This window comes from Theropithecus gelada, chromosome X (genome assembly GCF_003255815.1).
Source record: "Theropithecus gelada isolate Dixy chromosome X, Tgel_1.0, whole genome shotgun sequence".
Lineage (NCBI taxonomy): Eukaryota > Metazoa > Chordata > Mammalia > Primates > Cercopithecidae > Theropithecus > Theropithecus gelada.
This window is the reverse complement of record NC_037689.1, coordinates 98919325-99063503: the sequence shown is the minus strand read 5'-3', so window position 1 is coordinate 99063503 and position 144179 is coordinate 98919325. Positions and strand designations below refer to the sequence as shown.

Below are 144179 nucleotides of genomic sequence, written 5' to 3'. Positions count from 1 at the left end.
GTCACCTACGCTTGTCTTACACTCCTGGGCTCAAGCAGTCCTCCTACCTCAGCCTCTCAAAGTGCTGGGATTATAGGCATGAACCATCATGTCTGACCTGCTTTATGTTAAGTGTTATTTATAATAAGATTTGTGAAATGTCTTCGTGTCTGATTACTGCAGGGCTGATTACTATAGAGCTTAGAGAGAAAATTTGTTAGAGATGAGTCTTTGCTTAACTACCAATTTTGTGGTCTGGGCAGGAGGAGCTCCATGTTCAGAAGGAGACTGTAAAGGAATTTTTCATCAGAGGTCCTGGAGCAGCCTGTGACTTGACCTCACTTTACTTCCAGGAAAGGTAAACCTGGGACAGCCAAATAGGCTGATGGCTTGCCAGACTCTTGGTTTATGGATTGCCGATGCAGGGTTGCTGATTGATGGTGGAGGATATTGGCTAAATGGTTCTGGCCCTTGTACACCAGCCGGGTCTGGGAACACAGGCCAGAATGTAGATGTGAGAGTGTCCACATGGACTTTCATCCCCTGACGGGGAAACCCTTGCAGAGCTCTCAGGGCCATGGCAGGGACTGTGTCTCCTAGCTGAGATGCTGGGGCCTCCCTGTCTACCCAACCACTAGTGATGTGATGGTCTGCCATTTCAAGATGCTTTCTTTTTATTTTTTTTCTTTTTTTTTCTGAGACTGAGTCTCGCTCTGTTACCCAGGCTGGAGGACAGTAGTGCAATCTTGGCTCACTGCAACCTCCACCTCCTGAGTTCAAGTGATTCTACTACTGCAGCCTCCTGAGTAGCTGGGATTAAAGGCATGTACCACCACACCTGGCTGATTTTTGGATTTTCAGTAGAGACGGGGTTTCACCATGTTGGCCAGGCTGGTCTCAAACTTCTGACCTTAGGTGATCCCCCCGCCTCGGCCTCCCAAAGTGCTGGGATTACAGGTGTGAGCCACCACGTGCAGCTCAAGATGCTTTCTTCTTTTATTCTTTTCCAGTACCATGACCCGTTGTAGCCATCAGCAGTCTCCCTATCAGCTTCTGTTTGGGGAACCCTACATCTTTGAAGAACTTCTGAGCTTGAAGATCCGCATCTCTCCAGATGCCTTTTTCCAGATTAACACTGCTGGTGCAGAGATGCTGTATCGGACTGTGGGGGAGCTGACTGGAGTGAACTCTGACACCATCCTTCTTGACATCTGCTGTGGAACTGGCAAGTGGAAGCCCAGGGCAGAATCTGCATGCTGCTCAGCTCCCAGGGCCCTTGTAGCTTGCAGAGGTGGTCGGGGAGAGGTAGTGGTGGTGCAGGCGTAATCTTATTGGTCTAAAACCCTAAAATTGCAGCCAAGTGTGGTTGCTCATGCCTGTTATCTCAACACTTTGTGAGGCAAGGCAGGAGGATTGGTTGAGCCCAGGAGTTAGAGACCAGCCTGGGCAACATAGTGAGACCCCATCTCTACAAAAAAATCAAAAATTAGCTGGGCATAGTGGCATGAGCCTGTAGTCTTAGCTACTCGGGGGGCTGAGACAGGAGGATTGCTTTAGCCCGGGAAGTCGAGGCTGCAGTGAACTGTGTGCCATTGCACTCCAGCCTTGGCTACAGAGTGAGACCCTGTTTAAAACAAACAAACAAACAAACAAACAAAAAAAGACAAAACAAAAAACAAACAAACTACCACACCCAAACCCTAAAATGCTGCCTCCTCCTTCTTCTCTTTTACTTCTTCAGGTGTGATTGGCCTCTCTCTGGCTCAGCATACATCTCAGGTCCTCGGGATTGAATTGGTGGAGCAGGCAGTGGAGGATGCAAGATGGACTGCAGCCTTCAATGGTACACAGTTTACAGTCTGTGTAGAAATTAAGGGATGCAGTTGTTTCCGTGCTATGGAAAGAATTGTGTGGGAAAGGACAACTACTGTATCCCTGACCCACAGGGAGGAAGGGAGGGAATTCTGGAGTGGTCAGAATGGTTTTCTGGAATAGATCCTCATGGTTTTCTGGAATAAGTACCAATATCTAACGCTTTTCCTATCCAGAAGAGGAGCCTAAGGGAAGGTACATGTCTAGTGATAGGAAGAAAAGTTGCAAAACTTTGGACAGAATAGAAGAATCTCCTTGACATTAGACTCATGAGGCCTTATAGCATAATACAATAGGTTTCAAACCTATATTTTAAGCAACAAAATCTTTTCTTCAAACACAGTCTTCTGTCAAACTGCAATATAGAAAATAGATCATCTTGCTCCCACTACTTCACCTCCAGAATGCTCCTGAGGCATTTGGTGAAAATGTCTGATATGGCAGGAAGAGCACTTGAGCAAAAGTCAAGATTCTCGTCTTGGTATAGGTCCTTGCATGCTATGTGAGTTGTAAAGTTGTAAAATAGCAGGCATGGTGGCTCACACCTGTAATTCCAGCACTTTGGGAGGCTGAGGCGGGTGGATCACAAGGTCAGGAGTTCAAGACCAGCCTGGCCAAGATGGTAAAACCCTGTCTCTACTAAAAATACAAAAATTAGCCGGTCGTGGTGGCAGGCGCCTATAATCCAAGCTACTTGGGAGGGTGAGGCAGAGAATTGCTTGAACCTTGGAGGTGGAGGTTGTAGTGTGCCGAGATCGCGCCACTGCACTCCAGTCTGGGCAACAGAGCGAGACTCCATCGCAAGAGAAAAAAAAGTGTAAACACTAGTTGCTCAAGCTGAAAGGCTTACTGAGATATTCTAAGGGAAAGTACTTTGGAAAAAATGAAGCGAGTCTGTCCAAAAGCACTTCTTTCCTTGTTACTTGGAGTGATGCTAGATCCAAAGGGAAGATGGCAGAGCCCTTGGCTCCTGTGCATTTCTGTGAAGCTGAAGCTTTCCCCCACTGCTGGGCTTGAGTTATGTCATGTGGGCCTGTCTTCCATAGGCATCACCAACTCTGAATTTCACACTGGTCGAGCAGAGAAGATTTTGCCAGGGCTACTAAAGTCAAAGGAAGATGGACAGTCAGTTGTTGCTGTGGTGAACCCAGCCCGTGCCGGACTGCGTAAGGATGAACAGCTATTTTGATGTTCCCAGTATTATCCACCAACTTTGGTTCTTCTTTTCCACACCATGCTATGGGTACTTTCAGTGGGCTGGCTCTGAACCTGTTTCCCCTCTATTTCTAATCAATCCTGAGTTCTGGTCAGTTGGAGGTTTGTGATAACAGAGACCATAGTAGTTAATTATACTAATAGCAAGGTATTTCTTCCTTCAGATTACAAGGTGATTCAAGCCATTCGAAACTGCAGGGCCATCCGCACGCTAGTTTTTGTTTCCTGCAAGCTCCATGGTGAATCCGCTAGGAATGTCATTGAGTAAGTCTTGACTTCTGTTTAAAATTTTTTGTTCTGATTATCAAAGTCATTCATGCTTATCGTGCACACAGTTGGAAAGTGATTTGAGCTTTCAAGTCATGAGAAGTGTAAAGAAACAGAAACCAAAAAAAAAAAATACCACCTTCAAGACTCAATTACAGGGCTGGGTCAGGAATGAGGCAAGTCAAGTACTTAGTTTGGGTGCAAAATTTAAGAATGTGTCAGCCGGGTGTGGTGGCTCACGCCTGTAATCCTAGCACTTTAGGAGGCCGAGATGGGTGGATTGCCTGAGCTCAGGAGTTCAAGACTAGCCTGGGCAACGCAGTGAAACCCCATGTCTACTATAAAAATACAGAAAATTAGCCAGGCATGGTTTGTGTGCCTGTAATCCCAGCTACTTGGGAGGTTGAGACAGGAGAATCGCTTGAACCCGGGAGTGTTAGGATTACAGGTGTGAGCCACCATGCTCAGCCTTCATGACATTTTCCAATTAGTTATTGCCAATCTGGTGTACAGCTACCTTACTCTATTATTAGTTTTATTCATTTTTTAGTTGGTTCTCACATTGTTGTGGCAGCTGACCATATGATCACCATGTATAAAAATAATTCTGTCCCTCTCCTTCTAATACTCATTTCCTTTTGCTTATTATATTGGATAAGAAAATGTTCCATTGTAGATGTGATAGGGAATATTTTTGTTGTGTTTTTGATTATAATGGGACAATGCTATCTAAACTACAGTCTTGTGTCACATAATAACATTTCAGTCAACAATGGACTGCATATATGATGTTGGTCCCATAAGATTATAATGGAGCTGACCGGGCACGATGGCTCACGCCTGTAATCCCAGCACTTCAGAAGGCTGAGGCGGGAGGGTCACTTGAGGTCAGGAGTTTAAGACCAGCCTGGCCAACATAGTGAAACCCCATCTCTACTAAAATACAAAAATTAGCCGGGTGTGGTGGTCATGCGTGCCTGTAATCCCAGCTATTTGGGAGACTGAGGCAGGAGAATCGCTTGAATCCAGGAGGCAGAGGTTGCAATGAGACAAGATTGTGCCACTGCACTCCAGCCTGGGTGATAGAGCAAGACTCCGTCTCAAAAAAAAAAAAAAAAAAAAAATTATAATGGAGCTGAAAAATTCCTATGGCCTAGTGACATCATAGCTGTTGTAACGTTTTAGCACATGGGTTACTTACATGTTTGTGGTCATGCTGGTGTAAACAAATTTATTGTGCTGTCAGTAGGTTTGTTTACACCAGCATCAGCACTTATAAAATTAAGTACGTGTAGTTATCTATAGTACATAATACTTGATAATAAATGACTGTGTTACTGGTTTATATACTTACTATACTGTACTTTTATTATTTTAGCAGATAGTCCTTCTTATTTTTTTAAAGTTAACTGTAAAACAGCCTCAGGCAGATCCTTCAGGAGGTATTCCAGAAGAAGGCATTGTTATCACAGGAGATAACAGCTCCATGTATGTTATTGCCCCTGAAGACCTTCTAGTGGGACGAGATGTGGAGGTACAAAACAGTGATATTGATGATCCTGTCCCAGGCTAGAGTACAGTGGTGTGATCTCAGCTCACTGCAACCTCTATCTCCTGGGCTTAAGCCATCTTCCCGCCTCAGCCTCCTGAGTAGCTGGCACTACAGGTGTGAGCCACCATGCCCAGCTAGTTTTTGTGTTTTTTGTAGAGACAGGGTTTTGTCATGTGGCCCCAGCTGGTCTCGAACTCCTGAGCTCAAGCAATCCTCTCACCTCAGCCTTCCAAAGTGCTGGGATTTCAGGCATGAGCCAGCATGTCTGGACCTTAGTTTATTTATTTTTTATTTTTTGGTAAAGACAGAGTCTCGCTATGCTGCCCAGGCTGGTATTGAATTCCTGGTTTCAAGTGATCCTCTGGCCTCAGCCCCCAGAGTAGCTAGAAATACAGGCATGTACTACCACACCCAACTAATTTTAAAATCAGTTAAAATTAAAATTTTGTAGAGATGGAGTCTCACGATGCTGTCCAGGTTGACCAGTTTTTCTACTATATTTTTACAGTACTTTTTAATGTTTAGATACATAAATACTTACCACTGTGTTACAGTTGTCTACAGTATTCAGTACAGTAACATGCTGTACAGATTTGTAGCTGAGGAGAAATAGGCTATAGCGTATAGCCTAGATGTGTAGTAGGCTCTGTCATCTAGGTATGTGTAAGTATGCTCTATTATGTTCACACAATGAAGAAATTGCCTAACAATGCAATTTTCAGAATGTACCCCCATTGTTAAGTGATGCATGACTGTATTGAATGTTATCCAGGCAAACAAATACTCTTCTACTTTGCTGGTTTGGATGTAAAGTGGTTACAACCCTTTTTAGAACAGTTTGGTGATTATGTATCTTAAGGCCTTATAAACATACAGGCTTTTCAGCTCCAACCCTTATTGAACCCTTATTCTGTGTCACATACTGGGAACACAGAAATGAATATTAAGCAGTGTTTACTTCATTTCTACCCTTAAAAAGATTATACTTCAGTAAGGAAGATGGTGAAGAAAAACAGTTATATTAAATAAGATAAATGCTGTATAAGAGAAACACAGGGGGCCTGTGGGAACACAGTGGAAGGGCCTCTATTTTAAGCAATTGTATTCCTGTGGGTTCTTCCTTTTATTCCTGGGAACTGATGCTATGTTCTGTTTCTACAGGCTGTGCTGTCCTCCAGACCCTGCTAAGAAGCTCTTAGGCGAGCCCTTTGTCCTACAGCAAGCTGTCCCTGTGGATTTGTTCCCCCACACCCCACACTGTGAGCTGGTGCTCCTCTTCACTCGATAAGCAGCCTCCTAGAAGACTGCAGGCTATTTGTTAAGGCTGAAGTTTCAGAAACTTTCAGGTTTGGCATATTGCTACATTGCAGACCCCGGGAGCATTACAGTGGAAACCAACCTTTGGTTTGTGAATAGGAAGAATGTAGTAGGCCTCTGGTCTGAGGCAGACTTTTTTTTTTTTTTTTTGAGATGGAGTCTCATTCTTGCCCAGGCTGAGTGTTGTGGCATGATCTTGGCTCACTGCAACCTCCGCCTCCCGGGTTCAAGTGATTCTCGTGCCTCAGCTTCCCCAGTAGCTAGGATTACAGGTGCGTGCCACCATGCCTGGCTAATTTTTGTATTTTTAGTAGAGACGGGGTTTTACCATGTTGGCCAGGCTGGTCCCAAACTCCTGACCTCAAGTGATCCACCCGCCTTGGCCTCCCAAAGTACTGGGATTATAAGCGTGAGCCACCGCACCCTCTCAAGGCAGACTTAACCTTAGTTTTCAGATTCCCTTTCAATCATGCCCGTTTGCTTGGGTTTGACCACCCCCCACTCCTGGTTCTGTACTGTTTCTTCCTATTGCTGTCAGCCTTGGTTTTAGTTTATAGTCTTGTCTCCTCCATTTGATTCTGCTTATGGTGTGGACAAATGACCTTTTTTTAGCAGCTGGTAATAATTTTACATTGACTGGAGCCTGTGCATTTGCTCAGAGATGCTACAATTTTTAGATATTTCTAAGACTTCTGGATTCATGAGGTAGTTAAGGATTAAAACCAGACACAGTCGAAGTTTTTTAAAGGAGAGTAAGCCATGAAGTGAATACCGGGTGACTGATCATTAGATGAGATTAATTCTTTCGGGTTTTCTTGGTTTTAACGCATCTCGAATGCCCCTTGAAAATGTAGTTATCACTGGTGGTGGGCACCTGTAATCCCAGCTATTTGGGAGGCTGAGGCAGGATAATTGCTTGAACCTGGGAGGTGGGGGTTGCAGTGACCCGAAATCACGCCACTGCACTCCAGCCTGGGTGACAGAGCAAGACACCATCTCAAAAAAAAGAAAAGAAAATGTAGTTGTCCCTAGGAGCAATAGCACCAATTAACTCTCACCAATGGAGGAAGAATTGGTTATTGGAGAGACCCTAAGGGAAAGGAGATTTTCAAAGAGACTGAATACCTATAACTGTGCTGTGTAGTGTGGAGGCAAAAGCTCCAAAATCTAATATAGCATAATAAACTGGATATTGAAAACTGACTATATTTAACATTCTCTAGTCCATGATTTCATCAACTCTGGAATTGTTCTTAGGTACTTGCCCAACAATTTAGATTATGTTTTGATAATCTAAAGGCCTAAGGATGTGTAACTTAGTAAGCGTTGTCTGATTCACAAAGTGATATCTGGTTAACTGGTATTTTTAATTCTTCTCAATCAAACATTCTAGAGAAGCCTCCTTCTTAGAAAAATATGGCTGTTAAACCTACTATATAATGTTTTCTATTCTTTTTTTAGATGGTGGGTCAGGTATAGCCAGAAGAGGAGACACAGGAGAGGCTCAGGAAAACAAAGTCTATTATGCTCACAGGTCCTAGAGACAGGAGACATATTATGCCACATAGGGCTACATGGGAAATACACCAGAGTAGGCAGGAGGCAGAAGACAGAAGAGGGGAAGGTTTAGGCCACTGCTGTTACTTGAGTTTCCTTGGGAAAGGCAATGCAGGGCAGAGTGAACAGTTTAGGATTGGCTACTTTGAATAAGGTATAGGGGTGCTCCCTAGTTGTCTGGTACCTGGCCATGGGGTGATTAGGACACTGGAATGTTGTCTCTTGAGGTGTCCGTGCCAGATAGAGGCAATATAGCTCTGAATTGGTTAGTTTGTATATCAAAGAACTCTTCCAGCTGAACCCTTGCTATCTCTAAGAATTATCTAGCCCAAGGAGGAGCAGCCAGAAAGATTTATTTTATTTTTATTTTTTGAGATGGAGCCTCACTCTGTCACACAGGATGGAGTGCAGTGGCGTGATCTCAGCTCACTGCAACCTCCGCCTCCCAGTTCAAGCGATTCCCCTGCCTCAGCCTCCTGAGTAGCTGGGATTACAGGTGCCCGCCGCCATGCCCAGCTAATTTTTGTATTTTTAGTAGAGACGGGGTTTCACCATGTTGGTCAGACTGGTCTCGAACTCTTGACCTCAGGTGATCCACCTGCCTCGGCCTCCCAAAGTGTTGGTTTATGGTAGTCGCATAAATTTTTTCATTTCCTTATTTTTTAATTTTATGCAATGAGTTATATTATTTTTATAACTGAAATTTTCAAAAAAGCATTTTTTCCCATTTATTCCCTGTATCAGCAAATGGCAATACCATCTCTATCAATCACTTAAGCCAGAAAACAGAGTTCCTTTTCATTCCTGTATCCAACTACCTATAAGATAACTTCCTCTTGGATATCTTCTAGATTCTTCAAACTCAATAATCTAATGTCGAATGCTTTCCATCTTTCCCCTAAACATGTTCTTCCTCCTCTATTCTCAGTCTTTATGAATATAACAATTTACTCAGTCACCCAAGCCAGAGCCTGGGAATGACTTCTGAGTCCTTCTCCTGTACTATTGGACCCATCCAATTTTTCACAAAGTCGCCATCCCTGCAGGCTTCCATCATCTCTCTCCAGATTATTGCTGCAATAGTCATCTTCCCAACTGTTGCTGCTTGTATTCACTCTTGCCCCAGTTCATTCTAGCACCATGGCACACACCTGAAATACCAGCTACTGTGGAGGCTGAGGCTGGAGGATTTCTTGAACCCAGGAGTTCAAGACCAGCCTGGACAATATAGCAAGATCCTATCTCTTAAGAAAAAATGCAAATCTCATGTTTCTCCATTACTTAAAATCTGTCATTGGCTTCCTGTTGCTTTTATTTTATTTAGTTAGTTATTTTGAGACAGGGTCTCAGTCTGTCACCCAGGCTAGAGTGCAGTGGTGCAATCTCAGCTCACTGCAACCTCCGCCTCCTGGGTTCAAGCAATTCTTGTGCCCCAGCCTCCCAAGTAGCTGGGATAACAGATGCGTGCCATCATGCCTGGCTCTTTTTTTTTTTTTTTTTTGTATTTTTAGTAGAGACAGGGTTTCACCTTGTTGACCAGGCTGGTCTCGAACTGCTGACCTCAAATGATCCACCCGCCTCGGCCTCCCAAAATGCTGGGATTACAGGCGTGAGCCACTGCACCCAGCCAACTTCCTATTGCTTTTCAAATAAAGTCCAACATTATTGATGAAGCTCAAAGGCCACTTCATAATCCGAAGAACTCCATTTCTCTAGATATATTGGATTCCTTTCCCTGAAAAGTAGAAAGTTCTTTCATTCTGGTCCTTTTCACATTCTGTTTCCTCAGCTTGGAGTATTCTTTTCCCTAACTCTTCTGACTTAACTCTACTCACCTTTCTGTTTTTAACTTAAATATTCCTCCCTGAAGGAATATTTAATGAATAAATATAGGATTGGCTATGGAAAATCAACTTCCTCATAATTTTGTTACTTGTTTATGGTTATACCCTCAGATATTGCGGGTTTGGTTCCAGATTGCCACAACATAGTGAATATCTCAATAAAGCAAGTAACATGAATTTTATGGTTTCCCAGTGCATATAAACATTGCTTATACTATAGTCTATTAAGTGTACAATATCATTACATCTAAAAAACCAGTGTATGTACCTCAATTAAAATGTACTTTATTGCTTTAAAAATGCTAAAAATCATCTGAGTCTTCAGTGAGTCATATTTTTGTTGTTGTTGTTAATACAGGGTCTTGCTTTGTTACCCAGGCTGTAGTGCAGTAGCACTATCATGGCTCACTGCCACCTTGAACTCCTGGGCTCAAGGGATCCTCCTATCTCAGCCTCCCAAGTAGCTGGGACTACACGTGTTTGCCACCATGCCTGTCTATTTTTAAATTTTTCTATAGTGATGAGATCTCACCATCTTGCTCCGGCTGGTCTGAAACTCTTGGGCTCAAGCAATCCTCCCAGCCTGGCCTCCCAAAGTGCTGGGATTACAGGCATGAGCCACCGCGCCCGGCCAACTCTTCATCTTTAGATGAAGATACCTCATCTATCTGTATAAGGTATACAGATACGTGTATACCTTATACATCTATCTTCTAAGCATAAGGACATTTTTCTACATAACCATAATATTATGAGTTCAACTAAGAAAATTAGCAGTACCTCACTAATCTTCACTAATGTCATCTAATGTAGTCCAGTGCTTCTTGAGGTGTGGTCTGGAGACTGCCTGATGTTTCACAGGGAGATAAGGAGTTTATACCAAAGTATATATCATAGTACCACATTCTTTTTCTTTTTCTTTTTTTTTTTTTTTTGAGATGGAGTCTTACTCTGTCACCCAGGCTGGAGTGCAGCAGCACAATCTCAGCTCACTGCAACCTCCGCCTCCTGGGTTCAAGTCGTTTCTCCTGCCTCAGCCTCCTGAGAAGCTGGGATTACAGGTGCGTGCTATCACACCGGGCTGATTTTTGTATTTTTAGTAGAGATGGGGTTTCACCATGTTGGCCAGGCTGGTCTTGAACTCCTGACCTCAGGTGATCCACCCACCTCGGCCTCCTAAAGTGCTGGGATTACAGGCGTGAGCCACTGCACCTGGCCTGCATTCTTTTTCTTTTTCTTTCCTTTTCCTTTTCCTTTTCCTTTTCCTTTCCTTTTCCTTTTCCTTTTCCCTTTCCCTTTCCCTTTCCCTTTCCCTTTCCCTTTCCCTTTCCCTTTCCCTTTCCCTTTCCCTTTCCCTTTCCCTTTCCTTTCCTTTCCTTTCCTTTCTTCCTTTCTTTCTTCTTTTTCTTTTTTTCTTTTTCTTTTCTTTCTTTTTTTTTTTTGAGTGAGAGTCTTGCTCTGTCACCCAGGCTGGAGTGCAGTGGTGCAATCTCGGTTCACTGCAACCTCTACCTCCTGGGCTCAAGAAATTCTCATGCCTCAGCCTCCCATGTAGCTGGGATTATAGGCATGCGCCATCATGCCTGGCTGATTTTTTTTTGTATTTTTAGTAGAGATGGGGTTTCACTATGTTGGCCAGGCTGGTCTTAAACTACTGACCTAAAGTTATCTGCCTGTCTCGGCCTCCCAAAGTGCCAGAGTATCACATTCTTTATCAAAAAAGTCTTAAAAAAAAAAAAAAAAAAGCACCTGAATTAAACAGTGTATTGACTTAGCGACATTGTTCATTTACATCTGTGGTCTGGCAAGGTACAACTGCTTTACATTCAATTGCCCCAACTGTCCCCAAAATGTTTTTTATGGCCAATTCACATGTTACATTTGGTGGTTGTGTCTGTGTCTCTTTAGTATCTTTCTTTTTTTTGGGAGATGGTCTTGCTCTGTCATAGCCCATGCTGGAGTACAGTGGCACAATCTCAGCTCACTGCAACCTCTACCTCCTGAGTTCAAGTGATTCTCCTGCCTCAGCCTTCCAAGTAGCTGGGATTACAGGTATGTGCCACCACACCTGGCTAATTTTTGTATTTTTAGTAGAGATGGGGTTTCACCATGTTGGCTAGGCTGGTCTTGAACTCGTGACCTCAAGTGATGCACCTACCTTGGCCTCCCAGAGTACTGGGATTACAGGCATGAGCCTCCATGTCTGGCCTCTTTAGTCTCTCTCAATGTAGAATGATCTCCTCACTTTTTTTTTTTTTTTTTTTACCCAAGGCACTGACTTTTTAGAGACCAGGTCTGTTCCACATTATGGATTTGTCTGATTTTAAGGTGACCAACTGTCCTGGTTTGTCTAGGACTCTCCTAGGTCGAACACTGATCTTACATCCTGAGAAACTCCTCAGTCCTGGGTAAACCAGGATGTTTTGTTTACTTGTGTTCATGTTTAACTTTTTCTTGACCTAAATTTCTTGTAAACTTGAAGTTAGGTCTAGTGGCTTGATTAGACTCACATTAAAACATTTTTGATGGCCGGGCATGGTGGCTCACGTCTGTAATCGCAGCACTTTGGGAGGCTGTGGCAGGTGGATCACCTGAGATCAGGAGTTTGAGATCAGCCTGACCAACATGGAGAAACCCCATCTCTACTAAAAAACAAAATTAGCTGGGCGTGGTAGCACATGCCTGTAATCCCAGCTATTCGGGAGGCTGAGGCAGGAGAATCACTTGAACCCAGGAGGCGGAGGTTGTGCCATTGCACTGTAGCCTGGGCAACAAGAGCGAAACTCTGTCTCAAAAAAACAAAGAAACAAAAACACATTTTTGACAAGAATACTTAAGTGATCTGTGGGCAGTGGCTCAGGTGGAGGCAGGGGGATCACTTAGGCCCAGGAGTTCAAGACCATCCTCAGCCTTGGTAACATAGAGAACCAAATCTTGAGAACCAAAATATGTTTTTTTCTGTGTGAAAGGGTTTTATATCAGTTTTTAAAGTTTTTCTTTTCTTTTTTTTTTTTTTCAGAAACAGTGTCATGAAGGAAAGTTTTAAAATCTTTTTCTCCAACCTAGGCAATATGGCAAAACCCTATCTCCACAAAAAAACAAAAAAAAATTAGCCAGGCACAGTGGTGCACACATGTAGTTCCAGCTACTTTTGGAGGTTGAGGCAGGAGGATTGCTTGAGCCTGGGAGTTGGAGGCTGCAGTGAGCCATGGTTTTACCACTGTACTCCAGCCTGCATGACAGAGCAAGACCCTGTCTCAAAAAAATCCAAAATTTAACAGCTAGCTGGACGTGCTGGTGCATGTCTGTAGCCTCAGGTATTTAGGAGGCTGAGGTGGGAGGATTGCTTGAGCCCAGGAGGTTGAGGCTGCAGTGAACCATGATGGTGCCACTGCACTCCAGCCTGGGTGACACAGCAAGATCCTGTCTCAACAACAACAACAACAACAACAAAAAAAAAAGCCCAAAAACTTAAAGTGTTGGTATGTACATCATGTTGCATCCCATTAGGAGGTACATTATTTCAGTTGCTCAGTTGTTGTAAAGGTGATGGTTAAGTTGATGGCCCTCAGAACTCTCCATGTAATTTTCTTCTTTGTAATTAATAAGAAATCTGTGGGAGTTGGCCGGGTGCAGTGGCTCACGCCTGTAATCCCAGCACTCTGGGAGGCTGAGGCAGGTGGATCACCTGATGTCAGAAGTTCAAGACCAGCCTGGCCAACATGGTGAAACCTCATCTCTACTAAAAATACAGAAATTAGCTGGGTGTGGTGGTGCACGCCTGTAATCCCAGCTACTTGGGAGGCTGAGGCAGAAGAATCGCTTGAACCCAGGAGGCGGCAGTTGCAGTGAGCTGAGATTGTGCTATTGCACTCCAGCCTGGGCAACAAAAGCGAAACTCCATTTCAAAAAAAAAAAAAAGCTATTGGATGTCACTCTAATGCCATGTGACTATCCTGTTTCCCAACAACCTCTTCCCTAAAGATTTTAGCATCCATTGATTATTGTTTCCTGACTCAGTCATTTAATATTTTTTAATTTTTTAATTTATTTTGGTCAGATGCGGTAGCTCACACCTGTGTAATCCCAGCACTTTGGGAGGCTGAAGCGGGAGGATTTCTTGAGTATAGGAGTTTGAGAACAGCCCGGGGAACATGGTGAGACCAGGTCTCTATCAAAAAAAAAAAAAAAGAAAACTTGGCATGGTGGCATACACTTGTATTTTTAGCTACGTGGGGGTCTGAGGTAGGAGATTAGCTTGAGCCTGAGAGGTAGAGGCTGCAGTAAGCCATGATCAGATCGTGTCACTGCACTCCAGCCTGGGTGGCAGAGCAAGACCCTGTCTCAACAACATAATTACTTTCTCTTTATTTTATTTTTGTGTACCCACTGATGGCAAATTAATAGTTTAATTGGGGATTGAAAAGCCATGATTTCCTAATTCTGTCAATCAATCTGTGTTTATTAACTGTCACTTTTTTTTTTTTTTTTTTTTTTTTGGAGACGGAGTTTTGCTCTTATTGCCCAGGCTGGAGTGCAATGGCACGATCTCGGCTCACTGCAACCTCTGCCTCTCAGGTTCAAGCAATTCTCCTGCCTCAGCCTCCCAAGTAGCTGAGATTACATGCACCTGCCACCAGGCCCAGCTAATTTTGTATTTTTAGTAGAGACGGGATTTCACCATGTTGGCCATGCTGGTGTTGAACTCCTGACCACAGGTTATCCACCTACCTCGGCCTCCCAAATTTCTGGGATTACAGGCGTGAGCCACCGCACCCAGCCAGCTGTCACTCTTTTATAAAAATGAGCTTTTCCCTATCTGAAGGGTATGAACTAGAGTTCCTCCAAAAAAGCCAGGTAAAGACCTAAGTCTTTCCCCTTTAATACCAATTTGTAGAGCAAGAAATTAGTATAATAATTGCTTCCTAATAATTACTATGGTGACTATATGGTAAATGCACCTGATAGCAATAACTGAAGCATATCCTGAGAATGGCCCTGTATGGCAGATGCACTTGAATGCGATAGGGAGTTTCCAGCTAGGGAACCCAGAGATCCATTTCTTATCTGTGAGGAACATCTGAGGTCCTGGCCTGTCCCATGAAATGCAGGCCATATGAGGAATTGAGGCCCTTTGTTTTGGTTTAAATGAGGGTTGCCAGGTGCAGGTTGTTAGGGGGAGGGTTAAGTGAAAATGCTATATAAACCCCATGCTTTTGCACATGGTTGCAGTTCCGTCCAGCCCATCACCACTGGACTCTTCCCTGAATGTAAGTCCCCAGTTAAAACAAAAACAAACAAACAAAAAAGCACCATGTCTTGTTTGCTGTCTCTGGATCTGTTCTTCGGCCTCTTGAACCCGGTTCTGTCCAAATTGGAGTTGACAGTGGTCCGGCACAATAGTGGCAAAGTTGTTTTCCCCCACTTTTTTTTTTTTTTAACATCACTTGATTCAGTGATTTTCTTATTTGAATTCCGTGTTTTAAGTTCAGTTCAATTATCTTCCTTTTAATGCTCAAATTTTCTACAGTTTGGCCAGTGGGAGTCCCTTCAGCTGGCTCTCATGTCACTTAACATGCCTCCATTAGTATTTGAGCACTTCCTTAGATTCTGGCACAAGATTCCCAGGGTCACTTTACATTTTCCTTGCCCCAGTCCTGGAACCAGCCATTTCCAATGAGCCCTGGTTCCTTTCAGTGTAGAATGGTGTTTAGAAACCAAGATCTGGGCTGGGTACAGTGACTCACACCTGTAATCCCAGCACTTTGGGAGGCTGAGGTGGGAGGACGGCTTGCATTCAGCAGTTTGAGACCAGCCTGGGCAACATAGTGAGACCTCCATCTCTACAAAAAAAAATTCCGGGCGTGGTGGTGTGTGCCTGTAGTCCCAGCTACTCAGGAGGCTGAGGCGGGAGGATTACTTGGGCCTGGGAGGTTGGGGCTCCAGTAAGCCACGATTGTACCACTGCACTCCATCCTAGGTAACAGTGTGTGGCCCAGTCTCAAAAATATATAAAAAATATTGATGACTGGGCCCCAGAGATTCCAATTTAATTGGTTTGGGGAGGGTCTTAGTCTTAAGTCTTTTAAAAATTACTGTCCACCCTGCCCGGTGATTCTAGTATGCAGTCAAGGTTGTGAACCAGTAGTCGAGTTTTACCTGTCTAAGTGTGATCCCTGGACCAGCAGCTTTGGCATCACCTGGAAACTTGTTAGAAATGCACACATTTGGGCTCTCCACCAACTGAATCAGAAACGCTGGGACTAGGGCAATCTAATTTAATATGTCTTTCAGGTGATTCTAGTGTGCATTCAAGTTTAGGAACGACTGACTCAGAGCAACTATTCTCAGCCTTGGTTGCATATTACCTGGAGACCTTCAAAAACAAGTTCCTGGGTGTCATCCCTTCACATTCTGATTTAATTCATTTTGGGAGTAGCCCTAGCATCGTTATTTTAAAAGCTCTCCAGATGACTCGTGTGTCGCCAAGGATGAAAATCACTTTCAATTTTTGGTCTCTAAGTCCAGTGTTTGGTGTGATGAGTAAAAGTGCACACCAGGTTGCAGATAAAATGTAACTACAGTAGTCGGGTAATACATAGGCCAGATAGTTTGTCTTTCTGCTTGCTACTCTTCTAGACCTACCCAGCTGTTCTGAGCACTGGTTTGCAGTCCTTTGCAAAGGCTTTTATTTCTTTAAAGCACTCCTTTCTCATTCCTTCTGCCATTATTTTGGGGGGTATGGTAGAAAGTAGGGCTTAGGTATCATCAGTTACTAGTAATCCTAGCGAAAGATTATAATTCCTAGCCTAAGTTAATAAAATTAACTCTCAGGCTGGGTGCGGTGGCTCACGCCTATAATCCCAGCACTTTGGGAGGCCAAGGCAGGTGGATCACCTGAGGTCAGAAGTTCCAGACCAGCCTGGCCAACATGGTGAAACCCCATCTCTACTAAAAATACAAAAAATTAGCTGGGCACGGTGGTGGGCACCTGTAATCCCAGCTACTCAGGAGGCTGATGCAGGAGAATCACTTGAACCCAGGAGGTGGAGGTTGCAGTGAGCCGAGATCGTGCTATTGCACTCTAGCCTGGGCAACAAGAGCGAAACTTCGTCTTAAAAAAAAAAAAAATTAACTCTCATACATGTGAGAGAAAAGTGAGCTCATTTTAATATTAAAGTAGGACAGTTATCCTCAGTCTGCTTCCCACTGCCCTTCTAGAATGGGCTTCTTTCCATTAGGCTCATCTTAGAGTTGCTGAACCAATGAGTGCAAATTTTGTCATTGCCCTTTCAGATTTGGAGTTTCACCTACTATGGTGGTTTCCAGCCTTGGCTGCACATCATTGGAATCACCTGAGGGAGCTTTTTAAAACACTTCCTAGTTCCTGGGGTTTGATCCTCCAGAGATTCTGATTTAATTGATCTGGGGTGTGGCCGAAGTATCTGAATTTTTAAAAGATCCCCAAGGTGATTCTAATTTGCAGTCAATCAGGGTTATGATCCTCTGATTAGGGCTGTGGTTCCCAAACTTGTATGTGTATTAAAATCTCCCAGGGATCTTTCCAAACTTCCAAGTGCGGACCATGCCCAGACCAACTGAATCATCACAATTGCTGGAGGTGGGACATAGGCGTTGGTAATAGTAAAATTTCCCCGGTGATTCCCATATGCAGCCAGCATTGAGAAGCACAGTATGATGGTATTAGATAATGCCCTTTGTTTTTGGGCTGGAAGGGAGAAAATGATTGTCATTTGTTGAGATGTAAGTCTCCCAACCCTTTATCTTCACAATCATATTGGAAATTTATAGCTTACAGGGGAATCATTGTCACTTTCCTAAGGAATATATTTCAAAATGGCATGCCCATGAAGTGCAGTCATGAAGCTCCCTTAGTACTTGCCAATTAATGTAAGTGCAAAAGGACAATTGAAATGAAATACAGCTATTATGTCTGACACTTAAAAATTTTCCATCAGATGATTCTATTTCATTAATACATGTATTTCCACATTATGTTTCTCATTGTCTCTCTTCAAAGGAGACTAAGCAGGGTGGCAGTGCCCACATGTGACCCAGAGCCACACAATGAAGGAACATGTAAATATCCTCATGTCCATTTGTAACTGTTAGGGACATTCATGATACATGGAGGGGAGAGGCCTTTGCTCTGAGGACCTACAAAAGGAATTGAAGTATTTTAGGATATTGGTATTTACCATTTGCCTTTACTGATTACCTTTATACATAACCAAGCCAAGGAATATCAAAGAAGAGAAGGCTATACTAAGCTGTTTAGTAGTCTGTCTCCTCCAACTAGACTGTAAGGTTTAAGAGGACAGGTGCTATATCTTGGTCACTGTTGTATATGTAACACCTAGCACAGTGTCTGAAATATGGCAGGTGCTTACATAGGCGATATAGCATACTGGCCAAGCAGAGCAGTTTTGGAGTCAGGCTGACCTGGCCTGAATCCTGACTCTATCACTTACATGCTCTGTGATCTAGAACAAGTTACTTGACCTCTCAAACGCTCTTTTTACACCCCTCTCCGTGTAAAATAAGGATAATAATAGCACTTATCTCATGGATATTGCTGTGACCAATTTAGTGAAACAGTCTATGTATATATAAAACACTTTGCAAATTGCTTGGCACATAGCATGTGTGAAATGGGTGTCATTCTTTTTTCTTTTCTTTTTGAGATGGAATCTCGCTCTGTCACCCAGGCTGGAGTGCGGTGGCACCATCTCGGCTCACTGCAACCTCCGCCTCCTGGGTTCAAGCGATTCTCCTGCCTTAGCCTCCCGAGTAGCTGGGATTACAGGCATGTGCCACCACACCCGGCTAATTTTGTAATGGGTGTCATTCTTAATCATCCAATTATTTGTTGACAAATACATGGATGTCATGGCCTGCTTTCCCTTCCCATTACTGAGATTAACTGGCAAAAATAATTTGTTTCCTGTAAGTTTTCTTTCTTTTCTTTTCTTTTTTTTTTTGAGATGGAATCTCACTCTGTCACCCAGGCTAGAGTGCAGTTGCATGATCTGGCTCACTGCAATCTCTGCCTCCCGGGTTCAAGTGATTCTCCTGCCTCAGCCTCCTCAGTAGCTGGGATTACAGGCATGCACCACCACGCCCGGCTAATTTTTGTATTTTTAGTAGAGATGGGGTTTCACCATGTTGGCTGACTGATCTCAAACTCCTGACCTCAAGTGATCCCCCCCGCTTCAGCTTCCCAAAGTGCTGGGACTACAGGTGTGAGCCACTGCACCAAGCCAATTTTCTGTGTTTTCAATAATTAATTTTAGGCAAATCAAACCAAACACGTTGCAGAGTCCCTTCCCTGTTGGTGTGGGTGTTTCTCAGCATTTATGTTTTAGTCAAATATTACAGCTTCTAGTGAAAAGTTGATATACGATTTGAAGAAAAAGGAAGCATAGAAAGCAGACTAGGAAGGCTATCTCTCATTTTGTCACCTTCATAATGTTGGTTGCTAAAAATAACCTACTTGTCAAATCGTTTTGTACTACTGTGAGAAGTGCTAATGTAAGACATGTTTTCTGAAAATAACTGTGATGAGGTGTCATGGATTAAGGACTTTGGTACAGAAGTGATGGAGTTCCCTTCTGGGTGGGGTGGCTCAGGATCATAAATTGTTTGGAACACCTAGTAGCTTGCCCTTTCAGCTCCTTAAGAGGAAACCTGTTTGTAGGATTTTTTTTTTAAACTAACCAATCTATAAATGTTGTATGGGATCCTGAATTAAATCTTGAACAACAACAAAAAGAACATTAGTGAAAAAAACTGAAGTCTAAATAAAGTCTATTGTCTAGTAACTAGTATGATGCTAATGTTAATGTTAGTGTGATAGTTTTGATCAGTGTACCGGAAGATGAGATGCTACCATTAGGGGAAGCTGGGTGAAGGGTGTACATGAACTTTCTGAACTATAGTTATAACTCGTGAGTAAATCTAAAATTATTTCAAAATGCAAAGTTAAAAGAAACTAACTATAGTCTTTGGAAAACTAAATATACTAATTGAGAGCTAATTCTAGAAAAACCAGGTCTGGGCAGGTATTAAGACTACATCTCGAGGGAGAGAATTTTACTCATTCAGATACCCAGATATGTGCTAGATGTTTGACTGACTGTAATTACCACCCCTGCCAAGGTGACAAGAGGGGTAGCGTGTAACAATTCTTTTACAAATATGGAACTTCTAGAAGCCTATCAAAAAAAAAAAAAATCTAGTTCCTTTCTTTCCATATAAGCAAGGCTAGTTCAAAACACAGTGGCCCAGGTTCAAATATAAGTTATTTTTTGGTTTTTTGTTTGTTTGTTTTTTGAGTAGCATCTCACTCTGTTGCCCAGGCTGGGTGCAGCGTTGTGATTATAGCTCACTGCAGCCTCAGCCTCCTGGGCTCAAGTGACCCTTTTGTTTCAGCCTCCTGAGTAGCTGGGACTACAGGCACGTGTCAATATGCCTGGCTAATTTTTGATTTTTAGTAGAGATGAGGTCTCACTATGTTGCCCAGGCTGGAAAAGTAAATTTTCTTAATCTCCCATCTTAGACTTATTTGGTCGGCTTGGAGTTAGGAAGGAATTTCTCACTGTAGTGCCAAACCTGAAATGGTAATTGTGTTTGAGCGAGTTCCCTGAACATAAGGGGGCGAGGGGAGGAAGAGGAACAATCCAGGCCATTTTTGTTGATACATAATAGTTGCACATATTTTTTTGGATACATATGATGTTTCAATATATGCATACAGTATGTAATGATCAGATCAGGGTAACTGAGATATTTGTTGCCTCAAATATTTTTTCTTTGTTGGGAATGTTTAAACTCTTCTAGCTGTTTTTAAATATACAATAAGTTATTGTTAACTGTAGTCACCCTACTGTGCTATTGGACATTAGAACTTATTCCTTCTATTATAACTGTTTGTTTGTATTGATTAACCAACCTCTCTTTCTCCGCTCTCCCCTCCACCCTTCCCAGCCTCTGGTATTTATCATTCTATTCTCTACCTCTGTGAGATAACTTTGTTAGCGCCCACATGTGAGAGAGAACATATGATATTTGTCTTTGTGTGTCTGGCTTATTTCATTTAACATAATGGCCTCTAGTTCCATCCACATTGCTCCAAATGACAGGGCACCAGCCCCCTTAGTATTCAGTTCTCCTTTAGTCCCTGAACCACATTATCAGTGGAGCTAACTCCTGTGTTAGCTAGAAGGCAGGTGTCTTTGTAACCTAGTGTAATCAGCATGACAATTTTCTTTAAAAAAATGTATATTAAGAATGTGTTGGAGTAGGGGCTATGGAATGTAAAAGAACTGTAGAACTCTTCATTATTTTAAGTTCTTTAGAGAAGTGCTCTTATATGTATGCTTTACATAGTTAGGATCAGCATGTGTATCTGCTCTTTCCTATTCTGCTGTTTTCACTTAACATTATTTCACATTCTGGTTTCCACCCGCACAGTGCACATAATTGCCATCTTTAATGACTGTGTAACATTCCATTGTATTGAATAGCATGCCAGTTGTTAGGACTGGGCTTATTTTTCTGAGCAGATCTAAAGGCCTGCTGTCTCATAGCACCAGAGGTCTATTTTAGTGCCTGGATGTGGCGACTAGCATGAGCGTGGGATCGCGTGGGATTCCTGAGTCATCAGTGCACAGCACAGCCTGAATGCTTTGTTAACATTGCTTTCCCATCACCCAACAGCAGAGCCACCTCAGCTCCCTGGACCGGAGCCTGGCACTTACTGGGCACAGGGGTGGAAGTACATTCCTCCTGAGCTGATATTATCTATGTGCCAATAGCAGAAAGCATCTGCCACCTTCTCCTGCCTCAGATAATAATGCCACCTTGTTTCCCCTAGAGTTTGACATGAGAAAAAAGGCAAGGGGAGTGGGAGAATGTTTTATTACAGCTGAAGGAATAAGGCACAGATCCGGGGTGCCATGGCTATAGTTCTTTTAGTTGCAGCTATGAAAATACAGTGTGATGAGGGGATGGTTTCAGTCTTAGAAAGTTGGGTGACAGTTCTCATTCTCTGTACTCCTTCGTGTCAGAAATTTAAGGTTTGGTCCTCCAATAAAGGGTTTACAGGGTTGAGTAACAAAGCAGCGAGTCCAGGCTTGACCCGTAACTCAGCCATGGCCATCTTATGGTTAAGAATACTAGTTGGCAGGATTCTCCTGAGAAGAGTGATCTTGTGTTAAGTGCACTTATTACATCTTGCCAGTAGCAACTGCTTTGAAAATGAGTGATTTGAAGACATTATTGAGAGGGAAGAGCGATATTCAAAACACAGCTGGGGCTGGGCACGGTGGCTCACACCTGTAATCTCAATACTTTGGGATGCCAGGGTCGGAGGATTGCTTAAGCCCAGGAGTTCGAGGTTGCAGCGAGCTATGATTGTGGCACTGCGCTACAGTCTGGGTGACAGAGCAAGACCCTGCCACTAAAACAAAAATAAAAACACAACTGGTATGGCCCAAACACCCAACACTTGAATCTCTGGGGGATTTATAACTAATTTAGCTACTACTGGTTTCCATACTCCAACCCTGAATTACCACTGTTCTTTCTTAACCTTTGCTGCATGCTAACTATATGACCCATTTCCTACAGAGGTCATAGATTGCTTAACAACCCTGCTGACAGAGCGCTACTGGCAGGTAGACAACACATGAATGGCGAGTGAGGACTGGAGTGCAGGAGTTGAAAACCATTCAGAGCAGAAGGACCTGTCTACTTATCCATAGTGAATTCTCTAGTCAGAAAGCCCAGGTCTGTCCCTGAAAGATAAGATAGAAACATACCCAGAGCCATATGAGTGAGTGATAGGCCAGGGTCATTCATAAGCTGCAAGTGCCTCTGATGGTAGCTACATTCTAAACGTCCTGGAGAGCGACCAATACATTGACAACTAAAGAAAAAAAAACCCACTCATAGGTGGGAATTGAACAATGAGATCACTTGGACACAGAAAGGGGAACATCACACACTGGGGCCTATTGTGGGGAGGGAGGAGCGGGTAGGGATAGCATTAGGAGATATACCTAATGTAAATGACGAGTTAATGGGTGCAGCACACCAACATGGCACATGTATACATATGTAACAAACACGTTGTACACATGTACCCTAGAACTTAAAGTATAATAAAAAATAAATAAAAAATAAGAAAAAGAAATTACATCAAAATGTTAACATTTTACAAAGCTTGGTAATGGCTGTGTTATTGCATTATAACTCCCTGTATGCATTTCATTTTGCTTAATTAAAAAAAAAAAACGAAAGAAAGAAATTGAATTCAGTCTGAGCCATTGAGAGGGAGAGGAAGAAATGGGAGGGGATGTTAGTTTACTCATCCATAAAACAAAGAGGAAAAGATCACCTTTTTTATATGTTGAACATTGAGAAGTCTATTTCTGTGACATCTATTCTCCTAAAACTTTTAATCAGGCAACCCAGAAGACTTGAACCTTCATAAACCAAATGCCAGCTCTAAAATGCAGCCTTACTTGAACTGACAGGTCAAAACAATATAATAATTCATCCTGACAAAAATGAAAAATTATTTTCCATTAGCCCATTTTGCTGAAAGGCTAATAACAATATATTTCCTTATAAACTTATTCCATTTCAATTTAAAAAATGGAATTTTGTATCTATTTTAGTTTTTATTATCTTCTACTACCTTCCATTATTGTCCTTTTTTTAATTACGAAAGAGCTTATCTCTATAAACTATCTTTTTTCTGTGACGAGTTAAGAGACAGCAATAAACTTACACAATTTTTAAAAAGCAGCATTTAATATTTTAGATACTGAGAGCAATTCATTTATAACCATTTTAAGGGGGAAAAAAAAGCCAAATGTGCTCCTAAGACTCCTATGAGTAAATGTATTATATTAGTCCATTTTCATACTGCTATGAAGAAATACCCAACACTGGGTAACTTATAAAGAAAAAGAAGTTTAGGGCCTGGTGCGGTGGCTCACACCTGTAATCCCAGCACTTTGGGAGGCCGAGGCAGGTGGATCACCTGAGGTCAGGAGTTCCAAGACCAGCCTGGCCAACATGGTGAAACCATGTCTCTACTAAAAATACAAAAATTAGCCAGGTGTAGTGGCACACACTTGTAGTCCCAGCTACTTGGGAGGCTGAGGCAGGAGAATCACTTGAACCCGGGAGGCAGAGGTTGCAGTGAGCTGTGATCGTGCCACTGTACTCCAGCCTGGGTGACAGAACGAGACTCCATCTCAAAAAAAAAAAAAAAAAAAAGGTTTAATGGACTCACAGTTCCACATGTCTGGGGAGGCCTCACAATCATGGCAGAAGGTGAAGGAGGAGCAAAGGCACATCTTACATGACTGCAGGCAAGAGAGTGTGTGCTGCGGAACTGCCCTTTATAAAACCATCAGATCTTTTGAGACTTATTTACTATCATGAGAACAGCACGGGAAAAACCCACCCCATGATTCAATTACCTCCCACCAGGTCCCTCCCACGACATGAGGATTATGGGAGCTACGATTCAGGATAAGATTTGGATGGGAACACAGTCAAATCATATCATGTATATTCGTGATACATCATTTGAAAGAGTAAAATATGATGGTGTAACAGAAAAAAACAAAACCCCAAGGCAACCACTTGCCTTTAAGAAAATTTGCCCTCCAGGTTCAAGAGAGTATCCATTTCTTGGTTCCTGGGCTGCCCCACTGAGAAAGAGATTTGTAAAACCTCTTTGGCAGATTTAGGATTCTCAAAGACAAAAATATGGGAGGCATTGGTTGTAATTACCCTAGATTCTCTATGCACTTTGTACTTGAGAGTCTAAGACATCTCTCTTTGGGCTGTTCTCTACAGAAAAGTGGATACCTACCCAGAAGGGGGACTATAGCTTTCTAATGATCTCACTGAGCTCCTTCCCTAAATCAACATAAGGCCGGGCGCAGTGGCTCACGCCTGTAATCCCAGCACTTTGGGAGGCCCAGACGAGCGGATCACGAGGTCAGGAGATCGAGACCATTCTGGCTAACACGGTGAAACGCCATCTCTACTAAAAATACAAAAAATTAGTCGGGCACAGTGGCGGGCGCCTGTAGTCCCAGCTACTCGGGAGGCTGAGGCAGGAGAATGGCGTGAACCTGGGAGGCGGAGCTTGCAGTGAGCTGAGATTGCGCCACTGCACTCCAGCCTGGGCGATGGAGCGAGACTCCGTCTCTAAATCAATCAATCAATCAATCAACATAATAGTAGCTACCATTTAATATCCTACTTAGGATGTGCCAGGCACTATTCTAAACATTTTTGTATGTATCATCCCTTTTAAACTTTACAGCAGGCCTTTGAGGTAGGCACTGTTATTCATGCCTTCACTGGGGGAAATTGCCTGGTCACTCAGCTTGATAAGGGGTTTGGAAAGTATATTAACAGCCTGTAGCAACACAATTAAGATTCACTCAAAAAGAGATTTTTTTTTTTTTCTTAAATGATTAAGGGTACACTGATTGTATTGGGAGGAGGTTATTTAAATAACTTTTTGTGATTGATAGATTCTATGTAGGAAAATTTGGTTGACACCCAGGAACACCTACATTGCACAAAAGGAAGTGTGCCAATATACTGAAATTCAGTTGTGTTAGATGTTGTTCAACTTAGATTCTTCACCTAGCTCACCTTCATAGGGTATAATCCCATCCCTTTTTCCCATCCACTTCCCCTTCTCTGTTGACTGAGAAAGTATGCCTGCCTCATAAACACACGTTATAAAGAGAAATGTGCATGATCCAATTTTCTTACAGTTTGTTGAATCGTAGTCTCCTGCCTGATAAAACTCTTATTCAGTAGAGATATTTGTTGCATCCCCAGGTGAGAATGATCGTCAGCAGAATTCTCCATCGATATTTATCAGGCAAATTGGAGGAAGGTAGATGGGCTGAGAGGCCAAAGAAGACCCAGGGAGGATGCAGTATTTTTGAACAGAGTAAGGCACTGGCCTGGGCACATGAGATCTGGATTTTGAGGAGCAGCTCTGCCAGCCATCAGCTGTACCATCTTGGGCAAGCCACTTAACCTCTCTGTACCTCAAGTTCCTCATTTTTATAACAACAGAGGTTGGACCAGAGGCTCTGTAAGGTTCCTTTCAGCTTCATAATTCTAAGGTGTGCCTCAGTCAGAATTCTATCAAAGACCTGTAAGGTGCTTGGGATGGTTCCCTTGAAGATAAGAGCAAATGATGCAGCCATCTACAGTGTCAGACCTTCCAGATAGGGTTGTAAGGGGATCCTTCTGTACAAAGTTTCTATCCCTGAGAAGCAGTTATGAGTTAGTTCATTTATACTACTTGGTGAGATGGTATAGGGTAGACAGCTAAGAGCAAGGGTTGTGGAGTAGGACCTTAGTTTGAAAACCATTTCTGCCACCTCCTGTCCCAGGGTCCCCAGGGAAAAATTATTTAACCTCTCTGAACATCATCTTCTGCCTCTGTAAGATGGTGGTGGTAGAATCAACTTCAGAGGCTTTGGAAGATGAAAGGCAGTTATATATATAAAGCACTTAGCCCAGCAACTGGCAAAATGGAAGTGCTGGATCAACAATGTGTGCTACCACTATTGGTGTGCTTATTGATATTAACATAATTCTCCTGACACGGGCATGGATATACTTCAGCATTTTTTCTTTTTTTCTTTTTTTTTTTCAGACAGAATCTTACTCTGTTGCCCAGGCTGGAGTGCAGTGGCGCGATCTCAGCTCACTGCAACCTCCATCTCTGGGGTTCAAGTGATTCTCTGGCCCCAGCTTCCCGAGTAGCTGGTATTACAGGCTTGTGCCACCATGCCTGGCTAATTTTTGTATTTTTAGTAAAGATGGGATTTCACCATATTGGCCAGGCTAGTCTTGAACTCCTGACCTCAAGTGATCCACCTGCCTCGGCCTTCCAAGGTGCTAGACATGAGCCACCACACCCGGCCAGCATTTTTTCTTAGATAAAGCTTTCTCTTTCTTTCTGGCTTTAAGTAGCTCTAGAGTCAGAAAGATCGGGATTGAATTCTCTGCCCTGCTTTTTATTTTCCTCAACCCCAAATTTTCAAATTCAATTTAATTTCTAAATTGATATATAATAGATGTACACATTTCGTGGGTACATACGATAATTTAATACATATAATTTATGAAGATCAAGTCAGTGTAATTGGGATATCCATCACCTTTAATATTTGTCTTTATGCTAGAACATCTGAGTTACTGTCTTCTAGCTATTTTGAAATATACAATAGATGATTATAAACTATAATCACCCTACCAATCTGTCAAACTGTTTCTATGTATCCATTAATCAACCTCTCTTCGTCTCCCACCCCATCCCCCACCACCCCGCACTTTCCTGTCCTCTGGAAACTGCCAGTCTATTCTCTATCTTCATGAGATCCACTTTTTTTTTTTTAAGCTCCCACATATGAGTGAGAACATCCTGCTCTGCTTTTTGTAGGGCGTGGGATCTTGGGCAAGTTTATTTGACTTTTCTGCCCCTTAGTTTCCTCATCTGTGAAATGCAGTCAGGTATAGTGCTTACCCCCAAGAGTTGTTATGAATAAGATAATGGAAATAAAGAACTTAGCACTGTGCCTGGCATCCAGAAGGCACTCAATAAATGGTGGCTGTGCTGCTCATGGTGAAGGTAATATAGATTGAGCATCCCTAATCTGAAAATCCAAAATCCAAAATCTTCTAAAATTAGAAACTTTTGGAGTCCTGACATGACACTCAAAGGACATGCTCATTGGAATGTTTCAGATTTTTGGATTAGGGATGCTCAACCAGTAAGTACATATAATATTCCCAAATTAAAATAAATCTGAAATCTGAAATGCTTCTGGTCCGAAGCATTTCAGATAAGGGATACTCAACCTATAGTAGTAGTAATGGTAAATAACTACCACCACTACCACTGCTACCCTTGGGATAGAGGGATCAATGCATTCAAGTGCCTACATTTTTTTGCATAGCTAACCAAAGTGTTGGTAGAGGCAGCAGTTGCTGTTCCTGAAGGGACAGCAAGGCAATTGTTCTGGGCTTCACAGACAATGTCTGGGGCTTTAAAACAAAGTTGTTTATGGAGGTATGACTGAAAATGATTCAGTAGCACATAATTCTCAGCAAAGGAGTTCTGTTTATTTTTGCCAATCCTTTTCTGCCCAAGAACCTTAAAGAAAAAATATGTATTTCTAAGGCTCAATTTTGGTTGATCACCCATGACTTATTGTCCACAAGCTTTGTCAGCAGCATCTGGGTACAAAGATGTAAAGTCTCTGTTCTTTTTTACCAAGGTGGTCTTCATTCTCAGTGGATGCCATCTCACTCTTCTTGAGCCTCTCAGTGAGTATAGGACTGGTTTGATGGCTAGAATATAGATATACAGGAACAACGGGTTCTCAGGGATGTGATATTAGGGTAGGTGGAGTTGTATGGGGAGTGTAGAGATATTATCAAATGGAAATTTAAAAACTGGGTAGTCCTGATAGTTCTGGAGATGAACCTGTTTGCTGAGGGAGGGATATCAGCTGTTTCTTTTGGTTTCCCTGTTTTTCTTTTTAGTAGTCTGTTGAAAGTAAAAAGAGAAAAAGGTCAGTTATTGTAAGTGAAGCCAAGTGCCAGGTTTCCTGTCCTTCCCAGACCATTTCAGGGTAGGAGGGTATTGGCCAGTTTCCAACAGGGTATAAACTGCACCCCACGAGGCGCCCATCCTCTGCCCTGGCGTCATACTTTCTCTCACTCTTGCTCTCTCCCCTCTGCCCTTCATTTAAGTAGTATTAACTATAAGAACCAAGGCTTCTTCACAGGAATTTTCCAGTAACATCTTTTCTGTGTCCCAAATATCCATTCTTTTTTTTTTTTTTTTTTTTTTTTTTGCCCTAAGTTCTGGAGTTATAGAAAGGAAAATGGATTTAAATTTTCAACAAAGATTTAGGGGTAGTTACTGATATCTTAAAAAAAACACTTCCTCTTCTACCACTTCCCTCCACTCTACTCTCTGCTCTCATCCTCACCCCTTGTCCCCAGAGCAGTGTCTGTCTCCTTGTTAGTGGCCCAGGCCAAGTCCAAGCCCCTCCATGTAGGTGTAACAACCCAAAGCTCCAAGGTAGCCAGGGATATAAAAGGTCATGTCCCTTTCAGAGCTGAGATGACATTATAATATTGACAGTTAACAATCTTGGAGACTGGGGTCCTAAGGAATACTGAGAATGAGTGGCCAGTAACTACAGCCTTTAAGCCCTCATAGCTTTTTTTTTGTATTGGGAGAAATGATATCTGCTTATTATAAAAAAAGAAAATTTCTTTTCTTTTTTTTTTTTTTTGAGACGGAGTCCCGCTCTGTCGCCAGGTTGGAGTGCAGTGGCGCTATCTCAGCTCACTGTAAACTCCGCCTCCCAGGTTCAAGCGATTCTTCTGCCTCAGCCTCCCCAGTAGCTGGGACTACAGGTGCCTGCCACCACGCCCGGCTAATTTTTGTATTTTTAGTAGAGACAGGGTTTCACCATGTTGGCCAGGATGGTCTTGATCTCTTGACCTCGTGATCTGCCTGCCTCAGCCTCCCAAAGTGCTGGGATTACAGGCATGAGCCACTACGCCCGGCCAAAAAAAGAAAATTTATAATAAAAAATCCAAAGGAAAGGCATTTAGGCCTTTTACATCTCACAATCACCTAGTATCTTTCAGTGATATTCCTCCAGGTATTTCTATATCTGTATATGTATCCTGCTATACGTGCTGTACTCTAACTTGCTATTTTCCCTAACAAAAATGCCAGGTTGTGGAAAACTTTCCATGTCAATAAATAGAAGTCCACATTAGCCTTTTTAATGTATGCATAGTATTCCACAGCATAGATGCATCCTAATTTATTTAGCCATTCTCCATTGTTGGACATATAGGCTGTTTCCCACTTTTAGTTATTGTACACAGTGCTGTGATTAAACATCCTTGAGGGTCGTTTTTTGGGTACTTGTGTAACTATCCTTGGAGACAGCTCAAGAATTGAGATTACTAGTTCATAGTGTATTCATGTTTTTAAAGTTCTTGAGATATATATGAGATATATATCTCATATATATATAAAGTTCTTGTACTTCCACCACTGGAATCATAAACTTTAAGATAACCCTATAGCCATCTAAAGATCTTGTGTCAGCCAGTGCTGGGGCATCATGCTGGACTACCAGAAGATGGTACCCAAGCACCCTTCCTGTACTTCTTCTATTTCTCTTCTCCTAATCACCAACCATAGAGTGAGGAAAGAATTTCAGGCTCAAAATTGGAATACTATTGTAGAAATTGTTAGGGAAGGCCTATGTAAATTTTCTTCTCTAACCACTGATCCAGCATTACCTTCAAAAATATTGTCATCAACGTATGGAGCTGGAGTCTATAAGTCACTCCTTCAATTGTAGTGAAACTTCGTAGTGTTCTGAACTCTAGTTCTCCTAGAACATTCACCTTCTTTCATGGGTTCATCTAAAGCAAATGTTACTGACATATTCTTTTTAGGGCGTAATCTTGTACCTTCTTTCTGTACAGCAAGAAGATGGGGGAGGGGATGGGGAAGTTAGTTGGTGTCCACGTGTTCAGGGATTGGTCACTGAGTATTAACATTTAAAGGGCCATTTACCTGTAGGATTGACTTTAGAGGCTTAGCTTCTGTTGGGCGTTGTTCTAGATGCTGTCTTTTCTCCTTTGACATTCCTGTTCTGGTGGATAAGCTGGGGGAAGATAGAAAGGATAAGAGTAGTAGAAACAGACACACTTCAAGCTTCTTTATCTAGTGCAGCTACTACCCCATCCCTGCCATATGCCTTTGGGCAATGTGACAACAGAGCAGGAGGATGTTTAGGCCTTTTGCTCCTCAAAACTCTGATCACCTCCTATTTTCTTCTTCTTTTTCCTCTTTTCAACATTTCCGTCCTCTCCCATCATTCCTCATTATTGGGAGGATTGTAGAACTAGACACTGAGAATCTGGAGTAGGTTCATGGCATTCATCCGTAGAATAATGCCAGTAGGCTCTTTAAGAGGCTTATGTTCATTTTCTCTTCCACATGGCAAATCAGAGATTAGAAACCCTGTTTTGGGGAGGCTGTAATGCTGATAGGTTGGCTTACCTTTATGAAAATCATTCCCCTCACATGACCACTCAAGTTATGCCAGGGGTGGGGTGTACCTAACAATGTTGGAGTGTTGGTGGGCACTGCCGTAGCCCCATTTGAGCCAATGATATCAAGAGACTTGCTCAGTGCCACCCAGAATCCAAGCACCTCCCAGAACTCCTCGCTTGTGAGAAAGACTGATCCCTGTTGCTTTTCTTATCAGTAAATCTCATGGAGGCATCTCAGTACCTGTGTGATGAGCATCTTTCTCCAGAGCCTGTGTTATTCTTGGAGATTGAGATGCTCGAGGTAGGTGGTAGTTGGCAGGTATTAATGACAGCTAATAGCCAGCGCAGTCCTTCAACTATGGGCTGATGGTTTCTTCTTTCAAGGTTTCTGATGGCTGAACATGGCTCCTGTGACAGAAGAGAAGGATGCAGACCTGGAGCCTGGGACCCCTGGGGCCCACAGAACCAGTCACTCTCATTCAAACAGTGGAGGAACACATAAGCTCTGCTATGCCTAGAGAGGCTCTGAGACTTCTAGGAGACACTCAGCATTCACATCTGAGAAAGCATAATAAAGCTGAGGTCCTTTAATAAAGTGGTTGTGGTGTCTGGGGTGTGTGACCTTGAGCAAGTCACATAGAGTCTCTGAGCCTTGGCTTTTTTATCCATAAAATGGGGATATTCATGTGTCCACTTTACAGAACTATTTTGAAGGCAGAATGCAATATTTGTTACCACCATCAAGTCAGGAATCACTATGGGTGTTGCCTGACAGCGAGAGACTTTGCCGCAAACCCAACATATGGGGCTGATTATAGAATGGGCCAAGGGCTGCATCTGCTGGGCTCCAGAGGAAGAGGGAAGGAAGGGGTTGACACTTACCACTCGGCATGGGCACTTATTCTCTTTCACTAGCTTCTTTAGAAGTAGATAGTCAATAATATCACAAGGCATGAGGGCTTTCTTCTTGTCTTGTTTGTTTGCTAAGCTAAAACAGAGCATATGAGAGAGGGAGGAAAAAAGAGTGCAAGAGTGAAACCAAAATAGAAGCAAAAGGCGAGAAAAGAAGGGAAAGAGGAGGAGAACAAATTCTACTATAACTGCTACATATCCAGGAATTAGGTTTAAAGACATACCTAATGAGATGAGCTAGACATTTTTCTAGCCAACTCCCAATGAAGGAAAGTATAGCACAAATCATTTGAATCCACGATAGTCCCCCCAGGGCTCATTTCTCACTTCCCCTACATTATGCTATCAAGCTTTAATTAGAATTGCTAACTGGGCTATGAACAGATTTGGAGTTTTTACATCCTTTCCCAAACTCTGTTCATGCTCTAGTTGGGGTTGCTAATGAGGAATGAAAGAGGCATAAAGGGAGTTGGGGGCGGGGATGAGAATTGACTGGCCACCTGCATTGTCACCCTGGAATAAGTGCTAGTTATGTAACTTTTGAGCAATCTGATCAGAGAGGAGGTCATTGGCATCGATTGTACAAGATAGGGGTTCTCTGCTATCATGAGGTTTCAGGATCAGAGACCGAAACCAGAAAAGATAATAAGCAAATCCAGGAAGGTAGTATTCAGGAAGAGTCAAGGGGTGGAGGTGGTGGATTCCGCTTTTCATTTCCTTTTGATGCTTCCCTTCAAAATTACCTTTGTACAGTTAGGTAACATGTCCCCCATGGCAGTGTGTGGTAGAAAGTAGCTCTTGAGAACAGACCCCAGAGAATTGGGCTGCTTTACCTCCCTGAGCCTAAGGGAACAGAAGGCCTAGCTGGGTGTGACAAAGGGACCACCCAACCCTTCATTTCTATACTTTTAAGGGTACAAATTGGGAAGCGGAAATAGGACATAAAGGCAGAATCTTACAGTAAGATGGGTTTCCCTGCCACTCTTTTATCAGACAGCAGATGTGTTAAGATGATCTTCACTTCCTGCATGCGTCTTATGTCACTGGAATCCAGGACGAAAACAAGCCCATGGGCCTGTGCATAGTAGTTTGGCCATGCTTCCCGGCCCTTCAGATCTCCATTCAGGTCGTAGATGGAAAGTTCATACTCATCTAACAAAAGTGTAGTCAGTTCCGATTTCATACAATGGTCTGTCTTACTGGGAAGTACTATGCATAGGGGAAAAGAGGAGAAGCAATCACTTAGATGGAAACTCCATACTCATCTAACAGCAGTAGAGTCAGTTCCGATTTCATACAGTTGTCTATCCTACTGGGAAGTACTATGCAGAGGGGAAGAGAGGAAAAGCAATCACAAAGTAGGGAAATATAGTTAGATCAAATAATTTGTTGAACCCTGACTAGAGCCTGCTCTGAGAAATCCCACTGAAGCATCCTGCCACCCTGCCCATACTTGGGTACTATCTTCCTAAATAATCGCTTTACCCATACTATCCTCTCCTGGCTCAGTAACCTTTAGTGCGTGTCCACTGCTTCCAGATATAATACAGACTCCTTCACCTCCTAACCTGCCAGACCTATCTCCTAGTGCTATAACCTGACGGGTGTCCACACTGTCCCTGGTACATACCAAATCTGTTCTTCCCTTGGCTCCTTTGCCCCTACTTCTCCCACTCTACATCAATGTCATGCTTTCTCTTGCCCTGGGATTTTACAAGATGTCATTCTCTCTGCTTAGAACACTTCTACTCTTTGCTCAGTTAATGCCTATTTTTTAAAATGTCAATTTTGATCTTGTTTATTCTAGAGTTTTCCCACACACCACCAGCCATCTGGATAAGGTACCTTTCTTCTGAGTTTACCATTGTCATAGCACATATTACAGTGTTGTAAATTCTATGGTTTATTTATCTGGGTTATAAACTGCAACAGGACGGGAACCCTTTCAATTTTATTGAAATTTATTCACCATTATATCCATGATGCCAAGCACATTCATTATTGAATTAATCTGATAAATGAATGAATGAACAGAAGGTCCTTCTCTCCCACCCTTCAATACCCAGCTCAAGTACTGTTTAGGAAGACTTCTCTGGCCTGTCCACTTCGCACTTCTCTCTCTCTTGTTGAGCACATGGTCTGTTGAGCTGGTCCTTCACCTCTTTTTGTGCTTACTTTGTCTCTCCAACTAAAACATAAGCTATATGAGGGAGGATGTTTGTATTACCATACACAAAGTAAGTGTTCAATAAATGTTTATGGTGATTGTTACTGTAGATGAAGGTATGAAGTTGTCTTCCACATATCTCTTCCAAGAAACCATGCTAGGCTTAGACACATTTTCCTTTGAAAAGCTATAGCCAGAACATAAAATCTCACAGGGAATTCCATACCTCATTCAGCTCCCATAGAAATGGAGTTGAAAACGGCAGTCTTGGCTGGGCACAGTGGCTCGCGCCTGTAATCCCAGCACTTTGGGAGGCTGAGGTGGGCGGATCACCTGAGGTTAGGAGTTCAAGACCAGCCTGGCCACCCTGGCAAAACCACATGTCTACTAACATACAAAAAAAAAAAAAAAAAAAAAACCCAGCCAGGTGTGGTGGCACACACCTGTAATCCCAGCTACTTGGGAGGCTGAGGCAGGAGAATCGCTTGAGCCCTGAAGAAAGAGGTTGCGGTGAGCTGAGATCACGCCACTGCACTCCAGCATGGGGGACAAGAGTGAAACTCCATCTCAAAAAAACAAACAAACAAACAAACAAAAACAAACAAAAATAATGAAAATGGAAAACGGCAGCATTTATATGCATTCCAGTCTGTTGAACTGACCATTCTAGCCTAGCTCTCTTCCCACATTAGTAGCAAAATGACTTTATATATTCTCTATACCCATACCTGGGAGCACTAAGACTAGAATTCATAACTTCTTATTTGTAGTCTTAGATCTGCATGTGACATTTTCCATAGGACTGCCAAAATGAGTCATTAATGTGAAAAGTTAGTAATATGCTTTTGGGTCTTTGGAAATGAGAATACATATATATATATGTGTATGTATATATTATTATTATGTTTAAATGTGATTTTCATAACATCTCTTCTGATTTCGTGTTAGGCAATGAACTTTTAAATTATAGCTTTCAGATAAAATAATTTTCAGCCACAACTTTGATGTGATATTTGCTATATCTGTATTAGACTACTCAAAAATAATAAGTGGGCCAGGGATGGTGGCTCACACCTGTAATCCCAGCACTTTGGGAGGCCGAGGCAGGCAGATCACCTGAGGTCAGGAGTTCAAGACCAGCCTGGCCAACATGGTGAAACCTTGTCTCCACTAAAAATACAAAAATTAGCCAGGCGTGGTGGCGGGCACCTGTAATCCCAGCTACTCGGGAGGCTGAAGCAGGAGAATCACTTGAACCCAGGAGGCAGAGGTTGCAGTGAGCTGAGATCTCACCATTGCACTTCAGCCTGGGCGACAGAGCAAGATGTCTGTCTCAAATTTAAAAAAAAAAAGTGACTAGGTTAAAACTCTAAAGGTAATATTAGAGTTTCCTTCATCAAGAAAAGCTTTATATATTTTTTTGCCCTGTCAGAGAAAAAAATTTTTTTCCTTAGTTTTCTTTTTCTTTTTACTTGAAACCTTACCAGTTCCTTCAGTTAGTGCATTCTATTGTTGGTGAACCCTAGATGCTGTGAGCAGTTGTTCCCTGACAATTTACATTTATCTTATTTCCTCTATTAAAGTATAAACACTCTAAGGACAGGTACTGAGTCTGATTCATCTCTGTATCCCTAGTGAAGTGTTTCAGAAAGCATGGTCCGGGCACCATATAATTGAGAATTATGCAGGGGTGATTGTTAAAGCCTAGTCCAGACCAAATGAATCAAAACCTCTAGGCTTGGAACACAAGTATTTGCATGTTTAATGAACTCCCTATGGTTAACAAAATCCTGAGGTGAGTCTTCTGCACTTTAAAGCTTGAGTACCACTACCCTAGAGAGCCATGAAACTCATGCCTGATTGTGTCTCAGCATCATCTGATGAGCTTGTTAAGATACAGATTCCATGCTACACACCTGTAATCCCAGCTACTTGGAAGACTGAGGTGGGAGGATCGCTTGAGCCTGGGCAATCAAGGCTGTAGTGAGCCATGATCACACCACTGTACCACTGCACCCCAGTCTGGGTGACAGAGTGAGACTCTCTCAAAAAAAAAAAAAAAAAAAAAGAAAAAAAAATGGAAACTGTAGATTCCATAGGCCCTTCCCAGACCAAAGTTTTTGAATCTCCAGGTCCCCTGTCAGTAGGGTTGAAAGCTCTCCAGGTGACTCTGGTTACGGTTACTGGTTCTCAGTATTCACTGTTCTCCATGATCACCTGTAGAGCATTGTATTTATTTATTTATTTATTTATTTATTTATTTATTTATTTATTTTTAAGCCTGGAGTGCAGTGGCACCATCTCGGCTCACTACACCCTTTGCCTCCCAGGTTCAAGCAATTCCCTTACCTCAGCCTCCTATGTAGCTGAGATTACAGCCCCCCGCCACCACACCCAGCCAATTTTTGTATTTTTAGTAGAGACGGGGTTTCACCATGTTGGTCAGGCTGGTCTCAAACTCCTGACCTTGGGTGATCCGCCCACCTCGGCCTCCCAAAGTGCTGGGATTACAGGCGTGAGCCACCACACCCAGCCATCCCCAGGCCTCGTTCTCTTAGGGTTTGAGTCCATAGATCTGGGGTGGGGCTGAAGCATCGTGACTTTTTTAAAAAGCTCCCCAGGTGATTGAAATATATAGCCAGGTTTGAAAGGCACTAGTCTAAATGTCCTCATTTAGGGCACCTGCTTGTGCCAGTGGTTGGGTTTCTTCTTGCCTTACATGACCATGCCAGACAAAAGAGTTTTAGTGAATGGTGTCAAAAATAATGACTTGGAGGAGGTGGCATAAGATGGCCAAATAGAATCCTTCAGTGATGGTCACCCCTGCAGGAACACCAAATTGAACAACTATCCACATGAAAGCACCTTCATAAGAACCAAAAATCAGGTGAGCGATCATAGTACCTGGTTATAACATCTGTATTTTTTTCTTTTTTTGAGACAGGGTCTCACTCTGTCGCCCGTGCTGGAGTGCAGTGGCTCAGTCTCAGCTCACTGCAGCCTTGACATCCTAGACTCAAGTGATCCTCCCACCTTAGCCTCCTGAGTCACTGGGATGATAGGCATGTGTCACCATACCTGGCTAATTTTTGTATTTTTTTTTTTTGTAGACAGTTTTAGCATGTTGCCCAGGCTGGTCTTGAACTCCTGGGCTCAAGCGATCTGCCTGCCCTGGCCTTCCAAAGTGCTGGGATTACAGGCATGAGCCCTCGCACCCCACCTTGGTTATAACATCATGTCAAGGAAAGAGGCACTGAAGAGGGTAGGAAAGACAGTCTTGAATCACCAGTACCACCCTTTCCTCATCCCCTGGCAGCACCACATGGCACAGAGAGAGAATCTGTGCTTGGAAGAGAGAGTGCAGTGATTGTAGGACTTTGGATTGGAACTCAGTGCTGCCCTGTCACAGCAGAAAACTACATAGGGCAGAATTTGCCTAGCACTTATGGAGGAAGCATTTAGACCAGCCCTAGCCAGAGGGAAATTGCCCATTCCAACAGTTGGAACCTGAGTTCCAGCAAGCCCTGCCACCATGGCCTGAAGTGCTCTGGGGTGCTAAATAAATTTGAAAGGCAGTCCAGGCCACAAGGACTGCAGTTCCTGGGCAAGTCCTGGTACTGTGATGGGCTTGGAGCCAAGGACTTAGGGGGCATGCAACCTAGTGAGTCACCAGCCAGAGTGACTAAGGGAAGTGCTTGTGTCACCCCTCCCCCTAGTGCCAGGCAGCACAGCTTGCAGCTCCAGGAGGAGAGGGAAGAGTAAAGAGAACATTGTCTTACAACTTGAATACCAGCTCAGCCACAGGAAAATAAAGTACCAAGCAGAGTCCTGAGGCCCCCATTTCAGGCCATGGCTCCCCGATGACAGTTCTAGACCCATCCTGGGCCAGAAGGGAACCCAGTGCCCAGAAGGGAAGGACCCAGTCTTGACAGGATTCACCACCACCTGACTAAAGAGCCCTTAGGCCTGAGTAAACATCCCAAGCAAGTGCCAGGCAGCAGTCACCATGGGCCTTGGGCAAGACCTGGTATTGTGCTGGCTTCAGGTGTGACCCAGCACATTTTCAGCAGTGGTGGCCATCAGGAGAGACTCCTGCTTGAGGAAAGGAGAGAGAAGAGTAAAAAGGACTTTGTCTTGCAACTTCAGTACTAACTCAGCCACAGTGAAATACAGCACCAAGCAGACTCCTAAAGTCCCTGATTCCAGGCCTTAGCTCCTGGAGGGCATTTCTAGACTCACCTTGGGCCAGAAAGGAAAACGCTGCCCTGAAGAGAGAGACCCAGGCCTGGCAGGACTCACTGCCTGCTAACTAAAGAGCTCAGGCCTTGAATAAACATTGGTGGTAGCCAGGCTATAGTCACTATGGGCTCGGGGCTGTGATGGCCAATTCTGCTTGAGGAAAGGAGAGAGGAATATAGAGAGGACTTTGTCTTGCAACCTGGGTACTTGCTCAGCCCCAGTAAAATAAAGCACCAAGCAGATTTCTAAAGCCCCTGACCCTAGGCCCTAGCTCCTGGTGGCATTTCTAGACCCACCCTGGGCCAGAAAGGAACCTGCTGCACTGAAGGAAAATACCCTTTCCTGGCAGGATTCATCAGCTACTGACTGAAGTGCCCTTGGACCTTGAATAAATATCAGGGATAACCAGGAAATAGTTGCCACAGGCCTTGGGTGAGACCCAGTACTGTTGGCTTCATGTGTGACTCAGCACAGTCTCAGTGGTGGTGGCCACAGGAGTGTTTGTATCACCCCTTCCCCAACTCCAGGCAGCTCAGCACAGAGAGAGAGAGAGACTCCATTTGCTTGGGAGAAGGTAAGGGAAAAGAACAAGAGACTTTGCCTGGTAAACCAGGGAATTCTCTCAGATCTTACCCAAGACCACCAAAATGGTACCTCTACAGCTTTACAAGAGTCACAGCATTACTAGGCTTAGGGTGTCCCCTAATGCATATACAGCTTCAGTGACCAAAGATTTGATCACAACACTCAATTCCCTTTGAGTCCTTCTCAAGAAGGATGGGTAAAAACAACCCCAGTCTGCATAGATTAAATACCTAACTTTTCAATGCCCAGACTTTGATGAACATCAATAAACATCAAGACCATCCAGGAAAAATGACCTCACCAAAAGAGCTAAATAAGGCACCAGTAACATATTATGGAGTGACAGAGATAAGTGACCTTTCAGACAGATAATTCAAAATAGTTTTGAGGAAGATCAATGAAATCCAAGATAACACAAAGAAGGAATTCAGAATCTATCGGATAAGTTTAACAAAGATTGAAATAAGAGAGAGTGGCATGATATACTTAAAGTATATCAAGGAAAAAAACTTTTATCCTAGAATATTATATCCAGCAAAATTATCCTTCAAACATGAAGGAGAAATAAAGTATTTCCCAGACAAACAAAAGCTGAGGGATTTTTGTCAACACCAGACCTCTCCTCCAAGAAATGCTGAAGGGAGTACTTCAACCTGAAAGAAAAGGAAGTTGATGAGCAATAAGAAATCACCTGAAGGTATAAAACCCACTGGTAACAGCAACTCACACAGACAAATACAGAGTATTGTTATAATACTGTAATTGTGGTGTGTAAACTACTCATAGCTTCAGTACAAAGAATAAAAGATGAACCTATCAAAAGTAACAACTACAGCAACTTTTAAAGACAGTATAATAAGATATAAATAGAAACAACAAAAAATTACAAAGCAGAGGGGATGAAGTTAAAGTGTACAATTAATATTGGTTTTCTCTTTGCTTGTTTTTGCAATCACATTTTTCATCAGTTTAAAATAATGGGGTCTCCAGGGGGCAGTGGGTGAATATTTTAAAAAATGGGTTATAAGATGTTATTTGCGGCCGAGCGCGGTGGCTCAAGCCTGTAATCCCAGCATTTTGGGAGGCCGAGACGGGCGGATCACGAGGTCAGGAGATCGAGACCATCCTGGCTAACATGGTGAAACCCCGTCTCTACTAAAAAATACAAAAAAAAAAAAAAAAAACAAACTAGCCGGGCGAGGTGGCGGGCGCCTGTAGTCCCAGCTACTCGGGAGGCTGAGGCAGGAAAATGGCGTAAACCCGGGAGGCGGAGCTTGCAGTGAGCGTCTCAAAGAAAAAAAAAAAAAAAAAAAAAGATGTTATTTGCAAGCCCCATGGTAACTTCAAATCAAAAAACCTACAACAGATAGACAAAAAATATAAAGCAATACATCAAAACATACTACGAGAGAAAATCACTTTCACAAAAAGGAAGACAGGAAGGAAGGAAGGAAAAGACCTCAAAATAACCAGAAAGCAAATAACAAAGTGTCAGTAGTAAGTCCTTATTAATAATAACATTGAATATAAATGGACTAAACTCTCCAATCAAAAGACATAGGGTGGCTGAGTGGATTAAAAAAAAACAACATGATCTGTTTCCTACAAGAAACACACTTCATCTATAAAGACACATATAAACTAAAAGGGATAGAAAATTATATTCTATACAAATAGAAACCCAAAAGAGCGGGAGTAGCTATACTTCAGACAAAACGGATTTCAAGACAAAAGCTATAAAAAGAGACCAAGAATGTCATATAATGATAAGGGGGTCAATTCAGCAAGTGTATATAACAATTATATGTGCACTGAACACTGGAGCACCCAGATATACAAAGCAAGTATTATTAGAGCTAAAGAGAGAGAGATAGGCCCCAATACAGTAATAATTGGAGATTTCAGCGCCCCACTTTCAGCATTGGACAGATTATCCAGATCAACAATGAAACACTGTACCTAATCTGCACTATACAGCAAATGGACCTCATAGATATTTACAGAACATTTCATCCAATGAATGCAGGATATACATTCTTCTCCTCAGCATATTGATCATTCTGGCAAGGCTGTGGAGAAAGAGGGACCCTCATACACTGTTGGTGAGAACATAAATTATGTTCCACTATGAAAGTTCCTCAAAAAACTAAACATAGAACTACCATGTGATGCAGCAATCCACCTGCTGTGTATATATCCAAAAGAAAGGAAATCAGTATGTCGAAGAGATATCTGGTGTCCCATGTTTATTGCAGCACTGTTCACAATAGCCCAGATTTGGAAGCAACCTAAGTGTCCATCAACAGATGAGTGGATGAAGAAAATGTGGTACTTATACACAATGGAGTACTTACTATTCAGCCATAAAAAAGAATAAAATATTGTCATTTGCAGCAACACGGACAGAACAAGTACATGATATTAACTTAAATAAGCCAGGCACAGAAAGATAAATTTCATATGTTCTCACTCATTTGTGGAAGCCCTAGAGTAAAATAATTGAACTCATGGAGATAAAGAGTAGAAGAACACAGCCGGGTGTGGTGGTTCATGCCTATAATCCTAGCACTTCGGGAGGCCAAAGCAGGCAGATCACCTGAGATCAGGAGTTCCAGACCAGCCTGGCCAACATGGTGAGACCTCGTCTCTAATAAAAATACAAAAATAAGCCAGGTGTGGTGGCACATGCCTGTAACCCTGGCTACTCGGGAGGCTGAGGTAGGAGAATTGCTTGAACTCAGGAGGTGGAGGTTGCAGTGAGCTGAGATTGTGCCACTGCACTCCAGTCTGAGCAATAGAGCGAGACTCTGTCTCAAAAAAAAAAAAAAAAGAGAGAGAGAGAGAGTAGGATAGTTACTAGAGGGTGGAAAGGGTAGTGAGGGGAGGGAATGGGACGGTTAATGGGTACAAAAATATAGTTAAGATCTAGTATTTGATAGCACAACAGAGTGACTATAGTCAGCAATAATTTGTTGTACATTTAGAATAACTGAGGGAGTACAACTGGAATGTTTGTAACAAATAAATGGTGAATGCTTGAGGTGATGGATATCCCATTTACCCTGATTTGATTATTACACATTGTATGCCTATATCAACGTATCTCACATATCTCATAAATATATACACCTACAATGTACCCATACAAATTTAACAAATTTTTAAAAATGTCTTGTGTGCCAAAATATTTTATAGCTGGTGTCTTCAAGTGTTCACAGTATTACTTGCAGACGGGCATTTCCTTCCTAGGCAATTATCTGTTCTTGGCAATCAGCTTAAAAACATTCGCAGCAGCTGGGCACAGTGGTTTAAGCCTGTAATCCCGCCACTTTGGGAGGCCGAGGCGGGTGGATCACCTGAGGTCAGGAGTTTGAGACCAGCCTGACCAACATGGTGAGACCCTGTCTCTACTAAATACAAAAAGTTAGCTGGGTGTGGTGGCACATGCCTGTAATCCCAGCTACTTGGAGGCTGAGGCAGGAGAATCCCTTGAATCCAGGAGGCTGAGGTTGCAGTGAGCCGAGATTGCTCCATTGCACTCCAGCCTGGGCAACAGGAGTGAAACTCCGTCTCAAAAAACAAACAACAACAACAACAAAACATTTGCAGGGACAAGGGAGGTAAATTATTCAATTTTGGGCACAGAGTAACCTACTAGATTGATTCTGATGGTCCTGCATAGACAGAGGTGGCCTGAGACATTCTTCAGAATGTGATATCAGTGCCCATTAAAAAATTATCTGTGAATGTAGTCACAACCAATAGATTTATGAATAATCCCCCAGATATTCACTGAGAACAAGGCAAGTTATGCAGTAACAAAATAAATAGATTTTAGGCAGTGTCCTCTAGGAATTAAAATAGGAAACAGACAGTATTCTCACAGGCAAAATAGCATACCGGTAATTGCAGGTGAGTGCTTCCAAAAGCTGGCTGGCCATCAGAAACCCCTGAGGAGTTCTTAAAATATGGATTCCTAGGGCCCACCCAGACAAAAGGGAATCCAGGGATGAGGTTGAGTTGGGGCTGTAGAAAATTATCCCCACTTTTTTCAATAATCTTGTGATTTTTGCTGGCTCCTGGATTTTTCCTGCTGCTATTTACCTTCTTAAACATTTCTGCCTATCAGATAATTGGGAGAAGCAAGGAGTTAAGTTTGTTTCCTACAAGGGGGGATACAAAGCTGAACCCATTGGCTAAAATGTGAGGCTTGGAGCTGCTAATGGGACAGAGGAAGTTGTTACAGAAAATGGCAACATGTCGTCGGGAGCAGTGGCTCACACCTATAATTCCAGCACTTCGGGAGGTTGAGGCAGGAGGATTGCTTGAGGCCAGGAGTTCCAGACCAGCCTGGCCAACATGGTGAAACCCTATCTCTACTAAAATCCAAAAAAAAATTAGCCAGGTGTGGTGGTGCATACCTGTAATCCCAGCTACTCGGGAGGTTGAGGCATGTGAATCGCTTGAACCTGGGAGGCGGGGGTTGCAGTGAACTGAGATTGCACCACTGCGCTCCAGCCTGGGCAACAGAGTGAGACTCCGTCTCGGAGGAAAAAAAAAAAAAAAAAAAAACAAAGAAAATGGCAACATGTTGTCTTAGGTGAATGGTGGAATAGGGGAGAACATCCATTCCATGAATATTTATTGAATACCTACCTGAAAATGCTAAAAGACCACAGGCTAAAGATACAGAGAGGAAAAAATCCATTATTTCTCTCAAGAGGCTCACAATTTAGGGGATGGACTTACAATTGCCTGATGATGTAATAAGTGCATGCCAGAGCGATGCATGGAAGAGTGGGAGCTGAGGCAGGAGGGCACTGATAGGGAAGGCTTTCCTGAGGTCAAGCTGGGCTGTGACTTGAGGCTTTTGATTTAGCAGGTAGATAATGGCAGAGGTAAAATGCTAGGTAGTGGGATAACATGTACAGAACTAGAAAAGGGGGATGGCAAGTCATTTGTTGTGGCTGTATCAGAGGGCATGTGCAGAGAGCATGGGAAATGAAGTTGGAGGAGGACTCAGGGACCAACTCATAGAAGGCTTTGTGTGCTGCTAAGAAACTTGAGTTTTATCTTGAAGATGATGGCATTGAACAGTTTTGAGCAGGGAAGTGCCATGATCAGACTTTTGTATTAAGTCCTTCTGGTAGCTATGTGGATTGAATACTGGGAGAACAACTGGAGATGACAAGATCAGCCAGAAGGCTCCTGCTGTAGTTCAAGGAAATTGATGAGCACTTCAGGTAGGTCAGTGGCAGAGGAGTCAGGTTAGCCTTTTTTTGGCATCAGGGATGCCAGGTTAGATAAAACTCAACCACATCATCATACTACTTCATTTATTCAGTAAACATGGATGGAGGGCATCCTGTGACAGACAGTGCTGGCTTCTTTGATTGGTCCTTAATAAGTAGTATAGTACCTTTCTGAAATTCTGTGTAACTGCTTCTTGAAATGTCAAGATACTGAACTAGAGACCTGGTATTAAACTTGCACATATCGGAACTGACAACATTTCTCAAGCTCCAACTCTCTATATTAGCTGTCACAGAATTTCATGTTATTAAACTTCTTTATCATCCCACACTTGTCTCTCTTATCTAGACCAAATTCCACTTTAATTGAGCCCTGAAACTAGACATCATTTCAAACATGCTATCCTTCATAATTAACTGCAATGATTTACATAATTTGAACTTATGCATACTGACCCTATGAAAGGACTTTCAATTAGGATAGCTTGTAAAGGGAGCAGGTGACAGACATTACATAAACAGGCTGTTTATGTAATGTGGGGAAGGGAGGGAGGGAGGGAGAGAGACAGTGTATATTGGAAGGTGTTTATGCGCAAAAAAAAAAAAAAAAAAAAAAAAGGGAAACTGAGGGCCATGAAGTAATGCTAGGAAGGAATGATTATTTCACTGGATTCTGGGGTCCATGGGAGACCCACACCAGTATCTAATGCTCTCAGTTCCTTACATTTTTGGAATGCCTTCACAAGAACAGTTTTGCCTGAGTTGTTCAAGCCAATGATAGGGATGGTCACATTCCTAGAAATGAAAAAGAAAAATGAGCCAAAGTCTTAAAACAGTTAGGTTTTAGGCTAAACAGAGAGTTATACTCTTCCTTAGTGTTTGGGATTCTGCCTGCAGTAATCTCAATGCATGTACCATAAAAGGCCCAGCCAAAGCAGTAGAAGGTGGTATGGGAGTCCCTCATCAAAGCCCCCAAGGATGCTTTTCTTCCCTGATTCGCTTAACCTTGTACAATTGGCCATCCCTCCTCAACCCTGCTCCCAATCTTACAAACAACTGCTTAATCACTTCAACTAACAATATATATTATGAAGATTTGTACCTTGAGGGACTATGGGCAGATTTGTGGGAGGAAATAGTGGAATAGGCCTAGGGAAATAATTGTAATATTACCTTCGTGTCTCTTCTGTTGTCTTTAGCCAAGAGCAGCAGGAGGTCAAAAGCCGGAACATGATTCATCTTAGTTCTTAAATATTAAGAGAAGAAAGAAAATAAGAAATAAGTTCCATTATAAACACTGAGCCTTTAGTCAGCTTATGACTAAACAGGTGCTGATAAACAGAAAGCCTGGGATTGTTAGAAGTCTATTACTTTATTCTATCCAACTGTGTCTATAAATGTCATAGAAGGAGGGACTGGTTATTCTCAATTGCAGTGACAAGTTCTGTGCTAATGAGTAGCTTTCTTCAAAATGGGGTGATTTCTTAGTATAGCAGCCTACACAGACATAATCAGATGTGGCCTATCCCTTCAGCCATAGTTCATCCTTGTTAAGAATATCTTTATTCAACCTTGTGGAGGTTGGGATGATGCCTAAGAGAAGAACCAACTTAGGCTTCCAGAAGGAACTATTGGGAGACCTGTTCCAAGTACCAATAATGTCTCTTCTTCAAAGATGTGGGCATTGGTGACCCGCTATTAGAGATTTTTTTACAATTTTTGGAGCTATCAGGGACCTTAGAGATAATCTATTCTAATGGATTTCAAACATTAATCCAGGTGTCCCATCCTCAAAGATTGCCAGGGAGCTGCATAAGCTTCCCAGGTGATGTCAATGCACAGCTGGATTTAGAAGTGAATGCCTAAGTAAAAAGGATAATTTAGGCAATCACTTCAAGGTTCATCCATGGAAAGCGGATTGTTTCCACTTTTTGGCTCTTATGAATAATGCTGCTATAAACATTTGTATATAAGTTTTTGTGTGGATATGTTTTCTCTTGGGTATATACCTAGGAGTATTACTGCTGGGTTATGTAATAAATCTATATTTAACCTCTTGAGGAACTGCCAGCCTGTTTTGCAAAATGGCTACAACATCTTACATTCCCACCAGTAATGCTTGTTTTTTTGTTTACAGCTATCCTAGTGGGTGTGAGGTAGGTTTTTATTTATATTTCCCTAGTGACTAATTACAGTTGACCATTGAACAACATGGGTTTGAACTGCATGAGTCTACTTATACCAGGCTTTTTTTTTTTTTTTCGACCGAATGAGGATATTTGTGAATGTGAAACCATGTATATGCAGGGCTAACTTTTCATATATATGGGTTTCATAGCGCCAACTGCAGGATTTGAGAATGCACAGATTTTGGTATATGAGGGGGTCCAGGAGCCCATTTCCCCCAAGTTTACTGAGGGACAACTATATGTTGAAGCCCAGAATTGGAGGAAGCCCTGGCTGGGTTAGCAAAGTACTTCAATTGATGCTTAGATGGGCCTTGCTTAGCTGTCTGATGAGCACAGTTTATGTGCTAGCTTATTAAGGGATAATTTATCAGGGTTCTGCAGAGTCATCCAGTCATTTACTGGTCTGGAGAGTTGCCATTCCAAAATACTCACATTTCATAGCATTTGTTATAGCACAGCTCACGCCCTAGGAGATCATTAGGTTTCCCATAAAGACGTCCTGGATAATGGCTCTGGCTTATGCCAGACAAAAGAGAAACCTTATATATGGCCTGTGATCAAAACCAGCCTTACTCCAGTTTTGCACATGAAGCTGATATGACCAGGAGCCTGAAACATCAGAGCCTAATTGTCTGGGTTCTATGATAGCCATCTCCCTTGGAGAAGAGGCCAGTAACTGCTTCATGTCTGTTTCCTAATAATTGGCAGAGCCTTCTAACTTGATGTCAGGCTCTCTGTGTTTGTCAGTGCCACCAAGAAGTGTCAAATTGGCATCACACAAGTTCTTCCTTTATAAGGAAGGGTAGGTAGGATAACCCAACTGGGAAAATGATTGAATTAGGGATGACTGGTCTGATCCTTTCTTTCTAGTGCCTCTTCTGGGTAACCTGAAGTGAAATCACCTCAACTAAACCTATCATTTCCAAATTTCTTTTCTTATCTGTAAAATGAAGATAGTGACATATTTTGCTTACCATGAGGTGGTTATTTATCTGATAAGTTGATTCTTTTTGGATGGAAGACATAAGATATGCAGAGTAATAGGAAGATGCATTGAGCTTTCTAGCCTTCTTGTCAGATTAACACAGCTCAGGTTGTCCACTTATAAAAGCTATGGCAATGTCCTAATAATGGTTGTCAAGGTACTGACATGTCTATGGCAACAACTACCTGGTTCATAGCAACCAAACTTATATCTCCTTACCTTGTATGATTTTAGATAATTACTAAAGGAACTTTTAGTCATCATTGTTTTTATTCATTTTACAAAATATTTATATAGAATTTACTGTGTGCCAGGGCTCATTAAAGCACTTTATACACATTAATTCATTTAATCCTTACTACAACATGGCAAAGTAGGGGCTATCATTCCTACTTTTCAGAGATGAAGTTGTTCACAAAGGGGTTACATAACTTGCCAAAGGTTACCTAGCTAATAAATAGTAAAGCCAGAATTCAAACCTAGGCATTCTGGCTTCAGAGTTGTATTAGGTCAAAGGTCTTGCAGACCTCAGGTACCAGAGAAACTGCCTCTGCTCTGGGTATCTCTTCTAGCCAAACTGTATCATACTTAGTGAACTTTTTATAAAACACTTTATTTTTCAGAATCGTTTTAGGCATACAGAAAAATTGCTAAGACAGTACAGTGAGTAACTATCCCCAACACCCAGTTTCCCTCATTGTTAACATCTTGTGATACTGCATTTGTTACAATTAATGAGCCAGTATTAATACATTGTTATTGACTAAAGTCCATACTTCATTCAGATTTCCTTAGTTTTTAACTTGAGCTTCTCAGATTTTGTTTTGTTTTGTTTTTTAGAGACAAGGTCTGGCTCTGTGGCCCAGGCTAGAGTGCAGTAGTGTGATCATAGCTAACTGCAGCCTCAAACTCCTGGGCTCAAGCAATCCTCCTGCTTCAGCTGCCCAAGTACCTAGGACTGCAGGCATACACCACCATGCTTGGCTAATTTATTTTTTGTTCTTTTTAGAGAAGGGTCTTGCTATATTGCCCAGGCTGGTCTCAAACTCCTGGCCTCAAGTGATCCTCCCACCGTGGCCTCCCAAAGGGGTGGAATTATAGGCATGAGATACCACATCCAGCCACTGTATTTGTCTTTGATGACCTTGACAGGAGTGTTCATCAGGTGTTTTGTAGAATACCCCTAACTTAGTGTTTATCTGATGTTTTTCTCATGATTAGACTGAAGTTACACGTTCTTGGGAGGAAGGCCACAGAGGTAACATGCCATCCTCATCACATCATATCAAGGATACATGCTGTCAACATGACTTATCACTGATGATGTTAACCTTGATCACCTGGCCGAGGCAGTGTTTGTCGGATTTCTCCACTATAAAGATACTCCCCCTACTTTCTATCCTGTACTCTTTAGAAGGAAATCAGTATGCATTGGCCACACTTATAGAATGGGGATTTATCCTCCACCTCCTTGAGGTGGAGTATCTACAAAAGTTGCTTGGAATTCTTCTGTATGGGGGAGGGGGGTCTGTCTATTCTTATGCATTTGTTTATTAAATCATTTGTTTATACAGTATGGGCTCACATATATTTATTTTATACTCTGATTATAATCCATACCACTTTATTTTCTTGTTCAAATTGTTCCAACTTTGGCCTGGGGAGCTCTTTCAGTTGATTCCTCCCTCTGACATACTTTCATCATTGTAGGTTTTTAAAAATTTTTATTATTTTTTTTGAGACGGAGTCTCGCTCTGTCGCCCAGGCTGGAGTGCAGTGGCGCGATCTCAGACCACTGCAACCTTCGCCTCCTGGGTTCAGGTAATTCTACTGTCTCAGCCTCCCGAGTAGCTGGGACTACAGGCACACACCACCATGCCTGGCTAATTATTGTATTTTTAGTAGAGATAGGGTTTCACCGTGATGGCCAGGCTGGTCTCGAACTCCTGACCTCAGGTGATCCACCCGCCTTGGCCTCCCAAAGTGCTCAGATTACAGGTGTTAGCCACCGCACCCAACCCACATACTTACTCTTAATTCTAAATTTTGAATTGGATCACAGACCAGGCCTTCAGCTAGGGTGACTTATGTACCTATTTGACCAGAACAGACTTGATGTGTGTTTTCCCCCAAGCCCATGGCCAAACTTGTATCCTAACCTGTTTTCTTTCTTGCTTGCTTTTTTTTTCTTTTCTTTTTTTTTTTTAAGATCAAGTTTTGCTCTTGTCACCCAGGCTGAAGTGCAATGGTGCGATCTCGGCTCGCTGCAGCCTCTGCCTCCCAGGTTCAAGCGATTCTCCTGCTTCAGCCTTCTGACTAGCTGGGATTATAGGCATGTGCCACCATGCCTGGCTAATTTTTTTTTTTTTTTTTTTTTTTTTTTTTTTTTAGTAGAAATGGGGTTTCGCCATGTTGACCAGGCTGATCTTGAACTCCTGACCTCAGGTGATCTGCTCCCCCCTTGGCCTCCCAAAGTACTGAGATTACAGGCGTGAGCCACTGCGCCCGGCCTCCTGGCCTGTTTTCTTATGGTGTTTGGGCTAAGAATGGTTTTTACATTCTTAAAGGGTTAAAAAGAAAAAGAATATATGACAGAGACTGTATGTGGCCTCTAAAACCTAAAATATTTACTATCTGGCCATTTTTAGGAAAAATTTGCCAACCTCCATCCCAGAATCATTACTAATAGTGCCTCCTTTCATTCACAAAAGTGTCCAGGCTTGGATGATATTCTGTATGAACACTTATCTTTATCTGAATGAGGCACTTTACAGCCCTTTGAAAGTTCTCAGCCGAAGGCTTTTCTAAATATGTAGATTGATTTTTGGCCAACTGGAGGTTGCATTTTCCCCTTCTTTTCTCCATACTTGCCATCCAAGGGGAGCTGTCTATAGCTGAGATCTTGTGCTAACCCTCAAGGGAAGTAACCCACTTGATACCACTGTTTTTCCATCATGCCCAGAAATGTGTTAGGTAGAGGAATAATTTACTGTACCTTTCTCCCATCTTGATTTAGTTGTTTTCTTATTTTATAGATGACTGTGAATTCATGTTATTTTCTTTGGTACTTGCTTAGAAGTATGGAGGAAAAGTTTTGACTGAAGAAGGTGAATGGAAATGTGACTGAGACAGGAAACATGACTGAGACAAGCTGAATTCTGATTAGACCTTGTATTAGGCCATTCTCACACTGCTATAAAGGAATACCTGAGACCTGAGAAGAGTTTTAATTGGCTGTCAGTTCTAGTGGCTGTACAGGAAGCATGGCACCAACATCTGCTCAGCTTTTGGGGAGGCCTCAGGGAGCTTTTACTCGTGGCAGAAGATGAAGCTGGAGCAGGCACATCACATGGTGAAAGCAAGAGCAAGAGAGTTGGGGGGAGGTGCCACACAATTTTAAACAACCAGATCTTAGGAGAATTCACTCACTATCATGAGGACAAACCATGAGGGATCCACCCCCATGACCCAGACGCCTCCCACCAGGCCCACCTCCAACATTAGGGATTACATTTCTTTTTTTTTTTTTTTTTTTTTTTTTTGAGAAGGAGCTTCACTCTTGTCACCCAGGCTGGAATGCAGTGGCATAATCTTAGCTCACTGAAACCTCCACCTCCTGGGTTCAAGCAATTCTCCCTCCTCAGCCTCCCAAGTAGCTGGGATTACAGGCACCCACCACCATGCCCAGCTAATTTTTGTATTTTTAGTAGAGACGGGGTTTCACCATGTTGGCCAGGCTGGTCTCAAACTCCTGACCTCAGGTGATCTACCCGCCTTGGCCTCCTAAAGTGCTGGGATTACAGGCATGAGCCACCGCGCCCAGCCAGGGATTACATTTCAACATGAGATTTGAGGGTACAAATATCCAAACCATATAATTCTGCCCTGCCCCCTCAATTCTTACGTTCTTCTCCCGTTTCAAAATACAACCATTCCTACTCAGTATTCCTGCAAAGTCTTAACTCATCCCAGTATTAACTCAAAAGTCTCAATTTCAAGTCCAAAGCCTCATCTGGAGATAAGTTTCTTCCACCAATGAGCCTATAAAATTAAAACAAGTTATTTACTTCCAAGATACAGTGGAGGTACAGGCATTGGCTAAACATTCCTGTTCCAAAAGGAAGAAATCAGCCAAAAGAAAGGGGCTACAGGCCCTAAGCAAGTCCAAAACCCAGCAGGGTAGTCATTAAATATTAAAGCTCCAAAATAGTCTCCTTTGACTCCATGGCCCACATCCAGGGCACACTGGTATGAAGAGTGGGCTCCCAAGGCCTTGGGCAATCCATACCCATGGACAGCCTCTGTGGCTGCTCTCACAGGTTGAAGTTGAGTACCTGCAGCTTTTCCAGGCTCAGGGTCCAAGTTGCTGATGGATCTACCATGCCAGGATCTGGAGGATGGTGACCACCTTCCCAAAGCTCCACTAGGCAGTACCCCATTGGGGACTCTGTATGGGCCCTCCCACCCCCCATTTCCGCTCTGCACTGCCCTAGTACAGGTTGTCTGAGGGCTCTACCCCTGCAGCAGGCTTCTACTTAGGCACCCAGGCTTTCTCATATATCTTCTGAAATCTTGGCAGAGGTTGCCAAGCCTCCTTCACTCTTGCATTCTATGTGCCCACAGGCTTAACACCATATGGAAACCACCAAGGCTTATGGCTTACACCTTCCAGAGTGGTGGCTCACACTGTATCTGGGGCCCTTTGAGTCAAGGCTGGAGCTGGAGCAGCCTGGATGCAGGGAGCAGTGTCCCGAGACTGTGCAGGGCAGCAGGGCCCTGGGCTGGCCCAGGGAACCATTATTTTCTCTTAGGCCTCTGGGCCTGTGATGGGAAGGGCTGCCTCAAATATTTCTGAAATGCCTTCAAAGTCTTTTTCCCATTGTCTTGGCTATAAGCACCTGGCTCATTTTTAGTCATGCAGAGCTCTGTAACAAGTGGTTGCTCTGCCACCTGCTTGGATCCTTCCTCAGAAAAAGCTTTTTCTTTCTTTGCAGGTGGCCAGGCTGCAAATTTTTCAAATGTTTACACTCTGCTTCCCTTTTAATTATAAATTCCAACTGTAAGTTATTTCTTTGCTCCTGCCTCTGAGCATAAGTTATTAGAAACAGCCAGATCACATCTTAAATGTTTTGCTGCTTAGAAAAATTTCTTCTGCCAAATACCCTAAGTCATCACTCTTAAGTTCAAACTTCCACAGATCCCTAGGGCATGAACACAATACAGCCAAGTTCTTTGCTAAGGCATAACAAGGGTGACCTTTGTCCAGTTCCCAACAAGTTCCTCATTTCCATCTGAAATCTTGGCAGCCTGTACTTCACTGTCTGTATCACTATCAACAATTTAGTCACAAGAATTTAACTGGTCTCTAAGAAGTTCCAAACTTTCCTTCATTTTCCTGTCTTTTTCTGAGCCCTCCGAACTCTTCCAAACTCTACCCATTACCCAGTTTCAAAGTTGTTTCCACGTTTTCTTTATAGCAGTGCCCCACATCTGGTACCAATTTTTTGTGTTAGGCCATTCTCGTGTTGCTATAAAGGAATACTCAAGACTGGGTAATGTATAAAGAAGAGTTTTAATTGGCTCATGGTTCTACCAGCTGTACAGGAGGCATGACACCAACATCTGTTTGGCTCTGGGAGAGGCCTCCGGGAGCTTTTGCTCATGGGAGCTTGCACATCACATGGTGAGAGTGAGAAACAGAGTAGGGAGGGAGATGCCACACACTTTTAAACAACCATATCTCATGAGAACTCACTCACTGTTGCAAGGACAGCACCAAACCATGAGGGATCCACCCCTATGACCCGAACACCTCATACCAGGCCCCACCTTCAACATTGGCGATTATATTTCAACATGCGATTTAGAGGGGATAACTTCCAAACCATATCAGACCTCATGCAAGGTTAAATATTAGTAATAACTAGGATCAGGATCATTTTCTGGTTACTAATTGACTAACATTAGATCGGTTAGCATGAGGATTGGTGAAGAGCAGGCTTATGATGAGATTGGATCTAAGAAGACCAGCATATATGGTATTATTTAATATTATCTTGACAATTAGTAGAGATAGAATCAGTGAAGAGTGAACAGAATTGCCTAGTGTTATGTGTCATCAGGAATAAATTATAGCTTTTAAACTGAAATATTAGAGGGGCATAAGTAAATGTCATGGCAGTTCCCCCAGTGGGTATAGTTTAGTTTTGTTGGTTGTGGGATTCTACTGATGTGACCCTGGTATGACACTTCCCTTTCAACCCAACCTGAGTTGCCTATTAGGGTTCTTTCGTGACTTGGAAAACAAAGCTATTTTTTTTTTCTTTTCCTTTTTTTTTTTTTTTTTTTTTTTGAGACAGAGTCTTACTCTGTCATCCAGGCTGGAGTGCAGTGGCGCTATCTCAGCTCACTGCAAGCTCCGTCCCGTGAATTCACGCCATTCTCCTGCCTCAGCCTCCCGAGTAGCTGGGACTACAAGTGCCTGCCACCACGCCTGGCTAATTTTTTTTGTTTGTTTGTATTTTTAGTAGAGACGGGGTTTCACCGTGTTAGCCAGGATGGTCTCCATCTCTTGACCTCGTGATCCACCCGCCTTGGCCTCCCAAAGTGCTGGGATTACAGACGTGAGCCACCGCACGCAGCCCAGCTATTTTTCTTTTGCACTTTTTTCAAATGTTTTTATTTTATTGTCTTATATTTACCACCAACCTAGTAGCACTGCCTGTCACAGTATCTCTAGGTCTCTGATTTATTGGTCTTTTAGTTTTATTGATCAATTCTGCTGGGATTTTTTGATAATTTATTTTCTATTTCATAATTTATTTTGTTTTTGTAATATTCTTTTATTTATTTATTTAGAAATGAGGTCTTGCTATGTTGCACTGGTTGGCCTCATACTCCTGGGCTCAAAGTGATCCTTCCACCTCAGCCTCCTGAGTAGCTGCGACTACAGGCATGCACCACCAAGCTCGGCTATTTTATTTTCATAGGATAGTTACATTTCTGCAAAACACATAATTAACCCTTCCAATCTATGAACATGTATATATATTTGTTTATGTCTGTATGAGTGTGGAGAAATGATTTAACAACATCAGAACAACATTTGTTACCTTGGAGGGGCAGAGGTGGGAAAGCAAAGTGGAATAGTGAGGAAGATTATTATTATTTTCTTTGTTTTGTTCTAATGGTTATTTTGAAGAGTTGATAACTGTGGATTGTTGTGTAATATTATAAAAAAGAGAATTTAGAAACTACCCATATCTCTCAGATCTATGACTCCCATCTGCCTGCAAGTTCCTATCACCTCTTCCCTGCACTTCTGTGATAGCCTCATTGCATTTCTATTTTTGCCCTTTTCCAAGTAGTTTCCCATCTAATAGGCAAGCTAATTCTTTGGGAACCTAAATGAGAACATGGCACTCTCTTGGTTAAAAACCTTCAGTGGCTGGGTATGGTGGCTCATGCCCGTAATCCCAGCACTTTGGGAGGCCGAAGTAGGTGGATCATTTGAGGTCAGGAGTTTGAGACCAGTCTGGCCAACATGGTGAAACCCTGTCTCTACTAAAAATACAAAAATTAGCTGGATGTGCTTGCTTGAACCCAGGAGGTGGAGGTTGCAGTGAGCTGAGATTCTGCCACTGCACTCCAGGATGGGTGACTGAGTGAGACTCTGTCTCAAATAAATAAATAAATACCTTCAATGCCTTTCCTTATACTTTGAATACATTTCAAACTTCCTTTCTCATGCTAAAATGCCCTGAGCAATCTACACCTACCCACCTCTCAAATTCCTCCTCTTTGTTCCAGCTTTCCGCATGCCCACTGGACTCCAGCCCCAACTGTTAGCTACTGGAGTAGGAACAACTACATAATCTTGCCTCAGGGCCTCCTTATATCCTACCCCTTATATTCTGCCACCTGTTCTCTGCCTCTGATACTATCTTCCCCCCTTTATTAAAAAAAAATTTTTTTTTTTTGAGACGGAGTTTCACTCTCATTGCACAGGCTGGAGTGCAATGGTGCGATCTTGGTTCACTGCAACCTCCATCTCCGGGGTTCAAGGGATTCTCCTGCCTCAGCCTCCAGAGTAGCTGGGATTATAGGCGTGCGCCACCATTCCCAGTTAATTTTTTTATTATTAGTAGAGACAGGGCTTTACCATGTTGGCCAGGCTGGTCTTGAACTCCTGACCTCAGGTGATCCACTTGCCTCAGCCTCCTAAAGTGCTGGGATTACAGGTGTGAGCCACCGTGCCTGGCCCCACCCTTTACTTTAGTAGCCCTTTCTTATCTTTCAGTGCTTAAATGTTACCTCCTCAAAAAAGCCTTCCCTGACTCATCTTGTTTCCATCTCCCCTTTTTATCTCTGCTATTTTAAACAAGTTTTTAAATATAAAATAAAGCACAGTTAGAGACAACTACACAAAACAAAGGTTAAGGAGTTATTTTAAAGTGAACACCCTTGTAACCACCACTCAGGTCAAGAAATAGAATGTTGTGAGCCATCCCAGAGGCTCCTCCGTTTGCCACATTCAAATCACAGCTCCCTCCTTCCCTGCAAAAGTAGCCATGATTCTGACTTTTTTTTTTCCTAATTATTTCCTTGTGTTTCTTTATGGTTTTTATCATCTATGTATGCATTTCTAGGCAGTATAGGATTTTTAAAAATGTATTTTCTTAGTGGTTACTATGGGGACTACAGTCAACATCTTGAATTTATAACCCTCTAGTTTAAATTGATACCAGCATAGTTTTAATAGCATATAAAAATTCTGTTCCTTTGTAGCTCCACCCCACTTTGTTGTCACAGTTTACATTTTTGTACATTGTATGCCCAGTAATATAAATTTAAAATTATTTTTACACATTTGCTTTTTGAATCATGTGGGAAATAAAATGGAGTTACAAACCAGACTTGCAGTATTACTGGCTTTTATTTGTACACAGTTACTTTTACTGGAGATCTTCATTTCTTCATATGGCTTCAAATTACTGTCTAGTGTCCTTTTGTTTCAACTTGAAGGCTGCCCTTTAGCATTTCTCACAGAGCAGGTCTACTGGTAACAAGCTCCCCTAACTTTTGTTTGCCTGGGAATGTTTTATTACTCCATTTTTGAAGGGCAGTTTTGTTGGATATAGAATCCTTTGTTGATATTTTGTTTTCTTTCATCACTTTAGTATTTATTTTTTAATAGAGACAGGGTTTTGCCATGTTGCCCAGGCTGGTTTTGAACTCCTGAGCTCAAGCAATCCACCCACCTCAGCCTGGGATTACAGGTGTCCACCACTATGCTCAGCCTCTTTTGAAGCAGTTTATTTTATTTTTATTCTTATTTTATTTTTATTTATTTATTTTTTTGAGACGGAGTCTTGCTCTGTCGCCCAGGCTGGAGTGCACTGGCACGATCTCGGCTCACTGCAACCTCTGCCTCCCAGGTTCAAGTGATTCTCCTGCCTCAGCCTCTCAGGTAGCTGGGATTATAGGCCTGTGCCACTATGCCTGGCTAATTTTTGTATTTTTCGTAGAGCCGGAGTTTCACCATATTGGCCAGGCTGGTCTTGAACTCCTGACCTCAAGAGATCCGCCCGCCCATCTGACCTCAAGAGAAGCCTCCCAAAGTGCTGGGATTACAAGCATGAGCCACTGTGCCTGGCCTAAAAACCTCTTTCCTTTATAAATTACCAAGTCTCAGTCATTTCTTTATATTAATAGCAGTGTGAGAATGGACTAATACACAGACTTACACAATAATTTGTGAATAAGATTTGCTCTGTTGTCTCTGGAACCAGAGAACAGGGTCTTAAACTGGGAATGCAGGCTGCCATCTTCTAAACCACCACCAAGCCAGAGGAGTGGGGCAAGGATGAGTAAAAATGCCACAAAGCTCTCCTGCCATTTTAGTTTCTTTTTTTGTTGTTGTTTCAGTGTTCACTTGGTTGCTGTAAACCTTTGACTGTTTTTCAAAGTCCTGAAAAAGTTGGCTTTGACGGTTTCTGTTTGTTTTTCTATGTTTCTGTGGAGGAATAGGAGTTTAGAGCTGCCATTTTGCTGATGTCATTCCCTTATATATTATAGTACTGCTCATTTTTTAAAAATTTGATATTTCAATATCTCTCTTAATCTGGTTTCCTCTCTATCTCTTTTTTCTTTCTCTGTAAAAATTATCACATATTAAAATTGACTTTCTAAAAACACATCTATACCATTTTAAAAAAATTATTTTTTCTGATAATAAAATACTTTATTGGTCCTATTTAATAAATGTCAGAAACATAGTAACATTTCCATTGGTTAGCTTCCATCTTTAAAAGCTAGTTTAAAAACAACAGGAGGAAAAGTAAACTCATTTGATTCTCTCAAAAAACAAGCTGTAACTTACCTTTGCAAATACTTATGTTATCTCACTTTAAATACTATAATTCACTGGTCTTCATAATACATAATTGTATTAATATATAAAAGGAGAAAGTGGCCTGATTTTGCAGAGAACATTTCACACATCTTTAAAAAAAAAATCCCTAAACACTACCACAACTTAAAACTTGTAAGAGTTATTATAATATTGAATTAATATAGCACCTAGAAATTTGAAATTTGTAATATTTCAGATGAAATGATTTACTGAGAAAAAGAGTAATGATTTTTCTTCAGTCAATTTTCAGGGGTTTAGGTACTGATAAAATTCAACATAGGTCTATTTTAAAAGCCGAAGGTTAAAAAATTTATGCATGCTAGGAATTGACCTGATGGTAACAGATCCATGAGTGACAAATAATGTGGTGCAGTCCTATCTGAATATAACTTCTTCTTCACTTTGTCTCATTAATTTATACCTCAATTAAAACATTCTATATGCAAGTGATATATTTCTCTAAAACATTCCATATTTCAGATTTCCATTCAGACTATCTTCCTCTCCTCCTTCCTTTTCTCAAATCAGAGTGATCTTGTGGTATACCATTTGCTTTTTCTCCCCACAATGAAACTCTTTTTCAACTCAAAGTATTATAGTAATGCAAATACAAGTGTAGCATTTATTAATATATGAGAAAAAAGGATAGCTAATACATATAGGTCCATACCAAATGAGAAAATCGAAAGCAAAAACAAAACCATGCTATGCTCATTTATTCTGAACCACCATGGGAAAACCCTGATGTAGCTGGCGCGCGTAAACTAATGTTCCCAGACACAGCTAGGATCCTGTACTCCAACATAACTAAATGCTCTGTTAAAAACGTTTCCGTGTTCTTTTCTGTTTGTGCAAAATAGTCTACAGCAACTCTGACTACTAATCCTGAACATGATGATAATATAATAACATTATATATATATAATATATAATATATAAAATATATATTATATATATAATATATAAAATATATTATAGATATAATATATAATATATATAAAATATATAATATATTTTATATATATATATATATTTTTTTTTTGAGACGGAGTCTCGCTCTGTTGCCCAGGCTGGAGTGCAGTGATGCAATCTCGGCTCACTGCAAGCTCTGCCTCCCGGGTTCACACCATTCTCCCGCCTCAGCCTCCGAGTAGCTGGGACTACAGGTGCCCGCCACCATGCCCGGCTAGTTTTTTGTATTTTTAGTAGAGACGGGGTTTCACCGTGTTAGCCAGGATGATGTCGATCTCCTGACCTCGTGATCCGCCAGCCTCGGCCTCCCAAAGTGCTGGGATTACAAGCGTGAGCCACCACGCCCGGCCATAACATTATATTTTTAATCAAGCCATAGATTCTAACCTATTTTCTACTATTACCCATTTGCTTAAAAACAGACTTTCAGGAGGCTAAGCATCAGTAAGTTAAGGAGTTTTTATTCCTGCCTTTCTCTTGATTGATTGATTATTTCAGATGTGTCAAATAATCATCCTCTACTTCAGTGGAAAAGGATTCTTCAAGCTATCAAATCAAGCAGGCTGACTCAGGGGTGGGCAGGTGAAGATACCTGTCCACACACTATGCCCATAACACTCCATCTCCTCTGTAAGAATGTGCTGCTCTCCACCCACCAGCAACCCAGCACATGCCATCCTCTTCACCCAGATACAATCAGGACACCATGCAATCCCACACGCAATCAGAACATGGGTACCAGGTAGAACTAACTCAAAACAACTTTTGGGACAAATACCAGATTTCAATTTGTCAATTATTCCATAGTGCAGTATTCTCACAAAACAGAGACTTTATGTTGAAACATTTGTTTTTTCTTCTCAATCAAGTTGAACTGCTAAAGTAATGTCAGAAAGAACATGAAAAATAAACATGTCTTCTCCAAAAGAAGCACTGCATCCGGAAGTAGAATTAAGGCTAAATAAATAGTGCTAGTTTGCGGTTCACACAGTAACGCATTATGATTTCAACCAATAGCTTTGCTGTTTATCCTGTACGCCTGTTTATGAAGCTGCGTCTCTGTTTCCCCCCGAAGACCGGCATTCCCATGTGGGAGTGAGAGGCCTCATTCATGGCTTTAGACTGGATGCACATGTGGTACTACTCAGGGGTCAGCCCATCAGCACAGCGCTTTTCATGCCACAGGTGGAAAAGACCAGGAAACGGAGTCCAAATCACAATGAGGTCACCATGTAAGAATTTTTTATAAAGACGAACATCTTCTCCACCCCAACCTTTCACTTCCATGTCAAATCCACCAATGGTCGGGAAATCTGATCGATACTGACAAGTCATTCCAAAGCCAATCTCTCCAAAAGCCAGAATCCTTTTTGTGAACCAGCTGCTGCTCCACAGGTGGTGGCACTTCCTGTTTGACATAAACAATGGCAGGATTGTAAAGACTGAACACCACAGGGTAAAACACCTTCTTACCTGACTCAGCATTTAACTGGCAGCTGTTAAGGAATTCGGCTGAGAAATAGATATCAACATCACAGAAAAACATCAAGACCTCTCCCTTGTCCCAAGCTCGGGCACCCACATTTACTCCTCATCCACGATTAAATTCTTCATTCAATGAGATCAATTGTGAAAATTAGACTCACTTGTGACAGATTCTAGGCTAGACCTGACTTTAGACAGTCCTTCATTACCAAAATACACCACTGTGAGATGAATCTTGTCTTGATGAATACAAACCTCCCTGAAGTTCTGCAAAAACTGTACAAATGCTTCAGTTCTTTCAGCAAGTGGTGTAATGATATTAATAACTGATCTAATGATGTCAATAATCTCGCTCTTCACTTTCATGAGAGGTCCAAAAGGGTGGAAGAGGGTCACATGTCTATATTCCATAAGGTCTGCTTTCTTAAAAAAGAGTTCATACTGCGTGCCCTTATCTCCAGTCTAACCCTCTTATCCACTCCCCTCACCTCTAACTTCTGACAACCAATAATCTGTTCTCTAATGACAGTATTGTCATTTCAAGACTGTCATATAAATGGAAATATCCATTTTAGTTTCGTTTTGGTTTGGTTTGGTTTTTGCTTTAGAGACAGGGTCTCTGTTGCACAGGCTGGAGTGTAGTAGTGCAATAACTTAAAAAAATTTTTTTACAAATTTCTAAAACTTTTATGTTAAGTACAGAGGTATACATGCAGGATGTGCAGATTTGTTATATAGGTAAACATGTGCTGTGGTGATTTGCTGCACAGATCATCCCATCACCTAGGTATTAAGCCCAGCATGCATTAGCTATCCTTCCTGATGCAACTCCTCCCCCCACCTCCTCACATGTGCCCAGTGTATGTTGTTCTTACTATGAGTCCATCTCTCATCATTTAGTTCCCATTTATAAGTGAGAACATGTGGTATTTGGTTTTCTGTTCCTACATTAGTTTGCTGAGAATAATGCCTTCCAACTCCATCCATGTCCTTGCAAAGGACATGATCTCATTCCTTTTTATGGCTGCATGGTATTCCATGGTGTATATGTACCACATTTTCTTTATCTAGTCTATTATTGATGGGCAGTTAGGTTGATTCCATGACTTGGTGCAATCACTTTTGAAGCTGGCTTTTTTTCATTCATCATAATGCCTTTGAAATTCATCCAAGCTATTGTGTGTATAAATAGTTGGTTTGTTTTTATTGCTGAACTGTATTCCATTGTATGGATATACCCACAGTTTATTCTGTTCTTTGAAGGGCATTTGGATTGTTTCCAATGTTCGGCAATTATAAATAGAGCTGCTATAAACATTCATATCGAGGATTTTGGTTTTTGCTTTTTTTTAAAAAAACTCTTTATTTATTAATTTTTGAGACAGAGTCTTGCTCTGTCACCCAGACTGGCGTGCAGTGGCATGATCTCAGCTCCCTGCAACCTCCGCCTCCCAGGTTCAAGCTATTCTCCTGCCTCAGCCTTCTAAGTAGCTGGGATTATAGGTGCCCACCACCATGCCTGGCTAATTTTTATATTTTTAGTAGAGACAGGGTTTCACCATGTTGGCCAGGATGGTCTTGAACTCCTGGCCTCAGATGATCTGCCTGCCTTAGCCTCCCAAAGTGCTGGGAGTACAGGCATGAGCCACTGAACCCGGCCACTCTTTATTTTCAAATAATTATAGATTCACAGAAAGTTGTAAAAATAGTACAAGGAAGTCCTATGTACCTTTCACCCAGTTTTAGCTAATGGTAATCACTTGTGTAACTATAGTATGATATCAGAACTATGAAATTGGCATTGATAAAATGTACAAACTGTATTCAGATTTCACCAGTTTTACATGTACTCATTTGTGTGTCTATAGGCCTAAGCATATTTTAAAACAATTTTTTTCTTTTCCTGTCCATGCCCGCACCAGTAGCCAGGACACAGGCCACATTTTTTAAAATGACAGTTTTATTGAGACATAATTCACATATCATACGATTCTTCCATTTAAAATGTGCAGTTCAATGTTCTTTAGTATATTAAAGAGTTTTGCCTCTATCGCTGCCATTAATTTAAAAACATTTTATCATTCCCCCACTGCCACAAACTCTGTATCATTTAACAGCCACTAGCCTTTTTTCCCTACCCTCGCCATAGACAACACTAATCTACTTTCTGTTTCAATGGATTGCCTATTTTGGACATATCATATAAGTGGAATCATACAATATGTAATCTTTTGTGATAGGCACCTTTCACTTAACTGTCTTGAAAATCCATCCATGTTGTGGCATGTTTCAGTAATTTATTTTTTACTGCTGAATAATGTTCCATTGTATAGATATACCACATTATGTTTATTCATTTATTAGTTGATGGACATTTGGGCTGCTTCCATTTTTTGGCTATTATGAATAATGCTGTGATAAATATCCATGTACAAGTTTTTTGTGGGCATATATTTTCATTTCTCTTTATTATATACCTAGGAGTGGAATTGCTAGGTCATATGTTAACTCCATACTTAACCTTTTGAAGAATTGCCAGATCAGTTTCAAAGCAGCTGTATTATTTTACAATCCCACCAGCAATGTATGTAGGTTCCAATTTTGCCACATCTTTGAATTTTTTTTTTTTTTTTTTTTTTTTTGAGACAGAGTCTCACTCTGTTGCCCAGGCTGGAGTGCAGTGCACAATCTTGGCTCACTGCAACCTCTGCCTCCCAGGTTCAAGTGATTCTCCTGCCTCAGACTCCCAAGTAGCTGGGATTACAGGCGCCTGCCACCACGCCTGGCTAATTTTTGTAATTTTAGTAGAGATGGGGTTTCACCATGTTGGCCAGGCTGGTCTCAAACTCCTGACCTCAGGTGGTCCACCCACCTTGACTTCCCAAAGTGCTGGGATTACAGGCATGAGCCACTGCACCCAGCTATCTGTCATTTTGATTTTAGCACTCCTAATGGGTATGAAGTGGCATCTAACTGTGGTTTTGATTTGCATGTTTCTGATGTTTAATATGATATTATACATCTTTTCATGTGTTTATTGGCCATTTGTATATCTTCTTTGGAGAAATGTCTATTTCAGCCTTTTGTTCATTTGAAATTTGGTAATTTGTCTTTTTAATTTTGAATTTTAAGAGGTTTTTTTTTTTTTTTTTTAAAGACAGAGTCTTACTCTGTTGCCCAGGCTGGAGTGCAGTGGCACGATCTTGGCTCACTGCAACCTCCGCCTCCTGGGTTCAAGTGATTCTCCTGCCTCAGCCTCCCAAGTAGCTGGGATTACAGGTGCATGCCACCATGCCTAGCTAATTTTTCTATTTTTAGTGAGACAGGGCTTTGCCATGTTGGCCAGGCTGTTCTTGAACTCCTGACCTCAGGTGATCCACCTGCCTCGGCCTCCCAAAGTGCTGGGATTACAGGCATAAGCCACCACGCCTGGCCTTAAGAGGTATTTATTTATTCTCTATTCAAGTCCCTTATCAGATATATGATTTGCAAAACTTTTCTCCCATTATGTGGGTTGTATTTTCACTTTCTTGATAGTATTATTTGCAGCACAAAAGTTTTTGATTTTGATAAAGTCCAATTTATCTTTTTTTTTTTTTCTTTGCTTGTCTTTGGTCTCATACCTAAGGAACCACTGCTTAATTCAAGTTCATGAAGATTTATGCCTGTTTCTTCTTAGAGTCTTAAAATTTTATCTCTTACACTTGAGCGTTTCATCCATTTTAGTTTAGTTTAGTGTTTTTTGTTTGTTTGTTTGTTTTGTTTTGTTTTTGTTTTTTTAGATAGTGTCCCACTTTGTCGCACAGGCTGGAGTGCGTGCAGTCATAGCTCACTGCAGCCTTGAACTCCTGGGCTCAAGTGATCCCCTGACCTCAGCCTCCAGAGTAACTGGGACTACAAGCATGTGCCACTATACCCGGCTGCTTTTTAAAACACTTTGTAGAGACAGGATCTCACGATGTTGCCCAGCTGGCCTCAAGTGATCCTCCCCTTGGCCTCCCAAAGTGCTGAGATTACAGGTGTGAGACTCCGTGCCCAGTCCTGTCATCCACTTTCAATTAATTTTTGTATGTGATGTGAAGTAGGAGTCCAACTTAATTCTTTTGTAGGTGGATATCCAGTTGTCCCGAAATTCTGTGCAATTTTAACATGTGCATAGATTTGTGTAACCACCAACAAAATAAAGATATAGGACTTTTTGTAACCACAAAGATCCTCCTACCTCTGTAGTCACACTCACCTCTTCTCCTCCCATGTCCCTAAACTTGGCAACCATTAATCTGTTCTCCATCTCTGTAATTTCATCATTAAGGATGTTATATAAATGGAGTATTTTGAGATTGGCTTTTCCACTCAACATAATTCCCTTTAGATCCGTCTAATTTGTTGTGTGTATCAGTAGGGGTTTTTTTTGTTTTGTTTTTTAATGTGTGTTGATTCGTTGAGAGTTTCTACATGAACAGTCATGTCGTCTGAGGATAGGGACGATTTTATTTCTTCCTTTCCAATATTTATTCCTTTATGTCATTTTTCTTGCCTTATTGAGCAAGTTAGAACTTCCAGTACTATGTTGAATCACAGTGGTGAGAAGCACACACCCTTGCCTTTTTTCTGATCTTAAGGAGAAAGCATTGTCCTTCAACTTTTTTTTTTTTTTTTTTTAGTGGAGGACAGCGGCCCCCATGCCACTGCCACTGCCACCCCTAGCCTTAAGTATGATGTTAGCTCTAGTTTTTCGGTGGATATTCTTTACTAGGTTAATGAAGTTACCTTGTATTCCTAGTTTGCTAAGAGCATTTATCATGAATGGATGTTGAATTTAGTCAAATGCTTTTTCTACATTGTTTGATATGATCATGTGGTTTTTATTTTTAAGCCTGTTGATAGGTGGATTACATTGATTTTCAAATATTGAACCAGACTTGTATACCTAGAATAAACCACAATTAGTTGTGAGGTATAATTTTAATTATTATTATTTGTACTGTCTTTGTCTGATTTTGGTCTCAGGGTAATACTGGCCTCATAAAATCAGTTGGAATTCACTCCCTTTTTCTGGCAAAAATTATGAAGAATTTGTGTTAATTCTTTAAATGTTTGGTATAATTCTTAGTGAAACCATCTGGGCCTGGATATTTTTCTTTTAAGAATTTTTAAACTCTAAGTTTAACTTCTTTAATGGTTATAAAGCTATTCACAAATTATCTATTTTGCATTGGATGAGTTGTGGTAGTTTGTGCTTTTTGAGAAATTGGTCTATTTAATCTAAGTTATCAAATCTATCCATGCAGAGTTGTTCATCGTATTCTCTTATTATCCTCTTTTATTCCTGATATTGGTGAATTGTGTCTTCTCTATTTTTTGTCAGTCTTTCTAGAGGTTTATCAATTTCATTGATTTTTTCCTCAAAGAATCACCTGTTAGTTTCAGTCATCATCTGTATGATTTTTCTGTTTTCAACTTTCTTGATTTATGCTCTTAACATTGTTACTTCCTTTCTTCTATTTGCCTTGCTATTGTTGTTCTAGTTTCTTCAGGTGGGATGGGTACTCAGATTATTTGTTTGAGTGTTTTCCTTCTTTTGTTTTTCTTTTTTTTCCCCTGGGGGATTCTCTTTAATTTAATTTAATTTTTTATTTTAGAATCGGGGGTTCATGTACAGATTTGTTACATGGGTATATTGCATGATGCTGAGGTTTGGGCTTCTAATGATTCTGTTGCCCAAGTGGCAAATGTAGTACCTAATAGGTAGTTTTTCAACCTTTGTCCCCCTCCCTCCCTCTGTCCTCCTTTTCTCTTTCTTTTTTTTTCTTTTCTTTTCTTTTTTTTTTTTTTTTTTTTTTGAGACGGAGTCTCGCTCTTGTCACCCAAGCTGGAGTGCAATGATGCGATCTCGGCTCACTGCAACCTCCACCTCCCGAGTTCAAGCGATTCTCCTGCCCTAGCCTCCCTAATAGCTGGGATTACAGGCACCCGCCACCACGCCTGGCTAATTTTTTGTATATTTAGTAGAGATAGGGTTTCACTATGTTGGTCAGGCTGCTCTCGAACTTCTGACCTCAGGTGATCTGCCCGCCTCGGCCTCCCAAAGTGATGGGATTACAGGCGTCAGCCCCCTCACTCAGCCCTGTCCTCTTTTTTCTCATGTGTTTAGTCCTATAAATTTTGTTATCACCACTGCTTTAGCTGCATTCCATACATTTTGATATATTGTATTTTTATTTTCATTCAGTTTTATATACTTTTAAAATATCCCTTAAGACTTCTTTGACCTATGGTATATTTATGTGTGTTGCTTAATTTTCAAATGTTTGGAGATTTTCCCATTGTCTTTTAGTTATTAATTTCTAATTTAACTTGTGCTCAGAAAATATACTCTATGGTTTCAGTTTTTTTAACATGGTTTCAGTCCTTTTGTTTAGGTTTATTTTATGACCCAGGATATGATCTGTTTTGGTGAAGATTCCATGTGCTCTTTAAAAGAATGTCTGCTCTGCTGTTGGTGGGTGAAATATTCTGTAAATGTCAATTAGACCTTGATGGTTGATGGTGGTGTTCAGTCCTTCTGTCTCCTTTTTTATTTTGATCCATTATTTGTTGAGAGAGAAATGTTACAAGTTTTAAGTACAATTGTGGACTTAGGTATTTGCACTTTCCTATTAGTTTTTGCTTCATGTATTTTGCAGCTCTGTTGTTTGGTGCATATAATTCCATTTTCATTTATTTATATAGGTTATGAATATATATTTTATATGAATATTTAAGTGGTTATTCTAATTATTGCATTATACATAAGTAATTTACCACAGTCTTCTAGTGTCAACATTTTAACCTTTGAGAAGTTTTCAGCTATTATTTTTTCAGAACTTTTTCAGCCCCCTAGTCTTTCTTTTTTTCTGCTGGAACTCCAGTGATATGGATGTTCTGTTTTTCTTCATTGTCCTTTAGGACCCTGAGGCTCTGTTCATTAGTCCATTTTCTCTCTTGTTCAGATTGGGTAATTTTTGTTGTTCCATATTCAAGTTCACTGATTTTTTCTTCTGTCATATTCATTTGGCTATAGCCCATCCAGTGAGTGTTAAAATTTTTATTGTTTTATTTTTTAATTCTAAAATTTTCATTTAGTTCTTTTTTATATGTTCTGTTTCTTTGCTAAGACTTCTTTTCATTTGTTTCAAGCATACTTTAAATTGCTTGTTGAAGCATTTTTATAATGATTCCTTGAAAATCCTTTTCAGATAATTCCAACATCTCTGTCAGCTCAGCACTGGAGTCTGTGGATTTTATTTTGTCATTCATGTTGAGATTTTCCTGATTCTTGGTATAAGTGATTTTCTATTGTATTTTTGACATTTTAGGTATTATGTTGTGAGACTAAACATCCTATTTCTGGCTGGGCGTGGTGGCTCACGTCTGTAATCCCAGCACTTTGGGAGGCCGAGGTGGGCGGATCACCTGAGGTCAGGAGTTTGAGACCAGCCTAGCCAACATATAGTGAAACCCCGTCTCTACTAAAAATACAAAAATTAGTTGGACATGGTGGCACATGCCTTATAGTCTCGGCTACTTGGGAAACTGAGGCAGGAGAATCACTTTAACCAGGGAGGCAGAGGTTGCAGTGAGCTGAGATCGCACCACTCTACTCCAGCCTGGGCAACAGAGCGAGACTCCGTCTCTAAAACAAAACAAAACAAAAAACAAACAAACAAAACAAAAACAAAAACATCCTGTTTCTTTTTCCTTTTTTGCAGGCAGTCACCCTGGGTTAAATGTGGTGTACAGGTCTGTGTTGGAGTGGCTATACAACTCTCTGCTGGACCCCAATGACGCTGGCAAAAGTGAGGCACCTCGCCGCATCTTGTTGCCAATGGAAGGAAGTGAAAGTTTAGTTCCCCAGTCAGCCTTGCAGATACCTCCCTGGCAAAAGCATAGAACTGACTCATATCACTTTGTTGCTGCTGGGTGAGATTGTAAGTTCTGCTCCCTGTCGGGCCTTGTTGACACAGGGATTAGGGAGAAGCAGAATACTGCCACACTGTTTTGTTCTACCTTGTTGGCACTGTGGGGAAGGGTGGAAGTTCAGCTCACTTTTGGGCCCCTTCCAGGTGGGGGAATGGGGAATGGAGGGATGACTCGCACCAACTTATTGCTGTCAGGTAGGGATGGCCCCACTGATACTACCCCAGTGGGGAAAGTGGAGGGCCATCTAGCACCACTTCTCATAGCCTGGGTTCCACCTCTTTGCTACTGGGGAGATAGGGTGGAAGTTCACTCCTGTTTGGTCCTGCTGATACCACCCTTGTGGGGGAGGCACAGGGCCTAGTTGCCCTGCCTAACTGCTGCCATGTGGAGGCAGACATGGGTATCCCTGTTTGGCACAGCTGACACCACAGGGAAGGGGGAAATTTTCCTTTGATGTTTGATTATGGTAGAGTGGATATTATCAAAAAGATTTTCTCTTCTGCTAGGCCACCCTTTTCCTAGTCATTTAACTAAAGGGAACAGTCTTTTCTAGGGGTTCTTTTTTGGGTCTAGGCCTATTGGCAGTTTCAGGTTGCAGGCTTCTCCAGTGCCCCATCTGGGATTTATGGAAGACAGCTCACTACTGTAGTGTTCTTTAGGTCCTAAAGTCTCTAGGCAATCCACCTTGTCCTTTCCACCTTTCAAAGACTTCCCATGCTTGATTGTTTTTACATCAAGGTTTTCTGTTTTATTGTAAGAGGGAGGAGTAGTGAGAAATGGGTCATTGATTTTTTTTAAAAAATGCTCAATTCTTTCTTTCTACTTTCTTTGGGTATGCTATTTTGTTACTTATCTGTATTCTTGAGGTGACTGTTTAGTACATTTATTGTCAATCAAAATAATTCATGTATTGGCCAGTCATGGTCGCTCACGTCTGTAATCCCATCACTTTGGTAGGCTGAGGCGGGTGGATCACTTGAGTTCAGGAGTTGAAGACCAGCCTGGGCAACATGGTGAAACCCTGTCCCTCCAAAAAAAATATAAAAATTAGCTGGGCGTGGTGGCTTGTGCTTGTAGTCCCAGCTACTTGGGAGGCTGAGGTAAGAGGATGGATTGAGCCCGCGAGGTGGAGGTTGCAATGAGCCAAGATCATGCCACTGCACTCCAGCCTGGGCAACAGAGCCAGACCCTGTCTCAAAAAAAAAAAAAATTCATGTATTATCAGTTGAAATACATTTGAATATATTGGAATAAATAAGTGATTGTAATGCTGCAACTTTCTTATGAGTACCACTTTAGCTGCATAGTATAGGTTTTGATGGGTTCTGATTTTCCTGCTGATTATTTTTGCAGTTTGTAATTTCTGTTTTGATTCTCTGTTTAACTCAAGGGTTATTTAGAAGACTGTTTTTAAAATGCCAAGTGGATAGATGATAAGCAGAGCTGCCCTTTGTGCCTGTAGATTTCCACATAAGGCCAGGCAGGCCCTCAGAGAGCTAGGGTTTTTCTGAAAAGCTGTCATGTAAAAACGAAATTGGAAATTTGGTTCCCTGCTATTTTTTCCCTGTCTTTATTCTTCAGGTGTTTATTGTATACTCATTATATGCAATAAGTCTAAGTTGCTTTCCTTTGATGAGGAGAAAAAGAAAGTTAATACATAGTTCCTGCCCTTCAGAAGTGTAATATTTAATTAGCATGATGATATGTATACACAAAGCAGTTAAATAGCAGTACTTGACAATAGTGACTAAATTACCACGGGAGTTCATACACAAGGAAAATCAGTGGCGGCTAAAGTAATTGGGGGAAAGACCTGTTGGAGGAGGGAGAAGTATTTGAGTTGGACCTTAAAGGGTAAGTAAGATGTAAATATGCACAGAGGAAATGAAAGGATGTTGCTGGCTGAGAAACTGGTGTATCCAAAAGCTACCATGGTAGGGAAATGGGAAAGCTAAATTAGGTTGGTAGTGGAAGATGAATTCAGTTTTAGCTGTGTTGGGTTTTAGATGATGTAGGACATGTAATGGGGAGATACTCTGGAAATTATTGATCCCCATTTCTTGATAAATTAGTTGAACTTAACCTTGTCTGAAACAGTAGTCTGTTCTCTCTTGGCTTGGTCAGAGGAATATAGTGTTCTGGTTTGGATGTATTTTAGTTGAATATATGTGTCACAGGTGGTGTACCAGGTATTTTCTACTTAACCCTCCTGATCTGCTCTTCACCCTTTTATACCCTGCTCTGTGCTCCTGGAGGACAAACTATGTGGATTATATCAGTGAGTTCCTTTCCCATTTTGGCTTCTGGTAGGGTTTGAGCAGTGGAGATCCCTGGCAGGACATCACAGGAAGAGAAGAAATTGAGGTCAGGGTGTGTATTTCTGGCTTCCTCCTTGGAAGATTGCCTCAGGCTAGCTACTGTCCCTTAACTAAAGGTCACTGCTCTCTCATGGGGACTCTCTGTATCACATTCTTCTTTTTTCTTCTATGTGTTTCTCCCCTCATCCTCTTGTGCATAGGGTAGTAATGGCCCCAAGTTATGCATTCTCTCTCCCTGTTGGTTTTCCTATACCCTGCCCACACCTTTGTAGATAGTCTTTTTGTTAAACTTTCCACCAATTATGCTAATTTGAATGTGCCATCTGCTAGGACCCTAACTGATACAGATGAGGTCTCAATTGTCAAAGAATTAGAATCCAATGAAATAAGCCTAACAAAATATGACTAAATATGATTCAATCTGTCTCTCTCTCTGATTAATGTAGGCTCTTGCAGAGATTTCAGATAATTATTCTGAACTGCAATCTTCAGCGTATAGATGTGTTGAGAGTGACAGTTCATGGAATATTAATAATAACTGGCATTTATTAATTACTTACTCTTTCCATGCACCATGCTAGGCTTTTCTTTTTTTTTTTTTCTTTTTAGACGGAGTCTCACACTGTCGCCCGGGCTGGAGTGCATGGCGCCAACTCGGCTCACTGCAACCTCTGTCTCCCGGGTTCAAGCAATTCTCCTGCCTCAGCCTCTCGAGTAGCTGGGATTATAGGCGCCCGCCACCATGCCCAGCTAATTTTTCATACTTTTAGTAGAGACAGGGTTTCACCATGTTGGCCAGGCTGGTCTTGAACTCCTGACCTCAGGTGATTCATCTGCCTCGGCCTCCCAAAGTGCTGGGATTACAGGCGTGAGCCACTGTGCCTGGCTGCTAGGCATGTTTTTATGTGCATCGTTTCACTTAATCTCCACAGCAACCCTAGAAGTAGGTAATTTTGTTTCTCTCTCTCTCTCTTTTTGAGACAGAATCTCGCTCTGTTGCCAGGCTGGAGTGCAGTGGCCCGATCTCGGCTCACTGCAACCTCTGCCTACTGGGTTCAAGCAGTTCTCCTGCCTCAGCCTCCCAGTTTATCTCCTTTTCATGGGCGAGGAAACTAAGGCTCAGAGAGATTAAATAGCCTACCGAGATTTCATAGCTAAAAATAGTGGAACTGGGATTGAAATTCAGGTCTGCCTGACTCCATAGCTCATGTTCTAAGATAAATATGTCGTCTTCAGATTAGCAGCATTGGAGAGCTTCTTAGAAATGTAAACTCTCAGGCTTTACCTCATACCTACTAAATTAGAATCTGCATTTTAGAAAGATCCCAGGTGATTCACATTCATATTAAAGTTTGAGAAGCAGGGCTGGGCACGGTAGCTCATGCCTGTAATCCCAGCACTTGGGGAGGCCAAGGCAGGCAGATCACTTGAGTTCGGGAGTTTGAGACCAGCCTGGGCAAAATGGCAAAACCTTGTCTCTACAAATATATAAATATATTTATATATATATTTATCACCCAGGCGTGGTGGTGCATAACCTGCAGTCCTAGCTACTTGGGAGGCTGAGGCAGGAGGATCACCTGAGCCCAGGAAGGTCGAGGCTGCAGGGAGCCCCATTCACACCACTGAACTCCAGTCTGGGTGACAGAGCAAGACCTTGTCTTAAAAAAAAAAAAAAAAGAAAAACAAAAGAAAATTTGAGAAGCAATACTATAAACCATGTTGCTATTACAGTCTGCCTATTACAGACTGCTATAGAAAGTTCTGTTTGATTGATGTGGGGTACAAAGAGCATTTAACCTTCTGTGCTCTTTAACACTGATGTCATATAGCCTTCTAGCTGGAATCTGACAAGCCAGTGCTGCCATTTTTGAGACAAGGACATTGAGATTCAGTCGGGAAAATAACTTGGTGAGAGACGCCAGGAAACAGCATGAACTGCTGCTGTTGTGGAAAGGAGAACTTGGCCTCAGGTCACTGCCAGGAATTTTTTGTGGTTGGAGTTCAAGGATGCACCATTAACTACTGTGCTTAGAAACTCCCGAATTCGTGTATACCTGGCTAGTTCTCAGAAAAACTGGTGCATTCAAAAAGTTTGATTTGGCTGGGCATGGTGGCTCACACCTGTAATCCCAGCACTTTGGGAGGCCGAGGTAGGTGGATCACCTGAGGTCAGGAGTTCGAGACCAGCCTGGCCAACATGGTGAAACCCCATCTCGACTAAAAATACAATTATTAGCTGGGTGTAGTGGCAGGCGTCTGTAATTCCAGCCACTTGGGAGGCTGAGGCAGGAGAATCGCTTGAACCCAGGAGGCAGAGGTTGCGGTGAGCTGAGATTGCGCCATTGTACTCCAGCCTGGGTGACAAGAGTGAAACTCAGTCTCAAAAACAAAACAAAACAAAACAAAAAGTTTGATTTAGTGTCCTTAGACTCTCCTTTCTATAGTGTTCACTTCCCACCCTCATTTCATAGTCACTACCTCTCCTCCATGTCCATCATGCCACCCTTTTCTTGTTTCTGTTGATATCTGCTTTTTTTTTTTTTTTTTTTTTTTGAGACAGAGTCTCGCTCTGTCACCCAGGCTGGAGTGCAGTGGCCGGATCTCAGCTCACTACAAGCTCTGCCTCCCAGGTTTACGCCATTCTCCTGCCTCAGCCTCCCAAATAGCTGGGACTACAGGCGCCCGCCACCTCGCCCGGCTAGTTTTTTGTATTTTTAGTAGAGACGGGGTTTCACTGTGTTAGCCAGGCTGGTCTCGATTTCCTGACCTCGTGATCCGCCCGTCTCGGCCTCCCAAAGTGCTGGGATTACAGGCTTGAGCCACCGTGCCCGGCCGATATCTGCTTTAAGAAAGCATATCAGATGGTAAATCTATGAAAAGTGCTCTATCTCACTATTAATGAGGGAAATTCAAACTAAAACCACAATGAGATACTACTGCACACCTACCAGAAGAGCTCAAATGAAAAAAGACTGACATTACCATGTATTGGCGAAGATGAGGATTTATTGGAACTTTTGTACACTATTGGTGATTATATAAATTGGTACAACTACTCTGAAAGGCTATTTGGCAGTGTCTACCAAAGCTGAACTTAGGCATACCCCAATGACCAAGTAATACCACTCCTAGATATTTAACCAAGAGAAAATCTCCCACATGTACATAAGGATACACATATATATGTAGATGTCCATTGAAAGATTTTGTTTGAGACAGTAAGAAATGAAAAGCAACCTAAATGATCATCAACAGAAGGAACACATCAACTATGATATATTCATCTGATGGGATTCCATACAGCAGTTAAAATGAATGAATTATAACTATATGTAGCAACACAGAGCTACAGCAAAATATATGAAAACCATACTGTTGGCCAGGCGCAGTGGCTCACGCTTGTAATCCCAGCACTTTGGGAGGCCAAGGTGGGAGGATCACCTGAGGTCAGGAGTTCGAGACCAGCCTGGCCAACATGGTGAAACCCTGTCTCTACTAAAAATACAAAAATTAGCTGGGCATGGTGGCGGGCACCTGTAATCCCAGCTACTCAGGAGGCTGAGGCAGGGGAATCACTTGAACCCAGGAGGCGGAGGTTGTAGTGAGCCGAGATTGTGCCATTGCACTCTAGCCTGGGAGACAAGGGCAAAACTCCATCTCAAACAAAACAAAACAAAACAAAACAAAACACACAAAGACACAGAAACATACAGTTGAGGAAAAAAGGTTAAAAAGTTATAGAAAATTCTGTGTAATAGTATTAATGTAAAGTATAAAAACATAAAACAATATCCTATTATGTTATAGGTTATATTATTTGTGGTACATGCATATATAGTAAAAGGAAAGTTAAGAAAAATATTTATGTTTCTAGTACATGCATAGATTTAGTGTTTATGGTATATGCATAGAGAGTAAAAGGAAAAGAGCTCTTACTAAATACACACACATACACACACACACACACAGTCAGTTAGTTGCATAACTAGGATGAGAAGCCAGTTTTGCTTATTCTTCCTTAGCCTAAGTAATAGAGGCTTCAAAATCTAAATGATCTGCATGGTCATTAACTTGGCTTCTTGTCTCCTGTAGCTAGGCTTTGTATAGCTCAGAACATGTTATGGGAGCCTGGTGAGTTTTGGGGGAGTGGAGTTAGTATCTCTTTTACATGAAAGCAGGGGGCAAGGTTGCTATAAACTTTTTTTTTTCCACATTCTCAACCCCTGTCTACTGGCCAGGAATGCTGAATTTGACCTGATTAAGGGTATCAGTAAACAAGATAATGTGAAACACTAGTAAGCTGGTGACTGTTCCAGCCTAAAGCTGAACTCCTCTAGCACTTCTCAGTCATGTTTGACTAGCTATGGCAGAAGCTGCTGGACACAGAGGCAAACCCAGAGAACCAAAAAGCTATAAATGGCCTCCAGTGTGATTAAAATGGACTATTGGCATGGTAGTTGGATCAAAATTCTAACTTCTGAACAACATAGGTTTTCATGTACAGGGTCTACAGGGTATAGGATAAGACAAAATTCTGGAAAATGAAAGGCAGTATATGGCCCCTGCTGTCCCGGATCGACTGTGGTTACTTTTTTGTCAGTTATCTAATAATTGCCTTTAAATTCCCCAGGCTGTTAAGACCTCAAAAATCTACCAGAGGGGTATGTGAGATAGAGTAAGAAAGAGAGTTTTAGAAGGGCAGACAAAAAGGGGAAAATAAAAGAGGAGACTCTCTTGAATGGATTGTTTCTGTTCTTTGATGATCTGACCTGCTTTTTTTTATGCATTTGATCTAGTAATGACTCATGAGGAGAGCCTCGGAAGATGTTTGGGTTCTAGTCCTAATACCTCTATTGCAGTGACCTTGAGCAGATCAATTAACCTCTTTGAACTTCATATACCTCATCTGTAAAATGGAGATAATAATAGTATTTACCTAATATGGTTGTTAAGGTATGTAAAGTGCTTGGCATGGTGCCTGGCACAAGGTAAGTAAATAATTAATAAATTAGTGATGATCTTTCTTCTTGTTGTTGTTACAGTATCAGAGAAGCAAAGGAGGAGAGCATTTTGAGCAGGAGAGGGAAGTCTGGTCTACAGAATGCCAAATGCAGCAGAGACGTCCAGAAGGATGAGAATTGAGAGAAGGCAAGGGTTCTGAGACTTGATTAGAAATGCTGAGTGATAGGCCGGGTGCAGTGACTAATGCCTGCAATCCCAGCACTTTGGGAGGCCGAGGCGGGTAGATCACCTGAGGTCAGGAGTTCAAGAACAGCCTGGCCAACATAGTGAAACCCCATCTCTACTAAAAATACAAAAATTTGCCGGGCATGGTGGCATGTGCCTGTAATCCCAGCTACTCGGGAGGCTGAGGCAGGAGAATCGCTTGAACCCAGGAGGCGGAGGTTGCAGTGAGCCAAGACCACGTCTCAAAAAAAAAAAGAAAGAAAGAAAAGAAATGATGAATGATATTTACATTTGAAACATATCTTCTGAGCTCCTTATTTTTTACTGGAAATGGGAATCAGAGTTTAAAAAGAAATCCCATCACTTTTTGTTCTCAGGATACATATTTAGTTAAGTTCACAGGAAGCAATGTTTATTGGGAGAATATGTAAGAAGGTAGCTGCAGCTGTAACAGCCACAACAGACTCTTTATGCTTGTCCATTAAAACTTTCTGTGATGTGGACATCTTCTATATCTGTGCTATCCATACACGTGTGGCTATTGAGCACTTGAAATATGCTAGTGCTCTAGTGTGACTGAGGAAATGAAATTTTAATTTTTTTTTTTTTTTTTTTTTTGAGACAGAGTCTGGCTCTGTCACCCAGGCTGGAGTGCAATGGCGCAATCTTGGCTCACTGCAACCTCTGCCTCCTGGGTTCAAGCAATTCTCCTGCCTCAGCCTCCCAAGTAGCTGGGATTATAGGCGTGCACCACCCTGCCCAGCTAATTTTTGTATTTTTAGTAGAGATGGGGTTTCACTATATGTTGGCCAGGCTGGTCTCGAACTCTTGACCTCAGGTGATCACCCGCCTTGGCTTCCCAAAGTGTTAGGATTACAGGTGTGAGCCACCACGCCAGGCCTGAAATTTTAATTGTATTTAATCTTAATTAGCTTAAGTTTAAACAGCCATATGTAGCTTGTGGCTACCCTAATGGATAGCTCTAGCTGCCCTGAAAAAACCATCATTGTTATTAGGGGAGCAAGGCATATACTCATGAGACCAGTTAAATACCAAAATAATTAGGGTCAGACAGTAGAGACTTAATTATTCAGAAAACAAATGATATCCACTGGGCCGGAAAATTTAAAGAGAGTCTTATAAAGTAAGTGAAACTTGGGCTTAAGCTGGAGGGATGTACAGTGGCTAGGAGGAAAGAAGGCAAGAGGTTGTTCTGATGGGTTGGAGGGTATGGGCAAATGTTTGCAGTTAAAAAATATCTCCTACATGAGAAGTTTGAGGACAATGACTATTCTAAAATAGAGCACTCATATCGGGAGTTAGTCGTGTTTGGGCCAGGTCATGGACAGTCTTGAATGCTAGCACACAGAGTTTGGGCTGTCTACATAGGCCGATGTTTTTCCAGGCTTGCTTAAAACATAGATTCTCAGTCCCCACCTTGACCTACTACATCAAATTTTCTGGGTTGGAGCCTAAGAAATCAGTATTTTGAGCAAGCTCCCCGGATGTTGATGATGCACATTCAAGTTTGAGATCTATTAGATAAACAGAAAGGAGCCCATGGGAGCTTTTGATGAAGAGAGTCTTATTAAGTAAGTGAAGGGAGTGATGTGATAATAGTGGTATCTTAGGAAGCTCAATAGGGTGGGACAGTGTAGGACGTAGAATCTAGAGTAAGGAAACCAGTTAGGTGACTGTTAAAGTAGTTCAGATATGAACTTCACAAATTCAGATTTTCTTTCTGGCTGGTACCCCTGGAATTGTCAAACTGACTCCCTAAAATTTCCCTGCAGGCCATATTTTAATTTTCAACACAATTTGTTTGCGTTTTAAATGACTAGGGCCCAGGGCCCAAAGCCTGACTTCCTTGGTTCAAATCCAAGCTCTACTACTTAAGTGACTTTAGCTTAGACAAGTTTTCATAACTTTTCTGTGTTTCAACTTCCTTTTCTATAAACTGGAGATGATTATAGCTCCTATCTCATAAGGGCATTGCAGGTGTTAAACTAGATCATAAAGGGCTCACAACAGTACTTGGCACATAGTAAGCACTCAATAAATGTTGGTATTAATATTATTTAAACTAAAGAGCCCTTTAGTTCATTACAGTTTGTATAATAGTTAAAACCAGTCAATTACCTTTCACACACACAAAAACATGTTAAATGTGTCCATTTGGTATGTTAAAACTGAGTTCTAGGCTTTTTGCTGAATGAGTTGTATTTCAAAGCATAATGCTTCAGTTAATTTTATATATGATTATCCTTCATAAAATAAGTCTAAACAGGATGAATTGTTTTTCCCACTAGTTGTGTTAATCTGTGATTAGTGCTTGGCTATGAATGATATATCTTTTTAAATTTTGTCCTTTTTAGATTGCTACTAGCTTTCAGTGGATGCTATTTGTCATATTTATTTCTGAAGAAAAGAACAGACACTCTTTTGCTCTTCAGGGGGACTGATAGTGGAAATAAAATTTGATTTGTTATCTGGGCATGTGGCCTGGTGTCAGCTGATCCCGTGACTTACCCTGGAGGTGTGGCAACAGGTTTCTGAAGGAGTGAGAAAGCCTTTTCAGGTGCCTTACTTGGAAATATGTGAACTTCTGGTTGCTGCTTCACTCTTCTTCCAGGCCTCACTGACACAGAGGCTTCTAGCCTCTCCAGTTTCCTTTGTATTGTCAGCTGCCTGAAGCAACTCTCAAGATGCACCTGCAAGTCAAGGGCGGGGAGGGAAGGAAACAGCTAAGACCCATGATAGCTATCTACACACTTCTGAGCCAGGCTGAGCCAACACGTTGCCTCAAAATCTTCTTTCTGCTTTCAGAAACAAAGTCACTCCTAACTTTGATCTCTTAAGTTCTGTTAGATAGTTGAAAAAGAGAGGTCTATGACACAGTTGGTTAAGATTCTTATTTTAATATTTTGACAAGATTAATACATATATTCCCTGCCATCTCCCTACTTGTCCATTTCTCTTCCCTGGAGGCAATCAGTGACCAGTTTCTTGTGTATCCTTTCAGAGATCTTCTGTACATGTATGTATATGTATAACCTGATATTTTTTTCTTTATATCCTTAAGTTTTATACAAATAGTAGCATACCATAAATGATATCCTGCACCTTGCTTTTTTCCTTTAATACATACTGGAGACCATTTCATATCAGCACATACAGAGCTTCTTTATGGCTGTAGGGCAGCACTGTGTGGAATCTAAGTATTTCATAATTACTGCAGATGTACCAGAATCTGTTTTAGCAGTTCTTTATTGATGGGTATTTGCATTGCATCTCAACTTTGGTGATTATCAACATGAGTATACATATTTCACATGTGAGAGTATATCTTTACGAGAAATTGGTTAGGACACTTTGGCAATTGACCTGTTCAAGTGGCTGTATAACCACAGTGCTGTGTGTAGAATCAATTTGCCATGCTTAAATAGGGAGTCACAGGATGTTAGAGCTAGAAGAGATCTTAGAGATTCCAGAGAAACCCAAGATTACATGAAGAGTTAAAGGCAGATTCAAGACTAAATCCCACAGTTTGTTTTTTTTTTTTTCTTTTTGAGACAGAGTCTTGCTCTGTTGCCCAGGTTGGAGTGCAGTGGCATGATCTCAGCTCACTGCAACCTCTGCCTCCTGGGTTCAAGCAATTCTCCTGCCTCGGCCTCCTGAGTAACTGGGATTGCAGGAGCATGCCACCACGCCCAGCTAATTTTTACATTTTTAGTAGAGACGGGATTTCACCATGTTGGCCAGGCTGGTCTCAACTCCTGACCTCAGGTGATCCGCCTGCCTCAGCCTCCCAAAGTGCTGGGATTACAGGCATGAGCCACCGCGCCCGGCCAATCCCACAGTGTTTTACTCCAGTCCATAATGTAGCTCTTTGTATTATACCACACTGCTGTTTGTGAGAGAGATAGGGCATGGCCTGATTTCTGTCCCAACAAGCAGGACTGTGCATTTTCCGGCCCACTGCAATGTCACTTTCTGGTCTACCTGATTTCTCTTTCTAGGGTCTGACTCTGTCAGCCTGACTTTCCCTACTTTCTCTGCTGCTCTAGACACTACTAATAACTGCTCTAATAATAACTACTTTTTTCTTTTAAAATTAAAACCAAAGTCCTTTATGGTTTCGGGATCCTTTCGTTAGTAGTAAAGGCAAATCAGTGAGGCAGGATTGCTAGGGAGGTGATGTGGTAATGGCCCAGATTCATGATCTTTCCCATTGCTTTCTACTCTTAACTCGTCCATTGAGTCATCATGATGTAGTCTAGGGAGAATCCTTTTCTCCTCTTGGCACTGCTGGAGTATCTCCTCTTCTTGACCATAAGATTGAGCACCTTAAGGTCCAACAAGTGCTTAATGTACCCAATAAGGAAGAATATGAAAATGTGTGCACATAGTTTCATTATTACTGAATTATATTAGGGAAGTAATATTCTTTGTTTGCAGCCCAAGGAAATCAAGAGCCTTGGTGTCACAGACAGATCCTTGTGTGCGAATGACTCTGAAGTTAAGCTTAACTCTGGCCCATGCCACAGAGGTGTAAACTGCTACAAACCTTTTTGAAATCAACACTAGGATGATGGATGAAACTGTACTAGGAATAGACTGTAGAGCTATCCCTAGGACAGTTTTTCTCGAAGTATAGTCAGTTCTCTGACCACCTGCATTATTCAAAAGTTGGCACCCTGGAGTCTGCAAGTAGCCCTTCTCTGCCCTCCAGTGATTCTTATATGAATTGAACTATGCAAACTACTGCCTAAGAAATGGTAAACTGGGGAGATGGTGATGAGTCTTTCAATTTGAAGCAGCTTATAAAATTAGTGATAAGAGGTGACTAGCAACTCCAGGTTGTGTACAGTTAATGTCATTTGGGGAGATGTAAATACTATGTTAGGTGGCTGGGCGCGGTGGCTTATGCCTGTAATCCCAGAACTTTGGGAGGCCAAGGCTGGTGGATCATTTGAGGTCAGGAGTTCGAGACCAGCCTGGCCAACATGGTGAAACCCCGTCTCTACTAAAAATACGAAAATTAGCTGGACACGGTGACACGTGCCCGTAATCCCAGCTGCTCAGGAGGCTGAGGCAGAGAATCGCTTGACCCTGGAAGGCAGAGGCTGCGGTGAGCAGAGATCTCGCCACTGCACTCCATTCTGGGCAAGAGAGTGAGGCCCTGTCTCAAAAAAAAAAAAAAAAAAAAAAAAGGAAAAGGCTGTGTTAGGTGCCCCATGTGCTCCCACAGACCCTGTGCTTCTGTTACAACCTGACATGGTTTGGCTCTTTGTCTCCACCCAAATCTTATCTTGAATTGTAATTTCCACGTGTTGGGGGGGGGCGGGGGAACCAGGTGAGAGAGGATTGGATCATGGGGGTGTTCATGGGGGTGTTCTTGTGATAGTGAGTTCCCCATGCTGTTCTTGTGATCGTGAGTTCTCATGAGAGCTGATGGTTTTAAAGTGTGGCACTTCCTCATTCCTGCACTCACTCTTTCCTGCTGCCTCATGATGAAGGTGCCTGCTTCCCCTTCTGCCATGACTGTAAGTTTCCTGAGGCCTCCCCAGCCATGTGGAACTGTGAGTCGATTAAACCTCTTTCCTTTATAAATCACTCCGTCTTGGGCCTTCCTTCCTTCCTTCCTTCTTTTTCTTTTTCTTTTTTTTTTTTCTTTCTTTTTTTTTTTTTTTTTTTTTTTTTTTGAGACAAAGTCTCACACTGTTGCCCAGGCTGGAGTGCAGTGGCGTGATCTCGGTTCACTGCAGCCTCTGCCTCCTGGGTTCAACTGATTCTCCTGCCTCAGCCTCCCAAGTAGCTGGGACCACAGGTGCGTGCCACCATGCCTGGCTAATTTTTGTATTTTTAGTAGAGATGGGGTTTCACCATTTTGGCCAGGCTAGTCTCATACTCCTGGCCTCAAGTGATCCGCCCACCTCAGCCTCCCAAAGTGCTGGGATTACAGGTGTGAGCCACCATGCCTGGCCATGGGTATTTCTTTATAGCAGTGTGAGAATGAACTAATACACAACCTTTATCATGCTGTATTGTGATTGAATGTTTTTGTCACTTTCCTGTATAATCCAGAGGGTTTTCAGTTGTGAGCAACAGAAATTGACTGGCTAATTTAGGCAGAAAACATATATATTGAAAGCATATTGAATAGCTCACAAAATCACCAGCTGGACTGGAGAACTAGACTCAGGCCTATATAGCCAACATCACAGCTGCCACTGCTACTACCACCAAGAGGAGAAAGGGACTCTCCCTAGACTACATGATGACTCAATGGACAAGCTAAGAATAGAAAGCAACAGGAAAGATCATGAATCTTGGGCCATTACCAGATCACCTCCCTAGCACTAGTGAGTGCCTACCACCACCACTCTAACTGCCATCAGTGTTAGCTCAGATTCTCCAAGGAGCAGATACTAAGATGGAATTAGATATGCAAGAGATTGATTGGGGGAAATGCCCATGACAGAAAGGGCAAGAACTGGAAGAGGCTGGAAAAGCTGTCAGACTGCAATGTAAATCTGACCTTTATGGATAAGAGAAGGCAAGAAGAAGGTTGGGAAGGAAGGCTCTTGGCCTGAAGAGCAGTTCTAATAAAATTTGCCCTAGCTGACGGGAGTCCTGTAGCCAAAGCTGCCTATTGGAATAGTTCTGTCTTCCAGAAATGGATCTGACTTAGTATCACTGCTGTGCTCAGTCATTGGCTGGAAGCAATGTGGCCTCAAAGAAAAGCTGCAAATATTGGGGTGAATTTAGAACCTAGCAGCTAGGGCCAAGGTCATTTACATTCCCCATGCTGGGAGAACTGAAAGGCACATTTTCCTAGCTGTCTCAATCAGAGATTTTCCACTGCTTTGGGTTGCTGGCTCCCAGTCCAAGGGATGGATCTTTGGATTGGGTGAGCCAAGGTCATGTGCCTGTGTTCTGACTGCAAGGGGGACCTACTTCCCACCAAGATTCCTAAGCCCTCTCTCCCAAATACAGGGCTTCATATGCTGGACAGCAACCCCTACAAAGGACAAATGTCCACTATACTGTGTGACCTCCTTAAGAGCAGAGATCTTTGTCTTGCTGATTGCAATTATAAATATTTACAAATGAATGTTTATTGAAGTAACTGAGTGCCCCACAATGCTATATCTGACTAAGAAAAAAAGAAGAAAAGTGAAATAACTGAATGAATGTAACCAGCTGGTGTTCAAATGCCCTTACATACTCTCTCTCTCTGTCTCTCTCTGTCTCTCTCACACACACTCTCTCTCAGTCAATCAATTTAGCTCTCAGGGAAATGCAAACCAAATCCACTAGGATGACTATACTTAAAAAGACATATAAAAATTGTTGTCAAGTATGCGGAGAAATTGGAACCATCATACACTGCTGATGGAAATGTAAAATGGTACGGCCACTTTAGAAGAGTCTGGCAACCCTCAAAACATAGTTACCATATGATCTAGCATTTTACTCCTAAGTATGTACCCAAGTGAACTGAAAACACATATTCATGCAAAAACTTGTATTCAAATCATCCACATAAGAGCCAAAAAGTGGAGACAATCCTGTTGTGGTTAATATTATGTGTCAACTTAGCTAGGCTATTGTGCCCAGTTGTTTGGTCACACACCAGTCTAGATATTGTAGTGAAGGTATTTTTCAGAGGGGATTAACAAAATCAATAGACAGATTACCCTCCATAATGTCAGTGAGCTTCATCCAATCAGTTGAAGGCAATAAGAGCAAAGGCCGAGGTCTCCTGAAGAAGAAGGAATTCTGCCTCCAGGCTGCAATATAGAAATTCTGCCTGCATTTCAAGCCTTTGGATCCAAGACTGCAACACCATCTCTTTTTTTTTTTTTTTTTTTTTTTTTTTGAGACGAAGTCTCGCTCTGTCGCCCAGGCTGGAGTGCAGTGGCCGGATCTCAGCTCACTGCAAGCTCTGCCTCCCGGGTTTACGCCATTCTCCTGCCTCGGCCTCCCGAGTAGCTGGGACTACAGGCGCCCGCCACCTCGCCTGGCTAGTTTTTTGTATTTTTTTTTTAGTAGAGACAGGGTTTCTTTGTGTTAGCCAGGATGGTCTCAATCTCCTGACCTCGTGATCCGCCCATCTCGGCCTCCCAAAGTGCTGGGATTACAGGCTTGAGCCACCGCGCCCGGCCCAACACCATCTCTTTTCTGAATTTCCAGCCTGCCAGTCTGCCCCAAATTTCAGACCTGCCAGTCCCCCAAATTGCATATGCTAATTTCTTAAAATATATCTCCAGCTATCCCCTTGTGCCAATTGGTTCTGTTTCTCTGTGATAGATCCATACAGTGTAGTATTACCGTAAAAAGAAATGAAGTACTGATACATGCCACAACATGGATGAACCTTGAAAACATCATACTAAGTGAAAGAAGCCAGATACAAAAGGTCATATGTGATCATATATGGTATGATTCCATCCAGAATAGACAAATCTATTGAGATGGAAAGTGGATTCATGGTTGCCTAGTGCTGCGGGGAGTGGGGAATGGGGACTGAGTGCTTAATGGGCATGGGTTTCTTGGGGTGATGAAATGTTCCGGCACTAGGTCATGGTAATGGCTGCAGACTTTGTACTAAAACTACTAAATTGTACACTTTAAATGGGTGAATTGTATGGCATATGAGTTATTTCTAAATAAAGGGTATTATTTTAAAAATAAATAATATCATTATATTCCCCTCTCTGACCCTTCTCTTCCACCAGGCAACGTAAATAGAGCTCGCCAGCTGCCTGGCAACACCCAACATCCCAAATGCCATGCTGCATTATGTGGCAGCACTTCTTTCCCTTCAAGACTAATTTAGATGTCATTTCTAACCAGATTTGTTGAAGAAAAATGCTAGGGGTGAGGGCTGCAGGGAAGTTACTTCTGTTTTAACTCCAGGCCCAAATCACAGCTATGGATGATACTGATGAGGGAGTAGCTCAGAACTAACAGGCAAAGGTCTTTGTTCTCAGGGAGTTTATAGTGAAAAGACAAATAAGACCTAGATGATATGACTGATTTTGCATTCATTTTTTTTTTTTGTTTTTTGTTTTTTGTTTTTTTTTTAGACGGAGTCTCAGTGTCACCCAGGCTGGAGTGCAATGGCACAGTCTCGGCTCACTGCAACCTCCACCTCCTGGGTTCAAGCGATTCTCATGCCTCAGCCTCCCGAGTTGCTGGGATTACAGATGTGTGCCACTACTCCTGGCTAATTTTTGTATTTTTAGTAGAAATGGGGTTTCATGATGTTGCCCAATCTGGTCTTAAACTCCTGACCTCAGGTGATCTACCCATCTCGGCCTCCTAAAGTGCTGGGATTAACAGGTGTGAACCACTGCACCTGGCTTTTTTTGTTTTCTTTCTTTTTTTATTTTGAGACAGAGTCGCTCTGTCGCCCAGGTTGGAGTGCAGTGGCACAATCACAACCCACTGCAGCTTCAACTTCCCGGGCTCAAGTGATCCTCCCCACTTCAGCCTCTAGAGTAGCTAGGACTACAGGTGTGTGTCACCATGCCCAGCTAATTTTGTTTTCATTTTTTTTGTAGAGACAGGGTCTCACTTTGTTGCTCAGGCTGGTCTCAAACTCCTGGGCTCAAGCAATCCTCCCACCTCGGCCTCCCAAAGCGCTGGGATTACAGACGTGAGCCACCATGCCTGGCCTCTAGATACCTTTTAAGCATTCTAACAGCCCAAACTGAGCATTCTGTAGAAGGAAGCCATCTTCCATTCTGGCTATTGATTCTCTGGGCCTTGCCCATCACCTCCCACCAATGAGTGTTCTGTGACTGGACTGTCAGTCACTTGCTGCAGATCTCTGTCCTTCCTCTCCTCTTTTCTCATGCATGCCACGCACCTCTAACAGATCAATTCCTTGGAGACTTTTGAGCAGTCTTCAGGCTGCAGAGGCTTGGAAAGCTCAACCCCATCCCTGAGCCTTACAGAGGGATTCTGAATGCTGATAAAGATGCCAAGAACTTTTAGACCACGTGGCTTTTAGATGCACTCTTTGTTCCCATTGAGTCAGTGGTTGGAAGTAGAGTAGTAAGGAGTCAGATCTTGGTCTTCCCCTTTCCTGCAGAATTCTAGTGCTTCTCAGGAGGAGAAATTTATGCTTGAACACTACCTGGCATTCGGGGGCAGCCTAGGTGTCATCCCAGATGACTAGTCTGTGGGAGATCAATGCTCTTAATGGGACAGGGGTTCCTAGAGCCTCAGCAGCCTTATGACTGCCAACATTTCCAGCATCTTTAGTCCCAAGAAGAGTAAAGAGCTTGAATCTAGAGATGGCCTGAGAGAGCAAGGAATGTTTGGATAGAAACGGCAAATTCTCACTTAGCTACTCCCAGCAAGGCAAAGGAACAGGGAAATAAGAGACCAGAGGATTTAGTGACCTAAAGCGCCAGAGAGTCCTAGGGCTGAAAATAGAGAAGTCGGTGGGTGAGGGGGATCAGATGACAGGAACTTTACAGGTCTATACCAGTCATGGGGGAGTCTAACAAAAGTACCGTAATGGGGCTCTGCCTTCAAGGAGCCTGTGATAATTTAGTTGGGGAATAAAAATTAATACACTTGAAATAATTTTGGTGCTACACTCTGGTATAAACAAAAGAATGCTGTAGAAATTCTTGAGAAGGGACAGATCATGTGGTCTGGGAACCTCTGTGAACTGATGGCTGAATGAGCAGAGGAGTTTATGCCCCAGCTACAGTGGCCACAGCTTTTAGAGATGAGTGTGTCTGAGTGTTGCATGGTTTCATGGAGGAAGTATGGGGGAGGAAGCTTCATCATCAACACCATTTGTCAGTCACCATTGTCATCAACAAGTGCCACAATAAACAGTCATTGAGCATCCTTCCCTCACTAACTTTACACTTTTTGGGGGGGAGGCAGGACAAACACAGAAAGAGTTGAAGGACTAGTACGAAAGAGCATGTGCTAGTAGCACAAAGATAGAGAAAAGTGAGAGTTGGGGAGGTGACAGAAGGCTTCTTGGAGGAGGGAGCACTTGGGCTGACCCATGAAAGAAAGTTATGGTTTGGACTAATGGAGAAAAGGGTGAAGGGGGTTGTAAATCACATCAACAAGGCAGAGAGGTGGGAGTGAGCAAGGCAAATAGGAGTAGTGAGAAAACCAGCTGGCCTTGTGGTAGGGGTAGGGTGGGCAATAAAATCCGAGAGGGAAGTAGTGTGATGATTATACAGAGCCTTGAATGACAGACAGAAGGAGTCATTTTGGAACAAAGTAGGAAGGCATTGTAAATTTTTGTATTTGGGGAGACAGAAGGGCATGGAGGAGAAGGAGGAAAGGCTAAAAGGTAAATGTTGGGATTCTACATTCTTCTTCGTAGCTTTACTCTCCCATTTTTTTTGTTGTTGTTGTTTAATTTTTAATTTTTATTTTTTTGAGATGGAGTTTTCACTCTTGTCACCCAGGCTGGAGTGCAATGGTGCTATCTTAGCTCACTGCAACCTCTGCCTCCTGAGTTCAAGGGGTTCTCCTGCCTCAGCCTCCCGAGTAGCTGGGATTACAGATGCCCACGACCATGCCCAGCTACTTTTGAATTTTTAGTAGAGACGGGATTTCACCATGTTGGTCAGGCTGGTCTCAAACTCCTGACCTCAGGCGATTCACCCGCCTTGGCTTCCCAAAATGCTGGGATTACAGGCGTGAGCCACCGCGCCCAGCTGACTCTCCCATGTTAGGGGGACCAACTCCCCCTATCCCAGTGAAATGGGATTAATTGGTCACCTTGCCTGAGATTCACCTTGTGAACAGGTAACTAGAGCAGCCCCAAGAGGTTCTGCACCATATACTGGTGCTGGAGAACCTTGTCCCAATTGAAATGTTCCAACTAATAAGATAAAGAACACTCTCTGAAGTTGTTCTCAATAGTGTTGACCTCTTTCATGAAATGGAAAGGAGAAAGGAGCAGCCTCCTAGCCTAGATGCTGGCATAGGTGCAGACCAAAATGCGGAGTCTGCTTCAGAATGCCACAACCTTTAGATGTTGAATCTGTCCCTGAATCAGCCCTGGGGAAAGGAGGCAGCAATCATAGAAACCTTAAAAAACAACATAAGACAGGACTACCTGGAGGCCATCATTTTGGTGGCTGCTACTTGGCCACTCCTCACATAGATTTGTTTTACTGACTTCCTGCAGCAAAAGGAGATTGGCACAGGCTCTGCTACATTATTATTATTATTATTATTATTATTATTATTATTATTAAGACGTAGTCTTGCTCTGTTGCCCAGACCGGAGTGCAGTGGTGCAGTCTCGGCTCACTGCAACCTCTGCCTTCCGGGTTCAAGTGATTCTCCTGCCTCAGCCTCCTGAGTAGCTGGGATTACAGTCATGCACCACCACGCCCGGCTGATTTTTGTAGTTTTAGTAGAGATGGGGTTTCAACATGTTGGCCAGACTGGCCTCGAACTCCTGACCTCAAGTGATCTGCCGGCCTCAGCCTCCCAAAGTGCTGGGATTACAGGCGTGAGCCACTGTGCCTGGCCTACATTTATATTATTACCAGGAGGCAGATGTTTTCTCTTTTTCTCTGAGGTTTAGAATTATGCAAATGACATGCAAACGAAAGCTCAGTGAGGTAGGGGAGGATTACACTTAAGAATATAGGTAATTTGCAAAGCTCTTTAAGACACCCCTCTCAGTTTTTACTAACAGCTCTCTCTTGGCTTTTTGCCAGTCTGTTTAGAATTTGGCACCTCTTCATAACCTTTCAACCAAAGACCTGTAAGTTCTTTCTAAAGCTCCTATCCTGGCCTCATTTTGCAAGTGGAGAAATCAAGGCATAAAATATGAGCTTTCAGTGTCTGTAGGCTGACCTTGAGTCTTGACCTTTATCCTGTTCCATCTTCCCTCCGCTGAAAACTCTGGCCCAATTCCTCCCAGGTTCACCCTCTCATGATATTATCTGGAGGGCAATAGGACCTAGGGAGGTTCAACCCTGCGGCCGAGGGAGACACACCTGCCTAACCGCGTGGGTAGAATGAGTGTTGGAGCAAGTCACTTAACTAGTTAGGGAGGGCGGGGTAGAAGTGGGCGCCTGCTGCTCTTAGGGAAGAGTAAAGCTGTGGCTCCCGCCTGGGTCTGGAGGTCGTGGTCAGAAGTGCTTCTGAAGAGCGGCCCAAGCCCCTTTTGTCCCGCCACTCTTCAAGGAGCATCCCTCGGCTGGCCGCCTGCCCGGGAACTCTCTGGCTGGTTTTGTTTGGCCCCAGCTGTCCCGCCCATCTCGCCCGCCCCCGCCGTCCCGGTGCCTTAGTTTTTGAAGCTGCCGGCCTCTCGCAGCTGGAATCGCAGGCCAGGCAGGACCCTGGCAGCAGACGGCGTCCAAGAGTTTGGCGACCCGCACGTCGTGCCTCTCACTAGCAAAGTTTCTCCGAGGAGAAGCAGCCCCTCCAGCCTTTTCTTGATCCTGTAGAGCGAGCGCGCTCTGCTTCTTTCCCTCAACACTGCTCTCCAGTCCCGGGCCAGGCGGTCTTGGGGGCGGGGCTGGGGAATCCGAGGAGCTATCCTGAGAACCCTGGACTCAGCAAAGGTCCTGAGAGCGCGCAGGTGAGCGGGCGAGCTGATAGCTACAGCCTAGCAATAGCTAGGATACCTAGGCACTGAACTGAATCCCGGTTGCGCCCCCTCTTCTGCCCTGGCTCAGCTCTCCGCTGACTTGAGAGAACACACTGGTCAGCACTCTTTGTGAGGAGCTGTTGAGTGTCGGTGCTCCCAACAGATTGGCTACTCCCTGCCTGAGGGGCTGCAAAAGGAGCTGCCACGGAAGCCGCTGTTCTCATGACTCTTCACGTCCCTGGAGTTGGACTCTGGATGGGGCGCTGAGATGCTTGCTTTTGTCTTGTTCAAGTTTCACAGCAAGTATGTTGACGATTGGAATCCTGGGCCAATCAAGAGTCGAGTTCAAAGTGGTACTCCTGGGTTTTCCATCCCAGACTCCAAGTCGAATCTGAGTCTAGAAGAGAGCGGTTTCTTGCTCTAACTAGTGAATCTCTGTTCCCAAACGGGACTTGACAGAGCTCTCCTCACCTATACTTGGACTGCAGCGGCTACAGGGTTCTCTTGGGGATGGATGGGAGGGTGCTATGAACACCAGACCACAACATTCAGAAAGAACCTCAACAATGGACAGAGTTTATGAAATTCCTGAGGAGCCAAATGTGGATCCGGTTTCATCTCTGCAGGAAGATGTCATCCGTGGAACCAACCCCCGATTTACTTTTCCATTTAGCATCCTTTTCTCCACCTTTTTGTACTGTGGGGAGGCTGCATCTGCTTTGTACATGGTTAGAATCTATCGAAAGAATAGTGAAACTTACTGGATGACATACACCTTTTCTTTCTTTATGTTTTCATCCATTATGGTCCAGTTGACCCTCATTTTTGTCCACAGAGATCTAGCCAAAGATAAACCGCTATCATTATTTATGCATCTAATCCTCTTGGGACCTGTTATCAGGTGAGCAACTTTTAAATCTTTTCTTTACCCCCCGAACCCCACCCCAGACTTGGGCAGAGAAAGATGAAAGATTTACAAGATGGCTACTATGGCTCTAATCAGTTCTCTCATTTCCTCCCACTCTCGGCTTCCCTGTCTACCATCCAAAAAACTTATCTGAAATCTTAAATGCCACCATGATGAACATGTGGTATGTACCTGTGTTCCAAAACAATGAACGATACTATTAACAAGACTTTATTAGAGAATGTTTGCTGTCTGGATTTGGGCTGTGTAAACTAGTATGGGAACAACAAGACGTGATCACCCTGTGCATGAAGGCCATAGCTGCAGAGTGTGTAATTTTATTTTTTTAATTTTTTTTTTTTCTAAGACAAGGTCTTGCTCTGTCTCCCAGGCTACAGTGCAGTGGTGCAATCCTGGCTCACTGCAGCCTTGATCTCCTGGGATCAAGCGATCCTCCCACCTCAGCCTCCAAGTAGCTGGGACCAAAGGCATGTGTCACCACGCCTGGTTAATTTTTTTAAAAAAATTCTAGGCCAGGTGTGGTGACTCACACATGTAATCCCAGCACTTTGGGAGGCTGAGGTGGGTGGATCACCTGAGGTCAGGAGTTCAAGACCAGCCTGGCCAACATGGTGAAACCCCATCTCTACTAAAAATCAGCTGGGAGTGGTGGCGCACATCTGTAATCCCAGCTACTCTGGTGGCTGAGACAGGAGAATCACTTGAACCCGGAAGGTGGAGGTTGCAGTGAGCCAAGATGGGTGCCACTGCACTCCAGCCTGGGCGATAGAGTGAGACTCCATCTCAAAAAACAAAACAAAAAAAAATTGTAGAGATGGGGTCTCGTTATGTAGACTGGGCTCAAGTGATCTTCCTGCCTCAGCCTCCCAAAGTCAGCCACCGTGCCTGGCCTGAGTGTAATTTTGACTCTACCTTTTGGATGCTTTGTAAATTGGATAAGAGTTTCTTTACCCTGAGCTGCTTGGGCTGGTGCTACTGCCATTTTCAAATTTTCAATGTAATTTGACATCTGGAAAATATTTTAAACCATCTGTGATAATCTGGTACCCCAACTCAATGTAGTTCATTCTCTGTCGGTTTATCAGTCTCCTGTTTATCTCTTTGTATATTTCTGCAATAAAGATACAAAGTTAGGAGGGGACAAAGGAAGACAGTTCATCTCTCTATGTGGATGCAGTAGCACAATTTAGTAGTATCAAGTATTTCCATTCAGATTGCCTTCAAGTGGAGAGAATGTACTTAATCCTAAGAAGACAGGCATCTCTGTCAACAGTCTCATCTGGATGCTATGGGGTTTTCAAGGTAGAGAGATGTTGCAAAATTTATGAGTTCAAGAGTAAGGAATGGACCACGTTTGTCTTGATTGCAAGAGAGGTAGACGACTGCAGTCAGCCGAGGAATATGGGTCAGAGTGTTGCAATGGGAAGATACTTCATCATTAGACAACTAAAAACAGTTTGTGAAACTGATTAAGGATGGAACTCACTCCTTTATAAAATTTCATGTATGTACATATATATAATTTTTATTTGTCATTTATACCTCAATAAAGCCAGAAAATTTTTTAATCAATACATTTTTAAGTGGGGAGGAATTGATTAGGCTCCATCAGAGAGAATATGGGATATCAACAGAAACAGTGGCCTGAAATTCAGGAGATTTGGAGTCTAGTCTTCCCTCTGTCATTGACTGGTTGTGTGTTCTTGGTAAAATCTCTGAAGATGTCTTCACAGGAAGGCATATATAGTTCTCTCATCTGTAAAGCAAATGGGTTAGTCTAAATCATGGGTCTCAAACTCAAACACTTGCATGGACCAGGCAGGTATCATAAATGAATGGAGCAGGCCTAGTATAAGAAAAAACAGTAGCCTTGTGTGTGATGATAAATGAAAACAAAGTCTCAGTGTTAGAGAAATACTGAGGAGTAGTGAATACCATGGTAATCTGAAATCTTCATGACCTGCCTGAAGGAGGTAGCCCCTCTAGAGCCCTGGCCTGTTGTTTCCATGTTGGAATTCAGACCCAGTATTGCCAGATCTACTAAGTTTTCAGGAGATGCTCCAAAGACAGGATTTTTACATGAAATGTCATGATTTTAAATTTTCACAGCTGACTAAAACAACAACAACAACACAGGATGGGCCAAACCATTTCTATTGGTCAGATATAACTCAGCTGGCCTATATGCATCTTTGGACTGGGTAATCTAAAGATCCTTTATGGTTCTAAATCTTTGAAGTTAAGCTGTAAAAGGAAGACCTCATCTTGACCTTGAAACCAAGAAATTTAAAGATGTCACTAGAGGAGCAAATAAACCATTCGTCCCTCCTTTTTCAAATGCAATATATTGAGTTAACCAATCGAAAACTCTCAAGATACAAATTTCAGAAAGTACCTAGCTGCACCCTCCCCTCTTTTTGACTTCCTTTGTTTGCTTTGTGAACCCTCTGTGTGGAGTGTTGAGTACTGTTTTTCATTTTTGTTGTTTAGCTTCCGCTAGAAATGATTGGGAAGCATTTATAACCTCAGGCAGCTAAGCCCACAGCAGAGAAAAGATAATTAAAAACTCATAAATTATACTCTGGATTTGTTTATTTTCAAGGCCAATTACTTGTTAGATAGGTAGGAACTTGATTAGTGCTATCAGGCACATGAAAGTGCTTGTAGGGTCTGGGTGCCTTACATGAAATGCAAGCATACTTCTGAAATGAAAATGTGCTCTAATTTATTGAAGCTTATAAATGGGCAAACACCCTTACTTAAACCAGAAAATAGCCTTGAGAATAGAAACGGAACATTTATGTAAATGTAAATGGAACATTTCATGCCACCACCTTCTCCAATACTGTTCTCCAATTTAGCAATAGTACTGATGGGTTTGGATTAAAATATAAAATTTTTCATTGAAAATGCACTTATGCAGAACAAGAATCAGAAAAAAGTGTTGCTTTTTCTTCTCTGTTCTTTCTTTGCATCTTTTTCTTTCCCAGGTCTTAGAGTTTGTCCCTAGAAGGTGAAAATTTCAAACTACATGCTTCAGAGTGGTACACATGCATCAATCTTAGGGTGATCTATGGAGACTGGCAGCCAGCATATGTTCCAAATTTTCCTTATCAGGAACTAAAGGCTAGAGAGCATATCAACCTCTGGGCTTGTCTTTGGTCTACTTTTCTGTTAAATTTCATTGCTGTTATTATTATCCTCTCCTCACATAATTGCTTACCCTGTATTATTTTCTTCCTTCTTATTCTTTCATTTACTCAGCAAATATTTCTCAAATACCCACTAAGTGATAAGAGCTGTAAACAAGATAAATACAACCCTTGACCTCAGTCTATTAGGCAAGATGCCTTAATGTCCACTACAAATGTTCTTACTAGTCATAAGTAGTCCACAGTTTTTATTCGTTCAAGGTGAGTAGGGAAGTGGTAACTCAGGTGTTCCAGAACAAGATGTTCTAGTTGCTTGTCTTCCACTTACCACATCAGAACTGCTATAGACTTCTGATTTGTATGGGGGAGATAGGAGGGGCATAGCAGGAAATGTCATTTTACCCTTATTCCAAGGATGATAGACTTTCATAAGGATGTTTTTCTCTTTGTAAAGAAAGAATCCAGTTTAAAAGGCTTCTGTCCACGAACAGGTCAAGAGGCACAAAAAGTAACTATTACAGTGATCTTTCGAGGGCCTAGGTATGTAGTTCATTCAGGTTTGAGTTGTCGTCTTTTAAGTACCTTTGTTGCTTTCATTGCTTCCTGTGTATATGAGATTTTTTTTTTCCCTGATCTCTCCCAAGACTTTTTGGCTGAGATATAGTTATGAGCCCTTTCTTGAAAAAGCAGAATCTGGCCAGGTGCAGTGGCTCACACCTGTAATCCCAGCACTTTGGGAGGCTGAGGCGGGTGGATCACCTGAGGTCAGGAGTTCAAGACCAGCCTGGCCAATATGGTGAAAACCCATCTCTACTAAAAATACAAAAAAAAAAAAACTTAGACGTGGTGGCACGTGCCTGTAATCCCAGCTACTCAGGAGGCTGAGGCAGGAGAATCGTTTGAACCCGGGAGGCAGAGGTTACAGTGAGCCGAGATCGTGCCACTGCACTTCAGCCTGGGTGACAGAGCAAGACTCTGTCTCAAAATTAAATTAAATTAAATTAAATTAATAAAGAAAAAGCAGAATCTAAAACCTTGGTTATGGAGCTGAATGCTTTGAGTGAGGAATGCTTTACCTCACGAATTTGAGGTAAGAAAACAGGGCCTTTTGGAACCTTCATCATTTCGCTAGGAAAACAGTATTGACTTAATACCTTTGTGTTCAAGGCACTTTTCTACCTGCCATAGGCCTATTCTTAAAAAGACAAAACAATTCCTCAAGTCCTCAAACAAGTACTTCTGAAATGGTGTTCTTAGGATAGTCAATGACTGGACAAAAAAGGATTTCGATTCATATAATTTGTAGAAGGCATGATCCACCCTTTGACCTATGAGAAATGATCAGAGCAGGAGAGAGAAAAAGACAAAAAGTAGTGCAGGCCAGCCATGGTGTCTCACACGTGTGATCCCAGCACTTTAGGATCCCAGCACTTTGGGTCAAGGCAGTAGGATTTCTTGAGCCCAGGGGTTCGAGACCAGTCTGGGCAACATGTCTAGATCTCATCTCTACACAGATTAAAAATAGCTGGCATGGTGGCATGTGCCTGTATTCCTAGCTACTCAGAAGGCTGAGATGGGAGGATCACTTGAGACCAGGAGGTCAAGGCTGCAATGAATCATGATTGTGCCACTGTACTCCAGCCAGGGTGACAGAGTAAGACTTTGTCTCAAAAATAAAATAAAATAAAATAAATAAAATACAGAAGTAGCACAGCCTCCCCAAGTTATTTTTTTCCCCTCATTACAACCTCCCTTCCCAGGACAGCTTTAGTTAAGTTCGCATGATGCTTTACTTCTGCAGATGTTTGGAGGCCATGATTAAGTACCTCACACTGTGGAAGAAAGAGGAGCAGGAGGAGCCCTATGTCAGCCTCACCCGAAAGAAGATGCTAATAGATGGCGAGGAGGTGCTGATAGAATGGGAGGTGGGCCACTCCATCCGGACCCTGGCTATGCACCGCAATGCCTACAAACGTATGTCACAGATCCAAGCCTTCCTGGGCTCAGTGCCCCAGCTGACCTATCAGCTCTATGTGAGCCTGATCTCTGCAGAGGTTCCCCTGGGTAGAGGTGAGTGGGGTCAGGAGAGGGGAGGGCTCCAGTTAAATCAAGGGTTTTAGAAGTCTAGACCCAAGCTGTCTAATATACTGGCCACTAGCTTCATGTGGCTATTTAACTTAAAATTAAATAAAATTAAAAACTTGCCCGTTGATACTAGCTACATTTCAAGTTCTCAGTAGCCATGCGTGGCTAGCAACTACTGTATTGGATGGCACAGGTATAAACATTTCCATCATCACAGAAAGTTCTATTAGACAGCACTGGGAGACTGTCAAAGAACTTGTGGAGTCAGACATCTCAAGCCTGCCAGATTTCTTAAACAGGTAAGCTGTTTAGACTAAAAATGTCACAGATAAGCCTTCTCTGGGCCCAGAAGAAGCTAATAATACCAGCAGTCAGTAGGATATTTTCCCTTGCCCAAAATGTTTAAATTATGCTGTTAGTTGTTTTGTTTGTTTAAGGATGGCAGTCTTTAATAAGAGGTTCACAACTAGTACTGATCATCAGAATCATGTGATGAGCTTCTTTTTGAAATTATATTCGCTCCCCAGACTTGAGTCAATCTTAGAGTGTGGCTGGGGCAGGAATATGTATTTCTAAAAGTTACCCCAGTTGATTTTGATCAGCCACATTTGGGAACCAGTGATTGAATCATTTCTGCTAATGCCAGTGGAGAGAAAGAAAAGGAGTGTGGGGTGAATACTAATGAGAGTGAGGCCTGGTCCAAGTTCTGACCTTCACTGCGATCTTTGGAGGAAGTTACAAAGCAATCACTGACCTAATTTCCCACTTGTAAAAAAGGGATCCTGAAATGAGTACGACCTCTAGCAGTGGATGAAATGTGAGTCAGTGTTTTCAAAGTTGAGATAAATTGTTGTTAATGAATTTTAACAGCCTGAGATGTGCTTCATCTGCTTGGGCAGGCGCTGGTATAGGTGTGGGTACAGCTTTGGACCATTTCCTAATTATTAGGTTCTAGCCCTGTTTGGCAAAGTCCCATGTCTCAAATAAGGTAAGGAGGAAATTTGCCCTCTTTTGTCTTTTTTCCCCACTAAGAATTGTTCTTGAAGTTCTATTGGTCTTGAAGCTTTTCACATACATACATAGTAGTTTGAGGAGAAAACTCTTTAGAAATGATGATGCTTTTCCTTTAAATCATCTAATAAAAATAGGTGTACATTACAGCTGGGCATGGTGGCTCACGCCTGTAATCCTAGCACTTCGGGAGGCCGAGGCAGGTAGATCACTTGAAGTCGGGAGTTCAAAACCATCCTGGCCAATATGGTGAAACCCCATCTCTACTAAAAATATTTTTTAAAAAGTCAAGGCTGGGCACGGTGGCTGGTGCCTGTAATCCCAGCACTTTGGGAGGCTGAGGCAGGTGGATCGCCTGAGGTCAGGAGGTTGAGACCAGTCTGCCCAAAATGGCAAAACCCTGTCTCTACTAAAAATACAAAAATTATCCAGGCATGGTGGCGGATGCTTATAATCCCAGCTACTTGGGAGGCTGATGCACGAGAATCACTTGAACCTGGGAGCCCTGATCTCGCTGTTGCACTCCAGCCTGGGCAACAGAGTGAGACTGTCTCAAAAAAAAAAAAAAAATTTAGCTACGCGTGGTGGCAGGTGCCTGTAATCCCAGCTACTCGGGAGGCTGAAGTAGGAGAATTGCTTGAACCTGGGAGGTGGAGGTTGCAGTGAGCCGAGATTGCACCGTTGCACTCCAGCCTTGGCGACAGAGGGAGACTCCCGTCTCATAAATAAATAAATAAATAAATAAATAAATAAATAAATAAATAAATAAATAAATAAAGGAGTACATTACAAAAGTAATACATGCACAGATTGACGTATAAGTAATTGTATATGCACAGAAAATTTCTGGAAAACTATGCAAGAAACTACCTCTGCAGAGTGGGAATGAAAAGTCAGCAGTCTTACTTTTTTAAATTCTTCTGTATGGTTTGAAATTTTTTTTTCGTGATCATGCATTACTAGTTTTGGTCTTTATTTTTTTTAATTACAAAAGTCAGACATGGTTATAGTAAAAATTAAAAACCATACAGAATAGATATAAAATAGGAAACGTAATCTCACTCCCCAAAGATAACCTCTGTTAATTATCCAGTATATATCCTCCTGGACTTATTTTTACTATGTAAACATAAACATACATACAATATATATTGTATATGTTTTTGCCCAAAAATGGACTGTATGAAACATTCTGTCAACAAAGTCTTTTTCAAAAGTACGGTATGCCAGTACATCTTTTCTCAAGTTATTTATATATACATGTATCACAATAATAAACAATAATATGGGTTTCCTTTATATGAATTAGACTATTGTTATTCTCCTAATTTTCTACTGATAGGATTCTATTGATTGTCTCGAAAAAAACAAAAAGGTAGCACAACCTCCCCAAGTTATTTTTTCCCCTCATTACAACCTCTCTTCCCAGGACAGCTTTAGTTAAGTTCCCATGATGCTTTACTTCTGCAGATGTTTGGAGGCCATGATTAAGGACCTCACACTGTGGAAGACAGAGGGGCAGCAGGAACCCTATGTCAGTCTCACAAATTTTAATTTTTCACAAAAACGTTTTTTTCTAATTACAAATTATGCCACAGTAAACATCTTTATAAATGCATGTGTCCTCAAATGAGACTTTGTAGGACAAATTTATAGCAGTAGAATTGCTGAGTGGAAGGATATGTATGTTTAAAATTTTATTGATATTGCCAAATAACTCTCCCAAAAAGGTATATGAATTTATACTCTCACCAACAGTATGCAAATGTGCCTGTTTCTGTTTCTTCATATCTTAAACTCAATATCATTTATTTGTATAATTATAAAATAATTGACTTTTAAAATAATTGGCTTTCTTTGGTTATGAATGAAGCTGAGCATCTTTTTGTGTTTGGTCATTGTGTGTTCTGTGAATTGCTTGTTTATATATTTTACTCACTTTTTCTAGTGAGTTGTCTTTTTCATGTTAAGTTTTAGGAGCTATTTACTTATTCTTGTTATTAATCCTTTCTCTGCTGTGAATGAGTATGTATGCATATATTTGTATATTTTTTGTTTGTACATACACATGTTTTAAACATGTATATACATGTCATACAAGTAATATGTGTGTGATATATTTAATATCCACAATACACTTTGTAGTATCTTCTGGAATTCTGAAGTATTACATTTTTATGTATTCAAATTCTTTATTGCTTTTAGATTTTGTGCCTTTCTTACAAAGGCCTATCGCATCTCTCATCTGGTAGAACAATTTTCCCCAATCTTCTAAGTAGATTAATCTTCAAGATCAGTTTTTCAATTCCTCCTACAAAAAACAAAGCAAAATAATAACAGCAAAAGAAAAAAACATTTCATTGAGATTCTGATTGAGATTGGTATCAAATTGCTTAGGTTATTTGGGGGGAATTTACATGTTTATAGGATTGATGGATTTCATATTGTGAAATGATAAATCTCTCCATTTTATTAAATATTTTAAAATGTACCTCAGTAAAATTGTATCATTTTCTTCAGTAAAGTTGTATAGTTTTCTTGCTATGAGTCTTACATTTTTATAAGGCTTACTTTCAGATGTTCTATCAGTTTTAAAATGACCTGATTTTCTAAGTACCAGGATAGTATCCAGGTAAAGTAAACCCACCTACCATACTTTTGGAAACACGGGGATGATGAAGATGACAAAGAATAGGAAGAAAGAGGAGGAGGGGGAGGAGAAGAAAAAGGACAAGAAAGAATAAGGGAAGAAGGAAGAAAAGAAAGAACACAGCTAAAAGATAGAATTTACTAGGTTCTAAGCATTTCTCTAAGCCCTTTACATGTAAATGTTTATTTAATCTTTACCACAACCCTATGAGATAATTATTATTCTCATTTTACAGATGAAGAAACAGACGCACCGAGAGTTTAAGTATATTCCCCCAAGGTCCTGTAAGCAAAGATTGGATTGGAATTCAGGGTGTTTGCCTCCAGAGCCTGTGTATTTTGTTCTTTTATGGCATGAGTCTATTTGTAGGGACGCAGATTGAAAATGTTTTGACATTTATTGGAAGCATCAGGTTTTTTTTCCTTCTGTTACACTACTAATCAATAAATGAGTTCTAGTGTAAGGGAAAGCATCGCCACATAGCTGAATGTATGCTCTGACATTCCCAGTTCCATAAGGTGCATCAGCTCTTGAGGATGGGACTGAGAATGGTTGAGAAAGCCAAGAATCACCACTTCGAGAGTCTCCCATTCCAGTCTCTGAGATTCCAACACTCTACTTAAAACTGAAGAACTCAGAAACAGAGCTGTGCTTCCTTTTGGGTTTACCTGGGGGACATCTTAACTTTTCCTCCATGAAAAGTAAAAGATTAAGTTGACATCGCTATGGCCACCTTTTCCCTAGATCAAGTGTTTTAATAGGAACAGAAAGCTCCAGCTTTTCTTTTGGATGAGTATTCCTCAGCCCTCCCAGTTCTCTTGAGAGCACTGGACTTTTCTTAGTAATCAGCATCCTTTGACATAAAGAAAGAAAAGGAAAGGGCCACCTGTGTCATCTGTAGTTGAGGCTTAGGTAGGTTAGGGAGCATCCTGGCTCTTTAGGGCCACTACTCTAACATATGGTTCCATGGATGTCATGGGCGAGGCAACAGGGTTTTGAATTTTTTGAACCACCCTGCTGCAAATTCAGAGATTCCTAACATATGGGGGTAATGAATTGACATTGCTGATGACAAATATAAGCAACTCTAGAGTATCTCAGTGAATTGAGAACTGAGGCACATAGATATTCAGTGACTTCCAAAAGTTCCCATACAGCTGAACCAAGGATTTTCTTTATCTCTTTCTTTCTTTCTTTCTTTCTTTTTCTTTCTTTCTCTTTTTCTTTCTCCTTTTCTTTCTTTCTCTTTTTCTCTCTTTCTCCTTTTCTTTCTCTCTCTCTTCTTCCCTTCCTCCCTTCCTCTTTCTTCCTTCTTTTCTGTCTTTCTTTCTTTTTCTTTCTTCCTTTCTCTTTTTCTTTCTTTCTCCTTTTCTTTCTCTCTTTCTTTCTCTCTCTTCCCTTCCTCCCTTCATCTTTCTTTCTTTCTTTTTCTTTCTTTCTTTCTCTCTCTCTTCTTCCCTTTCTCTTTCTTTCTTTCCTTCTTTCTTTCTTTCTTTTTCTTTCTTTCCTTCTTTCTTTCTTTCCTTCTTTCTTTCTTTCTTTCCTCCTCTCCTCTCCTCTGCTCTCCATTCCTTTCCTTTCTTCTCTTCCTCCTTACAGGCATGCACCACCACGCCTGGCTAATTTTTGTATTTTTAGTAGAGACCGGGTTTTACCATGTTGGTCACGCTGGTCTTGAACTCCTGACCTCAGGTGATCCACCCACCTCAGCCTCCCAAAGTGCTGGAATTACAGGTGTGAGCCACCGTGTGCCCGGCTGGAACCAAGGATTTCTAATTAGTTTTATTTATTTATTTATTTATTTATTCTTTTTGAGAAGGAGTCTCACTCTGGTGCTCAGGCTGGAGTGCAGTGGGGCGATCTCAACTCACTGCAACCTCTGCTTCCTGGGTTCAAGTGATTCTCGTGCCTCAGCCTCCTGAGCAGCTGGGATTACAGGCATGCTATCATGCCCAGCTAATTTTTTTTTCTTTTTGAGACAGAGTCTCACTCTGTTGCCCAGGCTGGATCACAGTGTGTAATCTCGGCCCACTATAACCTCTGCCTCCCGGGTTCAAGCAATTCTCCTGCTTCAGTGTCCTAGGTAGCTGGGATTACAGGTGCACGCCACCACACCTGACTAATACTTATATTTTTAGTGGAGATGGGGTTTCATCATGTTGGCCAGGCTGGTCTCAAACTCCTGACCTCAGGTGGTCCATCCGTGTTGGCCTCCCAGTGTGCTGGGATAACAGGCATGAGTCACCACGCCCAGCCTAATTAGGTATTTTATGCACCTCTCTAATCTCAGAAGTCTTCATTAATTCCACAAACATTTACTGAGCACCTGCTATGTTCCAGGTAATATATTAGGCTCTGGGAATACAGCAGTGAGCAAAATAGACATGGTCCCTCCTGCCTTCATGGAATTTTCAATACACATTTTGACACATCACTGAAGTTAAGTGTTCTAGAAATACACAAACAACGTTAGTTCCTTGAAGAAGATATACATCAAAGAAGGGACTTCTATTAGCAAGGGCATTCTCTATGAGTCTCCTAAGACTGGATTTTTTCAGATAGAGTCCTTTCTGCCTTATTCAATGTTTGCTCCAAAGCCTGCTTCATCAGCAAAGTCTGCCTGATACCTTTATATGTACTCTTCTCATGTTAGTGACTTCTCAATGTTCTAAGACCCACGCTTTTTAAGGAAGTTTATTTTATATATTTATATGATTATTAAAGTGTTACAGTATATGTTCATCATGGGAAATTTAGAAAATAGAGCAATGTAGAGAAAAAGATTTCTAAAACTGATATAAGACTATCACACACAAAAAAAGATATTTTGGTTCATTTTTTCAATTTTTTGTGCATCTATTTTGTTTTATTGTATGTATTCAAGGTGTACAATGTGATGTTTTGATGTATGCACACATTGTGAAATGATTACCACAACCAAACTAACACATTCATCACCTCACATAGTTACCATTTTTGTACGTGTGTGTGTGTATATATGTGTGTGTGGTAAAACTTAAGATCTACTCTCTTTAAAAATTTCAAGTACACAATACATTATTGCCAACTATAGTCATCATGTTGTACATTAGAGCTCTGAAACTTATTCATCTTATAACTCTAAGTTTGTAGCCTTTGATCAAAATCCTTCCATTTCCCTAAGGCCCCATCCCCTGGTAACCACCCATTCTACTCTGTTTCTAGGAGTTCAACTTTTTTAGATTCCACATATAAGTAAGACAATGCAGTATTTTTCTTTATGTATCTAGCTCATTTCACTTAGCATAATGTCCTCTAGGTTCATCTGTGTTGTCACAGATGGCAGGGTTTCCTTAATTTTATGGTTGAATAATATTCATACACACACACACACCAGATTTTCTTTATCCATTCATCTGTCAACAGATACTGAGTTTGTTTCCATAGCTGGGCTATTGAGAATAATACTACAATGAACATGGGAGTGCAGATATCTCTTTGAGATACTGATTTTCTTTAGGTATACACCCAGCAGTGGGATTATTTGATCATTTGGCTATTCTGTTTTTAATTTTTTTGGAGAACCTCCATACTGTTTTCCATAATGGCTGTATCAATTTATGTTCCCACAGTGTACAAGGGTCTTTTTTCTCACATCCGCACCAACACTTATTTTTTTTTTAAATAATAGCCATTCTAACAGCTGTGAGGTGATATCTCATTGTGGTTTTGATTTGCATTTTTGTGATGATTAGTGATGTTGAACACCTTTTCATATACCTGTTGGCCATTTATATGCCGCCTTTGGAGAAAGTCTATTCAAATGCATGCTATTTGTTTACATAGCTGTGATCATATTTGCATTTGCTCTTAACTGGAGCTCTCAAGTCTCACCTGTCCTCTCTCTGGACCTCTGGGTTATAAGTACAGCCTTCATTACCAACATTGACTGATTGCCTGTTTTTGTTTTTTTTTAACAGTTGTGCTAATGGTATTTTCCCTGGTATCTGTCACCTATGGGGCGACCCTTTGCAATATGTTGGCTATCCAGATCAAGTACGATGATTACAAGATTCGCCTTGGGCCACTAGAAGTCCTTTGCATCACCATCTGGCGGACATTGGAGATCACTTCCCGCCTCCTGATTCTAGTACTCTTCTCAGCTACTTTGAAATTGAAGGCTGTGCCCTTCCTAGTGCTCAACTTCCTGATCATCCTCTTTGAGCCCTGGATTAAGTTCTGGAGGAGTGGTGCCCAGATGCCCAATAACATTGAGAAAAACTTCAGCCGGGTCGGCACTCTGGTGGTCCTGATTTCTGTCACCATCCTCTATGCTGGCATCAACTTCTCTTGCTGGTCAGCTTTGCAGTTGAGGTTGGCAGACAGAGATCTTGTCGACAAAGGGCAGAACTGGGGACATATGGGCCTGCACTACAGTGTGAGGTTGGTAGAGAATGTGATCATGGTCTTGGTTTTTAAGTTCTTTGGAGCGAAAGTGTTACTGAATTATTGTCATTCCTTGATTGCCTTGCAGCTCATTATTGCTTATCTGATTTCCATTGGCTTCATGCTCCTTTTCTTCCAGTACTTGCATCCATTGCGCTCACTCTTCGCCCATAATGTAGTAGACTACCTCCACTGTGTCTGCTGCCACCGGCACCCTCGGACCAGGGTTGAGAACCCAGAGCCACCCTTTGAGACTGAAGCAAGGCAAAGTGTTGTCTGATTCTATTTTCTGGGTATTTTAGGATGAGTTGGGAGTTGCCAAGAGTAACCATGAAATTGAAGGAAAGGATGAGGCTCATGGGTGAGATACCCATCATTTTCTTGACTTTTCTGTTAAGCCTATCAGAAGAAAGAGCAACTCCCAAATAGGTTTTATTTTCTTAAGAGTTACCACTATGTTTGGAACCAGGGGGTATCCACTATATGGTTGAAAGGGTCAGAAATACCATTCACACCCTTCTTACCTAGGTCGATTGGAATAACTTGCCTTCAAACACTTTAGGCTCTCTAAAGTGACCTTCTAGCTCTGCTCATTTGCTTGATGCATTTCTGAGCTTTCCTGGACTGAGCCGAAGGCCCAGAATCCCACTAGAATATATCCTGACTGATCAGAGGATATGACAACTTACCAGCTAAGAGTACTTCCCAGGAAACAGTCTGACTAATGTGGAACCTGCAACTGTCAGTGTGGCTGGGGTCTTTTTAATTCCAGTGAGAAGCTCTGGCTGAGAAGAAAATCCCCACTATTAAAAAAGCTGCTCCCCAAACAGATTAGCTCTCTGTTAGGATTTTACTAGTGGCCATTCAGCAAGGACCTCTCTTTACAGTGGCACTTCATAGGCACACTCTGAGGAGAAAGTGCAGAGTAGAATTCCTTCAGGGCATAAGCCAAAATGACTCTTTTTCTCAGGCACCTGCATGGACCTCCAGCTTGTCTAGTGGAATTGTTGAGCGAAGCCTCTCCCTTAGTGCCTCATTAGCAGAGATTTTATCTAACCCAGCTTTTCTGTGCTCTTGGTATTTTACTACTTGATGTGGACCTCAGAGAAGCTGAACTGTAATTGAAAATGTTTCCAATGTGTGGAAGAAATGAAGACTACTTTGTGTCTGCTGTTGTCCTGAGTATTTCATTAATGTGTGTGCGTGTGTGTGTGTGTGTGTGTGTGTGTGTGTGTGTGTGTTTAGGGGAGAGAGAAAGTAATGATAGCTGAGACATCACCTTCATGTTGTTTGGGATTGGGATGGGTGACTAACACTCCAAGGTAGAGTGAAGTCAGAGGAGGGAAACAAGATCACATTAAATCATCATCAGTACTGGTTTCTGCCTACAGGATTTTACTTTTTTTTTTCTTTTTTTTCTCTTTTCTGAGATGGAATCTCACTCTGTTTTCTAGGTTGGAGTGCAGTGATGTGTGTGATCTTGGCTCACTGCAGCCTCTGCCTCCCAGGTTCAAGCAGTTCTTCTGCCTCAGCCTCCCGAGTAGCTGGGATTATAGGTGCCCACCACCATGCCTGGCTAATTTTTATATTTTTAGTAGACGGGGTTTCACCATGTTGGCCAGGCTGGTCTCGAACTCCTGACCTCAAATGATCCACCCACCTTGGTCTCCCAAAGCGCTGGGATTATAGGCATGAGCCATCTCACCTGGCCAGGATTTTTCTTTATAACAAGGAGCATATGTTTACCAACCCTCTGTTCGTTCCTATACCCCCAGTGGACGAATGCATGTCTCCTTTTCTCCTATATTTCAATGTTTACTTCTTATATCAGATGGGTATTTTGATAAGAATGTCAGCCAGCTACCTCTGAGGTAACCAAGGGATTGAAGTTACTATGGCCACTGCCTTTTGGGACCAGATATTCCAGCATTTACCTAACTAATGCTTGCCCCTCCCAGACCAGGAAAATTAGAAGAACTCCTAGTAATGTGTACCAGTCGTGGCCACCACAACACTTCAAGAAATTGTGAACAATCTGACCTAGGGCTTCCTGTCCTCATCCAATTTTACTCGTGGTAGCATGCTAAGAATTTATCTTTAGTCATTTCCTCACATCTTATCCAATGTCAGACATTATGTTGAGGGAGCTCTTTTTTTTTTTTTTTTTTTTTTTGAGACAGAGTCTCACTCTGTCACCGAGGCTGGAATGCAGTGGTGCAGTCTCGGCTCACTGCAAGCTCTGCCTTCCGGGTTCATGCCATTCTCCTGCCTCAGCCTCCCGAGTAGCTGGGACTACAGGCCCCTGCCACCATGCCCAGCTAATTTTTTTGTATTTTTAGTAGAGACGGGGTTTCACCGTGGTCTCAATCTCCTGACCTCGTGATCCGCCCGCCTCAGCCTCCCAAAGTCCTGAGATTACAGGCATGAGCCACCGCGCCCGGCAAGGAGCTCTCTCTTCTAAGTAGCAGGGCTGTTAACCAAAGTATCTTATTTCTTGGCATGGCTAGCATGGTTTTCCCTTCATCAGTCACTGTTTGGGACTAAAAGGATTGTATACTTAATTTGGGAGAGAGTGTACGGACTTGCTTTGGAACAGTGGAGAGCTCCTTTCTTCAACCCCAACTACCTCATTCCATTTTTCATGATGAAGAGACTTAGGTTATTGTCATATAAAGCTCACCTGCTGTCTTCTAACTATGTTATTCAAGGTGAACTTGAAAGAAATAATCTATCAGACCTCCAGAACACATTACTTCTTTGGAATTCAAGCAAGAATTTCTCCCCAATAGTCACTGTACCCTCAAGTAAAAGCAAGAGCAGCATGGAACAATAATTTGGTCCATAAAAGCCATGTGAATCAGCTACTTAAGGAGTGGGTGCTATGGAAACATACAGACACATAGTGATCTAAGCAGGGCAATTCGAGATACAATGACGCTACACAGGGCAAAAATGTGCCTCAGTACTGGACCAGGCAAAATTTTCCTTCCGTATATCCTCCCCAGCTTACTCAGTGACTTAACATCCTGGGAATGCAGAGAGTTTAGGGGTGTGGAGCAGCTTCTGACCTGAAAAACCTGCTGCCCTCACCCAAGGAGAAAAGACACCAATGATACATTATGTAAATGAACCCTTAGAACTTCCTACAGATGGTGGCCATTCAGTTCTGTAAAATTCCTCCAGATACACAGGAGAAGATGGAATTGTGAAATATGGTAGTGGGGCAGGGAACATGCTCCCTTCCATTTGCAAACACTTTTAAAATTGACTACTCTCTTTTGACTTTCTGAAATCTTTTTTTTAACCATTTTAATGTTTGCAATTTACTAAATACATCTCTTGATGATTGCAGACATGTAAGGCTGTTTGGTAGTATTCACAAACATCACGGTAATGGCAGTTTTTTTCCAACTGGTTTGTAGTCCTCAATAATTATATATGAAATTGCTGTCAAACCAGTAAGACTGCATTTATCCATCCATCATTTTCAGGACTGTTGGTAACCTGGTCATATTTTCCCCAAATGACTTTGCCTCCTTGCGTCACAAGGCCCAATTCACTCACATTTACCTCAATGACAGTACCTTTGGTAATAACACCCAAAGCTGTATACAGTGGGGATGAGGGATTCTTCTTTATACCAAGTATTGGTAGACAAAAGGTGGCTTTCACTTCAGGATGTATTACATGGGCTTTCTTGAAACGCGAGCCCATTGGCCTGATGAGTCTTCCATATTTAGGTGATTTTCTTGTAAAGCCATCTCCAACAAAGCAGACTTTAGTAACCATCCTCTTCCATGCCGTCTTTCTCTTTCCTGTTTGAATAACTTTTAATACTTCTGTTTCTCCTTGGGCACGTACTTCAGGCAGAGGGACTTCCCGTTTTCCCACCTTCTCTTTTCATTTCTGTTTAATCATATTGGAAAGTACTGTAGCTCGAGATTGTCCCTCTCTGTCCAGCAGATAGGCAGGTACTGATCCCTGTGGAGTCTTTGCATCATTCTTTTGTTTGGTGTTTCTCTTTTCATGCATCTTGATAGTCTTTTTCATTTGTATTTTCTCAGCATGGTGCTGTTTATGGTAAAGCTTAGCCTTCAGACCATCATTTTCTTTGCCTTCTTTGAACGTTAGTGAGCCTCTTGACTTTCCTTTTTTCTCTTTTTCTCATGGTAATCTAAACGGTACCCATAGCGTTTACAGTGTAATTCAATATATTCGTTCTGTGGCATGGTGACGGCCGCAGAGCCGCCAGTAGCAGCCTCTAGGGTGCAAAAGCGCTCTCAATTTTCAAGTCTCAGAGACCCACGAGCTGATGCCATGCAGTCCTCTCTGAAATCTTTTTTTTTTTTTTTTTTTTTTAGATGGAGTTTTGCTCTTGTTGCCCAGGCTAGAGTGCAGTTGCATGGTCTCGGCTCACCGCACCCTCCACCTCCCGTGTTCAAGCGATTCTCCTGCCTCAGCCTCCCAAGTAGCTGGGATTACAGGCATGTGCCACCATGCCTGGCTAATTTTGTATTTTTAGTAGAAACGGGGTTTCCCATGTTGGCCAGGCTGGTCTTGAACTCCCGACCTCAGGTGATCTGCCCGCCTTGGCCTCCCAAAGTGCTGGGATTATAGGCGTGAGCCACCACGCCTGGCCTACTCTCTGAAATCTTAAAGCAACATAGGGTACATGTGTAGGGACAAGTCTTGCTGAGTGGAGAGGAGGCAGAGATAGGGCCAGCAAATGGTTTCTGGAAGAGGCAGGCAGAACTATGAAGTTTGGGGAAAAGAAGTAGGCCATTGTAACAACAGCTAGCTATTCTCATATTATTGGAAATCTGGTAGGCTACATATGGGCAAATTTGCATGTTGGGAAGAGGAATAAACTAATAGTTCTCAATTTCATTTGCTCCACAAGAACTTTAAAGACTATGGGCATAGGACTGTGAGGCACTGTGGGAGAACTAAATAATAGCTTATATTTATGAGCACTTACTATATTCCTGGCATGGTACTAGGTGCTTTATATGCTTTTTTTTCTCTCTCTCTCTCTTTTGAGATGGAGTCTCGCTTTGTTGCCCAGGCTGGAGTGCAGTGGCACGATCTTGGCTCACTGCAATGTCCGCCTTCTGGGTTCAAGCAATTCTCCCATCTCAGCCTCCCAAGTAGCTGGAATTACAGGCACCCACCATCATGCCCAGCTGATTTTTGTATTTTTGTAGAGACGGGGTTTCACCATGTTGGACAGGCTAGTCTTGAACTCCTGACCTCAGGTGATCCTTTTGCCTTGGCCTCCCAAAGTTTTGGGATTATAGGCATGAGCCACTGCACCTGGCCTATATGCATTATTTCATTCGATCCTCACGACAACCCTTATGAGGTAGGTATTGTTGTCTCCCATTTTACAGATGATTCTAAGGCATAGGAAGGTTAAGAGACCTGTCCAAGGTCACAGCTAGTGTCAGAGACAGGATTCAGTCCTATGCCCTCAGGCTCCAGAGCTTACACTCTTTATCATGGCACAAGCCTCTACGTCCTCTTAGGTCCTTTGTGAAAGCATTTTAATATGTTAGTGGTTTCAGCAGTATTTTCTGAGCTATGGTTGGTTCATCCCAAACATTTTTTCCCCCTAAACACTCCTTATCAGGAGGCACTACTGAATTCTCTCTAGAGAGAGAAGTCCTAAAAAGCCTGGGATGAAAGCTGAGCATATGCTCACATGTATTTGTAGATTCGTACTGGGATAGTGAGGAGAAGGATGGTAGAGGGGCCCCATTTTCTTTCTAGTTTCAGGACATTAACTCCTGTATGCTCTTCCTTACACACCTTTCAAACCGTGGTTGTGGGAAGAAAACCGGAGAGAGCAGTTCCTGCTAAGGGTTGTATGAATTCTGACTCCAGGAACAACCAGTCAGGCCAGTGCTGAAGCCTATTCCCTTCCACTTCATCTTGCCAGCACTGCTCTTACTCCTGCTAAGAAGCTGACTTCTAGTTCTAGAGCAGGCCAAGGGAAGTGGACAGTAGAGAATAATGCCCCTCCCTAGAGCCTAGGTCAACCTTCAGTGCCCTTTCAGCTAGCCCCTTCATGCCTGCACCTCATATGGTCATGGTCCTTAACATTACAGAGTTTATTGTCATGTTCCAGGTTGAGGGTGGGGCAGGCATCTGTGGGGTAGGGTACTCATCAGGACTTTCCATCTAAGCCCATGGGGCTTTATATCTAGGAAATTCTTTAGTACATAATCAGCTGACTCTATCCTGCGAAATACTTACCTACTTAAGAGTGGGAACCCTTGTTCTCTGAAGCCTTTGCTATTGGGCTGTCTTACTATCTTCAGAGGACACACATGTCCATAATCTTACTTTGTCTTTCCTCCTGAAGGATTGGCACAATCAGTCACACACTTTAGACCATAGAGGCCCTGGGGTACATAGCAGAAATATGTTGAGTCTTGGCAAAAGAAAGTACACTGTGTGAAACTAGCAAGCAGTGAGGCCAGCCTATGTGGGATATGTGAACTAAGTATGAAAAGAACACACATTCCGGCCGGGCGCGGTGGCTCACACCTCAATCTCAGCACTTTGGGAGGCCGATGTAGGCAGATCACCTGAGCTCAGGAGTTCGAGACCATCCTGGGCAACATGGTAAAACTCTGTCTCTACTAAAATACAACAAATTAGCTGGGCATGGTGGCACATGCCTGTACTCACAGCTACTTGGGAGGCTGAGGCATGAGAATCGCTTGAGCCCAGGAGGCAGAGGTTGCAGTGAGCTGAGATCCATGCCACTGTACTCCAGCTTGGGCTACAGAGTGAGACTCCATTTCAAACACACACACACACACAAATGCACACACTCCATGCATGAAAATAATATCTGAATAGCACTTTATAATATGAAAAGCACATTTACCCACACTGTTACCAATGCATCATTGTTAGGATAAGCCCTCTGAGTTGTACACATGGATTTGCATTGTTTTAACATTCAATTCACCAAGGATTAAGCTTTCATTTTTTGCCAAGAAAATCTATATGGATATCTCAAAATGCTGTGTAGATCCTGAAAGACTTAAAAATGAATTCCATATACGTAGTGTAAGAGATGTGGGAGATAAACAGGTACTCTCACACATTATTGGTATGAGTGTAATATATTGATGTACATTTTGAAAGGTGATTTGTTAATATTTGTGAAAATTAAATTGACATACATTGTGTCTCAGAATTTTAACCTCCAGAAAATTTTCCTATGGAAACATAGTCACAATTACACAAAGAGTTATGCATAGGGGTGTTCATTGCCCCTTTATTTATAATGGTGAAAAACTGGTAACTTAAATTTTCATCTATGGGGAAATGACTAAACTCTAACAGTTCCATAATTGGAGTACTATCTACCCATTAAGAGGAATGTGGTAGCTGCATACAGAATGTGCTGAATGAAAACATAAGGGACAGGTCAGGTGTGGTGGCTCACGCCTGTAATCCCAGCACTTTGGGAGGCCAAGGCAGGAGGATTGCTTGAACTTAGGAATCTGAGATCAGCCTTGGCAACAGAGCAAGACTGCGACTCTACTAAAAAGAAAAAGAAAAATCAGTCAGGCATGGTGTTGTGTACCTGTAGTCCCAGCTACTTGGGAGGCTGAGGTAGGAGGATAACTTGAGCTCAGGAGATTGAGGCTGCAGTGAGCCATGATCGCACCACTGCACCCCAGACTGGGCGACACAGCAAGACCCTGTCTTAAAAATTTAAAAAAAAAAAATTTTAAGTGACAAAAGCAAGTTAAAGAATAAAATATGTAAGATGAGGCTATAAAGAATCATTCAAAATTTGGAAGCAAGGGTGAGACAGGAAGAATAAGGACTACCCCCGCTTAAGATCTCCATATCCTGCTCCTCAGAACCTGTGAATATGTTATGTTACATAGCTGGGGAAATTAAGGTTGCAAATCAGTTTACCTTGAAATAGGGGGGTTACCTTGAAATAGGGGGTTACCTTGAATTATCCAGGTGTGCTTGATGTAATCACAAGGATCCTTATAAGAGAGAAGGTGATGTGAAGATGGAGGCAGAGAGATTTGAAGATGCTATGCTGTTGGTTTTAAAGATGGAGGAAGAGGCCACGAACCAAGGAATGCGAGAAAGCAGCTTCAGAAGCTGGAAAAGCATGGAAACTTTCTCTCATAGAACCTCCAAAAGGAACATGGCCCTTCTGACATGTTGATTTCAGCCTTGTGAAACAGATTTCTAACTTCTGATCTCCAGAACTGTTGAGAGAATAAATGTGTGTTGTTTTAAGCCACCTAGTTTTTCGTAATTTGTTACAGCAGCACTAGGAAACTAATACAAAAGGAAAGATGACTGCTTGATGCTTTAACGTCATGTTAAGATAATTTTTTTAACAGGCCTCTCTGAGTGTGATCTGACTCTCTAGGTCTAGATAATTGCAATTTAACACAGTTGATGAGAGTCCAGTCATTTTACAATTCTGTAAAACTGGCAAGATGCAGTGACTTTGTTTTCTGTCCACCTAAAGAAGACACCACAGGGAGAAGGGGAGGGATGAATAAGTGGAGCATAGAGGATTTTTAGGGCAGTGAAATTACTCTGTATGATACTACATTGGTGGGTACATATCATTATATAACGTGTCCAAACCCATAGAATGTACAACATCAAGAGTGAACCTTAATGTAAACTATGAACTTTGGGTGGTTATGATGTGTCAATGTATCTTCATCAATTGTAACAAATGCACAACTCTGATGAGGGATGTTGATGAAGAGGGAGGCTATGTACTTGCAGGGGAGGGGATATATGGAAAATCTTCCTACCTTCCTCTTAGTTTTGCTGTGAACCTAAAACTGCTCTTAAAAATAGTCTTTTTTAAAAGAAAAACCTGGAATATAACATTATTGGATGGAACAGACAATCAATTATGTTAATATTGACAATTGATTTAATAGAACTGTCTTGGCTCTAAAATTGTAATTTTAAATGCATCTTTATAGAAATAAAACTATATATTAAACTATATGTTCATTAAGTTATTTTTTAAAAGACACCACTATTTTGGTTCTTATTGCCCTGTAGAACATTAACCAGTTTTGATTCTAATTTAGCAATCTTATTTTAGCATTCCTTTGGTGTTTTTACTGACTATATGTAAAATACCAGTTTTCATATCCTCTTTTGAGTTGGCTGCCACCTTACTGGTTTCCTCCTCAATGAGTTAAATAAATCTTTGATACATACAAATTCTCTATTTGTATGAAACTTATATTTCTTTGTTTTAGAATTGTTTTGAGAATCATATGTTAACAATGATCCCATTTTTGTGAAATACAAAACCAACAATATGGGGGTGGGGGTAGAGGAAAATGTTTCAAGCTCTCTTCAGCAGTTCTCTGTTTTGGGAAGGTGGGAGAGATTACTATAGATTTCTCTTGTGTTTAGTGTTTTGCAACATTTAGATTTTGTATAAATTTACATGATATTTGTAATCAGAAAAATACATTGCTTTAAAAAGTAAGTATGTATGAAAATGATTCACACACAATGTGTACCCTCAACAAGTTCAAGATCTGGCTAAAGATAGAGACGTGCTTCATTCAACTACATAGAAATACAAGGCCAGTTATGATAGGTGCCTTCGAAGGAAGGGGACTATCATCTGTTGAGTGCTTATGAGATACCAAGGGCCATCTTGGATCATTAATATAGATTCATTTTACCATCACAATGACTCTGTGAGTTAGATTCTATCTCTCTTTTTCCTATAAAAAAGCTGAAGCTGAGAGTAACTTGCCCACAGTCACACAACTACTAAGACAAAGAGCCAGAATTTAAGCCCTGGTCTTATTCCAAAGCTCATATTCTTTCCATTTTACTGTACTACCTCCCATAGATGTTGGGACCCATGGTCTGGACTGGGTAGGACTGAAGTCAATGAGCATTTTATACTCATTGTTGGCTCTTTAAATGGGGGCAGATCTATTCACACATCACATAGAAAACAGGCAAAAGACCTCTATTTCTAATATCTATCCAAACCAGTTTATGGCTTAGCCTACTCTATATGGTTCCCTGCCCTCCACGTGCTTATATTCTTTACTTTGGGCTCCAGGCTTCTTCCTTTCCTGACCCGTTTGGCTCTGCTTCTCTGGTTTACCAGCTTCTACCTGCCTCACTTGATTTTCCAACTTGCTCTTCTCCATTGGATTGGCTCACTTACCCATAAGACATTCCTTCTGCCAGCCTCAACCCCCAGGTATCAACACCTGCTGGACAAGCTTCCCTGTCTCCCAGCCAGGAGAGTAGGATTAAACAGGCATAGCCAGGTCAGAAAACTTAAACTTACCTGGGAGTGGCATGGAAGAATCATGTGTTTAGGGGGCCAAGCCAGGAATTCAGCACCAGAACAGGAAAGCAGGAACTTATTTAATTAAGAATGAAGTTGAAAGGTTTTTAATTTTAATGAAGTCCAGCTTATCAATTATTTCATGGATCATACCTTTGGTGTTGTATCTAAAAGGTCATCATCATATCCAATGTCATCTAGATTTTCTCCTGTTATCTTCTAGGAGTTTTACCATTTTGTGTTTTACATTTAAGTCTCTGATCCATTGCGAGTTAATTTTTTGAAGGGTGTAAGGTCTGGTTTGTTTGTTTGTTTGTTTTTTCATGTATATGTCTGGTTATTACAGTACTATTTGTTGAAAAGACCATCTTTGCTCCATGGTGTTGCATTTGCTCCTTTGCCAAACATCAGTTGACTACTTATGTGAGTCTATTTCTGTGCCATCTCTACTGTCCAATTGATCTATTTTTCTGCCCTTTCACCAATACTACACAGTCTTGATTACTGTAGCTTTATAGTAAGTCTTGAAATTTGGTAGTGTCAGTCTCTGTTCTTCCCTTCCAATATTGAGTTGGCTATTCTTGGCCTTTTGCCTCTCCATAAATACTTTAGAATCAGTTTATTGATATCCACAAAATAATTTGCTCGGATTTTGATTGGGATTGTATTCAAGCTATTGAAGAATTTGGGAAGAACTGACAGCTTGACAATATTGATTCTTCTCATCCATGAACATGGACTATTTCTTCATTTATTTAGTTATTATTTGATATCTTCCATCAAAGTTTTGTAGTCTTCTTTATATAGAACTTGTATATATCTTGAATCTATATTAATGATCCAAGGTGGCTCTTGGTATCTCACAAACACTCAACAGATGATAGTCCCCTTCCTTCGAAGGCACCTATCATAACTGGCCTTGTATTTCTATGTAGTTGAATGAAGCACGTCTATATCTTTAGCCAGATCTTGAACTTGTTGAGAGTACACACTGTGTGTGAATCATTTTCATACATACTTACTTTTTAAAGCAATGTATTTTTCTGATTACAAATATCATGTAAATTTATACAAAATCTAAATGTTGCAAAACACTAAACACAAGAGAAATCTATAGTAATCTCTCCCACCTTCCCAAAATAGAGAACTGCTAAAAAGAGCTTGAAACATTTTCTTCTACCCCCAACCCCATATTGTTGGTTTTGTATTTTACAAAAATGGGATCATTGTTAACATATGATTCTCAAAACAATTCTAAAACAAAGAAATATGTTTCATACAAATAGAGAATTTGTATGTATCAAAGATTTATTTAACTCACTGAGGAGGAAACCAGTAAGGTGGCAGCCAACTCAAAAGAGGATACGAAAACTGGTATTTTACATATAGTCAGTAAAAACACCAAAGGAATGCTAAAATAAGATTGCTAAATTAGAATCAAAGCTGGTTAATGTTCTACAGGGCAATAAGAACCAAAATAGTGGTGTCTTTTAAAAAATAATTTAATGAACATATAGTTCATTAAATACTTAAGTATTTTATTTTAGGGGGTGTTAATGTAAATGTGCATATGAAAAGATATTTGACATCATATGGAATTGCAAATTAAAACAACAGGATACTACTACACACCTGTTAGAATGTCCAAAATCCAAAACACTGATTAATACCAAATGCTGATGAGGATGTAGAGCAACAAGAACTCCAATTCATTGAAGGTGGGAATAAAAATGGTACAGCCAGTTTGGAAGACAGTTTGGTAGTTTCTTACAAAACTAAATATACTCTTACCATACAATCCAGCAATCATGCTCCTTGATAATGTATTATAAATTTTAAATTCTACTTGCTCATTGCTGGTATATAGGAAAGCAATTAATTTTTGTATATTAATTTTGTATCCTGCAACCCTGCTATAATTGTTTATTAGTTCCAGTTCCAGCAGTTTTTTGTCAATTATTTTAGATTTTCTGCATAGAAAATTATGTTAACTACAAAGACACTTTTCTTTCTTCCCAATCCATATCCAGTGTATTTCCTTTCTTGTTTTATTGCATTAGCTAGGACTTCCAATATGTTGGAATGCAGTGCTGAGATGAAACATTCTTGCCTTTTTTTGTTGTTGTTTGTTTTTTTGTTTTTTGCCTTGTTTCTGATCTTGGCAGAAAGCTCCAAGATTCTTACCATGAAGTATGATGTTAGTTGTGGGGGTTTTTTTTTGTTTAATACATTTTCTTTATCAAGTTGAGGAAATTCCCCTCCATTCCTAGTTTTTCAAGCATTTTTATCATGAATGGATGTTAGATTTTGTCGACTTTTTTCTATATCTATTAATAGGATCATATGGTTTCTATTTAGTCCGTTCATATGATGAATTACATTAATTGATTTATAAAGATAGAACAGACTTTCATTCTTGGGATGAATCCCACTTGTTCTTGATGTATTATCCTTTTTTATGTTGTTGGATTAAATTTACTAATACTTTGTTAAGAATTTTTGCATCTATGTTCATGAGAGGTATTTGTCTGTCATTTTCTTGTAATGTTTTGTCTGGACTTGGTATTACGGTAATGCTGGCCTCATAAAATAAGTTGGGAATTGTTTCATTCTTTTCCACTTTCTGGAAAAGGTTATAGGGAGTTGGTATCATTTTAGATCTTTCATTTCTAATATATGCATATAATGCCATAATTTTTCCCCTCAGCACTGCTTTTACTGCATTGCACAAATTTTGATAAGATGTATTTTAATTTTCATTTAGTTCAAAATATGTTTTAATTTCTAGACTTAATCTAGACTTATTCTTTGACCTGTGAGTCATTTATAACTGTATTGTTGAATTTCCAAATATCTGGGAACTTTTCAGCTATCTTTCTGTTACTGATTTCTAGCTTAATTTCTTTTTGGTCTGAGAATGCATTTTGTATGATTTCTATTCTTTTAAATGTGTTGAGTGTATTTTATCATCCAAAATGTGATATCTTTTTTTTTTTTTTTTTTCAGATGAATTTTCGCTCTTGTTGCCCAGGCTGGAGTGCAATGGCGCAATCTCAGCTCACTGCAACCTCCACCTCCTGGGTTCAAGCAATTCTCCTGCCTCAGCCTCCCAAGTAGCTGGGATTACAGGCACGTGCCACCACACCCAGCTAATTTTGTATCTTTAGTAGAGACAAGGTTTCACCATGTTGGTCAGGCTGGTCTTGAACTCCTGACCTCAGGTGATCCTCACCTTGGCCTCCTAAAGCGTTGGGATTACAGGTGTGAGCCACCATGCCTGGCCTCAAAATGTGGTATCTTGATGAATGTTCCATGTGCACTTAGCAGAATGTATTCTGCTGCTGTTGGGTGAAGTGTTTTGTAAATGGTATTAGGTCAAGTTGGTTGATAGTACTGTTAAGGTCATCTGTATCCTTACTAATGTTCTGTCTGATCTTTAAATTACTGAAAGAGGGGTATTGAAATCTCTCACTTGTAGATTTTTCTGTTTCTCCTATCAGTTTTACTAGTTTTCTTTCATGGATTTTTAGGCTCTGATGTTGCATGCATGTTTAGGATGGTATGTCTTCCTGCGGAATTGACCATTTTATTATTATGTAATGCCTCTTTGGTTCAAAGACTGTTTTTTTCTGAAATTAACATGGCTACTACAGTTTTATTTTGCTTAGTGTTTGCATGGTATATCTTCATTCTTTAATTTTTAACCTAAGTCTTTATATATAAAGTGAATTTCTTATAGACTGCTTACATTTGGGGCTTTTTCTCCCATTATTCTTTCTTTATTATTTACACTTATGATACATGATATATACACACATATGTATATAGATAGATACATACACACACACCAATGGCACCGACTTTGGTGTACATCAGAGTTACTTAAGGAGCTCGTTAAAAATGGCCGGGTGCGGTGGCTCACGCCTGTAATCCCAGCACTTTGGGAGGCCAAGGCAGGCAGATCACGAGGTCAGGAGATTGAGACCATCCTGGCTAACATGGTGAAACCCCGTCTCTACTAAAAATACAAAAAAATTAGCTGAGTGTGGTGGCATGCACCTGTAGTCCCAGCTACTCAGGAGACTGAGGCAGGAGAATCGCTTGAACCCGGGAGGCAGAGGTTGCAGTGAGCTGAGATTGCACCATTGCACTCCAGCCTGGGTGACAGAGCAAGACTCCGTCTCAAAAAAAAAAAAAAAAAGAAAAAAAAAGAAAAAAAAACCAATGGAGATTGTGAAGCTAAATTCTCAAACCCCCATTCCCCTTAAGTTGTTTTTATACATATCATAGATTCAGTCTTTGAAAACCTGTAGGACATACATTCTTTTTTTTCTCTTTTTAAATTTTATAGAAGCTAGGTCTCGCTATGTTGCCCAGGCTGGTCTCGAACTCCTTAGCTCAAATGAGCTTCCCACCTCGGCCCTGCAAAGTGCTGGGATTTTAGGTGTGAGCCACGTGCCCTACCAGTACATACGTTCTTAACATGATATCAAATATTGAATTATGGATATGATCATTCTTTATTACTTGGGGACAAGAAAAAGTAATTGTCAAAGACAACTGAGATTTTGAGTCCAGGTAGTTTGGAGAGGAAAGGTAATATTAGTGAAAAAATAAGGACTGGGGTTGGGTGTGATGGCTCACACCTGTAATCCCAGAACTTTGGGAGGCCAAGACAGGAGGATCACTTGAGCCCAGGAGTTTGAGACCAGCCTGGGCAACATAGTGAGACCCCATCTCTACAAAAAATAAAAATTATCCCTGACTAATGGTTCCCACCTGTAGTCCCAGCTACTCCGGAGGCTGAGGTAGGAGGATCACTTGAGCACAGGAGGTTGAGACTGCAGTGAGCTGAGATTGTGCCTCCCAAAGTGCTGGGATAACAAGCATGAGCCACTGCACCCGGCCAACTCTTTCAGTTTTGTTTTCCTTTTCCAAGATTATTTTGGCTATTTGGGGTCTTTTGCAGTTCCATTTACAATTTACAATCATGTTTTCCATTTCTGCAAAAATGATGGCTGAGATTTTGATAGGGATTGCACTGAATCTATAGATCACTTTGAGTAGTATTGTCATCTTAATATTAAATCTTCCAATTCATAAACATGGGATATTTTTCAATTTATTTAGGTCTTCTTTAATTTCTTTCAACAACATTTTATAATTTTCATTGTACAAGTCTTGCCCTTCCTTGGTTTAATTTATTCCTAGGTATTTATTATTTTTCATGCTATTGGAAATGAAATTGTTTCCTTAATTTCACTTTTACATTGCTTCTAGTTCACAGAAACACAACTGAATTTTTGTGCTGATCTTACACAGCACAACAGGTTACAACCTATAACTTTGTTTGTTTATTAGTTCGAATTGTGTTTGTGGATTCTTTAGAAGTTTCCTTATATAAGATCAAGTCATCTGTGAATAATTTTACTTCTTCCTTTTCAGTTTGGATGGGCTTTCTAAATTTCTCTCTCTCTTTTTTGAGACAGGGTCCCACTCTGTCACCCAGGCTGGAGTGCAGTGGCACCATTTCGGCTCACTGTATCCTCTGCCTCTCAGGCTCCAGTGATCCCCCCGCCTCAGCCTCTCAAGAGGCTGGGACTACAGGCACATGCCACGACACCCAGCTAGCTTTTGTATTTTTAGTAGAGATGGAGTTTCACCATGTTGGCCAGGCTGGTCTGGAACTCCTGACCTCAAGCGATCCGCCTGCCTTGGCCTCCCAAAGTGCTGGGATTACAGGTATGAGCCACCACACCCAGCCTGTTCTTAGTATTCTCTTAAGACAGTTTATTTAAAATCTTTCGCTAGTAATTCCACTACCTGGGCTTCCTCAGGAGCAGTTTCATTCATTTCTTTATTCTTGTGTATGTATGAGCCATGCTTTCTTGTTTCTTTGCATGTTTCATAATTTTTTTATAATTTTCTTGTAGAAAGCTGGATATTTTGAGTATTAAAAGTTGGAACTCTGGAACTCGGATTCTTCTCTATTGCAGGACTTTTGTTTCTGCTTGTGGATTGTTGTTTGTTTAGTGACTTTTCTAAACTACTTGTTAAAGTCTGATTTCTTTGCTACGTGTGGCCATGAAGTCTGTGTTCCATTAGCTTAGTGGTCAGCAAGCGTTTTGATGAAGTTTTCTTCTTAATGCCAGGAGTCAAAAAAAAAAGAAAAAAAAAGAAAGAAAGAAAGAAAGAAAAGAGAAAAAGAAACTAATGCTCTTCCAAGCCTTGTAGATTGACTCTTTTGGGGGAGTAGTCCTTCAATGCTTAGCCAACGCATTTGCAACTGTGCCTCAGGCTTCATGTCCTGCTTGTGTGGAGTCCGATGATGGTCAGCCACCAGTGAAAGCTTAAGGTTCTCTCAAACCTTTACAGAGTATGTGTTCAACCCTGGGCATGTGCATGGCCTTCTCGTTTTTTTGGTTTAGGTGGGAGCTTTTGAAATCCATTATTCCCCGAGTTATCTTCTTTCCCAGCCTCCTCCTTCCCATTCTTTTCAGTCTATTGCTTGTCCTAACTGCTATCTCTTGCCAAAGCTGCTGTGATCAATACCTTTGCCTTGAAATGCTTTTGGCAGATCTGCCCCAGACCTTGCAACATTTCAAGTCAGTTGAAAAAAAAAAGGCAAGCCCTCGCACCCTTCCTTCAGGGAGTCACCAGACAGGTCAAAATACACATCCACAATTCTTTGAGAACAGGTCTGTGTTGTTTCCTCTGGCGAAAGCAACTTGCACCAAGAATGTAGGCTGCTATTTTCATAGGTGCCACTGATCTGGTGAGTGAGGACAGCAGACAGGCAATTTTAAATGCCAAAGTCTTCAATTATTACAATGTAGCAGCTTCTTTCTTCATTAAGCTTTCCCTTGGTTGGTGGTAAAGTGTTAACTAGATTCCAGAGTATTGCTAAAGTTGCTTCTGACAGTTTGACAGCTTATTAGTTACCTGTATGGAGGACAGAACCCTGGAATTATCTACTCCACCATTTTTAGTGACCTCGACTTTTAATTTTTTGTAAGGACAGCAGTGTCACTCTTAACATGCCTGAGCCAAAAGCAGATGTCTCTTCATTATTTTTATGCACAAATTGTCTTATCATTGGCCAGTATCCCCTCCAAAGTGGTTCCTTGTTTTTTTGACAGAATCCCAGTAATCCTTGATAGCTTCCTTGCTTTCTGCTGCAAGATGTCCTGGGCTCATCTCATACATTTACTGACCCCGACCTGGATAGCAATTTCTCCAAAGGACTCTGACTCCTGACTCCTTTCAGTGGGAAATGGTATTGAAAGATCAAAGGCTGGGTGCTAAAGGTACTTTTTTGCTGTTGAGTTGTCATTGCTTCTAGGCTTTTCAGTGGAAAGAACTAGGAAAAACATATATATATATATGTTCCATATATGTGTTCCATATATATATGTGTGTGTTCCATATATATGTTCCATATATATATATATTTGTGGGATTTTTTTTTTTTTAAGACAGAGTCTTGCTCTGTCGCTGTCGCCCAGGTGGGAATGCAGTAGTGTGATTTCAGGTCACTGCAACCTCCACCTCCCCGGTTCAAGCAATTCTCTTGCCTCAGCCTCCCGAGTAGCCAGGACTACAGGCACGTGCCACTATACCCAGCTAATTTTTGTATTTTTTGGTAGAGACAGGTTTCACCATGTTGGCCAGGCTAGTCTCGAACTCCTGACCTCATGTGGTCCACCTGCCTCCGCCTCCCAAAGTGCTGGGATTACAGGTGTGAGCCACTGCATTTGGCCGAAAAAGATATTTTTAAACGTGAAAAATATAATGAGTTTATTAAGCTATTTCCAATTCAAATGTAATGGTACAGGGTTTTGCCCAATATCTTTATCTTGTACTTGTGTATTTTTTTTTTTTTTGAGACAGAGTCTCATTCTGTCGCCCAGGCAGATCGCAGTGGCACGATCTCAGCTCACTGCAACCTCCGCCTCCTGGGTTCACACGATTCTCCTGCCTCAGCCTCCCGAGTAGCAGGGATTACAGGCGCACACCACCATGCCCAGCTAATTTTTTGTGTATTTTTAGTAGAGACAGGATTTCACTATGTTGGCCAGACTGGTCTCGAACTCCTGACCTCGTGATCCACCCGCCTCGGCCTCCCAAAGTGCTGGGATTACAGGTGTGAGCCACCGCACCCAGCGTACTTGTGTCTTTTTTCTCTTACCATGACAATCTTTGTTTCTAAGTATATTAACCTCATACTTATTTGCTTAATTCTAAACAAACCAATAATAATTTAAAAATAACAATACCAATATTACTCTTAACATTAAGACTATGGAAATCAGTTTAAGATTTCTTTGTGGTTCATTTTGTCCTTAGATCATATATCATTAGGGATGTATGTTCAAAATATTGTTTTAAAATAATTTGAAGGTATTCTATTTGTATGATTATGCCACCTACTTGATATATAGTGAGGTTCATTTGTTTCAGTTTGTTTTCAGTTTTTAGGGATTGATTCTTATTTTCCTTTTGAGTTAATATTATTAAAAATTTTTTTTAGTAATTTTTTTTACATAGGGTGTCACTCTGTCTCCCAGGCTGGAGTACAGTGGCACAATCACGGCTCGCTGCAGCCTCAAACTCCTGGGCTCAAGCAGTCCTCCTGCTGCAGCCTCCTAAAATGCTGGTATTACAGGCACGAGCCACTGTGCCTGGTCACTTCATTTTATATTTAATTATGCTTCCAAAGATGAAACTAGCTAACAAGATACATCCAGAGAAATTTAGCTTCTGTTCCTATTACTTCATCCTGTTCCCTCCTTCCCCCAGTTTTGTAAGATTGTGGTTCACACTTTTAATGTTTCTTATTTAAAAATATAAGCAAATATATAGAGAGCCATACATGTATGTGTCTATTTCCCTTCTTGTACACAAAAGATGATACATGATAAAAACTGTTCTTTACCTTGACTGTTTTCACTTCATAAATCCAGAGATCATTCCATGTGAATATATGAGGATTATTTTCAGTCTTCTTTACAACTGTGTATTACTCCATTATGTGGTTGTATTGAGTTTTTTAGTCTTTTAGCATTGTAAATAATGCCAATAAATAGCACTGGGCATATGTCATTCTGCATTTTTTCCAGTATGTCTTTGGACTAGATTCCAAGAAGTGAGATTGCTCTATGTATTGACAAGTTCCCCTCCAAATGGGCTATACCATTTTGCATTCCCAGCAGCAATGTGTGAGAGAATCCAGGCCTTCTGACATCTTTCCACAGAGCTAGTGTGGACCAAATTGGTAACTCTGGGTTTTACGGCCTGGGAGAGACCTCACCTCCCTCAGTACTCACCCCACAGAGATATACCACAGCTCACATCCTATTATTTTCCCTATTACATACCCTGTGCTTAAAACAAATGGGTTGCCTAGCAGGAATGAGCAACCCTTCGTGGCAAGCCTTGTCTTGTTATGAGCCACTTCTCAAGTTTGCCTGGCTGCCTGTGGCTGAGGAAGGTTCTGAAACACGTTAAACAGCCCTGACAGCCTGATTGCTAATGAGTCTACATTGTCAGCTGCCTACACTAACCAAGTGATCTTGCCCATGAACCTGCGTCTGGAGGGTATAACCCAGTATACACAAGGCAGAATGGAACATCAAATGTTCATCTTTCTGCTTCTCTGAAGTACTTGCTTTCTGTTCATTATTACCAACATTGAAATAGACCCAGTGGAGGTCCCACAAGACAGACCCATCACTGTTTTCGTTGTTGATCTTTCACCTGTGGTGCTGGCCTTCCCTTCCATTCGCTGCCTCTCCTTGTGACTCCTTGGAGCTCTCGCCATCTTGTGGTAGGTCAGCAGGCTTCACAACGGAAATGTCGACTTTTCCTAAGTGTGAAGAAAATCAAATCCAAACTCCTTACCATGCTATACTGTATGTATGCAATGTATACTGTTTATAATTTGCTTCAAAATGCTTCAGTATCAGCTGTGTGATATACCTTATTTCATCTATTCTAAAATGCATATCTTTTTCACTTTTAATCACCTCTGAAATTAGGATGAATTTTACCATTAATAATATGTCATAATTTAATTGACAGCAAATTTTCTTTCTGGGTGCAGAAAAGAATGATGAGTCTTACAACCTATGACATTTTGGATTCATGAATTAATTATTTAATGAAATATTGTGTCTGTCTACAAAATGATCTTTTGAAATACCAGCCTACGCTGGGGACAGTGGAGGTAGGAAGAAGGGGTGGATTTAGTATATACTTTGAAGTGGAGGAGAAACTGGTAATGTTTATTCATACTGATCAACAGGTTTTACAATTCATTGTTAATTAGTTTTAATCCACACTCTGGGGGTGGTTAGTTAACATTCGAATTATCCTAATCAGGAATACATACTCAGGAGTGATTAGTTAGCATGTGAAAGATCCTACTCAGGTGTTTACATCCCAAAGGTAATTATACTCCAGGATGTTCACTTTTTCCTATCTGAACCTGCGCTAAGTCAGAAATTCTTATACTTTATTTTTGCCATGGTCCCCTTTGGCCAACTGGTGAACCCATTTCAGAGTCATGCTTTTAATACCCAAAATAAAATACATAGGATTACAATAAAAACCAATTGCATAAGCCTGTAATTACAGCACTTTGGGAGGCTGAGGTGGCAGGTTTGCTTGAGGCTAGGAGTTTGAGACCAGCGTGAGGAACACCAGAAGACCACCCCACCATCCCATCCCACTCCTCCCCACTGCCTCTACAAAACATTTAAAAATTAGCTGGTTGTGGCCGGGCGCAGTGGCTCAAGCCTGTAATCCCAGCACTTTGGGAGGCCGAGATGGGTGGATCACGAGGTCAGGAGATAGAGACCATCCCAACATGGGCTAACGTGGTGAAACCCCGTCTCCACTAAAAAATACAAAAAACTAGCCTGGCGAGGTGGCGGGCGCCCGTAGTCCCAGCTACTTGGGAGGCTGAGGCAGGAGAATGGCATAAACCCGGGAGGCGGAGCTTGCAGTGAGCTGAGATCCGGCCACTGCACTCCAGCCTGGGCGACAGAGCAAGACTCTGTCTCAAAAAAAAAAAAAAAAAAAATTAGCTGGTTGTGTTGCTGTGCACCTGTGGTCCCATCTACTTGGGAGGCTGAGTACTCCCCTGCCATCGCGTGAACCCCGGGGGTGGAGGCTGCAATGAGCTATGGTTACACCACAGGCTGAAAAAAACATAAATGCATTCAAATGCAGTCATCAAAATATTAAAGATACAATTTATGACATTAACATGTGCTTCTTCGCCCTCAGCTTTGTTAAGGTATGATTGACAAAGTTGTATATATTTATGGTGTACAGCATGATGTTTTGATATCTGTATGTATTGTGAAATGACTAAGTCAAGCTAATTTACATATAATTATCTCACATACTTATTATTATTTTGAGACAGAGTCTCGCTCTGACGTCCAGGCTGGAGTGCAGTGCCACGATCTTGGCTCACTGCACCCTCCCCCTGCTGGGTTCAAGCAATTCTCCTGCCATAGCCTCCTGAGTAGCTGGGATTACAGGCATGCACTACCATGCCCGGCTAATTTTTGTATTTTTAATAGAGACGGGGTTTCACCATGTTGATCAAATTGGTCTCGAACTCCTGACCTCGTTATCCACCTGCCTTGGCCTCCCAAAGTGCTGGGATTACAGGTATAAGCCACCGCACCTGGCCTATTTTTTTGAAAAATTTTATTTTAGATTCAAGTACATGTGTATGTTTGTTACATGGGAATTAAATGTGTAATGGTGAGGACTGGGCTTCTAGTGTACATATCACCCAAATATTGAACATTGTACCCAGTAGGTAATTTTTCACCCCTTCCTCCTCTCCCACTCTCCCTCCTTTGGAGTCCCTGGAGTCTATTTTCCCCATCTTTATGTCCATGTGTGCCATTTGTTTAGTTTCCACTTGTAAGTGAGAATATGCACTATTTGATATTCCGCTTCTGTGTTGGTTCACTTAGGATAATGGCCTTCAGCTGCATCCATGTTGCTGCAAATGACATTATTTTGTTCTTTATTGTGACTGTGTAGTATTCCATGGTGTATCTCCACCACATTTTCTTTATCCAGTCAACTGTTGGTGGACACTTAGGTTGGTTCCATGTCTTTGCTATTGTAAATAATGCTGTGACAAACATATGAGTGCAGGTGTCATTTTTATACAATAATTTCTTTTCCTCTGGATAGATAGTAGTGGGATAGCTAGACTGAATGGTAGTTCCCTTCTTAGTTCTTGGAGATATCTCCATACTGTTTTTTTGGTAGAGATTGTACTAATTTACATCCCCACCAACAGTGACATACTTATCATTTTTGTGTGGTGAAAACATTTAAGATCTACTCTCATAGCCATTTTCAAATATATAATACATTATTATTTACTATAGTCACCATGCTGTACAATAGATCTCCAGAAATGATTCATCCTCACTGAAACTTTGCACACGTTGACCAACATCTTTCCATTTCTCCCACCCCAATCCCTAGTAGTCACTATTCTCTGCTTCTACTAGTTCAAACTTTTAAGATTCCACACATAAGTGAGATTATGCAGTATTTATCTTTCTGTGCCTGGCTTATTTCACTTGGTGTAATATCCTCTAGGATTGTCCATATTGTCACAAATGAAAGGATTTCTTTCTTCTTTTAAAGCTGAATAGTATTCTGTTGTGCATACATACCACATTTTCTTTATCCATTCATCCATTGGTGGACAGTTGATTCCATATCTTGGTTAATGTGAAGAATGCTGCAATGAATGTGAGAGTGAAGGTATGCCTTCAACGTATTGATTTCAATTCCTTTGGATATATACCTGGAATTGGGATTGCTAGATCATATGGTAATTCTGTTTTTAATTTTTTGAGGAACCACTTTCTGTTTTTCATAATGGCCGTACTAATTTACATTCCCACTAACAGTATGCAAGGGTTCCCTTTTCTGTATACCCTCGCCAACAGTTGTTATCTTTCCTGTTTTTGAAAATAGCCATCCTAACAAGTACGAGGTGATATCTCATTGTGGTTTTGATTTGCCTTTCCATGATGATTAGCGATGTTGGACATTATATTTTTTATATCCCTGTTGGCCACTTGTTTGTCATCCTTTGAAAATGTTTATTCAGATCCTTTGCTCATTTTTAATTTTTTTTTACATTTATTTTAATTTTTTTTTAGTTTTAACTTTCGTGGGTACATAGTAGGTATACATATTTATGGGGTATGTGAGATGTTTTGATACAGGCATGCAATGTGTAATAATCACATCATGGAGAATGGGGTATCCATCCCCTCAAGCCTTAAACTTTTGTGTTACAAATATTCCCATTATACTCTTTTAGTTATTTCTACATATACAATTAAATTATTATTGACTATAGTCAGCCTGTTTTGCTATCAAATACTAGGTCTTATTCATTCATTCAAACTATTTTAATTGAGTTATTTGTTTTCTTTCTAGTGAGTTGTTTGAGTTCCTTACATATTGTGGATATTAACCCCTTATCAGATATACTGTTTGCAAATATTTTCTCCCATTCTGTAGATTGTCTCTCTTTGTTGATTATTTCTTTGGCTGTGCAGAAGCTTTTTAGTTTAGTGCAATTCTGTTTGTCTATTTTTGCTTATGCTTTTGGGGTCATATCCAAAAATTTATTTTCTAGACCAGTGTCAAGAAGCATTTACATTGTTTTTTTCTAGTAGTTTTGCAGTTTCAGGCCTTATGTTTAAGTCTTTAATCCATTTTGAGGTTTTTTTTTTTTTTTAACATAGTATAAGACAAGGGTCCAATTTCATTCTTCTGCATGTGGATATCCAGTTTTCCCAACATCATTAATTTTTTTAAATTTCCTTCCTTCCTTCCTTCCTTCCTTCCTTCCTTCCTTCCTTCCTTCCTTCCTTCCTTCCTTCCTTTCTTTCTTCTCTTTTTTATAAATAGAGACAGGGCCTCACTATATTGCCAAGGCTAGTCTCAAACTCCTGGCCTCAAGTAATCCACCTGCCTCGGCCTCCCAAAGTGCTGGGATTATAGGCATGAGCACCATACCTGGCCCCCAAAATCATTTATTGAAGAGACTGCCGTTTCCCCATTGGTACCTTTGTTAAAGATCAATTGACCGTAAATGTGTAGATTTATTTCTGGGCTCTTATTCTGTTCCCTTAGTCTATATGTCTGTTTTTATGCCATTACCATGCTGTTTTGGTTACTATCTCTCCGCAGTATAATTTGAAGTTGGGTAGCATAATTCCTCAGTTTTGTTCTTTTTGTTCAGTTTGGTTTTGGCTATTATGTGCCTTTTGTGGTTCCATGTGTATGTTAGTATTTTTTATTATTATTTCTGTGAAAAATATCCTTGGAATTTTGATAGGGATTGTATTGGCTCTGTAGATCACTTTGGGTAGCATGGACATTTTAACAATATTGTGTGTTCTTTTTTTATTAACCTAGCAAATAACACAACTAGAGCAGGTCTATAATCATCACAATTTTTAAATAGTGATGAGCATAACTGATCTTATGAGATATTTGCAACAGCTATAACGTGATATGAAAATATCTTTGATATATGTTGGTGAGAAAGTTGCAGACACTGATAATAAGACCGTGATTTGTTGACTACATTCAATTAGAAATGAATAAAAATAAAGGTGTAATTTTTCCCATCAAAGTCCAAAGAACCCCCCTAAATTCTATTCACAGAACCTCAGGGAAGGAAACCTTGTACCAGAGAGTCCATTAAGTAGTATAAAGGATGTAAGAAATAATATTTCATTGATGAATTGAATTCTGTTAAAAATATGTGCAATGGCTAGAAATTTTGTCCATGTACCTCAATGCTTGCATGAATAAAAGATAAAAATCTGGCATGCCAGCCCAACAGTTCAGCATGTTCTGGAATGGCATCTAGGCCTCAGACTCTGTGTGATCCTTTATAGAGCCAGTTTGCCAGATGTCCCTAGTGATAATAAATGTTGTTTTTAGCCACTACATGTTGGGGGTAATTTGTAACACAGCAATAAATAAATAAAATAAATAGTATTACTTAATAGAAGATTTTCCTGTTCCAACCAGAAGATAGGTTGATCCTGTTACCATAATATTAGGCCAAGTATTTCATGTAGATTTTTTATGCAAAGAGCTTGCTGGAGTTCCTAAAGATCAGAGAGCATGTATCAGGTTGGTGCAAAAGTAATTGTGGTTTTCATCATTGCTTTTAATGGCAAAACCCGCAATTACTTTTGCACCAACCTGTACTTGACCGACTTTACAAGGAGAGACTGTATGACTGTTTTGATCCCTGATTGCTAATAGCTGTATGTGTCATAGATTTCAGTCTGACAATTACCTTCATTATAATATTCTACCTAGTAAGGAGGTAGGAGAGGTGACTTATGGTCCTCACCTACCTCTAATTTTCAGAAGCTTCCTAAATCTACCAAAAACAATGAGTTTAGGTCCATTTGCAAAGCCCTAGGTAATCTGACTTTTGTCTACCTCTCTGAACTCACCTCTCCCCACCTACCCTCACTTCTGTCCAGCAACTCTGGTTGTATTCATTCGCTGGGCTGCCATAGCAAAGTATCACAAATTGAGTGGTTTAAATACCAGAATGTGTTGCCTCATACTTCTTGAGGCAGGATTTGTTCCTTATCAGGGTCTCAGTCTGTCACCCAGGCTGGAGTGCAGTGGCACAATCATGGCTCACTGCAGTCTCAACCTCCTGGGGTCAGGTGATCCTCCCACCTCAGCCTCCCAGGTGGCTGGGACCACAGGCATGCCCGGCTAATTTTTGTAATTTTTTGTAGAGATGGAGTTTCACCATGTTGCCCAGGATGGTCCCAAACTCCTGGGCTCAAGTTATCCACTCACGTCAACCTCTCACACTGCTGGGATTATAGGTGTGAGCCACCACATCTGCCTGGGTTTGTTCCTTTTGGGGACTGTGAGGAAGAATCTGTTCCATGCCTGTGTCCTATCTTCTGGTGGTTTGCTGGCTATCTTTGGCATTCCTTGGCTTATAGAAGCATCACCCTGATCTCTGCCTTCATCGTTATATGGTGTTCTCCCCTGCGCATGTTTGCATTCAGACATTCCCCGTTTTTAGCCAGGCACAGTGCCTCACACCTGTAATCATGGCTACTCGCGAGGCTGACACAGGAAGATTGCTTGAGGCTAGGAGTTCGAGACCAGTCTGGATGATCTAGGAAGACCCTGTCTCTAAAAAAATATTAAAAAAAAAAAAAGTAAAAAACCTGCCCCCTTTTCACAAGGACACAGTCATATTGCATTAGGAGCCACCCTACTCCAGTATGACCTCATCTTAACTAATTACATCTATAAGGTACCTACTTTCTTTTTTTCTTTTTTCTTTTTCTTTTCTTTTTTTTTTTTTTTTTTTTTTTTTTTGAGATAGAGTCTTGCACTGTCACCCAGGCTGGAGTGCAGTGGTGCAATCTCAGCTCACTACACCCTCCACCTCCCGGGTTCAAGCAATTCTTGTGTCTCAGTCTCCCGAGTAGCTGGGACTATAGGCACACACTACCATGCCCAGCTAATTTTTCTATTTTTAGTAGAGATGGGGTTTCACCATGTTGGCCATGACTGGTCTCGAACTCCTTACCTCACTTGATCAGCCCACCTCGGCCTCCCATAGTGCTAGGATTACAGGCATGAGCCACCGCACCCAGCCAGTTCCCCATTTTCAAATAAGGTTATATTCTAGGGCACTAGAGGTTATGTCTTCAACATATGATTTTTTTGGGAGACACAATTCAACACATAACTCTTGCCTTCTTGCTGTTCCTCTAGCACACTAAACTGATTTTCATTTCAGGTCCTTTGTACATGGCAAGTCTTTCTGTCTAGAACCCTAAAGAAGGCTGGCTGTTCCCTTCTCAGCATACACATATTATCTCACATGCCACCTTCTCAAAAAGGCCTTCCCTGATCACTCTATTTAAAATAGCCTCTCCAGATACGTTTGTCAGCTTGCTCCTTTCTGCCTGTGGACACCACCCAAGAAGCATCACTAAAGTCTCTCTTCTCCCTTCTGTCATGTCTAAGTCAGAGTCTCCTAAAGAGCCCAAACAGCTGAGGAAGCTCTTCATTAGAGGTTTGAGCTTTGAAACAACCGTTGAGAGCCTGAGGAGCCATTTTGAGCGATGGGGAATGCTCGCAGACTGTGTGGTAATGAAAGATCCAAACACCAAGCGCTCCAGGGGCTTTGGGTTTGTTACATACGCCACTGTGGAGGAGGTGGATGCAGCCACGAACTCAAGGCCACACAAGGTGGATGGAAAAGTTGTAGAACCAAAGAGAGCTGTCTCAAGAGAAGATTGTCAAAGACCAGGTGCCCACTTAACTGTGAAAAAGATAACTTGTTGGTGGCATTGAAGAAGACACTGAAGAACATCACCTAAGAGATTATTTTGAACAGCATGGAAAAATTGAAGTGATTGAAATAATGACTGACTGAAGCAGTGGCAAGAAAAGGGGCTTTGCCTTTGTAACCTTTGACGACCATGAATCCGTGAATAAGATTGTCATTCCAAAATACCATACTGTGAATGGCCACAACTGTGAAGTTAGGAAAGCCCCGTCAAAGCGAGAGATGGCTAGTGCTTCTTCCAGCCAAAGAGGTCAAAGTGGTTCTGGAAACTTTGGTGGTGGTTGTGGAGGTAGTTTCGGTGGGAATGACAACTTTGGTCATGGAGGAAATGTCAGTGGTCGTGGTGGCTTTGGTGGCAGCCGTGGTGGTGGTGGATATGGTGGCAGTGGGGATGGCTATAATGGATTTGGTAATGATTGAAGCAATTTTGGAGGTGGTGGAAGCTACAATGATTTTGGCAATTACAACAATCAGTCTTCAAATTTTGGACCCATGAAGGGAGGAAACTTTGGGGCAGAAGCTCTGGCCCCTATGGTGGTGGAGGCCAATACTTTACCGAACCACAGTGTCTATGGCGGTTCCAGTAGCAGCAGTAGCTAAGGCAGTGGCAGAAAATTTTAATTAGGAAACAAAGCTTAGCAGGAGTGGAGAGCCAGAGAAGTGACAGGGAAGCTACAGGTTACAACAGATTTGTGAACTCAGCCAAGCACAGTGGTGGCAGGGCCTAGCTGCTACAAAGAAGACATATTTTAGACAAATATTCATGTGTATGGGCAAAAAACTCAAGGATTGTATTTGTGACTAATTGTATAACAGGTTGTTTTATTTTCTGTTCTGTGGAAAGTGTAAAGCATTCCAACAAAGGGTTTTAATGTAGTTTTATTTTTTTGCACCCATGTTGTTGATTGCTAAATGTAACAGTCTGATTGTGACACTGAATAAATGTCTTTTTTTAAAATGTGCTGTGTAAAGTTAGTCTACTCTGAAGCCATCTTGGTAAATTTCCCCAACAGTTTGAAGTTAGAATTCCTTCAGGGTGATGCCGGGTTCTATTTGGAATCTATATACAACCTGCTTGGGTGGAGAAGCCATTGTCTTCAGAAACCTTGGTGTAGTTGAACTGACAGTTACTGTTGTGACCTGAAGTTCACCATTAAAAGGGACTACCCAAGCAAAATCATGGAATTATTGGTTATAAAAATGATTGCTGGCACATCCTATGCAATATATCTAAGTTGAATAATGGTACCAGATAAAATTATAGATGGGAATGAAGCTTGTGTAGCATCCATTATCATATGTAATCAATAAACGATTTAATTCTCTTGAATGAAATGACAACTCTATGGATTTGGGACTGGCAGAGATTTGGACTTTCCCTACCCACTACCCCTGATAATGTTGAATGCTTCTATCACAATTCAAGTTCAAAACTCTGCTAGGAATAGAAACTAGCTGCTGGCTAATGCTCCTCCATAAACCCACAGATTTGAAGTGTTTGGGCGGCCTTTTAAAAATGACCAATTTCAGAAAGCATTTTAATGAACATAAAGAGGCTTACATTAAAGGAAAAAATAAATAAATAGCCTCTCTACCACACACACATCATTCCCTTCTCCCTTTCCTGTTTCAGTTTTCTTCATAGCACTCATTACTACCTGAAATACTTTTATTTTTAGTTGTTTTTATCTGTCCCTCCCACCAGAATGTAAGTTCCTTGAGGACAAGAAACTTGTTCATCTTACTTCTGTATCATTAGCTCCTAACATAATGCCCGTTCAAAATTAAATATTTAATAAATGTTGAATTAACATTGAATGAACGAATACTCACTTTATTCTCTGATTGAGTCTCTAAAAACTCCAATAGAATCAAGTTTCCACTGAGAAAATAGAGCTTATTTCAAACTCCTAAAGACATTCATTTTCCCCCTTTGAAATAAACTACACCTGTCTAAGAGACCAAGTATAAAACAATAAAATACTCCTCTCTCCCACAGTTGGCTTTTCTCTCTCTTCTTGTACTACCAGGAAACTACTCAATGGTAGCAAAAATCAGAGTGAAGAGAGGTTAGTTCCAAGACAGAAACACATTGTCAATCTTTACTCAAAGATTGTCTGTCACCTGCTCTCTCTCCAGCCTGGCTAGCTCTTTTCAGGCCCGATAGGCACATATTCATGGGCCTGGCTGGACCACCTATGAGAGAGAAAAGGGTGATCCCTTCCATTAGATTAACAGACTTAGAAAAGGCTAGGGAGCTAAGCTGACTTCTTTTTTTTTTTTTTTTGAGATGGAGTCTGGTTCTGTCACCCAAGCTGGAGTGCAGTGGTGTGATCTCAGCTCACTACAACCTCCACCTCCCAGGTTCAAGGAATTCTTGAGCCTCAGCCTCCCGAGTAGCTGGGACTACAGGGATTACAGGTATTAACCATGTCCAGCTAATTTTTGTACTTTTAGTAGAGATAGGGTTTCACCATGTTAGCCAGGCTGGTCATGAACTCTTGACCTCAGGTGATCCACCCGCCTCAGCCTTCCCAAAGTGCTGGAATCATAGGCATGAGCCACTGTGCATGGCCTAAGCTGACTTCTTCTTCTTCTTCTTCTTTTTTTTTTTTTTTTTTTTTTTTGAGACAGAGTCTTGCTCTGTCGTGTAGGCTGGAGTACAGTGGCATGATCTCAGCTCACTGCAACCTCTGCCTCCTGGGTTCAAGCGATTCTTCTGCCTCAGCCTCCTGAGTAGCTGGGATTACAGGCATGCCACCACCATGCCCAGCTAGTTTTTGTGTTTTTAGTAGAGGCAGGGTTTCACCATGTTGGCCAGGCAGGTCTCAAACTCCTGACCTCGTGATCCGCCCACCTCGGCCTCCCAAAGTACTGGGATTACAGGCATGAGTCACCGTGCCTGGCCCTAAGCTGACTTCTAACTGAGATTTCTGAGTGTAAGAGCTTTAAGTCAGAGCAATGGCCATGTTTTGTTCCTCAGAGGTTTTTTAAAAGATAATTGTCCACTTCGAGTTCTGACCTGCCTGAAAATTGAGTGGTGAACCTAATGACCTCCTGCCTGCTGTCTCCCAGGTCTTTTATAACTTATGACAATTACTAAGACAAATTGATATCTTAAACAAAGGTCTCTTGGGGATTTTTTGTTATTGTTTGCTTTTGTATCTTCTTAACGATCAAAAGAGGACTCTAACAGGAACCTTTGATGTTTATCCAAGTAAATTCAGGCTTTTCCTGCAATAACGAAAGTAAGCTTATTTGTGGTTTGTGAAGATTTAAGCAAAGGAGGAAAGAAAAGTTGATTTTTAAAAACTGTTTCTTAAAAGACAAATCTTTAAATGAACAGAGGAAAGAATTTAATTTAACAGTTTTCTGAGATCAGGTTCCAACTTTTTTCTGTTTAATCTTTTTCCAAACCTGCTTAAGTCAGTAGTTTTTAAGCCCTTGTGGGTTGCAGACACCTTAGGGCAATGCATCTCAAATTTAGTATGGGTATGAACCACCTGGTGGTCCTGCTAAAATGAAAATTCTGATTCAGTAGGTCAGGGGAGGGCACTGTTGGATGGATCGAATGGATTGTCAAGCTTCCCCACTTGGGCACCCACTTTGGCTTCAGCCCACCTCCAAATGCCCAATGCACTCCTATTTTTCAAAGTCCACTGCTGCAGTATCCTGTTCTAACTATTAGTTCTTGTCAGATGCCCCTGTTACAAATCTTTCTGTTTTTACTTCACCTTCAAGTTTACCTCTCTTAGGTCCGTTTCTCTCTGGACCCTACTCTTGGTGAAAATATAATGAGCAACAGGTGATCGTGGGTTGATGGGTTATTTCTCTTTCTCCCTTGGATAGAAGACCAAGCCCACTTATCCCTCCACCACCACAAGGTAACAATGGAATTTAACTATAGCTTTCAGGAACAAAGCTTTTCTCAAAGGAAAAATTCCAAATGGTAAAATTTTTCTGCCTTATAACACACTAATGAAAAGGCTATTTTTTAGTGGCTTGGAGAGGAGGAATAGAATTTCTAATTTCTCAGAAAAAAAAAAAATCCGTACAACCTACCTAGGTAACTGCCAATCTGACCTGCTTACACTCTGCTCTGCCTCTCATCTGCTGTGGTCTCATTGAAAGCAACATTGTCTGATTTTAGGAATGGAACCATGAAACTGTTAAATGACCAGTTATTTCATGGTTATGTCCAAAGGGGTTGAAATTCCAAAGCAAGGGGAGCAACCAATTTATTTTTCTTTTCTTTTTTTTTTTTTTTTACTGAGAGACCTTGATGACCCATGGTGAAGAGCTTCAAAGCACAGTCCAAAGTCTTAACCATGAAAATCTTTTTCTTAACTGCAAAGAGGGCTCAGTCTTCAAAATTCAGATGGTCTCATCTTGTACTCTCCAGAAGGGAGGGCAAATATTTACATTCTGTTCTGGGAGAGGTCCCATGTGTTAAGTGCTCCTAATACAACAAAGGAAAAGGATTTTTTTTTAAAGCAGTTGCATTTCCTATTTAAAAGGCCAATCGTTTACATATTGCTTTACTTGCAACCAAAATAGTTCTAATGCATTTATCCACAGCACATTGTGTTGATGGTAGGGACTACACATTGTCAGCCTTTAGCTCTGAAATCTTGTGGCTTTATCTTCTTTTTTTTTTTTTTTTTCTTGAGATGGAGTCTCGCTTTGTCACCTAGGCTGGAGTGCAGTGGTGTGATCTCAGCTCAGTGCAACCTCTGCCCCCAGGGCTCAAGTAATTCTCCTGCCTCAGCCTCCCAGGTAGCTGGGATTACAGGTGCCCACCACCATGACAGGTTAATTTTTTGTGTTTTTAGTAGAGATGGAGTTTCACCATGTTGGCCAGGCTGGTCTCGAACTCCTGAACTCAAGTGACCCGCCCACCTCAGCCTCCCAAAATGCTGGGATTGCAAGTATGAGCCACTGCACCCGGCCTATCTTCTTTCCCGGGCTACGGGTAGTCAGTTCAGAGCCAGTAAATATGGTTGCAGGAAAGTCTTTTCTTTACCATCTGTATTACTTCCCTATTGCTGCTGTAACAAATTACTATAAACTTTGTGACTTAAAGCAACACACACTTATCATTATCTTATGGTTCTGGATGTCATAATTCTGCATTGGCTCTCACTGGGTTAAAATCAAGGTGCTGACAGGGCTGCATTACTTTCTGGAGGCTCTAGGGCAGAAGTTCCAGCCCACATTCCTTGGCTCCTGGCTTCCTTTCTCTGTCTTCAAAGTCAGTAATAGTAGGTCATGTTCTTTTCACATCTCATCAATCTGACTTCTGTGTCCCTCTTCCATTTCTAAGGATCTTTATGATTACATTAGGACACCCATATAATCCACAATAATCTCCCTACTTTGGGGTCAACTGATTAGCAATCTTAATTCCACCTTCATTCCCCTTTGCCATGCAAGGTAACGTATTCAAAGGCTTAGGATGTGGACATCTTTAGGGGTCTATTATTCTGCCTACCACACCACCACATGACAAATGCTTATTGAACATCTACTGTTCATGGAAAGCTTTGTGCTCTGCCTTAAGGGACAATCTGGATAAGACAGGACTTGTTCAGAAAAGGGTAAATAACAATGGGAGGTTTCACAGGCTATGAGAGAGGTAAGAAGATGAGGAACTCATGCTATGTCATGCTACAAAAATTAGAAGACAGTGTGGTATGATGACTGAGGTGGTCAGAGAAGACTTCCTGGAAGAGGCAGAGCTTAATCGGTCTTAAAGAAAAGGCAAGACTTGAACATTGTTTCTGAGCTGAATAAGTCTTACATATACACTTTTGAGGGCAGATTTCCAAAGTAGCAGATGTAACATGAAAGTACTCATTGCTATTCTAGTGATGTCTCCATGACACTTATTGGCCTAAAAATCACTGTTATACATACCAGCTCATTCGATGCTCACCACAGCCCTGTGAGGGAAGTAAGGAGAACAGGGAACTACATAAACCTTTCCATCATTGAGTCCCTGGGCCCCTTTCCAGGCTTAGGGCCACCCCCAGTGTTCTTTCTTCCTTGTGGCCATAGGGATACCACCTGTTTTCTCCTTTGGTAATTATCTCCCCAAGCCTAGCTGCAGAATGAGACACAAACTCTGCACCTTCCCAGTTTCTTGCTACTATTGAAGCCAAGCACACAGGCTCATTTAAAATTTACTAAACTCTGGAGAAAACAGGGTAAAACCGACAGACACAAGGGAGTGACAAAAGTTTCATAATCTTACAAAGTTTGTATAATAATGGTTTCTGATCTATAGTTTCTGCTCCCCTTTTCAATGGCAAAAGAAAGTAGTATTGAGTTTAGGTCCTCTGCTTATATTTTCTTAGGGCTCATCGTCATCATCATCATTGTAGCAAGCAACTATGGAGTGCTTTTTATATGTCAGGCAGTGTTCTCATTGATTTCCATACTTTAACTCATTTAATTCTTACAACAACCCATTTTATGGATAATGAGGCAGACTTCAAACCTAAGTAGACTGACTCTGGAATCTGTTTCTAACCACTACACCATACTGCTCTACCATCTCTTCCGCAGCACCACTTTGCCTTCTGCCTGTCAATATAGGCTACCATTTGGATACGTTCTCCATGAGGGATCAGTACGCTAAGTTACAGAAGAAGAAACTGAGGCTGAGCAAAGTTAGACTTTTCCAAGGCAGCATTAATAATGATTGGGGAGCTGGAGGTCAAATCCAGCTCCATCATACCATGTTGCCTTTATGAGGTGCTACTTTGGTGAGGTCTGGTTCTGCTCCAACGTAGTAAAAAGAATTGATTTCAAATGATTCCACATGTATCAGTCCCTTGTATCATTATGGGATGTTTCATTTTTGGATGCTGTAATCAAGACCAGATTAATACCTTTAAAGGCTCTAAGATTAAAAGAAACGAATGTCCTCCCAACACTATCCTCTATGGATTCAAATTAAAAGTAATTATAAACAATAAAATAAGTAAAACAAACTATCATTTTTCCCATGACTACTTAAATTTTTGTTTTTGAAATACCAGCCATTAAATTCTTTTATAAATTCTTAAAAGTATTCTCAAAACAATTTTTTCTGATGTCCTAAGCACATGCTTAAGCTATTAAGTAATTCAACACTCTCTGTTACATCTTAATTCCTGGAAGAGATGTACAAGATTTGTAACTGTAAAGGCAAATTTGGGACAAATGAGGACAGACACAAGTGATCAGGAAGAAGACAGAACATGCAGGTCAAGGAAGGGCTGTGTGTTTATAGTTTGCAAGAATCCACCTACCATGGGTGGGATCAACCGTCTACAGGAAATCTTTCCGAAAGACTGCAGTCTATGGTAAAACTATGAATAAGTTACTGATGACGTTTAAGTACTCCCTAGAGATCTCCAGGAAGCAACCTCAAATTTCAATGCCCTATAATCCATAAACCTGGGAAATGCAAACATTAAAATAGGTGAAACAATACAGGGTGGAGGGGACTATTATAATGTCTAGAGCCAACAGAAGGAAAGCAATTCTTGGAGAATTTACAAAAAAGGGAAGTTGATGGTGAGAAGCTTTATTTATTTATTTTAACTTATTTTTATTTTACTTTAAGTTCTGGGATACATGTGCTGAACGTGCAGGTTTGTTACATAGGTATACATGTGCCATGGTGGTTTGCTGCACCTATCAACCCATCATCTAGTTTTTAAGCCCATATAGTTTTTAAGGTGGATTCTTGCAAACTGTAAACACACAGCCCTTCCCTGACCTGCATGTTTTGTCTTCTTCCTGATCACTTGTGTCTGTCCTCATTTGTCCCAAAATTGCCTTTAAGTTACAACTCTGGTACACCTCTTCCAGGAATTAATATGTAACAGAGAGTGTTGAATTACTTAACAGTTTAAACATTAGGTATTTGTCCTCATGCTCTTTCTCCCCTTGCCTGCCACCCCCCAACAGGCCCCAGTGTGTGATGTTCTCCTCCCTGTGTCCATGTGTTCTCATTGTTCAAATCCCACTTATGAGTGAGAACATGCAGTGTTTGGTTTTCTGTTCCTGTGTTAGTTTGCTGAGGATGATGGTTTCCAGCTTCATCCATGTCCCTGCAAAGGACATGAACTCATTCTTTTTTATGGCTGCATACTATTCCATGGTACATATGTGCCACATTTTCTTTATCCAGTCTATTATTGATGGGCATTTGGGTTGGTTCCAAGTCTTTGCTATTTTAAATAGTGCTGCCGTAAACATACACGTGCATGTGTCTTTATAGTAGAATGATTTATAATCCTTTGGGTATATACCCAGTAATGGGATTGCTGGGTCAAATGGTATTTCTGGTTCTAGATTCTTGAGGAATCACCATACTGTCTTTCACAATGGTTGAACTAATTTACACTCCCACCAACAGTGTAAAAGCATACCTATTTCTCCACATACTCTCCAACATCTGTTGTTTCCTGACTTTTTAATGATCACCATTGTAACTGGCGTGAGATGGTATCTCATTGTGGTTTTGATTTGCATTTCTCTAATGGCCAGTGATGATGAGCTTTTTTGCATATGTTTGTTGGCCGCATAAATGTATTGATGGTGAGAAGTTTTTAGTGTGTCCAGCATTGCCCAAGAGAGGGAGGTTTCAGATTTGGGGCATGAATATTTTAGTTGAATTTGCTGGTGTAATCTTATCTTGAAAAGGGCCAAGTGAGTTTGCTGCTACAGTTTAATAGTAATATTCCGTTAAGATCATCTGACTATCTTAGCTCAGATTCTGTGATCACCAACTTATCAACGGACTTCATAGTACTCTGATACTGGGAATGGGGGTCCTACCTCACAGACATAAGGGTCCGATCAGCATGGCATATATAATTCTTTAGATAATACATAAATTATCATCCAGATTATAGATCATTCTTTTATGAATCACAGGATCTCAATGTTGGAGTATATCTAAGGGACATTTAGTTAACCATCCACCTGGTGCTGATATTCCCCTTATAAAAAGCTGACAAGGGGTTGTCCATTTTTCCTTGAGAGTCTCAAGTAATAGGAAACACATTACTTCTTTACTTCTCTGAACACCTGTGTTGGAAAATTCTGCTTTATATTGAAAAAAAAAGTGTTACTTTATTTGTATTTTTATTTTTTGACACAGAGTCTTGTTCTGTTGCCCAGGCTGGAGTGCAGTGGCATGACCTTGACTCACCACAACCCCTGCCTCCTGGGTTCAAGTGATTCAAGTGCCTCAGCCTCCTGAGTAGCTGGGACTACAGGCATGCACCACCATGCCAGGCTAATTTTTGTATTTTAGGTAGAGATGGGGTTTTGCCATGTTGGCCAGGCTGTTCTCAAACTGCTGACCCCGGTGATCCGCCCACCTCGGCCTCCCAAAGTGCTGGGATTATAGGCGTGAGCCACCGTGCCCAACCAAAAGTGTGTTACTTTAGAGCCCCCATTCCTTGGTTGACTCCTTGGGTCACATACAAAAAAATCTAAATCTTCTAAAAAAAAATGTAGATAAACTCATGTCCCCGATAAACCTTTTCCAGGCCAAATTCCCTACACTCTTTAAATCCTTCTAATATAGGATGCTTTCAAATCATTACATCAACCTGGTCACCCTTCCATGGACAGGCTTTAGTTTCTCTTTTAATATGTGGTCTTGGGCATGGGCAAGTATTTTTGTAAAATTTACAAATGTAAAATATTTTCATTGCTAGTGATTGACTGTCTCTTACCACTCCAACTTCCCTCTGTCACACTTCCCCTCAGGTCAAGTGATGCTGGACTGGCCATGAGCATTTCTGGAATACAGATAAGAAGTTATTGTTTTGGTGGTATATTTAGTTTGGATTTAGGAGAATATATATTATGTGGTTCACTGCCACTTCTATATCTAGTTAACTGATCAATAGCTGCCTTAGTGTAGAAATGGCTTCCAGGAAAACTCCTACTATGCACTGTGCCAATTTCACCTGGCATTATGATACTAAATTGCAGGTGTGTTTGGCAGCTAATGAAAATGTTATTTTTATGGGTTTGGTGATGTTGAAGAGATTTTTCAGCTTTTTATAATAAATATAAAATGTACTATGCATTGAGCTATACTCCTTATAATGGGAACATTTCATGGCATATAAATTATACCTCAATAAATCTGTTTAAAATGTGCTGTGATTTCTTTTCTATTTTAAATAAATATTTGCTTTTGTGCCTAAAGTAAAGTAAAATAAAAATATGTAGCAGGATATCTGCAAAACCTGTACAAAACATCCCCTTGGTATGGAAGAGTGAAATGGAAGCATCCCCTTTGAGATTGGGAATTAGGCAAGGGGATCACTACTTCTACCTTTGTGCAACATTGTACTAGAAGTTCTAGTAAGTGCAGTAAGCAAAGAAAAAGAAATAAAAGTTATAAAAATTAGAAAAAAGAAGGTTGGGCACGGTGGCTCACGCCTGTGATCACCACATTTTGGGAGGTCAAGGCGGGCGGATCACCTGAGGTCAGGCGTTTGAGACCTGCCTGGCCAACATGGTAAAACCCCGTCTCTACTAAAAATACAAAAATTAGCCGAGCATGGTGGCAGGCGCCTGTAGTTCCAGCTACTCGGGAGGCTGAGGCAGGAGAATCGCTTGAACCCAGGAGGCAGAGGTTGCAGTGAGCTGTTGCAGTGAGCTATTGCACTCCAGCTTGGGCAACAAGAGGGAAACTCCATCTCAAAAAAAAAAAGATAGAATTAGAAAAAAGAAATAAAACTGTGTTTAGAGCAAAAAATGTGACCATGTTTATAGATAATCTAAGACAAAATACAGAAATATTATTACAATTAATAAGTGAGTTCAGCAATGTTGCTGGATATAAAAATCAATATGTAAAAACAAATTGTCTCTTTAACAGCCATCATTAAAAATTAAAATAAAAATATATAATTTACGACCTCATGAAAACATATAAAGTTCTTAGAAGTGAATATAACAAAGGAGATGCAAGAATTTGATTATAAAATTTACATGAAAATGAAAAGGCCAAGAATAAAAACAAAACACAGAACCCCCCCCCAAAAACAAAGAAACAAACAAACAAAAAGCCAAGAATAGCCAAAGCACTCTTAAAGAACAAGGTGGGAGAACTTGTCTTATCAGATGTCAAGACTTAGTAATTAAGGCAGTGGCATGTAAGAACTAAATGGAGAGCTCCGAAACAAACTCGTGTATAAAGACATTTCATATATAATAGAACTGACATTTTAGATCAGTGAAGAAAGTATGTTTTTGAAAGTACTTTTCAAAAATGGTCGGGCGCGGTGGCTCATGCCTGTAATCCCAGCACTTTGGGAGGCCCACGTGGGTGGATCACATGAGGCCAGGAGGTCAAGACCAGCCTAGCCAACATAGCAAAAACCTGTCTCCACTAAAGATACAAAAATTAGCTGGGCATGATGGTGCTTGCCTGTAATCCCAGCTACTTGGGTGGCTAAGTCATGAGAATCACTTGAACCCAGGAGGCAAAGGTTGCAGTGAACAGAGATCATACAACTGTACTCCAGCCTGGGTGACAGAGCAAGACCCTGTCTCAAAAAAAAAAAAAAAAGTACTTTTCAAAAATGATGCTGGAGCAATTCGTTTTCCATATTTAAAAGTCGTAAATTGGATACCATAAGTAAAAATCAGCTCCAGGTGGATTCAAAACATAAATGTAAAATGCAAAAATATAAAATTTCTGGAAGAAAATATAAAAGAGTGTCTTGATATCTGGATAGTGGTGGATTTCTAAAGCAAGACATAAAATGCATAAATCATAAAAGAAATGACTGGTAATCAGAGTGCATTAAAATTAAGAACTTTGATTTATCAGAAAACACTATTAAGAGAGTGAAAAGATAAGCCATAAACATAACCAATAAAAGATTAGTATAAGATTATAAACAGAACCCTAAGAATCTATAAGCAAAAGAAAAATAAACCAATAGAAAGATAGGCCATAAGGTAGAATAGGCTCAGAATAGGCTCTTTTAAAAAGAGAAAACTCAAATGGCCAGCAGTTGAATTAAAAGATGCTCAAACTCATTAGTAATCAGGGAAATGCAAATTAAAATCATAATAAAATAGTATTCCACACTTACTTGAATCATAAAAACAAAAAAGTCTGGAAAATACTGAGGGTTGGTAAGCATGTGGCGGAAGTAGAACTCTCATTCATAACTCTCTGCAGTATACATTTAGGTGGTCACTTTGGAACGAGCTTAGAATTACATAGCAAAGTAGAATATGTGCAAACCTCAGGACCCAGGAATTTCACTCCTGGGTATATACCTTAGAGAAACTGTAGCATATGTGTGACATTTGATCAACATTGTTCTGTCATCATATCTATCAGTAGTGGGATGAATGAATACATTAATGTATATTCATTCATGCAATGGCATATTAGATAGCAGTGTAAATGAACTGTAATTACATGTACATGTATGAATCTCAAAAACCCAATGTTGAAAGAAGCAAACCACAGAAGCATACATACACACTGCCAGGTTTCATTTACAAAAAGTTCAAAAACAGGAAAAACTAAACAATATATTGTTTAGGGATGCAACTATAGTTAGTAAAAATATAAAGAAAAATAACAGAATGATTACCCCAAATTTCAGGATAGTAATTACATCTGGTGGGGTAGAGGAGGGGAAGAAGATAGATGTGATCGGGGAGAGAAACACAAAGAGCTTTAAGATACTGGAGAAAAATAGTCTATTTTCTTTAATCTGAGTAGTGAACAGATAGATATTTGTTCCTTAAAATTATTCTTTAAGTTACATATATATGTTGTATACACTCTTCTGTGTATATTTTACCATTTTAGAAAAGGAAAAAAAATCAGTGCCCAGAGCTGAAAATACAACTCTAGTTAATCTGCCCAGAGCTGAACATACAACTCTAGTTAATCTATCATACTCGAAGGCAATCATCTCCATTCTTTTGAGTGCTCTGCCCTTGTTTATTTTGAACCAAAGAGTACATTTATACTTGTTAAATTTTCTCTTATTCTGTTTGGCCCTTCTTTTCACTAGTCCTTCCAGTCAGTCAAGCTCTCCCCAAAGCC

General features: G+C 41.4%; 3 protein-coding genes and 3 pseudogenes across 5 annotated transcripts in view; 3 read left to right on the top strand and 3 right to left on the bottom strand.

Annotated features, from left to right (window-relative positions):
* Positions 1-7407, top strand: part of TRMT2B (tRNA methyltransferase 2 homolog B) — a 40484-nt gene extending 33077 nt beyond the window's left edge. For both annotated transcript variants that reach the window (XM_025373350.1, XM_025373349.1), the window contains 6 exons: positions 243-337; positions 990-1204; positions 1721-1822; positions 2898-3017; positions 3231-3330; positions 6047-7407. In XM_025373350.1, the coding sequence (XP_025229135.1) occupies positions 243-337; positions 990-1204; positions 1721-1822; positions 2898-3017; positions 3231-3330; positions 6047-6173 (759 nt within the window). In that variant the 3' untranslated portion in view covers positions 6174-7407. The remainder of the gene's footprint in view (positions 1-242; positions 338-989; positions 1205-1720; positions 1823-2897; positions 3018-3230; positions 3331-6046) is intronic.
* Positions 7408-27788: 20381 nt separating this feature from the next.
* Positions 27789-47206, bottom strand: ARL13A (ADP ribosylation factor like GTPase 13A). Of its 2 annotated transcripts, XR_003117625.1 has the most exons (9): positions 47105-47206; positions 45115-45187; positions 44666-44736; positions 32658-32907; positions 31669-31774; positions 31028-31194; positions 30305-30395; positions 30025-30205; positions 27789-28038 (listed from the first exon to the last, which is right to left on the bottom strand). XR_003117625.1 is itself a non-coding variant. In XM_025373351.1 (8 exons), exons 2-8 carry the CDS (start codon positions 45171-45173, stop codon positions 28012-28014), a joined length of 771 nt encoding a protein of 256 aa, XP_025229136.1. In that variant the 5' UTR covers positions 45174-45187; positions 47105-47206; the 3' UTR covers positions 27789-28011. The 2 variants fall into 2 exon arrangements, 1 of the variants encoding a protein (XP_025229136.1); XM_025373351.1 differs by lacking the exon at positions 30025-30205.
* Positions 47207-59507: 12301 nt separating this feature from the next.
* On the bottom strand, positions 59508-85323 carry LOC112615220 (annotated as a pseudogene).
* Positions 85324-88507: 3184 nt separating this feature from the next.
* On the top strand, positions 88508-104481 carry XKRX (XK related X-linked). The gene is made up of 3 exons (XM_025372942.1): positions 88508-89963; positions 94944-95212; positions 102848-104481. Exons 1-3 carry the CDS (start codon positions 89590-89592, stop codon positions 103591-103593), a joined length of 1389 nt encoding a protein of 462 aa, XP_025228727.1. The 5' UTR covers positions 88508-89589; the 3' UTR covers positions 103594-104481.
* A 2282-nt stretch (positions 104482-106763) lies between these two features.
* LOC112616359 lies at positions 106764-107543 on the bottom strand (annotated as a pseudogene).
* A 23072-nt stretch (positions 107544-130615) lies between these two features.
* Positions 130616-131701, top strand: LOC112616517 (annotated as a pseudogene).
* The last annotated feature ends 12478 nt before the right edge of the window (positions 131702-144179 follow it).

What these genes read in the sequence shown, in the direction of transcription:
- XKRX (XM_025372942.1), top strand. Translation starts at nt 89,590, where the DNA reads ATGAACACCAGACCACAACATTCAGAAAGAACCTCAACAATGGACAGA. An exon ending in CTCTTGGGACCTGTTATCAG is followed by an intron (nt 89,964 to 94,943) that starts GTGAGCAACTTT and finishes TTACTTCTGCAG; the next exon opens with ATGTTTGGAGGCCATGATTA. An exon ending in AGAGGTTCCCCTGGGTAGAG is followed by an intron (nt 95,213 to 102,847) that starts GTGAGTGGGGTC and finishes TTTTTTTAACAG; the next exon opens with TTGTGCTAATGGTATTTTCC.
- ARL13A (XM_025373351.1), bottom strand. Translation starts at nt 45,173, where the DNA reads ATGTTCCGGCTTTTGACCTCCTGCTGCTCTTGGCTAAAGACAACAGAA. An exon ending in TGTGAAGGCATTCCAAAAAT is followed by an intron (nt 32,908 to 44,665) that starts GTAAGGAACTGA and finishes CCCTATGCATAG; the next exon opens with TACTTCCCAGTAAGACAGAC. An exon ending in ATAAGTGCCCATGCCGAGTG is followed by an intron (nt 31,195 to 31,668) that starts GTAAGTGTCAAC and finishes CTTCTGTCACAG; the next exon opens with GAGCCATGTTCAGCCATCAG.